General features: G+C 41.0%; 2 protein-coding genes across 4 annotated transcripts; one reads left to right on the forward strand and one right to left on the reverse strand.

The window, feature by feature from the left end:
- Positions 1-12,482: 12,482 nt before the first annotated feature.
- LOC124260256 (cholesterol 25-hydroxylase-like) lies at positions 12,483-25,042 on the forward strand. The gene is made up of 2 exons (XM_046694551.1): positions 12,483-12,816; positions 22,636-25,042. Exon 2 carries the CDS (start codon positions 22,644-22,646, stop codon positions 23,595-23,597), a length of 954 nt encoding a protein of 317 aa, XP_046550507.1. The 5' UTR covers positions 12,483-12,816; positions 22,636-22,643; the 3' UTR covers positions 23,598-25,042.
- Positions 25,043-38,934: 13,892 nt separating this feature from the next.
- LOC124260342 lies at positions 38,935-96,160 on the reverse strand. Of its 3 annotated transcripts, none has more exons than XM_046694666.1 (2): positions 94,484-96,160; positions 38,935-43,641 (listed from the first exon to the last, which is right to left on the reverse strand). In XM_046694666.1, the coding sequence occupies exons 1-2, from the start codon at positions 94,805-94,807 to the stop codon at positions 41,839-41,841; spliced, it is 2,127 nt and encodes a 708-aa protein (XP_046550622.1). In that variant the 5' UTR covers positions 94,808-96,160; the 3' UTR covers positions 38,935-41,838. The 3 variants fall into 3 exon arrangements, with proteins under 3 accessions (XP_046550622.1, XP_046550769.1, XP_046550695.1); XM_046694813.1 differs by lacking the exon at positions 94,484-96,160 and adding an exon at positions 60,515-60,620; XM_046694739.1 differs by lacking the exon at positions 94,484-96,160 and adding an exon at positions 47,628-47,745.
- Between the last annotated feature and the right edge of the window lie 48,019 nt (positions 96,161-144,179).

Raw genomic sequence — 144,179 nt, forward strand, 5'->3', positions numbered from 1 at the left:
ACTGAATGGTCAAAGTCAAAACAATGACTTCATGTCTGTGTCAATACGGGGATTGCCGTAATGGACAACTGAATTGTCCTGCATAAAGGTTTCCACCATTTCGGTCAGTTAGCAGGCGAGCGTGCTAAGTGTAACCGTACGGTCGGCCGGCAATGTTACGACACCGTATCGACCCTGTCTGCCCCTTGCATCTACAAGGTACGGAGGGGACCATAACCATGAACGCTGCATACACGATTGGGGGTGAAAAATGTACACTGACTAATTAACTCATCATTCACGTCTCATCTAGAGGTCGTAAGGCTACAACAGGAAAGTATAATTTTCATTCTTGAAAAACACATCACTGACAAAGTGTGTGAAATAGACGGTGCTTATGGTGCTTAGTGTGACGTAGTTAAGTGTGAGTTGTCAGATCCTGGGAGAGCACCTCACTGATAAAGTGTGACATAAACGGTGCTTATGGTGCTTAGTGTGACATAGTTAAGTGTGAGGTGTTAGATGAACACCTCACTGACACAGTGTGACATAAACGGTGCTTATGGTGCTTAGTGTGACATAGTTAAGTGTTAGTTGTTAGATCCTAAGAGAACACCTCACTGACACAGTGTGACATAAACGGTGCTTATGGTGCTTAGTGTGAGGTGTTAGATCCCATAGTCACTACAGTGTGAACGGTGTGGTGCTTAGTAGACCTCCATAACCGGTGCTTATGGTGCTTAGTGTGACATAGTTAAGTGTGAGGTGTTAGATCCTAAGAGAACACCTCACTGACACAGTGTGAGACGGTGCTTATGGTGCACTGACACAGTTGCTTAGTGTGACATAGAGTGTTAGTTTTAGATCCTAAGAGAACACCTCACTCACAGTGTGACATAAACGGTGCTTATGGTGCTTAGAGTGACATAAACGGTGCTTATGGTGCTTAGTGACATAGTTAAGTGTGAGTTGTTGTCACCTCATCCTGTGACAGAACTGTGCCCTTACTGACACAGTTGTGTGAACACACTGACACAGTGTGACATAAACGGTGCTTATGGTGCTTAGTGTGACATAGTTAAGTGTGAGGTGTTAGATCCTCTGAGAACACCTCGCTGACACAGTTTCACATAAACGGTGCTTATGGTGCTTAGTGTGACATAGTTAAGTGTGAGTTGTCACATCCTGGCAGAACACCTTACTGACAAAGTGTGCGTGACAGATCCTGGGAGAACACCTTACTGACACAGTGTGACATAAACGGTGCTTATGGTGCTGAGTGTGACATAGTTAAGTATGACTTGTTAGGTCCTGAAAGAAAACCACACTGATACAGTCAGATAAATAGGAAGCATGACTGTGTCCTTGATTTACTTGCGCTGCAGTGTTGGCCCATTCCAACTGAAACCCGGCGATATGAGAACATGTCTGTCGAGCTTCACAATGCCTGTTATGTAAGTTTCCTGTTTTTTTATGACTTGCGTTGCAATCTTTCACAATGTGTCATTTTAATAGTTCGTTTTATAAACCAATTTTCAAAGCAATAGCAGCTATGTGTTTAAATGTCCATTGAAATATAAGGTATAAAATTGTCTAAGCAAAACCCGGTTTATTGTTCCACAACGACGGACAACCATGTTTTATCGATGATGTTATAACAGTGCATCTATTACCTTTCTCTCTAATCTATTATAATTCCACGAGGAAGGCTTGTGTTGTAACTGAAATTAACATCTAACTGATTACCTAACTGCAAGCACTACTCACAATCACTCTTGGGTGCAGTGGTTGCAAACGAATCTAGCCTTGGGATCGCGAACAATGTCAAAACCTGTTTTGCAGTAATTCATGATATGATATATGTTCAGAGTATGAGTAAGTATCGTATTACCACCACCACCATCATCATCATCATCATCATCATCATCACCATCATCATTATCATCCGTCTCCCAGTATTTACTATACGTCTTGTAGCAAAGGACAGGAGCTTAACAAGGTTATTTTTAGAAGTATCGTCCCCGAATTTCGAATGTGACTGATCATGTTTCACTAATCGTTCGGGCTTTGTTATTGTTGTTGTTGATTAATGGTTGTTGTAACAATATTTCATACCAGACCAACTGTTTCAGAACTCAATGCGTTAATCGATAGTAATGAAGCAAGCCACTGTTCCAGACTTGATTATTTACAGACTGTGGTAAACACAGATCCAGTATTGCGACATTAAACCAAAGTTTCGTCAGTCCCAGACGCATGTACAGAAACAAATGTTTAATAATACTTTGACATTACAGTTTATTCGGAGATCACCATACTTATAATCTTATCATTCAGCAGTAACATCGCCTCGCTTCGTCTCACTGCCCTCGGGCGTTATGTGTACTACCGTGTCCGGTTCGCTGTCTGTAGTAATGTATTAAGTAATAAGTTACAACGTAATCCCACTTGTGGCCCTGAAGTATGCCTGATTTTAACGTACACAAAAGTTCTATTTTTGAAACTGGTAATTCGATATTATCAGCACATTAAGTTGCTCACCCATACTGAGGGATAATGCCACGGTGACCAAGATCGTAAAGATATGGGTTTAGAGTTACGTAACCTGTTTGTCTCAGGAGACGAGTAACCACTGTCATGTGGCTGGAATATTGCGTGCGACCCTATCAGACACACGGATATATGGAGTTACGTTACCTGTTTGTCTCAGGAGATGAGTAACCACTGTCATGTGGCTGGAATATTGTGTGCGACCCTATCAGACACACGGATATATTTCCTGCTAAGCCATGAACTCTGTGATGGAAATAAGTATATTATTATAATGTCGTTTTCACAATATGTTTAACAGTCTCGGGGAAGATTTTGGTGGGTTGGTTGATTTGTTTTTTGGCGGTCTGTAAATAATCCAGTCTGGACCAAACAATCCAGTAATCAAAAGCATGCGCATCGATCTACGCAACTGACACGCGATCAGGATGACACGCGTCAACCAAGTCAGCGTGATCTTCACGGGTTTATCGGACCACCTGATCCCGTTAGTCGTTGTTATTGATTATATGTGGGGAAAACTATATAGCAACAAGCACGGGTTGCTGAAGATCAATTCTTACCCGGATCTTCACGGGTTTATCATAGTTTAATTTTGTTATGCATTTATGACGTTGCATTGCCAATGCTCACACAATTAATGACGTACACATATATGTGTGATATCCGGTTACACTGCAACAGGTGTCAAACGGTGTTGATCACGCTGCGAAACTGTTGCCACGTGTCTTTTCGCTCCCTCGACGGGCTTTAAGTGCTGATTGTGGCGTAAAACAGCATGAAATCATCGACAGTATTGTTTCCGTCTGGAGTTATATCCCAACATGCGATCTAAACTTTCTGATCACATTTTCAAACATGGCGGCATCAGTAGCCATATTGGAAATGTCTTTTGTCTCTGTTACAAAGTTATCACTTCATGCAAACTTTGCAGTGTTGGGCATATCTAGTTTCCCGTCATATGAGGTGTAAAACAAGGGTGCCTGTTGTCGCCAATCTTATTCAGCCTATTCATTTAGAGGAAACAGAATCGGATCTCCAAATACTGCTTGACTTCCTTGGTAGCTGATGAAGGAGCAGGAATTAGCTCTGAAACGTTGTATAAAGAAAATATATAAAGTTGCTATCCATAAAACGTGTGATGAACTCCTTGGTAGGTGATGTGTAGGTAATTGCGCTACCTGCCCCGACTGCCGGCGTCACGTCGTACAGTCGAGCACCGTTGTCTCGATATTCATGGGACCAAGAAAAAATATCGAGTTATCCGAACTTCGAGACATCCGACCATTGCCGTTGTTTGGAGTTACTGCCGCGATTATTGATGGTAATATATAGTATGTGTGCTGCTCAAATATATCTGATATTATGTGCGTTATGTATACTATGTTGCAATTGCATGTATCTACAGCACGGACTATCTGTCAGTGAAATCTCGAGATTTGACGGGGACCAGTTTATGTGCCAACGAGTTCTGGTGTCCCAAGAGCAGTGATATTGCTGGAATAGTGCTAAAAGCGGCGTAAAACCAAACTGTCCCCTGCCTCACTTTCAGCGGCGTAAACCAAACTCACTCACTCACTTTCACAAAGTTATGGAAGAACGACGTGTAATCTTATTGTGTAAGCACGGAATGGAGGTCACTGACGTTTACTAACAAATAAAACCAAAGTGCACGGGAAATGGTGAGGGAAAAATTTGGGATTCGAACCTACGATCTGTGGATCCTGCCGCGACTATTGATGGTATTATATAGCTGTGTGTGAACTGAAATCCTCTACCAATGTGGTCACACACTTTGTTGAACTCCATATACAAACAGACCATTTCCTTGAAGCAGGCATTTCTGGTGTCCCCCGCAGTGATATTGTTGGAATATTGCTAAAAGCGGTGTAAAACCAAACTCACTCACTCACTTGAAGAAGGGGTTTGGATGGCCATATTTCATCACGTGACTTTATGTTACTATACTGGAGCCCTAGAGGAGGCATAAATGAAACATACAACTTCATGGATGACAACTTCTTATTTAATGCATAGAGCGGCGTTTAGATGTAGCTCCTTACATCGTTATCAAGCTAGTAGTCCATTGCATTATGTTCACTTTTAATTTTTCGTTCAATAAAATTGGAGATTTGTTTCTCTGTGTTATTTTACACTCTTTAGGGTTTACTTTCTACAAAAAACAATGTTTCCAAATTTTTTTCTCTTAAAGTGAATAAAACTTCATTATAGTTGGCACCATGAAGTTCCTTCCCAGTTGTGGAAGCATAATCAGTTGTAGGAGATTACTGCCGTATGAGTTGTCTCCCTTTGTGACCCTGTCCTATGAAGTCAACATGGCAGTGATGACTTGCGAAACAGGAAGAACTTGTAGACAATTTTTGTGTCTAAAGGATGGTACACAGTGGATATCAAGCATGACTTGAAGGTCAGTATAACAATATTTTCAAGTGTTGACATATCTCTCTATATATTTATGTCAAAATGCTACCAGTGACAAAATAATGTCATCCATAAAGTTGTATGTTTCATTTTTGAGTCACCAACTTCTAGAATGCCGATCAAACAATTAGAGGAGGCATGGTCCTATGACACAAAACGTCTGTTCTAACACGTTGTTTTTTATCTTTAAAATGCCGCGATGATACATTCGCTCCCTTCTGTAATTTCAAATAATGGACGATTGACTTGTGTTATCAATAGTTTGCATATTTATCGTCTGGCTTTCTAAGAGCGATAACGCGACAGTTTCCCTTAGGAAAACAATATTTTACCAACACTGGGTGATTGATTTTCAAGCATGATACTTTAATGCTTTCATTTGACAGATGGCTGATTTGCAAGCAATGCAGGTATCGTTCGATGGCTTTCTACTGCTTGCATAACAACACCGTTCAATAATGAATACACTTCTTTGTCTTTTTTCTAACACCGGTTATGCTGAAACAACGATCACTACAACATGACGACAGCTTGTTCAGTACGTGCCGCATCAGTGTGACGTCAATCAATCGATTACTCTCATGAAATATTGATTGATAGGTTATATACACCAGTGACGGAGACCGCCTCCGTGGTGTAGTGGTTAGAGCGTCCGCCCGGAGAGCGGAAGGTCGTGGGTTCGATCCCCGACCGCGTCATACCAAAAGACGTTAACATATGGTACTTGTTGGTCCCTGTCTGGCGCTTGGCATTAATGGGTACAAACAAGGACTGGTCGGCTCGGAGTCAGTATAACGTGTCTGAGTGGGGTATTCATGCTTCACTGGGCTAGCACTATAAAACCAGCAGTCTGGGCTAGTACAAGCAGCCGCACATACACATACACACGCATGCACGTCGTCATATGAGCGAAACATTCTCAAGCACGACGTAAAACCCAATTTCACCTCACCTCACCTCACCTCACCTCACCTCACCAGTGACGGGGAATCTCGTACCGTCAGACCTGGTGGCAGGCGAGGAGTCTCATGTATGACTGTAATGTTGTACGTATGTTTTAAATATTACTTAAACTTTGAATTTATATTTTTAACAAATACTAGATTATATGTCCAGTAAAAGCGGCGTATATTTTTAACAAATAATAGATTATATGTACAGTAAAAGCAGCGTGTATTATTAACAAATAATAGAACATATGTACTGTAATAGCGGCGTAACGTAATATCATTTAAGCTTTGAAATTATTTTTTTATCATTAACAATTAATACATCATATGTACAGTAATAGCGGCGTAACGTATTATTATTTAAACTTTGATTTTTTTTTAATATTAACAAATAATAGATCATATGTACAGAAATAGCGGCGTAATGTAACTGTGAATCACGCATGACTTTAACAACACGTGACAGATGTACTTGTCAGTTGCATCAGGTGATATATCTACCTGTCGTCACAGACAACGGAGTGTCGAAATGTCCTGTAATCCTGGCACACGCAATTATATCATCTGTGAATTCAGCTGAGGTGATTTTGAAACTGAATGTGACTAAGCTTACAAATAAATGACTGATTAAATATGCAAACATTTTAAGCAGCTCTGTGTTGATACAGGCGTATCTCTCAGATCGCCCCCGACGTGCTTCCGTTTGTTAAAATGAGTGCGGAAGAATGATGACAGCAGGAACAGTTGAACTAGCAGTTGGATGTTTCCTGACAAGGCCGAGTCAGGAAGTAGTAGAAGACGTTGTGCAGTGTGTGTGTGTGTGTGTGTGTGTGTGTGTGTGTGTGTGTGTGTGTGTGTGTGTGTGTGTGTGTGTGTGTGTGTGTGTGTTTCTCTCTAACAATGTGTCTATGTTTGTATCTGAGTCTGTCTGTGTACACATGTGTTGGTTCTCTCTCTCTCTCTTTCTCTCTCTCTCTCCTCTGCAATATGTGCCCCATATATATATATATATATATATATATATATATATATATACTACTGTACGCTCGGTATTATATCACTTTCTTTATATATATATATATATATATATATATATATATATATATATGTCTGTGTACAGCTTGCGTTGGTTTCTCTCTGCAATATATATATATATATATATGTGTGTGTGTGTGTCTGTAGATATGTGTACCCGTTTGTGTCTATGAGTGTCTGTCCGTGTGTGCGTGTTTACGTTTATGTGTGTATGTGTATGTGCCTACATATATATGTGTGTGCCTGTTCGTGTATTTATTGTTTGTGTTTTATGCGTGTATTGCTTAATGCGAGTTACATCATGTGTAGCAAGGACATCCTCTCGTCTCAACCATGACAAGGCGATACACTGTAAGCGACAACGCCCATCCACCGGCAATCTGGATCGGCCATAGCAATATGAATATCTACCTATCTCCCACGGTTTAGATATTGAAGCGTGACTGATTAAAGGAGTATTTAACGATGACTCAGCATGTATGCGTCTTTCACATCTTTTGGTACAGCCTTCCTAAGCGCGCAATTAGCTGTGCAGGCTGCGTCAAGAAACCAGTCTTGCCACAAACCTGTCGCTTCTGATCCCGGGTCCTAGTCACTGGTTACTATGTCATGTATCGTGTGATAATTATGTCAGTAGCCCATTTCGTGCGTTTCAAAATTGCGGTAAATGTCTTACATTTTCTTTGAAACGCCCCCCGAGGACCAGTAACAGTTGTCGTTAAGCCAATACACTTTACACGCGTGTATAGATATATTTATAGTCACCTTACTACTTGTAAAGGTTGTAGGTATATTCCTTTCATCGACGTCTTTCACTTGAGGATGGGTTCAGTTTACCTTCAGCTGTTGAGTATTGCTGACTCATGGTTCCGTGGACTAGGTGTCCTCGATCTAGGACAGCTTGAGGCTGTATCATCATGATGTTAGAGAATTATACTCAGATGCAATGTATAATATATCAATTTATAACTGAATAATTATGACAATATGGACTTTGTATCTACCCACTGGTATCATTCCAATACAGTGCCATCCTTTTTTCCCCTTTTAAACTGTTGCACGTCTTTATAGGTGATTAAAATAACCAGGATGTCCGGAACTTGATCAATATTTGAATTAGAAAATAAGAAAAGTGTTATAAATTCAAACTTCAAGTATTTGAATTTGCTAAAAGAGCATATTGGTGTCGGTGTGTAACCCATGAAAACAATCAAATACTTTCAAAGAAATGAGTGAGTGAAAATTGAAGCTGTCATCGGCAGTATTTCAGCTGTATCGTGACTGCTTTAAAAAAGGAAAGATAATTAAGAAAATGTAACTTATTATTACATATATATATCACATTGATGCGTATGAAGTACATACTGTTGATCACTGGATTGTCTGGTCCAGACTCGATTATTTACAGACCGCCGCCATATAGCTGGAATATTGCTGAGTGCGGCGTAAAACTAAACTCACTCACTCACTCACTACAGCTTAGTCATTGTTAAGCTACTTGATATCGGTTTTACTCGACAGAGCGGGTTTGTGTACGTGCGGTGTGTCACAGATATCACGGTCTCATGCAATATTAATTCAGAATATAATGGCATTAGAATGACTTTTATAAATTACCCATTAACGATTCTTTTTCTTGCGTGCACTGGCGCGACCATTCCTGTATGTAGCCAATGGCAATGTTCTATCAATAGCTGACTCAGAATGAGTTGGCACAAATTCAGCACAATGGGAAGGCTCCATTAAAGAACCTAAACAACGATGGTGGTGAACGGAGCAGAACATTGAATGCCTGGAGTGTTTATCTGTTGGATTATAACAGCGATCATTCTCCTCAATCCCACTTTGGCATATAAAAGAAAGCATTTTATTCGATACTACGTCGATCTTGGACCTTCAGTGCACATTGGTACAGGTGCACATTGGTACGTTAGAAATCAAGGTAATGTAACGTAATCTAATGGCATTGTTTGATTCGTTACAAACAATAAATATAAGTATTGTTATTGATTCCAAAGTGCCTTGTTTTTGTCATGTTCTGAATGCTCTGTTCAACTATGGGCCATGTTCTGAATGCTCTGTTTACATTCCGATAACATATACATGTAGTTGATTGTTTCTCTTTCACAAAATGGACGTATTGGTGAAAGCGTATATCCAATTTTATAAAGTAATTGACTTGTTGGTAGGATATCGTGAATATTTTATGTTGCAACATTTCAAGCCTACGCTTCGCGGACATTTATTTGCAAAACTGTTTTAAAATTCCAGTCATTTTCAATAAAATCACTCTGTAAAACTCTTTACCATTTTGGAAAGCTTGGCAAGCGAACAAATTTTGAGTTTATGTTTAGTGTTCGACCATATGTTCTTATGGCTCTTTCCACCTATTCATACCTTTAAAACTTTAGTTTTTATTGAAAACGTTTTGGAAAATGTAACGATGTAAAAATGTTCTGAATGTTCTGCGATGGGCCATGTTTTGAATGTTCTGCGATGGGCCATGTTTTGAATGTTCTGCGATGGGCCATGTTTTGAATGTTCTGCGATGGGCCATGTTTTGAATGTTCTGCGATGGGCCATGTTTTGAATGTTCTGCGATGGGCCATGTTTTAAATGTTCTGCGATGGGCCATGTTTTAAATGTTCTGCGATGGGCCATGTTTTGAATGTTCTGCGATGGGCCATGTTCTGCGAATGTTCTGCGATGGGCCATGTTCTGCGAATGTTTTAAATGTTCTGATGGGCCATGTTTTGAATGTTCTGCGATGGGCCATGTTTTGAATGTTCTGCGATGGGCCATGTTTTAAATGTTCTGCGATGGGCCATGTTTTGAATGTTCTGCGATGGGCCATGTTTTGAATGTTCTGCGATGGGCCATGTTTTAAATGTTCTGCGATGGGCCATGTTTTGTTTTAAATGTTCTGCGATGGGCCATGTTCTGCGATGGGCCATGTTTTGAATGTTCTGCGATGGGCCATGTTTTGAATGTTCTGCGATGGGCCATGTTCTGCGATGGGCCATGTTTTAAATGTTTGGGTCATGTTTTTAAATGTTCTGCGATGGGCCATGTTTTTAAATGTTCTGCGATGGGCCATGTTTTGAATGTTCTGCGATGGGCCATGTTTAGAAATGTTCTGCGATGGGCCATGTTTTGAATGTTCTGCGATGGGCCATGTTTTGAATGTTCTGCGATGGGCCAATGTTCTGCGATGGCCATGAATGTTCTGCGATGGGCCATGTTTTGAAATGTTCTGCGATGGGCCATGTTTTGAATGTTCTGCGATGGGCCATGGCCATGAATGTTCTGATATGGGTCATGTTCTGAATGTTCTGCGATGGGCCAATGTCATGCTCTGAAATGTTCTCTGCGATGAGTCATGTTCTGAATGCCCTGTGATAGGTCATGTTCTGAACGCTCTGCTCAACAATTTATCATGTTCTGAATGCTCTGTTCTGCGATGGGTCATGTTCTGAATACTCTGATCTGCGATGGGTCATGAACTGCCTGACTCTGTAATACTCTGCCATGCTTCAGGCACTGATTAGTTATGCTCTGTTGTGCGATGAATCATGTTCTGCAATGGTTCGGACACTGCCCAGCAGCTATGCTCGGCTCTGCGATGGGTCAAGCCCTGCCCGATTCTGTTCTGTTCTCCTGGATGTCATACACTGTCCGTCTCTGTTTTGTTCTGCAATGGCTGTCGCACTGTCCGTCTCTGCTCTGCTATGTGCAAAGCACTATACTGCCCATCAGCTCAATCACCACCTGCTGCGGAGGATACACTCCGGTGTTGGACGATGTCAGGTTCATCCATGAACGGAGGGGTAGCCAAGATGTTTAAGTGTTGGCTCGTCACGCCGAAGACCCTGGTTCGATTCCCCACAGTGGTACAATGTGTGAAACCTATTCTGGTGTCCCCGCCGTGACACTGTTGCACTATAGCTAGTCTGCCATACAGACCCTGAAACAAACACATCCACGAAAGCCCACGCAAGTCTAGATTATGTGGCAAGATTTCCACAGTTAGAAAGTCTCAGGGCTCTTTTTCATTATATTTTTATTTTTGTATTATGAACTGTTTTTGTCTGTAAAATATGTTCATTTCAGAGGTTAGTTGTTAGTTAAACTATCGCGTAATACTAAAACCCCACTCATTCACTCACTCACTAATCCATGAACGAACTGCAAGATCTTAATCGTAATCGTGACAACAACAAACAAAAAGGTGAATGAGTGAATATGGTTTTACGCCGCTTTTAGCAATATACCAGCAATATCACGGCGGGGGGCCAGAAATGGGCTTCACACATTGTTCCCATGGGGGAATCGAACCCGGGTCTGCAGCGTGACGAGACAACGCTTTAACCACTAGGCTACCCCACCGCCCCACAACAAAAAAGAAAATAGACAAGGTACAGATGAGTGATGAAAGGGTCCGTTTATCACGCAGAAACCTGTGTTTGGCGGCCAACAGGGTATGGGTGTTCGAAGCCAGGTACATCGATGACCCAAGCTAGACGACGTCGACCCTGTTTCCCGCCCTTTGTCTACATATTAGCATATTCCAAATTCCCATTTTGTCGCTATGAACACAAATTTCACGCGATACGTTTTTTTGGTGAAGATGAATTGTAATTAAACAAATATGACATGTAAAATGTTTAGATTTGCACTGTCAATAACTGATTCCCGATAGGTTACGATGGCATAACGGGTTAACAAGTCATATATTGATAAACAAACTTGTTATATAATGCGGGTTTCGACGACTAAACTAAACGTGTATTGTGGTCCGGTAATGGTACGATTCCAATTCCACCCCGCCCCCCAACCCCCTATCCCATCCTACGTTCAGTCCCTTCGGAACAATTCATTCAAAGTTGTTTAAACTTCACCATTTCGTCATTATCAAACATGCCACACGAAAGACGTGACTTCAGATCCACCCGCACTATATTTAGGCGAGAACCAGGAACATATACAGATATCACATTTCAGATCCTGGTTTAAGCAAACATACATTGCATGATATAGGTATATCAAATTCGAGTCTATCAGGCCAGCCCCCACCTGTAAATAATTCAGAAACTATATTTTTGTTGGGGTGAATTTGTTTCCGTCCATGTTAATATATTTTTGGAGGTTGTCTATGCAGGTACAGCAACGTCCGGGTAGCCTATGGTTTTTTTCCGAAATGTATCAAAACCTTGCTTGCTGTGTACTAAGTTAAATCACTGGCTGGCTCAAATTGTCAAATCGATACTGTCTTTGCTGATACAGCCATGCAAGCGATATCGATTATATGTAACAATGTTATGTGGGAGTATGGCGAATGAGTGATACAGGTGTATCTGTATTATATTTTTATCTTCAAGCTAAATTAACGTTTCCCCTGATAAACCTTTACCTACAAAAACATATGCTACGTAAAGCAAAACCATCACTACACCTACTCTCCGCATGGACTGGCAATCGCAGTAGTCACCATGGTAACGCGCTACACAAACTGGTGGCCAGGAGAAGGCGTTGCTCATTCAGCTGTGACTCGCCGGGCAGACGACACTCCATCTGCCGAACTGTTTGACGAAGTGGAGGGCGGCAATATCTATCGGTGACCCGGGAGCGGTCGGATATACTACTGATCCACGAAGTATGAATTAAAACGAGACATGCGCACGGAGCTTGGAGCTTCTTACATGTGTGAATTGTGAAACATTGTACACAGCTGGGTCAACTGCTTCACCGCCGCTCGTTGTTCACAGAGAGGGTTGACAAACACCGGAGCTCTGTCACACCAGGAGAAAGCGTGGCCATCGCCGGTCCTAGTTTTGTCTGCGGGCGTGCCTACACCAGTAAAGTAAGTTAACTTGTGGACTTTACTTTTGACGTGCCTGTTGCAATGCGGAAGTCATGGGTAATCAGTGGTTTACATGACATCTATTATCAGGGATATCATATCTATACTTCCGTGTTAACGGGCTTGATCAGGATTTCTACATCGATGTCTCCCCTGGCTCTGCGTTGTTTAACTGCTATATAAATTTAATGAGGTTTGACTCAATGCTTCAATGAATGACTAAGCATCTTCAGTCAGCTTCTGGACCGACCACCTGATGCTTCCTCACCTGACTGTTAAATCGACATGGCTTATTAGATTAGCGAGTCTGTTATAAATGCACGATTTGGCAGACCTGAATCTATATATATGACCTACTTTAGACATTTTGTAGACGCTGTATGTTAGTGACTTACCTACTGGTAATATTGACAGCTTGGTTAGGACAGTTACTCCGAGAGGTGGGTGTTCGCTTGTCATGCCTCGGAAACCGGTTCGATGCCCACATGGGTAAAAATTGTGAAGCCAATTTTCACTGTCCCCCGTTATGATAAAAACGGCAAAAAGCCATACTCACTCACTCACACACTCACTAACTCACGCACGCATTCACTCATTCACTCGTGTACAAATGTCATACCTGGATACAAATGCTGTGACATGCATGAAAAAAGTCATTGCATATGTATGTTTACTAATATCATTGACGGCTGGATTGAGAACCTTGGCTAAACTTGTAGTTGTAGCAAACAAAGTGGTGTTTCAAAGACTTGAATGCACCTTTCTAGGGCTGCCAGTTTATACGAGCCCTGTTCTCCAGGGTCCTAGACCCGTTTGGAGCGTAAGCGAGATATATGTTTTCTACCTGTATTGACTAGCATTAGATACACCCCATAAAGGTCACTCACCCTCACGCTGGAGAGATCACAGACGCAAATACTGGAAACACCGATACTATCTTTTCTCTTTCTATGTAAAGTAGGCCTACTCCGAATAGATTATGAAGTATTGCCAAATAGGCCTGAACCTTTATAGATTCTACTCCCTTGGATCGCATGTTAGATGTACCTATTTCAGGAATGCTTTTAACATTCTGGTGGTTTTTTTATGTCAATGCATAGTATATTAATGACACAGTGTCTGATAACTGTTATCGTTACTCAGATGGGGCGGTGGGGTAGCTTAGTGGTTAGAGCGTTCGCTCGTCACGCCGAAGACCCGGGTTCGATTCCCCACATGGGTACAATGCGTGAAGCCCATTTCTGGTGTCCCCCCGCCGTGATATTGCTGGAATATTGCTAAAAGCGGTGTAAACCTAGACTCACTCACTGACTCGTTACTCACAAAACTGTTTTACTGTAAATGCGGAAGTATTGACTTTATTAACTGTACACCAGATATTCATTTTCCTAATGTGGAAGTAATTATGACGTGGTTAAGGCGTTGGCCATTTACCTGGCTACCACGTGTGAAGTCGATTACTGATGTCCTGACCTGAAATACTACTACAATGGGAGTCACAGCTTAATGATACGCTTATAAATATAACCGGTCCCAGTATCTCTGTCCAGTGATAATATTGCTGATCCGAGTATATATATCCCATGAAAAATATAGCCAGTCCCAGTATTTATATCCCATGAAAAATATAGCCGGTCCCAGTATTTATACCCCATGAAAAATATAGCCGGTCTCAGTATTTATATCCCAGTATTTAAATCCCATGAAAAATTTAGCCGGTCCCAGTATTTATATCCCAGTATTTAAATCCCATGAAAAATATAGCCGGTCCAAGTATTTATATCCCATGAATAACAGGCCCGGTCCAAATAAAAATTATATAGCCAATGATAAACATATCCGGTACCACCATATATCTCCGAAGATAATATATCCGGTTTCAATTTATGTGTCCTTTGATAAATATATTCGAACATATAGCCGGTTCGAATACGCATGTCTTATAATCCAAATATCCGATCCAAATAGCTGTGTCCAACGATAAATATATCCGGTCCCTTTGTCTATGCACTATCAGCAAAATTACGGGCCACTATATCCACCCTGGCAGCGGGGTGCCAAGGCTTGATATTAGTAGGTCTATACTATATGGATATTTTCCGTAAAGAAAGAAAACGAACCTGGTATTCCAGTATACGAGAGACATGTAGATATTCCTTGGCTGTGCACGACTTGATAATGAAACAATAAATGTGGATACAAAACACATCAGTAAAAACGTATGTGAATTCTGCAGTGCAACTGAGACGTTAATAACCAAGTAAAATATAATAAAGAAAGATAGCGATGCGTCAGCAAACAACGACATCGTGTTTACACGATATTCTGATGACCCGGAGCCCATAACAGTTAAGGGGTCGTCTCAAACGTAACAAACTCGATATTTCAACATACAATTGTACTCGCTGCTCAAGTACCATAGGCGGATCCAGAGGAGGGGTACGCACCCCATTTTTGTCCTGATAGTTTATTAAATGACCATTGATACACTTGTGAAAACGGCTGGAAATGATCTGTGCACACACCCACCCATTTCTAAAAAAGCTGTATCCGCCCCTGAGTACACTAGTCCGCGTCAGCTGAGGAAATAACAACGTTGGTTTTACAGTCAGTTACAAAGCAGTGTGATAAATGATTTAGCCTGATAAAGCATGTGCTGAACGGATTAAATATGTGAGGCCTCTCGATTATCTGAAGGCCGCCGTTGCTGAAACCATGGGTCTCATGCTGCTATTCAAGCTGCTCACGCCAAATCCCACCTCACTCTCATATCGGGTGTTATTCAGTCAACACCTGCCTGCCTGGTAGATGTCGCTCAGGTGGAGTTACCATAATTATAATATCAATAGAGTATAAGAACACTTGCTATGCAACCCACGACTCTATTCCGTGTGTTTCGTTGGCTATAGAGTTGGGTCCCCGTATCGGTTTCATCAGATCAACACACACCGTTGCAACATATGTTACATTTGGTATTACACTTTTCAGTACTTGGGGGGGTGAGTCTCATCCGGGATCGAAGAGTGGGGCACCTGTTCACCAGGACACAGGGTGAACTGTCCAACCCACTCAGCCATCGCGGAAAGAGTAATCACAAATCTGTTACATTTCACCATCATCTTTAAAGCCCTGTCCCTTACACATAGTTTTGTTTGGTTTGAAGTTGATTAAATGCTTCTCTCTTGGGGCGGTGGGGTAGATAGGTCTCGCGCGAGCATAATGTGTGAAGCCCATTTCTGGGGTCCCCCGCCGTGATATTGAAGGCATATTGCTACCAGCGGCGTAAAACTAAATTCACTCTCTCACTCACTCACTCACTCACTCACTAAATGTTTTTAGTAGTTACAGATTACGGTGTTTGTTCTCCTTGCGTTTATTCTTTGTTTATCGCGGGGCTCTGCAATATTCCAGCACTATGACGACGTGTATGTAAAAATGATCGAGTCTGGACCAGGCAATCCAGTGATTGACATAAAAAAGTATATATCGATCAAGGCAATTTTAAAGGGTGACATGTAAAATAGCTAGCCTGAGCACCCGATCTCTGTAGCCACCCTTCACGACAACATAGATTGGTGACAACAAATTCTAACCCGATATTTAACGGACACATACCCCAACCACCCAGAACAACCAGTTTTTTGCAACCGCTTCTAAACTAATTACCAACTGGTACATAACTCATTTTGAATGGGTATTTTTTGTAACGCCTCACCGAACACAACTTCATGAATAGATCCGCAAATGCTGAGTAATGATATTATGTAAACGCTGTGAGCCCTTCTAAAGCATTCATCGATGTTTTCATGACATGTCGCAGTGATATATTTGTAAAGCGGATATGCCCTTGCGAAAGTCATTATGCATGTTTTTCACGGCAGATGATGTTACTTCATGTTCTGTGCACAAAGCTTGTTGTCTGAACGGCAATTTGTGCAAGCCCTTTGAGCAACAGAGCCCTGCAGGTGCGCCACTGTCGTGTTGGACAAGCTTTGTGTAGACATAGCCCCGTTCCACAAAGCGTTATGGGAGTTACGATCACCTTAGCGTTAAGACGACCGTAAGTCAGTATTACGTTAAGGGAGTTACGATCACCTTAGACCGTAAGTCAGTGTTACAGACGACCGTAAGTCAGTACAATCAATTACGTTAAGTCAGTGTGACGTTGTGGGAGTTACGATCACCTTAGTGCCGATAGGACCGTAAATCAGTGTTACGTTATGGAAGTTACGATCATCTTGGCGCTGAGGCGACCGTAAGTCAGTGTTACGTTGTGGGAGTTACGGTCACCTTAGCGCTGAGAGGACCGTAAGTCAGCGTTACATTTTGGGAGTAATTCAGTGTTACGTTTTGGGAGTTACGATCAACTTAGCATTAAGACGACCGTAAGTCAGTGTTACGTTATGGGTGTTACGATCACCTTAGCACGAAGATCGCTTTTGGAACGGGGATCCTGTCTACCTAAAGCTCGGTACCCGGGGGAAATGGGCTGTCAGCATCCTAGTAGTAATAATGCTGGTTGTAAGGCGCAACCACATGGATCGATGCACGATTGCTAGTATGCACGTCATTGAACCACGACGGTGACGGCCGTCGCTCATGTTAACTCTTACTGGATCTTCTGGTCTTGACAATCAAGGAAAAATCAAAACAAGAACCCTTGTGTCCAATTGTTGTTGGAGTAGTAGTAGTAGTAGTAGTAGTAGTAGTAGTAGTAGTAAAAAATCAACAACTACCCTTGCTTGTAGTAGTTGTGATAGTAGTAGTCGTATGTGGCCACCTGGTAGTAGTACTAAAACCCAACAACGCTTGATAGGTCCGGTTAGTAGTGCTACCTCAACTCGGCGAAGGTTTTAGAAAGAACGCTGAATGTCGATCCACCCGGTCACACACAGCCCAGTGACAGATGATACCAGTAGATGTGTACACGCGTGACTTGAACTGATTTTAGTAAGTCATATGAACTGTACGTCAGCTATTCAAATGCGCATCTCCAGAAACTTTTCTGCTCCATTAAATCAGTGCATCCCAGGAGCTTGAATGTTATCCTGAATACACAGCTGAATCAATTTGAATGGTTGATTCAAAGAAGCGCCATACGTTATTTGTAGGGTTTGGATTGTGTACCTGGATGGGCATACGTTGAGTTGGGATTCCAGGGTTGTATGCATATTTATCAATCATTATTATTGATTGTCACAAGAGCCGAGAAGGGAAAGCACAGGTTAGTTCCATCAGTCGTGACGGCCAACCTTTGCTCTGACTTCAATGAAGCCTCTTCGTGACACCTGTCTTCAAGGCTTTACCCAGTTTGTAACCATGTGTAAAACGTCACTGATCGCTTTCATAGCGAGGAAAATTCGAATTCATAAAAGAATATTACTGTAAGTAGTATTCCTTCACGTTAGAATTCAAACACATGCATCTACGTTCAGTAATAATCACAATATTCTGTTTCACATAGCAACGACTATGGGATGTTTTCAGGATTTTGTAAAGTTCTGATATGACCTTGATCTGTATCATTGAACAAAACCATGAAGAAATGTCTAATGGCCCTAACTGAATGTCATAGTAAATGCATCGAGACGCTACTCAAATCACAATGACGTAAAATAGTTACAAGATCTCACAGGGTCGTATAAACTTACAGCTCCACGTCTTTGGGAGAAGTTTGAGTATGTGTCAGAAAATGGAAGCAAAAAATGCCTCATGGAACGAAGCCCAGGCTCGGATCTTTATTTACAACGCCAGTTGCATGTCCTTATGTTAAAATGGACCTAGGAGAATCGTGACAGATCACTTGCACATGGCGAAGATAGCCTTATACCTGTGGTAACTCGTCACTTTAACATTGACAAGGATATAATAGTCACAGCCCTAACCTGAACAAAGCGATGTTTTATAGTGCATTTCATACATATATCGGGGCGGTGGGGTAGCCCAGTGGTTAAAGCGTTCGCTCGTCACGCCAAAGACCCGGGCTCGATTCCCAACATGGGTACAGTGTGTGAAGCCCATTTCTGGTGTCCCTCGCCGTGATATTGCTGAAATATTGCTAAAAGCGTAAAACTAAACTGACTCACTCACTCATAAATATGTCACATGGACTTGTTTATCTTTGCTATGTTGGAGCTGTCACGAATATGCGGGTACATGTACGTAGAGCCGTCTATAAACAAAGTACACAAAGCCCGCCTTAGCATGTGAGTGTTGGCAGTAGCAACCATTTCCATAACCATATAGAATCTCTGCGAAAAGCATTGTCGTATATGTGGACATGTACGCTTTGAAATGAGAAGACAGGTACGAACGCTGTTGGTTTTACGACTTACAATTGAAAATACTATTGTAGTCAATCCATTTGATGGCCGTAAATTACATTCTGCCTTTGATTCATTCTTCCAGTTGTGAAAATACGGGATTGTATCAATGGGAAATACGACGTCGACGGTAACGTTATTGATTGGTTTGATCGTTGGGTCGATATTCACCTCCACGAACGAGTACTGATAATCTGTCAGGATGAGGTGAACGATGATGTCGTGCTTTTCACACCTACCTGAGATGACCTCCGTTTCTTGTGGTCTTCACTACCAACAAACACGTTGTGAAACCTGCTCAACCATAACGCGTTTATCGCATTGATCTGCCCTAGTGGCACACATGTGTAGTAGGTGACTTGCAGTTTTTCCAAAGCTCTACCAGATTTGCACAGTCATGCGATGTTACAGCTGTGATGGCCTACTTCTTACATTATTAAACAAGTGTGAACTGTAAACCTTTTGTACCAGGGTCTCCTGCCACGTTTCTTTTCTGTTCGTTACTTTTTCCATTTGCAATTATCAAGCTTCATTATAACCATATCCATGATCGATACCTGCCTGGGGCTTCAGCACAGATGCATAACAAATTCCAAGTCGAATCACAATACCAAAGGCAAAGGAAACACATTCTGAGTGGAGTAATAAATTATGCATAAGTCATAAAATGCTATATTTATCTGACCCCTTGTGGATTCCCAGCGAGAAGAGGTCCACCAGCCACCGGTGTTGGTCGTAAAAGCGACCAAATGTATCGGGTGTGAGTCTCGGTGACTCCCTAAGAGGGCAACGGGGTGGAGGCATGTTCGCGTACAGACTGGATTGTTTACAAACCGCCGTCAAGTAGCTGGAAAAGTGCTGACTAAAACGTTAAACAACAAACAATGTATGTAAACTGTAATCTCTCTGATAGATAGCTCACAAGTACCAACAACCTTCCGACACAGAGTGTACTGGTGTATGTTTCAGAATACGTATCGAGGACAGTTCAAAAGGACAAACAAATCCTGTGTATAGCGTTTAACAATTCGGAAAACCTTTTTCCACATCCATAAGAGTGAGTGAGTATGGTTTTTCGCCGCTTTGAGCAATATTCCAGCAATATCACGGAGAGTTACACCAGAAATGGGCTTCACATACTGTACCCATGTGGGGAATCGAACCCTGATTTTCGGCATGACGATCGAACGCTTTAGGCTACCCCACCGCCCCACATGCCTAAGAAATCTCTGCTTTCAGCAGAGACGATTACTGATCTACTTTTATTGCAATACACACATGTACGGTGCACCCATAAAATAATTTAGTAGTCCTGGCTAATTGTCAGTTTGCGAGACGTTGCCCATTTTTATGTCACTACCATCAAACTACACTATTATTACGAAACCACCAAGCCCCAAACAACGACGACCGCGTTTGGAGCTGTCCCAAAGCTACGAGTGAGTGAATCAGTATGCTTTTTCGCCCCTTTTAGCAATATTCCAGTAATAACACGGACGGGGACACCAGAAATTGCACCCATGTGTGGAATCGAACCCGGATCTTCAGCATGACGAGCGGACGCTTTAGGCTACCCAATCGACCCATGCTATGACCCGTGCGTTTATTTCGCAACTGTATATGTTCATACAATTTAGATATTACTTATTTCGATACTTATGTTTTCTCACCTGTGTTGTTTGATTTCTATTCCAACGCACTTCTTCCAAGCACACCTAGCTATTTTTAAACATAGGCTATTTGTTTGTGACATTTAGACATCTAAATCACATAGTGTGCAACATGTTTTTGTCTTTTTCTGTGCCCGTGGATACAATGACAGAATAAGATGAGGCTTTGCTACTTGCTTAAACTTACAAAATAGATTTTAAAAATGCGTTTGCATTGTGTAAGTGACGGATGAGCGCAAACCGCGACGCAAATAGTTTTGTCGTCGATGTGTTCACATTCAATTCATGACATCCGACGATATGACTTGTTTGGTTGCTTGTGCATGTCACTATAAATATTTATTGACCGGTATCTGTTCAGTGGCATAACGTGACAGATGTGTTATTTCGTATATACTTTAATAACCTGGGATTATGGCCAGATATCAGGTGGCCCCATGACTGATGTGTATCGCACCTGTCTCACAACGCATCTTTTAGACGCTGATTGCAGCCATGGCACTGAAAGGACCTTGTTAGCGCCTGTCCCCATGTCCGAGATATATCATGTACACCACGGTTCACATATCGAGGGACAGGAATTGGTTATTGTGTAGTTGTAGTTCTAGCGCAGCTTACTACCTCGTACGATAGATTTTATCGGGTGTTTCTTGAAACCTTACACCTGAAAGGGGTCGTCTCAAGAACTGAATAGCTATTTGTCTCATATGTGTATGTGTTACATCGATATTTTATGCTGCATCACGGTACATACCAACTACAAGTCGTGACATTTATATTATATTACGGTTATGAATTTGCACTAATAGTGAATCCGATTGGCTCGAACAGAAGAACAAAATATACGACCGTTATATTTACACACGTGTGTCTTCTTATTAATTTATTTTTACTCACGTATGCCTTCATATTAATTTACATAGCCTGTGGAGGGTGTATTGGTTGTCTCCGAATCACAGTGAGAACGTTTATATGGGTATTAGTAGTCCATCACACAGTCTCAGAACTGACTATTTCCCTTCTGCCCAGCCTTTACTGTAATACAAAAGCCCCAAATGAAGAAAATATAGATTTTCCACATCTTCTATTTCACCGGTTCTCTTTTCCATCGTGAATGCAGTTAGCTGTTTCTATCAAAATTATATATCTATTGCCATAGATAAACATTAGTATGGCGTATAAACTACACATAAAGTAGGTGCGATGCGTGACTATCTGCTCAGCTGTAGTGAAAGTTAAACGATCCAAAGAAACGATACGGTTTCGAAACAGAAATACAGTCCATCTCGCCGTTGTGTCGAAGTTGAAGCGACCTACGTAAATACTTCGAGTCATCCGAGATTCGACACAAGTGCAAAATGATGACTTAAAAATGGGATATATGGAGGGACCAATCTTTTACTTCGAGACAACCGGTTCCCAATTGCGCAGATCGATGCTCATGCTGTCGACCACTGGATTGTCTGGTCCAGACTCGATTATTTACAGACCGCCGCCATATAGCTGGAATATTGCTGAGTGCGGCGTAAAAGTAAACTCACTCACTCACTTCGAGAGAGCCGTAATTCAAAACACCCAAGGTCAACACATCGGTGTTTGTTATAAAAGTATATACGACTGCTGTACGTTTGTGTTTGGATCCAACACAAATATGGACAATAACGTTAAATGCAACATGTAAGAAATTAACTTTCGTGATCGGCTCGTCATATTGATCTTTTTATGTCAGAATGGTTATGTCTGGATAGGTTTGTTTCTCTGTGTGAAATGGGATGATATGTGAATTTGTTGGTGCACTGATGATATTCTCTTCTGTCTGATTCCAGCCACCGCAATGAAAGCACAGAGGGTACAACAGCAGCATGACAAAGAAGACGTCCTGACTGAAAGTACGGAACAGTCAGGACATGTTTTCACAGTGGCAATCATCAGAGGAGTTATCGCCCTTACCGCTGCAGCGTGCGTGTACTACTACGACCCAATCCAGAGATGGACCAACTCTGCGTGGTACTGGCTGTTACAAAGTAGTCTTTTCAATTCGGTTTACTTCGAGAGCTGGTTAGCCACGTTTTGTTATGCAGTTCTTATACCTATATACCCCTACGCTCTCCATTACATGAAGTCTCTGAACAAATACAAAGTCCGCCCTTCAGTGACGTACGAACATCAGTCTATAGCAGGGATGCTACTTGACGCTGTTATCTACACGGCTCCTCTCATGCTCTTGGATACTTTCATTGTCAAGAAATACCACGGCGTTGACCCCGAGATTTGGGTCGAGAAGCGGAAGTCGTGGATCCAGACGACAAGAGCACTTCCGCTTGATCCGCCATCTTTCTCAGGGCTTGTGTTTGATCTTATCGCAAGTGTGTTGTTGTATGATGCGATGTTTTTCTTCCTGCATTTCGCTCTCCACAAGAACTTCTGGTTATATAAAACCTTCCACGCCCTACATCACGACCACGATGTGATGCACGCTCACGTCACTAACCAACTGACGGTAGGGGAGAGACTCGCGCTCATACTGTCGGCCAACTTTGCACTCAAGGTTTTCAACAGCCATCCTGTCACCAGGGCGTTGTTCGTTCCTGTGTTTATATATTTACTTATTGATAACCATACTGGGTATGATCTCCCGTGGGGCCTCCACAAAATAGTGCCGTTTGGAATCATGGGAGGCCCCAGAAAACATTACGCCCACCATTTGGAAGGCAAGAGACATTACCAGCCTTTCTTAACGTATCTAGACAATTTATTGGAAATGAAGCAGAAAAACAAACTTTTGTAACGATATGAGTTTGAACGTGTTATAATATCGTTACACTGCTACCGTGTGTCATATGTAATGTCTCTTCAGGATCCGCCTATCGTGGGTTTGAATCCCAATGATTGGCCTTGGTTTGCCACTATACCCGTGCGTGTATGGTATCATCACCATGTTAAACGTCTACGACCTGCGACGTTTTGGGCTTTCATCTCACAATCAGCTGACAACGTGATACGACTGTGATATTGCTCAAAGCGGCGTCAAAGCCAACTCACTCACACTTCACACTCACAACGTTTAACAGATTTATCATATGTGTGTGTGTCAAGAAAGAAGTCATCGATTCTTGCTGACAAAATTATATATTTTCGTTTTATAGAAATCATTGTATATAGTATCTTGAATGAACAGTGACATATGCCTCAGGAATAGATGGTTTTTTTAAAACATTTAGTCCCGAGAGTCTGAAGAATGATATTATAACTAAACAGTGCATTAATACCGACACGCCACCTAATTAGCCAGGATGGTAGTAATGCAAGAGTGAGTACGTTTTCTACCAATCCAGAATAAAAGAATACTCTTTACTCAGCTCTGCTGCCTCTGAACTGCTTTTCCTACTTGATTAATTATATTTTTGACGAGGATTGACGATCCAGAGAAATATTTATTTGTGGTTTAACCACCTTTCATGTATAGTGTATAGGAAGATTTCGTGCCATAGTTTAGGGACGGTTGAGAGGTCCAGTGGGTAAAGCACTCGCTCGTCACGTCTGTTTCTATTCCTCACACGTTCAAAATATGAAGCCCATTTCTGGTGGCCCCCGCTGTGATGGTACTGGAATATTGATGAAATCTACGTAAATACTCACTGACACATAATTACAACTGAAATAAGGCAGTTTTAAGCGATGATCACTACACAATATTCCGCATCTACCAAGACTGCCTGTAAATAATCCGAGACCAGCAGAAGGTAATTTGAACCACATTCTACACTGATGGGGCACCATGAAACACAATCTGACAAGTGATCGAGCCTGACCACCGAACCAGATTACTCGGCTCTTACGACAAGCAATAGGGTGCTGCGACCTATTTAACATAGCCAGACAGAAAATAGAACAGGAATGGTTTTTTTGTAAGCTTGTGTATACAGTTATTTATATATTTTCAAATTTTTCATTTATAGCTTTTCTCCAGAGAGTATATATTACCTTCGCGTATATGCTTTTGAACAGTCAACTCTCATCGACTATATACCTATCGATACGTATACTTGCAGAGACGATCATTTAGCCTTATGTAAAATTATATGTTTGACTGCATCAGTTACACAATGATATCTATGTTTGGACGTTACTTCATGTCATAAACGTTTGGTATGTATTCGACACGTCATGTCATTAAATGTCCAACTGGGATGTTGGCCTATATTCACCGAAATAAAGATGATTGTCTTGCCATTGCATGTATTTGTGACCGATACCATCCGTCGGGCAAGGAACGCTCGACTTTAAGCAAACACTTTGTATCTTTACTATCTGACAGTGGGACAGAAACACATGCTTATGATATATACCGAATCGTGTTTTTAACACCCACCGACGATATCAACCAGATGAATTGCATAAAGACCTGCTATTTTGTACTGTCAAAAGTTGGAACGGTCATCTTTAGCACTTATGAAAAGACGTAATTGGTTTTAGGTTTAGAAAAGGCACCACAATGATGAACCAGGAGTGAGTGAGTATGGTTTTACGCCGCTTTTAGCAATATTCCAGCAATATCACGGCGGGGACACCAGAAATGGGCTTCACACATTGTACCCATGTGCGGAATCGAACCCGGGTCTTCGGCGTGACGAGTGAACGCTTTAACCACTAGGCTACCCCGCCGCCCCTTATGAACCAGGAAGTTGTAATACCCAAAGGATAAGTTTCTTGACACAGGTTTATTTTATAGGAAATACTGTTTCTGGGATATACAAGGAAGGTGCAGGCCGCCAGCAAACACATTGTTTTTAACCGATCGAAGTCCTGTTTTATTCATTTTCAAAATAATAATGAAAGCTTTAAAAACCGAATTGCGGTGTAGCGTCTATAATATGAAAACAAGCCAGTGTTTGTGAAATGACTTGAGGAATTGGTACTTCGCCTAGCATAACAAAATGTATCAAGCCACGGTTTGATACTACGAATGTACACTGTAAACTGGCTGTTTTAAAGAACGTACACACCCAGTGTGAAACAAATAAGGTGGTTATTCGGCTGTCATGTATGCGAGTATCACAGGTGTGTTTTGTACCTTACAATGTAGGTCTCGGAGACTGTTTCAGCCAGTCAAGTTTTCATAACCTTTGTCATTTTAATTAAATCCATTTTTCAAGTGACTGTTTTCTTTTGTCCGGCAGGTTATGGTCCGGCTACTCAAGTTGATAAATGTTTTATGAACATATGTTTGATTCTGAATAGTTCCTATATAGTATTTTGAGATAACGAAGGGCTGACTGATTAGTGGATTGCAGTTTCAATAGAAGCTAGACTATATTGTATTAAATGTATAACATCAGTGTGGTGCCCTGTGGCGACTACAGCTGGTCCAGAGAATACAGAGCTGCTCTGTTATTCACAATATGTATTGCTGTACGCTGTATGTGTTGAACTAATCACAACATAATGTCCCTTTCTGATAACAACCACCATACCAATATGTTGCTGCTATTTTTTCGAATAACTGCAAACTGTATTATTATGCATGTATACTTGCCAGTGAAAGGATATCTTTTGGACTGTTGATGTATGAGTGTTGATGTTGATAGATTTTTAAAATAAAACACTTATTAGAAAGCTATCATTGTTCGTTATATCAACCATTAACCCTCTCTCCTCACATGGAACAAGGACTGGGCCTAGAGGATGGAGCGCCTGTCTGGACAACAGAAACAATCGTTCGATCTTCTACCACGTCACCCCAATGGACGTCAACAGATGGTTAAATACCTACATGCCTTTCTCCATACAAGTTTAAAGAGCTTTAAGGGGACGTTAATCCCGACCTTACCTCATAAATAATGGCAATAGCGGCTGACCACTACTGATTGTCTTTCATTTCCCGATGAACGTCCGTATGTCGCGTGATTACGTTGTCAGTCGAGCGGAGAGATACAGAACTACTTTTGGGGAATTCTCTATGTCTACAAATAATGTCTACTTGGGACGGTATCAAGATCCAGCAACATTTTTACATTTTGTGCATTTCATCAAAACTAAGTTTTCACCAGAATACATAATAATAGTTTAGATCTGTATATAATAATCATTGTTCTCCTGGCTTCTCAATAACATCTGCAGCTGTTTGGTATTATCGAACGTCTCGCGTGTGTCGAGCGAACCCTGAAGTCGTAGTTATCAAAACCACGGAGAACGCTGGTTCTATTTCAGTTAGTTTGCAACCATCTGTACAAAAGAGTCCAGAATGAACTCTGTACAGTAAGTTGATCAGCCATGATCCGTGAGCATGAATACCGGAAGTGATCGGGGCAAAGTTGAAGCAGCAATGACTGACAAAAGAATGCACTAGACTCGTGAGTCTGTGAGTCAAAAATATTCCAAGTGTCAAAACTGTACACACTCCACTGATAGCGACATCGATTCAGGCCCTAAACGATGCAGGTTGTGAAACCAGACGTATCATGTTTATGTCGGTTCACCGAAATGAAGCGATCATACGAAGCTACAACTGAGAGTGCTCTACTTACCAAATAAGCGCTAAACTCCACGCTGTCATGAATTGCATCGGAATACCCAACCGCGCCGAGTGAACCGATGATCCCTCACATCAGCAGGTCATCTACAATAGCTTAAACACACACCAAAAGTCCACAGAAGGTTCATATTTCCCAATTTTCACCATCAGCCGGTTCTGGAATTCGTTCCAACTGGAACCATACTGGGTGTAATACATGTTTCAATTAAATGACATTATCATTGCTGCCATTTTATGACGCTTATAAAACAAAGGGACATAACTCCCAATGGACTTTTTACGGCGGATAACGTCACGATCCTCCGCTTTGAGGTAGTTCCTCATAATGCTTTACTGTTTGCTGTTTAATTGATTGTTTTGTATGTTTATGTATTTGTCAATATAAGGATTGAAGTTGTATTTGTTGAGGTTCATCAGTTAATGAAGACATTGCCTCATATGAGCAAATTTACCATTAAACGCTTCGCGCATCACAGAATTTGCTCTCATGTCTCTCATGAGGTTTGTCTTCATCAGATGATGGGGCGATGGAGTAGTCTAATGGTTAAAGTGTTCGCTCGTCACGCCAAAGACCCGGGTTCGATCCCCCCACATGGGTACAATGTGTGAAGCCCATTTCTGATGTCCCCCCGCCATGATATTGCATGAATATTGCTAAAAGCGGCGTAAAATTAAACTCACTCACTCATCAGATGATAATTGTGAAGTCTTTAATGGAACACTGGCGGCCCAGTTTCCGAAGCTGATGATTAAGTTTTCAAAGTACATGTTGCTCCCATGTGTTTCTACGTTTGTAGTTAAGGCTTCCATCATCAAGTTGGCACACCATGATATAGCTGAAATACTGTTAATTACATTTCCTGATAAGAGGTCCCAACCAGGCTTGCTGACCTGGTTTATGCAGGTCATCGTGACCCAGTTGCGTAGATCGATGCTCATGATGTTAATCGCTGGATTCGATTCGATTATTTACAGAGGTATCCTCCCATTACCCCTACAGCTTATAACAACAAAGTTCACGGTCCAATGCACTGCTAATCCCCTTCCTGTTACCTGGACAATGGACAAGATTTAATGTTTTAATTTATGGATTTAATTACACAATTAAATGAATATAATACACAGATATCTTCCTGGTCGTGACATGAATATGAGAAGCAGGTCATGTTAACTTTTTAATGCTAATTTTTGTCTTTTAAACAAGTCTCTATCCCAATTTGAGGAGATGGCCCACATCGTCAAGGAACTGCATTGGTGTTTTCAGCCCAAGATTGAGCTGCTCCTTGAGGCGACACAAACGATGCTCCATCTCTCTGTATACTCTCTTTCTGCTTCTCTGTGCTGCTCCAAAGTCTATCGCTCTCTCAGCGTGTTCAACTTTCCTGATCATCTCCACAAATCACAAATCGGTAGATGTTGGGGTGTCGATGTGGGAGTCCCCGGTTCAGGCGGTTGTGGAATCCCTCTAGGTTGTTGTTTGACCTTTGACCTGTTGTTGAGTGATGGTTCCATAGTGGCAGACGGAATCTTGCGTCGTAGTAGACCCAGGTAGTCACCAATTAATCTTTGAAGGTGGCCGCTCTTGGTACATCGGGAGCGTCGTCCATGGCGTCAACCCACGTTGCCTGGATACTGTTCTGGGGTAAAAGGGGTAGTCCAGCCGCTCATCTTACCCATCTGGATATTTCCAGGTCCTCTCTGTAAGCAACAGCAAGTCCCAGATCCTGGACCTTCCTCCAAATGGCCTGACAGTAGTGGAAGAAGCAACCCTTCACTTCAGCAGTCGGAAACTCTCTCTCTATAGCATGAATTGCCGCCAGCTCAAAGTCTGTCTGGACACAGGATGGGGCAAGCGGCCGGTTAAGTCTCTGCTGAACTTCATTCTTGATGAGTCTGAAGAGTCTGGAGTAGGTCTCAGTCTGACCGGTGGGGAGTAAGGTGAAGATGAGGGGATAGGTTGTGGTTCCACGTCTTGCATGTAGGATGTACTCTTGATTCCACAGACCAGGGCAGGCAGTAAAGGTTCCATCCATATATATGATTTCAGAAGACTGCAAGGCCTGAAGACTATCCATGGTACCAAATGCCAGGATCTTATCGTCATCATCATCTGAAAACAGGAGGAAGGGTCGACCATCTGCTGTCTGCGTCCAGGAATCTTGAAGGTTCACTTCCGATCTCGTCTGCGGCAAAACAGGAATTGCCTTCTGTCGATGGCGGTACATAGCACTGCTCATGGTCGGGAAGGATGGCATCAATGGTATCTTATCATCGTCCAAGTTCTTAATCTCGTTGTTGTAGAGGGTGTGCATCGATGTTGACTCCTCCCTCGATCTCTTCCTCAGGTTGCTGACAAACCGGACCTTCTGGCTATCCTGTGGTGGATGATTATGCTCCGTCGCATTCCTCAAAACATTTCCGACTGTTGTGACTCTGCCTCTGCAAGGTGACTGGACACACTTCCAGTGTACACAAGACTGTCTGTCGACATTCTTAGTGTGTAGATAACCCTCAAATAGGACTTGGGTGCTACCTCTCCGTGACATAACAATCTCAACATTGCGAAGACCAGCCATGTTGATGTCATGTTAGTTTGTTTCCAACATTATATACTATGCTAAGTCATCTCAAATTACTTGTCTCATCTCAGTGTCAATTTCAACATTTACTTCATTTCATCTTAACAAACTTTCTCTAACCAAGAACACCTTAATCCTTTCTAAGTTGTATACACAACACTTTAATCGCTCCCATGGGTAAGTTCATTATGCCAGACAGGTAAATGCCAGGTATTGTTTTAACTAATTGTAGGGGTGCTGGGATGTAGGGGTAATGGGATACAACCTTTACAGACTGCCGTCATATAGCTGGAACACTGCTGTGTGACGTATTAAAAAAACAAACGAATAAGCTAACTAATCTCTCCCCAGCAACCCACTGTATTTCATTTTCGTTACGTCATACAAGCCAAAATCACTTAGTCACTGATTATTTAATAACGTCGGGTTCCCAGTACTTGATAGCAACAAGACTGACTGACTGCGTTTGGTTTTACGCCGCTTTTAGCAATATTCCAGCAACATCACGGCGGGGGACACCAGAAATGAGCTTCACACATTGTACCCATGTGGGGATTCGAACTCGTGTCTTCGGCGTGACGAGCCAACGCTTTAACCACTAGGCTACCCCACCGCCCCGATAGCAACAAGAGAATGAGGTCGGACATAAAACTGGAACAGTGTGATACTCGTAAAGGCGAGATATGACAAAAGAGTCAGTAGGGGTTTATGGTATGAAATTGCTCCGAGGACTACTGAAAGAATATCACGACGGGGGCCACTAAAAGATGGCTTCGAAACGCGTTAACCATAAGGCAACCCGATCACCCCACAGCAGAAATGATGGAAATCTGATTGAAAAATAGGCAAGTTATCGACCAAATATATAATAATTATGCAAGTTCCCAACTCCTATTGAGATGTACATCCGAATTAACACGAACTAAACCCTGTGTACACCACCACCATCAGGTTTCTCTGATACACAAATCGATGCTCATACTGTTGATCACTGGATTGTCTGGTCCAGACTCGATTTTTTTACAGACCGCCGCCATATAGCGGAATATTGCTGAGTGCGGCGTAAAACTAAACATAATCACTCACTTTCTCTGATACAAGTTAGAAGCAGCTGTCTTTGACTATGACCGGTTCTCCCCGGCAATTTGACCGTCATACGTCACATTTTACGGTGCTTCATTCGCATGGTAAGTCGGCTACGCGTTGATGGTAGTGGTTGTCGGAGGCCAGTTCTCCCTGAGGAGCTGATCATGACATGTAAATGCACCCATTCGTAATAATCAATGAGAACTATCCCGACTGACTGATGTGGAACAATGAGAACTTTAATTAACAGATATCACGCAGCTTCAAGATGACGTTTCCATGGTAACGGAAGTTTTTTTCTTTTTTAATGAGAGCCTGACGTCACAGCAAATTAATTAACGATATCCTGGTATTGATCACAACAAATGCAAGCACATCACATCATGTTTATTTTTATAACAAATTAGCTCTGTTATTCATCGAGACTGTCTGTGTGGGTAGTTAACACAATGGGCTGCAGAACGCCAAGGAGATTCATGTTTGTTCATCGTAACACTAGTACTTGTATATATTCGGTATCAGTGTGCGAAATAGCTACTGGTCCGCTAACCCGTGGCTAGTAAAAATCCAGTCGGGCGAGTAAATTTCCAGAGTCACTGGTACGACTTGCTTGTGAATTTTCATGGGTTAATTTTGTAAATATATCACTCTCTCCGACTTGTTCAGTTAAAATACACTTTTAAATCATGCATGATTATGGCCTGATAAAAATGTTCATCATGTTAACAGCTTAATGATGAAACCTGTGTCATGCCGACATTATCTTATTCTCATCTGTTTTTGTAATATGTTGCGTAGTTTCTGCAATCGGGCTAGTGAATTATTTTGTGGGCTAGTAACTTTCAGTAACTAGTAAGTAAGCTACCCCGATTGGCTAGCAACATTTGGAAACTATTTCGCACACTTTTCGGTACAGGCGATATTTTGCAGGAATATTTATTATTTCATTAAAATTTGAACATTATTTATCATAAGTCCCAGAGGCTTGTGGAAAAGTGTATGATTTGAAGTTTTAAAAGGGAGTAGAGTATATGAAACATATTTTTACGTGCACCTTAACTGATGTTTTAAGGATAAAACTGAACCAAATACGATGTACCTCATACTCCACTACTGGCGGGCAACTCATCTCTACGTAAAGTATAGTTCCCTAGTGAAAATTCAGGTTAGAATGGGTCTCCTGCAAACCTATACTCATGTAAGGCAGTTCGGAGCGATGGGGGTAGCCTAGAGGTTAAAGCGTTCGCTCGTCACGGTGAAGACCCGGGTTCGATTACCTGTATGGGTACAATGTGTGAAGCCTATTTCTGGTGTCCCCGGCCGAGATATTGCTGGAATATTGCTAAAAGCGGAGTAAAACCAAACTCACTCACTCACTCAGACCCAGGTTGTTAAAATACATCTTGCGTGAGGAAATATAGCATTATGACTGACTGACTGAGTTTGGTTTTACACCGCTTTTAGCAATATTCCAGCAATATCACGACGGGGGCATTATGATAGAGAATGTCGTATTAACAATTCTTGATATGCATCTTTAGCGATAACTGCTTGATCAGGTTCAGTTTCAGTTGTGAGGATAAGAGGAAAATTGTGTCTTAAATTGGCAGAAATATAGCACCATTTCAATGAATCATATATATCACGAATATGGAAAAAGGCATTCATTTTCATCATATATGTACAATTCACATTCTGAACCCCCTAATCCCCAATGTGGTCTTAAGTCATTTTTTGTGTGGGGTGTGGGGGTGGGGTGTGTGTGTGGGTGGGGGTTTGTTGTCGAACCCTCTGGATCCACCAATGCATGCTTGTCGTGAGAGGCGACTAACGGGATCGGGTGGTCAGGCTCGCTGGCTTGGTTGACACATGTCATCGGTTCCCAACTACGCAGATCGATGCTCATGCTGTTGATCACTGGATTGTCTGGTCCAGACTCGATTATTGACAGACCGCCGCCATATAGCTGGAATATTGCTGAGTGCGGCATAAAACTCAACTCACTTACTCACTTCTGCTAGAGCTGTCTAACATGGGGATCAGTTGGTTAACATCTGTGACTTTTGTGGGACCATTTGACACGACAGCTACTGGCTCTGTTCATGCTAGCATCCATTGGTTTGAATGACTGTGACTCGATAGCAGGCGTGATACAGCGTGGATGTGTCAGTCTACGAAGAAAATATACAAACTGACTTCCACAGTGACTCCACGCGGTAGTCCATACACAGTTATCTCCCTTACACCTTACACCATACGTCAATTCGGGGACAGCGCTGAACACCTTGGGCGTGTAATGTTAAATATACATAGATCATTGGAAATAATGCCACAATGTCTGTGAATTTATATTGGTCTTGACTGTAACTAAAATGCACCATTACTATTCAAATATCGATTACCTGACTAAACGTGCTGCCAGTCAAGAACACCACCACAGCTTTAACTGAAACTTCTCACAGTAACATAAACGGGGCATTATAACAAAAAAGTTCATTTACAGAAAAGATGCAGAGTAAAACAGACAAGATACCCAATAACAGAAACGGTACGCAATAACAGAAAAGGAGAACTCTAATAGATACGATACACAATAACAGAAAAGAATTATTAATGGTACAAGATGAAGGTGTGCGTGCGTGCGTGCGTGCGTGCGTGCGTGCGTGCGTGTGTGTACCCTCACTGACACAAGACACCACATTCACTACTGGAGAGGTCAGGAAACAATCCTGATTAAATCGTATATCGGTTGGTCACAATGTCTGGTTGGTGGTTTCATGCACTTTCGTATTCTGACGACAAGGTCCAATGCTGTGTAAAACATTTCCATGATTTCTTTCGTCCAGGTTCGATCACAGACCGTAGTATTCTGATGAGATATCAACTCACATACTACACATACTACTCATTCACTCTTTTAATCCTCTTTTTTTAAATCACCGAATCCAAATTTACCCCCACAGTTCTAGCAAAACAGGTTATACTTTAATTCAACATATATAAACATGACGAAACGGGATTCGATCTTACGATCATAGAATCCTGGTAAGTGTAAGGAGTGCAACCCTGTACAAAGCTTGAAACGACGGGGCCACTCATGTCCCACCTCTTATATTAAGCAGACCACACTGACTACGCCATTGATTACAGTGTGTAAATCACTATGCTAACACCTGACATGTGTCTAGAGCTTATTGTGAGGATGTCGTCCACCTGTGCTGTTGAGGTTGTATTTACGACGTGCCTTCCCCGGCGTTGGACTCACTGACTCACTTGTCTGTTTGCTGATATAGGTTTTGTTAATGACCTTCTCCCAGCCTGTATGTCTGTTGGGTAACTGGAGGGATAGATCCCGAGTAATAAATCACTTGTTTTTGTAGAATTACGTGACTTTGAACGACGATCTGGGATTACGTGTTATATGTTTTTGTAGGTGCTGCGACAGAGTATGCTGACATTAGAACTCCAGTTTCAAAACGCTCTCCACAGAGAAAGCTACGATACAAGTCGACTTGAAGAGGAGCCCATTACATTTACGTTACATGATACACAGTCAACAATTTAGAAATCTACGTTTCAAACCGGCCATCTAACCCTATATTTCAGTGTTGTTTAAGGCAGAAAAAATGTTTACTGGTTGTTTTTTTTATCTTTCAGACATTTCTTGTTGTTTTACATCATGACAAGCGTAAGAACGAGAGACAAGAGAACGCACCATGAACCCCACTATGGTTGTGTAACCTAACACCAAGTATATAATCTGAACCACACTACGGCTGTATGACCTCACATCAAGTATATTGTCTGAACCACACTACGGTTGTATAACCTCACGGTTGAGTCCCATTTCGCCTACATCCCATTTCGCCTACAGTAAACATGTAGGCGAATAGGGAATAGAAAATGCACCCCTATTGAGAGAATGGACTTGACTTAGTGGAATTAAGGAAGGTCAGTTTCACAATGTATGAGTAAAAAGATAAGTATATCACTGTCTTTAAATGGAGTCAACTTATAATCTGTGTTTATGTAAGCAATTGGCTTAAGGATTACGGATATGAAGATCAAAAGTAGCAGTGACATACTTACAACAGTTTGTGATTATAAATAAATATTAATCATTTTGATCCTACACACTGGAAGTGTGTGATCTAGGGATGTAAAGGAAGATGCAGCACCATCATGGTCTGAAAAAACTTGTGGGAAAGCACCATCCGAACATTTATGAATTCATAACAGCTATCAAGAACATTGAATCCACCAACAACATCACTCGCCTTCAGATTGACCATGGTGCAACAACTCGGCTATGCTCACGAGCTTACAGAGATCTTGACCAGCGTCTCAACCGACTGAGACAACAACTTGAAAGTGGAAGAAGATCACCTATTCAGCTCCAGGACGCAGCAAGTCACTTATTGAAGCTTCAATAAACTCAGACATCCATGAACTCAAGTACAGTGTACTAGTTAACAGCCAGTGTTATTTTGATTATTGTATTATATTGTACTATGATTTGCTGTGAATGAAGAACAATTTTTTTATTTTAATGCAAAAAGCCATGTTGTCTACATGTGCTATTAATCAAATAAAGGAAAACTAGGGGAGATTCCATTTATATCTGAAGGGGGTAAACTTATTACTCATGCATGAAATAACAGTCACTAGACCATGAATTGTTGATTTAAGACTGTAGGCGAAATGGGATGTAGGCGAAATGGGAACATGCCTAACCTCACATCAAGCATATTGTCTGAACCACACTACGGCCGTATGACCTCACACAAAGTATATTGTCTAAACCACTATACGGCTGTATGACATCACATCAAGTACTAGTATATTGTCTGAACCACACTGCGGCTGTATGACCTTATATCAAGTATATTGTCTGAACCACACTACGGCTGTATGACCACACATCATGTATATTGTCTGAACCACACTACGGCTGTATGACCTCGCATCACGTATATTGTCTGAACCACACTGCGGCTGTATGACATCACATCAAGTGTATTGTCTGAACCACACTGCGGCTGTATGACCTTATATCAAGTATATTGTCTGAACCACACTACGACTGTATGAGCTCACATCAAGTATATTGTCTGAACCACACTACGGCTGTATGACATCACATCAAGCACTAGTATATTATCTGAACCACACTACGGCTGTATGACCTCACATCAAGTATATTGTCTGAACCACACTACTGTTGTATGACCTCACATCAAGTATATTGTCTGAACCACACTACGGGTTGTTTAACCTCACATCAAGTATATTGTCTGAACCACACTACGGCTGTATGACCTCACATCAAGTATATTGTCTGATCCACACTACGGGTTGTATAACCTAATATAAAGTATATTGTCTGAACCACACTACGATTGTGTGACCTCACATCATGTATATGGTCTGAAGCACACTACGGTTGTATGACCTCACATCAAGTATATTGTCTGAACCACACTACGGTTGTATGACATCACATCAGGTATAATATCTGTATCACATTGTGTTTGTTCGACCTAGCAAGGGGCGGTGGGGTAGCCTAATCGTTAAAGCGTTCGCTCGTCACGATGAAGATCCGGGTTCGATTCCCCACATGGGTACAATGTGCGAAGCCCATTTCTGGTGTAAACGCCGTGATAATGCTGGAGTAATGCTAAAAGCGGCGTAAAATCATACTCACTCACTCACTCACTTTAACGCCGCACTCAGCAGTATTCTGTATGGAGCGGTCTGTAAATACTCGAGTCTGGACCAGGCAATCCAGTGATCAACATCATGAGCATCGATCTTCACAATTATGACACGCACCAACCAAGTCAGCGAGCCTGATCACTCGATCCCGTTAGTCGGCTCTTACAAGAATGGCTTGCTGAAGATCAATTCTAACTCGGTCACATGTATGGTGAGGGTTGCTGAAAGGTAATGCTGCCCAAATTGTTCCTATCAAGTTCGCACCTGTCTGTCTGCAGATTTGTTTTAGGTGTATATCTTATCATTTTTCTGAACAAAGTGAAAGTTCGCACCTGTCTGTCTACAGGTTTATTTTAGGTGTAATGTGACACCTTTTGTTTGGAGCCATTTTGCCCAAACCGCAGTTCTACTCAACACGTTAAACCTACACAGGGTGCCTACTAGTTGGCACCGTCTTTCAATTTATGTGAATGGGTGAGTATAGTTTTACGCCGCCTTTAGCAATATTCCAGCAATATCACAGTAAAGGTACACCAGAAATGGGCTTCACACATTCTACCCATGTGGGGTAATCAAACCCAGGTCTTCGACGTGCAAACGCTTCAACCACTAGGTTACCCTACCGCCCCTCAAGTTATGTGAATTGATTAGGCAAAATGGAAGAATGTCTACTATTTCCAAGTATGTACATATACAATGACAAGTTGCAGGTGCGACCCCACATTTACACTAACGCCCACAAGCTATATTGCGGAATAAGAAGCGTCCCACGAGAGACAATGTCATCACATCTACGTTGTAAATGCTTGTAGCAACATCCCGCGTAGTTTGGTACATAACAAGAAATAATTTCAATATTCTCATTAGTTGAGCATTAGCGTGTTGTAAAACCACACTCTGGCGCGGTGATACCTTGGCACCACACCGGTGTCACAAGTTAATTTGTATATCATGTGACCGGATTTTTCTCTTGTTCGTAAGCAAACCCACTGATACTGAAAGCTGAGCAACCCGGTCTGTTTCAACACAGAATAAACTTTGTTTGTATATTCCAAAATATATCTCAGCAGAGACGGGTAGGACAGTATGCACGTGACTGTATTGCCAACTACAAACGAGGTTCGAATCCTCCAATTAGAACCGTGCAATAAGTAACAAACCAAAAAAATGCATAAATAAATAGAAACGAAAGGTCCGGCAAAATTTTAAAATATTTCGTGACTTGTTTTATCTAAATGTGTGGACTATACACGAAACAACAAAGATGATAATTATATATTGTTGAAAGTGTACTACATGTACTTGGTTGACTGCGGAACTGACTGGGTAGGAGAGCGTCGTAATACATTCAGCTATTGGTCGTCACAATGGCGGACACGATCGACTAAACGGGGAAGATGTCCCAGGTTGTCAATGTATTGGCATTAGGTGTCAGTCATCCTTGTTAACCTTGCCTATCACTGAATGGTTCTTAACAGGATGTGTCTAATAGATGCTGAAGTAGACTCACAGAATGATGAAGAATGTTCTTAACCGTCACTGTCCGTCTATACACGGAGTCGACAGTGTTTGATGTACATTCTGTGTTGTTCCCCAGGATGGGCCATGATAGTTAGATCACAGTAAAACTAACATTGAAAAAACAAACCGTTTTCAAGATTATGCGCGTGAAAGGAGTGAGTGAGTTTTGTTTTACGCCGCTGGGGACACCAAAAATGGGCTTCACATATTGTACCTATGTGGGGATTCGAACCCGGGTCTTCGGCGTGACGAGCCAACGCTTTAACCATTAGGCTACCCCATCGCCCCCCTCTTACAATTAGAGGTTCTGATCAATTCTCAACGGTTCACCAGGAACGTTGAGGGAGTTGTGTTTCTGTCTTTTCTAGAATACTATCACATGAACAGCTATAAACGTCACAATGTAGTGTTTATACGCGTATGAAAGTCAGCTTCACCAACCTTCGTTTAATGGAAAAGCCATTAACTTCACATTAAACAAATCATATAATGATATGACTGATATGACCCGCAATGGAATGTCCTCAGATATTTGTGTAGATGCAGCGAGCACTAAGATCTTTTTTGAATACAACTGGCATTAAAAATAAATGCATCATATCAAAGGACTCACGTACATTGTAAATACAATATTAAGTGTATAAATACATTAACACAAACCCTAGACAACTATAACAGGACGAACCAGATTTATAAATATAGGTTTTATTCACCAATAACGTGACACAGTGATCCTAGCCGCAAGCATATATTTTCAAACAGTCTTATCACAGGCAAACACATATCACGTTGCGCACAGATCGTCATGTGACCAAGTGCACCTGTATCCCCTGGGGAGATGAAAGCATTAACGTACAGCACCATAGAAGCCCTAAAAGAAGACACGCCATTACCGCTATAGGCGCCATGCAACAGTACACGCCTAAGGTGTTAAGGTGTCCTTAAATTTACCTTCGTCAAGCTAAGGCCATATGTACAAGTGGGCAGGGTCAGTCTAAATTAATTTTCATAACAAAAAATCGAGTCAAAGTCTAACAATTATGTTTTAACACAATTTGATTTGGTTAAACAGAGACTGGGTTCTGTCTGTACATACGTTTGCCTGTGCAGTCATTTCCGGTCATAACATTACGTTTGGAGATAAAACAATCGGTTTAAACCTTCGTACCCCATAGGAATGTGAAATATGGTTTCTGTTCATGCATATGTTGACTAAACGAACTGATTTTGGGGCTCCCTTCCTTGTACACGATGATGACGCAACGTCTTTTGACGAAAGATTAAAAGTTAAAAATAAATCAATTCGTCGTACTAGAACCGTTGGTATAGTTGATTGCAGGCTAGATCTATTTTCTACCACATTGATGAGTGTACAACTTTAAAACCCACTACATCCTATTCATTGTGGTAAATTTATGCATGGGTTTCATCGAGTGCAATTCTTGAAACAGGGCAATACAACGGACTCCAACTCTGATTTCAGACTCTTTGCTTCCATTTACCATTTACGTGTCCAACAGTACTAACTATGGGATATCAGCCCTGTCTGGCCTGTACTATGCTATAACAGTTATTTCACATATATTCGTTACCTACAAAAAGCACATACAACTCATCCAACTGAAATCTAAGCGCTATACTGACTAATGAAAGAAACGCAACATAGAAGAAACTTTAAGACGGAAATATGCATAATGTTCATTGCTTGAAATCCTACAGAACCATCGATTAATACACACGTAAAGATTATTTAATGTCCGCAGATTTACGGTGACATGCACAATATCGATTTCCGTCACCTTACAATTGATTGTTTATGGGGTTGATTCTTTCCGAGTATTTATATATTATCTCTTTAACTTGTAAACACAGATCAAAATTATGTATTATAGGTACAACTAGCATATCTGTTGAATCCGTGTTGCGTTTCTTTCAGTTGTCAGTATATAACAATATTGCAATGAATCAAAAACGTATTTGCAACAGGATGACAAATATCTTTAAACATCTTTAAGACAAGCTCAGTATCGGTTTCAGCATAACCCCTTCAAGCATTTTGCACCAGACATGAATGCATTGACTTAATCCACGCCGGGATATACCGACGAATATACCTTCATGAGTTAATTCCACAGCGACATACAAGACCACTGACACATGAGTATCAGTTGTCGTTTTAAAAAGTTTACATGCACCAATCAATCATATTTCATCGCTTGAGCATGACCTAACATTACTTCACCTCTTCAATGAATCATTGGAATGTATACGCTTATTATGAAAGCATGTTGAAACGAACAGGATTTTCGCTATTTATCACCACACACACATAATGTGCACCCTATGCTTAGCAAATACAGAAGCTGGTCTACTGGCTATCACAAACAGAGTGTTGATTACCCTTGACATGACATACCATAAAGTAGATCCTGGTTCATTCTGACGAAGCTGTCAAGGTTAAATTGTCCTCGGGTAATTTATAATAATACTGTAATTCTTCGGAACAGGCAATCTACGATGTGTGGATTAAAAGATACAACGCTACTGTCAATAAATTTGTGTTTGTAAATTGGAGTCAATTTTAAATGCATGTGCACGTTTACAACATCATATCTGGTATACCAATCTCTGTTTCGTACTGGCATCTGCAAATACTTCAGTTCCATTGAAACTTGTACGAATAATTAAGATATAGATGATGTGATTTCTTCAAGTGATATGTTTGTCAAATGAAAACTATCCTATTCTATACTGCATCTGTCATATCTAACAGTACTACGTATAATATACACCATGTAATCGCAGAAAGGACAACTTTAGCACTATATAAAAAGCAATTCTAACTTGCTGAATTGTTATAAACGGTACCGTTGCCCACACACACATAAGTAAAAGTTTGATTGTCTTATTCGTTTACTCGATGTAACAGTTAGTGATCAATAATGTTATTTTGATTTAAAGTGTCCTATGAGGTATATGAATATGTTTAACATGTATGATTTAACGATGTGCATTGTGGGTATAAACCTACTTCCTTGCCGTGATGTTTTTTATTCTCAATTACCCGTGCGACGTATGTTTTACAAACAAAACGTTTTCCACTGCTGAACTAATTATAGGTGACACTGAAGTTACATGAGAACAAAGATTATTAAATGACCGTTTTGCGCATATGATACTCAAATTCATGGACACAAAGATGAAAAACAATTTGCAAAGATTCCCTGTTACCGAGAAACTGTCATGGCAGTTGTAATCAAACATTCATATAAAACTGAAATGCGTTTCGAAACTCAAAACCTTCTTATATTCTGCGAAAGGTTCAAGCGAAAAAAACCTTGATATTCTCACCATGTCACACATCTCAAGTACTCAAGGTCAGGAACTGTGGAACTGTATATGAAATGCGACACATGAACATATGAAGAATTCAAAACTGGTCCAATAAGAGTGTTCCATGGACCAGTCTTCAATAAATACAATTTTTGAATCCCTTGTCATTTGTCAGACCTCAACTGATTCAGTTGTCATTGTGTCACAGACATCGAAACGAAAGCTGAACAAATACACATTTGTTATCCGTGAGACAAGAGTCACACTTCTGTTTGGCGGAAAGGCAAAGATGCACAACTATCAGTTTTGTACAAATCTTGTTTTAGCCCCTCCTCACTTCGATGTGCCTCACATTCCCGCTCCTGAACCCTGTCAATCTCGGAAGTACTTCCATAGTCAGATGATCGGCGGGAATGTTTAGCCTTGGAATATTCGTGAGAGATGTCATTTCTCTTAAGAAATACAGCCATCACTTTCCCTGGACCGTGAACAGGGCTTGGTTCGCAACTTGACGAAGTGTCGTCGAAGTCGGTGGAGATCCAGCTGCTGTCGGAGACAATACTATGGGCGTGGCGTCCGCACGGTGTGCTTGGAGGAGACGTGACGTACCCCTCATCAGAAGCTATGCTGAACTTTTTCTCATGGTAAGGGATCTGGATTGATGGTGTTTGGTTCTGTTCATGTTCAGTGTCTGAACATGAATGATCGTCCTTGTTTGGTTCTTGCTCCTTCCCTCGATCTTTATCACAGTCTTTATTTTCAACTGATTCTCTTGGACGAACCGTTGATTTTGTTTCAGCTGCTTTATTGTCCTTGTTTATAGTTTTGCCGTTGGGTGAGGAACGGGATGACGATACTCTGTCACCAACAAACACATTGCCTTCGGATTTCTTTCTATCACCGTTGATGCCATTTTGTTGCCTTTGATTGTTTGTGTAAGTTCGGGGTTCAACCCGTCTAACATTCTGGAAGGAGTTATGTCTTGGGTCTAGTGTCAGATTGCCATCAGAATATGTCCTTGGGCCGTATGACCTCTCGGACATTCCAGAGTGGTGCTTTTCATTCTTCATATTCTGAAACAGGATGGAACTGCTTGGAGAACGTTTTGCAAAGTAGTTGTTCACTTTAGGTGTATCCCGACTGAGAACATGGATATTGCTTGGTACACTACTTCCCTTTGACAGTCTAGAAACGTTTATGTCAGCTTCACTTAATGTTCTGGAGTGACCATTATAAAAACGTTCGTTTCCTCTAGGAGACAGGCTGGTTTCAACATTGAAAGAATTCCGCCTTTGAATAACATTTGAAGAACTGGATATCTTCACACTTTGCGATCCAAAGGTGGAACTGTTTTTCTGTACACATTTTTGGACTGGCTGCTCAGCCATATTCGCAGCTTTAGTCTGGGACTGTGGAGCTTTGAAACCATGCAAAACTGCATGGAGAGGACTCGGCATGTCTTGTGACACGTTTGCCAAGTCAACATCTTTGAATATACCTTGGTTCTTCTTACTCCCGCCTCCTGTCAAAACAGCTTCACACTGAATGCTAGCTCGGCGTAACTTAGGTTCAATGTTTTCATTATTCACAATCTGATCCTCGCCGACTGGATCGTGTCTAGCAAAATGCTGGTTATAACTTGTTGAAGGAATGGCAGAGAAAGAAGAACTCCTCTGGTTCTTCCTTGTATTCGGGGTGTTTGTAAACTGATTTGCTGTCATGTCATTGTTTCTCTCATTCAAACTTTCTGAACTCACAGATCTGAAGGCAGAACCAGACAGTAAAGAACTCCATGACTGCGACTTTTGGAGTCTGTCAGACTCGGTGGTAAGTTGGTGTTCAAACACATCAGTGTCCGTTGTGTTCAGAGGACGCCTATTCCGACAGGCTTCCAGACTGAAACTTGAATGCCTTCGATGTCCAACTGTAGAACCCCCCAGGTTTGTGCAGTCTTGTAGTTTCCCATTGGTGAAAACTCCACCACCGTCGTCACCTTCTTCGTTGATGCTGGCCAGACACGTTGAAGACAGGCGTAATGAGGCAGACATTCGTCTCTGGTTGAGCTAAAATAAAGAAAATATTTGTTAAGATGACATACAGAACGAAACAGTTCCTTTATTATCAGACCTGCAACAGTATAAATATACTCATGACCGGTTTGTTGATCCTTTATATCCTTCCCTTACGAGCTGAAGTTTCTGATTATGTTCACTGTTTTACAAACAATCAAATCCTTTAAAAGGGATTGTTAGAAAAGCCCTTAACGAAAATGAAACAATTTCTTTCTAAAAGAGAACATTTGGTTTGTGAATGACTAGATTTTAGATTTGGACATGAATACATGGTTTTCTTGAAAGTTGTTTACTTGAAGGATGGTGCAAGGTTAAGTGACTCGGTGCCTAACTTTAATTTCTGAGCAGTTAATCAAGGTTCAGGAAGAAACAAAGGAATGGAATCTAGGACTTCACACGTTTGATGCCATAACTAGAACACAGATTATCATTTGGCAAAGGGCTGAAGGAAGTTCACTTTCAATTCAAACATCCGCATGTTAACTGATTATGTTGTGATTCCGGAACTGATTGCCTGGGATATATGTTAAGCACCTCAAAGGGCATCTGTTTCACAATTCGGCAAACCCTGGGATTAGAAGGGCGATAGGAACAATGCAATACAAATTTCACAATTTGGTGACACAGGTAGGGGCCTAGCTACCATTATTAAAAAGCCCAGGCTTACACATGATTCTTGCTAAAAAGGTTGGGCAAGCCCTCAATACTATCTAAGTATAAAGCGTTGCAACCTATTGGGCTTATACGAAAAAAAGGCTTGCTACGCTCCTGACAGGCTTTGTGGTTAGAGTGTAGTTTTCACACCTTTCGATAGTTTTGTGACATTTTTATCCGACAATGACTTCAGTCAATATGTGTGACCGTGTTATTTTAAGGAACTTCACAACACCGGAAATAGCGCATTGTATCTCCCTTGGGACACGGGCGTCTAAAGCACCTGTCCATAATACCCTGTACAGAGTTGCAACCCTTGGGCACATAGGCGCCCTGAGATCGTATGTTCGAATCACGATTAACCCCGATTATGTTTCTAGGCACTAACAGGGAAACGACTGGGACCTTCACCTCTTTGGCACCAAAATTAAGTTGATAAGCTGTGGCATTAGTGGAATAACTGTTCAAAACGGTGTTAAACCCAACTCACTCACTCACTCACTCCTTCAAATGGGCGGGGGTAACCTAGTGGTAACAAAGCGTACGCCCGCCCCGGCAAAGACCCGGGTTCGATTCCCAAGATGGTTACAATATATGAAAATCATTTCCGGTGTCCCCCGACGTGATATTGCTGGAATGTTGCTAAAAGCGGCGTAAAACTGTATTCACTCACTCACTCCTTCCCTAAAGTGGACTGAAGTTAACTGTGAACTGTTTAATCTACGGTTCTAGCAAAACCAATTTGCATTGTGTTTTACTCTCCGTTTTACTCTATATACCAGTATATATGTGGTGAACCATTTACATTTAAGAAACTTCTAGAACCAGACCCACCTTTTGGGGTTATATATTCCTGTTATTAAGCGTAGAATTGCATGGTTGCTAGAGTATGTAGATATTTACTGTAAACACATACGTCAAACATGTTATTTTCTATCAACGTTCGGCTGCTATCAGTAAAAACCCACTTTTTGATAACACGTTTCAACTCTTGCATAAGAATCAATTTCTTGGTCTCGACCCAACCAAACAAAGGAAGCGAGCTGATAATGTCAGCTTGACCGTGATTAATGTTAGAACCTGTTTTGCCAGTTGGGAACCTCTAATCAGTTTTTTTTCAGGGCCCTGGGCGTGTGTTGGGGTAACTGCGACACCACAAGGCGACAGAAGAGCGTAGCTTCTATTCATTTCAAGGTGCGCCATATCAGCACTCAGTCGAGGCCATGAGATAAGGGCACAGTGTTGTCTCGTGTGTGAATTAGAAATGAATAGAAACGTGTTTTAAAGGAATATCCTGTCACAGGCATCGCTTTGTTTGTATCAACTGTAAGATACAGTGTTATGGTTGTAAAGAAAATTATCTTATCGGGTATATTTTTTAAAATAGAGTGGTTTGGTGCAGATCAGGTTATGGGGTACTCTGTGGGGGACATGTGATTGAAGGTGATAAAAGTGAAGTTGTGATCGCCAATAACAACACGAAAGAGTGGAAGTAGAGATTTTGCACTGCACTAAGTGGTAGTGTAAAATACTGGTAGTGTAATCCCGAAAAGAAGGCATACACGCACATGCATATATATACATTCCCACGCACGCACACGCACATGCATATATATACATTCCCACGCACGCACACGCACATGCATATATATACATTCCCACGCACGCACACGCATACGCACGCACACAAAATAAACTTACACAAACACATAAACGACATACTGACTATTATATATCCCATGCAAACAGCATGGTGCATAAATGCGACAAAATCACTTCCACGTTCATAAGTGAATGAGTGAGTGAGTATGGTTTTACCCCGCTTTTAGCAATATTCCAGCAATATCACGGTGGAGGACACCAGAAATTGTTCATAAGAGGGGCGGTGGGGTGGCCTAGTGGTTAAAGCGTGCGCTCGTCACGCCGAGGATCGGAGTTCCATTCCCCACATGGGTACAATGTGTGAAGCCTATTTCTAGTGTCCCCCGCCGTGATATTGCTGGAATATTGCTAAAAGCAGCGTAAAACTAAACTCACTCACCCACATTCATAAGATATCTCTGCTTTTAGAGCCGATTGTACAATTGTGACTATATCATGAGTATATATGTGTGTCAACAGTATTACAGTAAACAAATCGAGTCTGGACCAGAACTCTGCCCTGGTATTCTAATGGTTAGGGTGAAAGATTCGGTTATTGAAATGAATATTGATAGACGCTAGTCACTTGATAATCCTCTCTGACATTGATTCATATATTTGAATTCAGAAAAAATGTTACAAAATTGCTTTTCTAGACCAGAAGGTTTTATGAGGTTTGTAAGAGGTTTGCTGGAAATGCGAACATCAACAGATGCATTCGTGAATATAGGAATCAGCTACATCTATTCTATTTGTGTAAGGTAAGTGTTACAATCTGCCCTTTCCCTTCGGGATAAAAGGCATACGCAGTTTATCTTATTTGACATTAGATGTCAATCTACATAGTTATTCAGGTGGATAATCTTCTTCAACCACAATCCGCAGAGGAAAAAGTGAAAGAAATCAGTTGATAGTTTGCACAGGTGTACTGACATTTGACAAGTTCCATAAGGAAAGCCAGGTCTTAACCAGGATTAAATCATTTGTATATGAAGAGCGCCATACCCGTTTGACCTTTAGTTCTACCGGCTAAATATGTCTCCACAAAAACCTGATTTTAGGATAAAGATTAGCCGAAGAAACGGTAACACTGGTACGCTAATAGCCCCTGGCACCAATACACACACTTTCAAACTGTTGACCCTGGAAAATCAGCTTTAAGGGACCACTCGACATGGCTTTCGCTTGAAAGGTCTATACAAAGGCTTACCGTTAATCATCCTTGGCCGTGCGGAAACTATAAGCAGTACCAAATATGTGAAGAATAATAAGAAATTATATATTTGTCCATATTAAATTATATCAATACTCTGTTACACCTGTATAATCAGTAATATTTCATATTGATCAGGGGCGTTGGGTAGCTTAGAGGTTAAAGCTTTCGCTCGTCACACTGAAGACCCGGGTTCGATTCCCCACATAGGTACATGTGTGTAGTCCATTTCTGGTGTCCCCTGTCGTGATATTTCTGGAATATTGCTAAACCAAACTCACTCACTCACCCACTGATATTGATCAGTACCATCGTATATATTGTTGTACTGCCATATAGCTGGAACATTGCCGAGTGCGGCGTTAAACTACAACGCAAATATATTGTAGTATTCAAAAACAGCTATTACAAAAACATATTACTAAAAAGAGCAAGCGAGCTAAAATATCTAATGTCTTTTTAAGCATACCCGTATTTCCGCTTCATATCTGAACATAACCTACACCACCAGAATTTAACCTCGATAATCCAACCTAACAGTTTCCATTGGGCGAAATACTTTTAGGCTAAATAGCGACGAAAAGGGTTAACTGTTACAAAACATGTCGTACCCAACTGGTAGCACCTGTCGATCATGAAATATGTGTTTGTTGCCGGACACCACACAATAACATTTATGTCACATGACAAACACCCGTGAAGATCCGGGTTAGAATGTTGATCTTCAGTAACTCATGCTTGTCGTAAGAAGTGACTAACGGGATCGGGTGGTCAGGCTCGCTGACTTTGACACATGCAATCGTATCACAATTGCGTAGATCGATGCTCATGCTGTTCATCACTAGATTGTCTGATCCAGACTCGATTATTTACAGACCGCCGCCATATAGCTGGACTATTGCTGAGTGCGGCGTAAAACTAAACACGCTCACTGACAAACATGTACAATTACACAGCTTTAGTGCATGTTCTTAAACACAGAACATCATATCATGTTTTATAAACAGAGGAAAGATCAATGATTAAAATCTTTATAACTATAACCCATTAAAGTAAACAAATACCGTTTTGAATACAGTAAAAGAATTCAGACCTCACAGTGCTTGTCATAATTCAATCAACAGTATTTCATTACCGTTACAATGACTTCGGAATGGTATGTGTGAATCACACAGCCTTCGTAAAAGCAATATCGGTTTTCTAATCGATAACCATTGTAGATAGCTCTCCCCGAAGCCACCCACCAAACTACCGCGTAAACAATGTCCCATTGTGGCCCGAGACTGACTGAGCCATTCATGAAGCTACGTGCCCAGAATATGTATGACAGTTTTCATGAATTTATTTCCATTTTCCACGTTGCCATTACATTTGCCACATCTTGGAAATGTATTTCATCTCATATATGTAAGTAATGAACCCTTGTGTTCAACCAATGCTGTCTCTAAAAGGAACAACCTCAGTGGTGTAGTGGATAGGGCGTTGAGCGGAAGGTAGTGGTTCGATCCCCTTGTCGCGTCATACAGTAGAACGTTCAAAGATTACCCTGTCTGGCGCTCGGCACAGAGGAGATAAAACAAAGACCGGTCGGCTTGAAGATGGTTAAATTTGTTTGTGGGGGATATCCTTTTAAACTGCGGCATTGTACCTATATCCTATAAAACCAACAACAATACCGGACTGGTACAAGGAAATAGTCTGAGGCCCAGCGATTTTCCGCGCAGAGTTGCGAGCCCACAGCACCACAAACCCATGGTTCGAATCCCGATTCTCCCCGATTTTGTGTCTATCTCTGTCACGTATCATACATGTGCTCGTGGATTTCACGGTGGTAGACACCTGAGATATGGGCCCCGATCCCCAAAGCGTTCGTAACGTTACGACCTGTCGTAGCTCTATAGTTTAGGATAAGCTTACGAATGTCGTAGCGCTAGGAATCGTGGATCGTGACCCTGCATCACATAAGGCTCGCCTCAAACCTTAGGCTGGTATATTTTGATATCATTGGAATACTGTCTAAAGTGGCGTTGAAAGTGAATTCATTCACTCCCCACAATCCCGCGACCTACAAGAACGACGCGAAGTGTACACAAAATAACCTTGAGGGTTACACCCCATTTCACTGCACCAGTAACTAAATGGACATTAGGCCCCATCACACACCACACCACAGAAATGAACGTACCCAAACTGATATCCTTGTCTGGTGAAACCTATACCTTCATAAATGTGAAAAGAGATCTAATATCTTCTTCTATTATAACAATGAAACCGACTCGATTGAGTACACCGTTTAGTAAAGGTGTAGTCAAACGTTGTAATCGTGAAGCAATGAAATGCAGCAATAAACTCCATGTCTTCAAACGCTTCAGTATGTCGTTACATGTTATACATGTATTCTTTGTGAGAACAACATAGGGATAAAATAATATCCTTGTCAAATACCTATAATGGATTTGACCAGTGGCTAACATCAAACATGGTCATAACATGCTTGAATTCTTGCTTCTATCGATTCATGCCTAAAAGGCATCACTAAAATGATTTCATGTTCAACTAACTCCACTATGGAAGGTATATCTCGCGACCTGGTTGTCTACATACGTGATAGCACCTCAATTCACAGCGGGTTTGTACAGAAAATCCTCTTTCATATCTCCGAACTATCCGGCCAGAGATTGCCAAAGGATTATGAATTCCGAACAAAGAACATAACAAAGGATCTTTAGGGCTGACTTAAGTTTATCCAAGCCCCGACCACCGTGGCCACATAAACAGAATAGACGCTACGGTATTGAAGAAAGTTATTTGGGATGTTCGCTAAGCTTTGGAAATCCACCATACGGGGATTCGCGAAAAGCTGTTGACGGGCCATGGAGCATTGTTACCGTGGCGCCTACTACTGATATCAGACCTTATAACGCCCAATATTGACCAGCATGTTTACAATCTTCAACACATAAACACATCTCAACCGTAAATATGAAAGTATCTTGGAATATTTGACTACAAAAATTGGAACCATTGCATACGACACGTGACTTTTATCGGATTGTAATATGGTACTGGGATAAATTTACAATTCATTCTTCGAGGTATTTTTTTCAGCTGAAAATTTGAAGAAATGTGCAGTTTCTGTATCGGGAAAAAATATTCTCGACCGAAGCGTTTTCCCACGCTGAAGTTGAAATTTCCTCGTTGAACTTTCAGATCATCTTTTGACGTTTTTATTGAAGCATATGTATTTCTACAACGTCGAATAATACATCCTTGATGTTTATATGACGTCAACACAGCGTTCACACTTTTGTCGTCTTCACAAAAATCAGGTATTTTTCAAAGAAAAACAAAATGACAGTAGCTCTTGTGAACAAATATGAACAGATATGCGCCAAACAATAACTGTTTCATCGCCGTGTGTTTTCTACAGCAGATTTGGCAATTATTCATAATTCTATTTTCCTAGCAAATGAAGTTCCAAAACAGATAGATCAGCGCATCAAAAGATAACAACATTTTGTATGAGATCGGATTAGCAATATCCGTAATGTCAAAACAATATTTATATTGAATTTATACTATGAATCACGCAGCAATACGGGAGAAAAAATATACATAATTTGATTACATGCTCTCGAAAAAAATGTCAAAACCGTTTCCGCAATCATAAGAAATCTGAGGTGAAAGCAGAGCCGTTTGTACAATTCCGACAACACGATGACCACATGAATCCCAATCACATTGCAATGACACCAGTGTTCTCGAAAAGTGAGAATACCTTGCCCCACCGGTGGCACCCACATATATATATAAAACAAGGCTAACTAAATATCCATCTACAAAAACAATGGGAACATATGGAAGTGAAAATAGGGAAGTGACTAATACGTCAGTTATTAAAAAAAATATAATGTTCCTCGCATGTCTCCATTAGACTTACACCATGCCGGGGTTTGACATGGATACCCGCTGTAGAACCCGAGCCGACCAGTCCTCTTGTTTCATCCTCTTAACGTCAAGCACCAGGCAGGGGAACAACAATTACCATCTATTAACGTACATAATATATTTTGATATGACGCGGCTAAGAATCGAACAACCGACCTTGTGCTGTGCCCTGTCCTAATGGAGGAACAACATGGTAAATAGCTACTAACTTCTTTTATGAATTCATACCAGAAAGTGAGTGAGTGAATGAGTATAGTTTTACGCCGCTTTTAGCAATATTCCAGCAATATCACGGAGGGTGACACCAGAAAAATAGGCTTCACACATTGTACCCATGTCGGGAATCGAACCCGGGGCTTTGGCGTCACGAGCGAACGCTTTAACCACTAGGCTACCCCACCGCTCCCATATTAGAAAGAAAAGACTGACATGTCATTCATCTGAAGGTTCAACATGACATATTTGCCAACAACACTGTTTGATATATTTTCATATACTAACAATGTTCATCGTTTAATACCCATTTAAAACGATTAAATGTTTTAAGAACTTCCTTCGTTTTGTTTTGCCCAATTTATTTTGCCAGGAGCACTTCTTGTTCAAGTAATGATCTGATTTAACGCAGGGTTCAAACATTCAACAAGGGTGGAAAACAGGTTAATACGCATTTAAAATACAATATATATACAATATATAATATACATTCGTGACATTGATAATATTGAACACCAGAAATACGAAGACATTGTATAATGGGAGGCGGTGGGGAAGTGGTTGGCTCGTCACGCCGAAGACCGGGTTCGAATCCCCATTTGGGTACAATGAGTGAAGCCCACTGGTGTCCCCCGCCGTGATATTGCTGGAATATAAAAGCGGCGTAAAATGGAACTCACTAAAAGTCAGACATGGAATCCTAAAAGGGACATTGTCGCGTTGTCGCATTGCCGGATTGTCGCACTTTAGTTAAGCATAGTACGAGTATAGTTTTACGCCGTTATGTGCAATCATGGCTTGGGACAACAGACATGTAGAGAAATGGGAATCGAACCCCCATTTTATTCATTTTGCTGCTAGACTGCTCCATCTCCCCATTAAGTGTTATATATCATCAATGTTAACAAGCAGATTAAACATGTAAACTTACACACCCTTATAACGGGACTCTTACTGAAGCCTTTGAACAAAACGTGAAATGTACAACTCGTGCAGTATAGGTAGATCTCTATTGAAATCAACACAGGTGCCTGAGGACCCCGAATTAACACATATCTATTCTTATCGTCTCTTTGAACATTTTCTTTTGACAATCTTCATCAGAGGTATGGTTTAGCCATCTGAATAAGTTTGGGAGAGGTCGCTTCAATATTTAACTTCAGACTTCTCGGAAGATTCGCGCATAAAGGTGACCTGTGATATGTTTTTATTCGATCCTTGAATGACTCGCCACCTGTGAACATATTTCGTCCAAAATTGTACATGTCTCCCAGCTGGAGATATTTATTGGATTATTCCACGTGTTTAAAAGCCTTCAAGCCCACAAACATGTCCGCCTCTCCTACCGTTCGCGGTTGTATTTCTACCTGTGTTTATTCTTGTGTCGTGCTTTGTATGGATAACCTGCGGGGCGACAACTCGTGTTCACGGACAACTGCAAGACATGACTTTCTCAACGATAGCCTCAGAAAACTAAACAGTTAAAAGAAATTATATAATATGGGCTACACCTGATGCTACTGTAGGCTTAAGGTTCCTACGCGGGTTGGTTTCTTCATGCTTTAACAACTATATTTCTGGGAAATGTATTTAGAAGCAATAAAAATACATATTATGGAAAATCATATTCCTGAACATATATGAGTGATTTAGTATGGTTGAAAGCATGTTTTAGTGAAAATTTAAATTTCGCCATCATTTCAATCATAACAGACGAGGAACGCCACTAAACAATATTTAAGATGCATCTCGCAGTGCAGGTGACTGTAAGAGAAACAAGTAAGTACTAGTAGTTATCAATTAATAAACAAGTTCAATGGATTCTATTAACTTAATTAGTAACAGCGCCCAGGTTAGCAGCGATGTCCTTTCATGTAGATTGCACGTTGTGGAGTTAAAGGGGTGATATGTCAGTCATGGCACCAAGAGCCCACCACATTGCTCACTTCCGCCTTTGTCACGCTCGACATTTTGGGACAACAAAGAGATGACTATGAGTCAGAGACCTATTTGCCTTGTAACGTTGGTAATGTTATTTGCCCATACCTAAGAAATTTCGGAACTGTATAGCATGTACTGAATGAAGAAAGAAGGTTTGTAAAATCTGCTAGTGCAAATTGCATTTGTGTATCTTCTTAACCTGCCAACCTTTTGTATGTAAATTCATTTACGATGCCTCTAAAAATCATAATCTTTTATATTTTACCTGAGGTCCCAGAATGACCAAGAAACTATTCTTTATTTAAGTGTAAACTTATTACAAGTTTAGTCATTATAACATTGCAGCATTATTCATAAATGCCGTATGAGAAGAAGTTAATAACTAGTTATTTAACTAGTTACGAGTATGGTACATACACCAGAAGATACTTGAAGGATGGATAGGAATCTCAACAAAACGGTTAGTAAATTGTCTTAATCCATCATTGGCCAATTAACAAATATCTACAACTGATGAGTAAATTCTAGTTATTTAACTAGTTACGAGTATGATACATAAACCAGAAGATACTTGAAGGATGGATAGGAATCTCCACAAAACGGTTAGTAAATTGTCTTAATCCATCATTGCCAATTAACAAATATCTACAACTGATTAGTAAATTCTAGTTATTTAACTAGTTACGAGTATGATACATAAACCAGAAGATACTTGAAGGATGGATAGGAATCTCCACAAAACGGTTAGTAAATTGTCTTAATCCATCATTGCCAATTAACAAATATCTACAACTGATGAGTAAATTCTAGTTATTTAACTAGTTACGAGTATGATACATAAACCAGAAGATACTTGAAGGATGGATAGGAATCTCCACGGTCCATCAGTAACAAAATCTACAACTGATTAGTAATCCATCATTAGTTACGAGTATGATACCCAATTGTAAAGGAATCTCCACAAAACGGTTGAATATCTACAACTGATTAGTAAATTCTACCAACATGATAGTGTCAGTTGGACAGTGAAGTTCAAATTTCAAACTATCTATGTCAGTGTTTGCACAAACAACACACGCAACTTAAGATGGCCCTGATGTTTTGGTTTATTTGTTTATAATGTAGATCAGCGATTAATAGACATACGCCCCAAACAGTTCTGAAGGACCCAATAACATTCCAAGAGCATATAGCGGTAAATAAATCGCTCTCAAGGGACATATAATGTTTGCTCGGATCTGAGTCACACAATCTGGAATTTCACACGTACAACTGCAAGAAAAGCACTTATGCAACAACCTGTCCCTGCTGGCCTTCCATACTCTCAGGCCTGCACATAATGGTGGTGCACTCGACATTCCAATGCAATCCAGGGGGCATGCTTAGCCAAATGCTGCATTCTCTTTCAAATGGGCGGACTACGTGAACTTAAATTGAGAGGGAAAGCAAACAAATACCGCTCATCTTTTCTTCGTTCGAATCTTGCTACGTTGACAAGAGTAGGGCAACTTAGAGGACGACCTGTCTATTCAGGGGTTCACGCTCTGGATTAACAAAGACACACGCTCTGCGTACTGGCAGTTTGTGTGAAATGTAAATGTTGTAAGAATGTAAATGTCTTTTCAATGTATTGACATGTGTGAGCATATACGAACTAACTAGTTTCAGGTGCAGATTTTATATGATTGGATATTTTATCTTTTAGGATTGCACGAGGATTGTTCTGAATGAAGTCGTTGCTTGAATAACGTTCATCCGATCTGAACAACGCCAACGCAAAATGATCTAGATACAAGTGAATGTATATCTCAGAAGAATATATTACAGTATCTATTATTGTCCATTTAATAATTGTTTCACACTTCGTTAATGAAATGCATAATTTTATCAAAATAATGTCGATTTCAACATTCAGTTTGAATTGTCGTAGCCTTGTGGTTAAAGCGTTCACTTGCAACGCCGAACCTGTGTTCGATCCCCAATAGGTACAACATCCATGTATAGGGTCCATCTCTGGTGTCCCCGCCGTCATATTGCTGGAATATTTCTAAAAAGTGATGTAAACGTCATTTTGATTTGGTGAGTTGGGCGCATGACCTGAATTCCCCTCCTTTGAACATATCAGATAAATGTATTACGTCTACCGTGATGGGTTCAGATATCATAACCAACATGAATATAATTGGTTTCATTATTACCCGACATAGCAAGCACGACAAAATACCTCTCTCAAATAACATCCTCCTCTGACAGGTGACACTGATAATAGAGATACGTGTTTCCATGGATATGTGGTACCACCCAGAATGTACTCATTAGGTAGTTCTTTCACAACAGCATCGCCCAGTTTAACAGTTGTCCTCCCTATCTGCCAAGGATAGACGAGCGAATATTCAATTTTCCTTTCACAACTGAGCAGAACTCTGAAAGCCGACTTTGTTAAACCATACGTATATTTCTCGCATCAGAGATTCTACACTTAAGCGTTTTGTTATAATGATGCTTGAAAAGGACGTAACGTTTTTCCCTAAGTCATTTTGGTTTGTATTAATAAGCGACTGAAATCATATATAACAATGTTTGTAGGGGTTTTCGGTACATATGTCTCGTGTCTGGGACACTTTGATATGGGTGAATGCATCTGAGAGAATCGTATCTGTCGAATATATGCACTGTATACAAAATTAATATATCATCGAGGGCAGGATTTGTTGTAAAGCTTCGGTCCTGCCTTACACTGAAGTACATATAGCACGTGTGATGTCACCTTAGGCAAATGAAATGTCTCAGTTTACCAAGCAGTGAATGGGTACCCGGGAGGATGATATGGAAATTTCCATACTGAGATATTATTGTACCATCAAGTTAAAAACACTTTCCAAACAAATGCCATATGACATGTCTCAGTTCACCCAGCAGTGAAGGGGTACCCGGAGGATGATTTGGAAAATTGTACTAAGATATATTTTTGTCAAATAGCAAACACTTTTCAAACAAAGGGGGGCGAGCGATTTTTAAGAACACTCTGTTAAAGCTCCATTGTATCATTCGTAAACAGGTGTTTATGAATCACTGCCAAATAGTGATGATACAGGTGTATTCAAGGTGAACGTACCTGACGCACCAGTGACATCCGTCATAAACACACAGGTGAAGGGTTATAATGCATTCGTCAACACCCTCTGAATATGCCGGTTCAAGCATGACCTTAGTACATTCTAAAACATTCTCTACTGTATAGAGTGAGTGAGTATGGTTTTATTCCAGCAATATCACAGCTGGGGATACCAGAAATGGGCTTCACACATGGCACGAGCGAACGCTTTAACCACTAGGCTACTCCGCAGCCCCTCTACAGCATAAGGGCGGTGGGGTAGCCTAGTGGTTTAAGCGTTCGCTAGTCACACCGAAGACCCGGGTTCGATTCCCCACATGGGTACAATGTGTGGAGCCCATTTCTGGTGTCCCCCGCCGTGATATAGCTGGAATAGTGTTAAAAGCGGTGTAAAACTGAACTTACTCTACAGCATAAAAGTCAGTTTGCATGCTTCAAGGTCTCCCCAGGTACACATGTCATTGTGTGTGATTGTGCAACTGTATGTAATGACACATGTTCGATATACTTCAAAATGGATAAAACAGTTAACGTGTCACGTTTCATTTGTGCCAGGACCACGTGCCATGAGATAGCACGTCTTCTCAGCTGGCTGCCCCAAGAAGATATAAGTAAGGTTCTGCTGAGCACAATGTAGACTGTGTCTGAAGGATTCGAGTGTAACCTTTGCTGAGGTAGTCATAAGTTAACCGTGGGTCTTCTAATGATACATTCCAGCTATCATTGCCATCTGTGATCCACAGGACCTACTATTTGAACACCACTTATTACAGGATAGATATGTCATGCTTGGATGATATAGTGGGATATATTTGCACAGTCATATATTGTTGTTTTGCCCTTGTAGGTCAGACTGACGCACTACCGACTCACGTGTTATCAGGGTTTATTCATTTGTTGAATAATGCACTGTCATTGTTTGTTGACAACAGATATACCGGTGCAGGCTATCAACATTAAGCACTTTGTTTACATAAAACTAAATTAATCAATTTATATGACCGTCAGAGAAAATGCAGTAGTTTAACTTGTAAGAGTGGGTGAGTTTGGTCTTACATCGTTTTAGCAATATTCCAGCAATATCACGGCGGGGGACACCAGAAATGGGCTTCACACATTGTACAAATGTGGGGAATCGAACCCAGGTCTTCGGCTAACAACTAGGCTACCCCACCACCCTTAACTTGTAAGAATATATGAAACTGATAAAACATAAGGAAACTGATGAAATGATAGTGAAGGAGTAATGACGATGAAAAACTATTATAGGCGCGTAAATCATTATCTACAGTGGCCGCCGTGCTTGGGCGATATATTCAAGACACATTGATGGCATACTGTTTATAAACTGTTCGTACTGTTGCATTTTGTATTGAGTGCCGTTCCACAGTAAGAGCTACAGGAACCTGAGCCACGTTTGTCGCTTTCTGGCGTACACTATAGAAATAGATGCTCTTCTGGGAAGATTTCAGGGGGTTTGCGGGCCAGTCCAATGTCCGTATGTCCTCTCGTCGGGGATCATCGGTGACGACTTATTTGGCGATGTAGTCTGGCAATATCATGTTTAAGTTCAAAGTGTTTGGTGATAACTCTTGCGAATGGAACAACGAGAGGACGGGACATTTCACATAGCGGTGACCATGTCCATTCACAATTAGAAAAACCGGTTTGCCAGTCGTGTGCGATACAACCCCACATCTTGACACTACCGACACCATGTACCCATCATTGTGAAGAATGGTACTCCTGGCACAAGGATCGCCGCTACGTCTCCCAACAACGTTTTCTGCCTTCTGTGAATCAGGGTCTACACCTTGATGAGTCAGTAAACATGATGTAACCCATTGGCGCACAGTTCGTCTATGGTGTTTCCGTGCAAAACCCAGTCTTTGTCGTTTGTGGTAAGCTGCTGGGGTCACATCATTCACAAGAAGCCTTGCTTTGGGGTGGGCTTCATAGAACCATTTTTAACGGTAATGTTAAAATAATGCCTTCCTGTTATTGTACGGAATTCTCTTTTGAAAACGAGGCGGTGGGGTAGCCTAATGGTTAATGCGTCCGCTGGTCATGGGTACAATGGGTGAAGCCCATTTCTGGTATCCCCCCGCTAGATATTGCTCGAATAAAAGCTAAAAGCAACGTAAAACCACACTCACTCACTCACTCTTTTGAAAACAGCAGCAGTTTTGAATCTGGTCGGTAATGTAACTAAATCCTCGACCTTGTATACTCTTTAATAAATAATGAGGAAGATGCACCTACTATTTATGATACTGTAACAGTACACTACGGTTATAACGAACTCAAAGAGACCACAAATTTTATGTCTTTATAACCGTAGTGCGTTATACGCAGTTTGACCAAAATATGCAGCAAGTGCATTAAAAACAAAAACCTGTTCGTTATATCCATTAGTTCGGTATAAGCGTTTTTAAAATATACCGAATGTTCTATCTCTGAATCACAGTTCTCCCTGAGGACATGTAAGTCTCCATGTCAGTCCGTACGAAACCTGTCGGATGATTTCACCAAAGTGGTAAACACCGTCTAAGCCCTGCATCACTTAGGGCTTCCTGGCAGATCAACCTGACATACCGCGATGTAACTCAAAATACTGTTCAAAGCTAACTAATTCACTCATTAATTTAAAACTTTCCCATTTCACAGGATGAAACCGAGAGGTGCAATCTGAACATACATCTGTATTTTTATGCGTTAAGCTGGCCTAATGTCTATTTGAGAAATGTATGGACATTGCGGGTCGTTCTGTTCTCATAAGTGCACCGGCAGTCTTCGAACTATGGCTATCGCTGTGACAACAGTTTAATGTACACAAGGATCAATGTATAAAACACTGTCCATATCTGCGTTTCGGGGATCTCAACGTACTGGATGTTAAAAATATTTCACATTTCCACGGCAGCTCAAACACTGAAAGAGAGACGCTCAACGTGGCTCGTCCTTCGGGTGACCTTGCAAATTGCTTAATGGCCGAGTTTGTTTTTCTAGGATTAGATAATTCCATTCGAACATTGGAAACCCGTTGTAGATTGCAGTTAAACCCCTAGTCGCATGACAGTGGTTGCAATGAACCACCCAGTAAATATTTGTATAAATTTGCTATCGAATTTTCCACAATTGTTTCTTGATTGAATAGTGGATTAAGGGTCCGCGACATCTCCACATGGCACAGCCAAAATATTTTCAAACACTACACCGAGACGTTTCTTTGACTGCGTTCGAATTGGAATTCTCACAACTGTAAAAACAAAGACGTTTTTCACTCTAGCAGTTCATAAAATGATTGCTTTATACCGTTTTTCTCATACAACCGACCTCACATCTCGTGGAGTTTTTCAAACGTTATATATTTTGGGTAAACGTTTTCTGTGTTTCTTTACAACTCCGTACATTTTGGCGTTTGTCCCTGGAAAAAGACGTATTGGCCATGTACTAGCAGCTAATTGTGTTACCAGTTCTGAAATTTTGACGGCCACGCATTTACCTTCTACTGCTGGGATGGGAAATGTTTTACATGAGATCTGGGGGTAAATAAAGTCGATCCGCCAGAGGGTTTTGTATTTATCACACTAACGTGTGGGTAAATGGTGAGGTCAGGAGGGTCAACTGCGCGATGAATGGAATCCAGGAACGGATGGCTCCCTCGGAAACAGGAATAAAAATACAACTGGATTATTTATAGGAAATCTGAATTTTCAGACCCGAAATAATCAGTAAAGTGTCCTTTCTAATCCTGAAATAACGTTTATGTGCAAATATCACCCAATCAGCTGATCACATGAAACAATCAGTAAAGTGTCCTTTTTAGTCCTAACATAACTTTTATTTGCAAATGTCACCCAATCAGCTGATCACATGAAATTATCTACCTCACATTAACTTACAACTGAAAGGGGTCAACATAGTGGCACTTTGAACCATACGCATGTAAATCATACCTTGGAATATCTTAACAACGATTGCTTCAGACGTACTACTAACCCTACTGCTACGAAGTCTCTGGCAGCTTGAGAACACCAACTTACGATAACGTGACTCAAATCAAAAGTTAAATAGATCGTGTTCTCAAAATTTTACATGAAGGAAGAAAAGATTATTTACTCAAATCAAACTCTTACCCGTATCTAATTGTAACTGTCACTGGTAGTGTGTGTTTTCAAAGAGCAGTGTATACCACATATACATCAAGATCTATAATGTCAATGTGGGGCATGTAATAAATCATGCTGTAATGTCTTGCGTTGTCTGATAACAAGGACCAAGGGCACACGGCGACCTTGTTTACCAGTGCTGGAAAACTTGAACCTCTGACATTGCCTTTATCTATACCATTGTATTATTTGCCGCGTAAGATATAAACATATGCTCCAAACTTGTTTACACATTTTCAAAGCAGCACCATGCAATGCACATCCTATGCTTATACATAATTATCTAAATGATACCCTCTGTCACTTGATTACTGTTTTCTTGGACACTATTGATTACTGAAACTATTTCATGCACGTGTTTTTCAGACACTATCATTTAAACCCACGTGCAATGTCAACCACAGTCCATGTATACTTGATGGAACTATTGTCATCCCACGGCACTCATGCACATGTTTTTTCAGACACTGTTTACGTCACACCATTTAAACACACGTGCAATTTATGAATTTATCAAACACTTTAGTGAACACAATGACCACAAGCCAGTGATATGATACTGCCGTGGACATTTTAACAAAGACCAAAGTCCATACCTACCGTCGTGTAAGTGTTCACGTTTCATTTACTCAACTACATCTACTACACACTACTATCATGGTCATTGTCCACGTGTCATTCATATACCATAAATAGGTTTAAGAATCACTATCAAATCGTGTTGGCGGTGTTCGCAAAAGGTGAGTGTAGCCTGCCCCGACGGTTTCGCCAATCACAAACACACGCAAAGGCAAGTCAATGTATACCTTATAAAATAGGGGAATATATGTTACATGTCAAAATACGGAATTGCATTAACCAATTATGGTGAGCATTATGCACGACTTTTGCATGTGAACAGCTGCGTTTTAGTGTTGAGTTGTGTTAAGAATTCGCCAATATTCACTGAGGTTCACCATTTATTTTCAGCGTTACGAATTTGTGTTACAATACATCAGTTCATGTGTAAACACTACCTTTAAAAAGTATGGAATATTTTGCAAAATCTAGTTTAGAACAGTTGACTGAAGTATGTGGCTACATTTACACTAGTGAGTCTAAATTTTGATGAGTAGTATATATACCAGCTTATATTTCATTTCACAATAAACCCGCTTTTCTTTTATTTCACTAATAACAAACTTATATCACATTTTGCCATATACCAATTCGTATATTTTATTTACTATAAACCAACTTATATATTGTTTTACTATAAACCCACGTATTTTCTGTTTACAATAAACCAGTGTTGTGAACACTGTCAAAGTGTCATTGAAACTATAAACTATTGCCTGGAACACTGTCCACATATGATCAACGGTTCTTAAAGCGATAATGGTATTAACACTGTCCACGAAAAGCTAATTGTGAAGTCGGTAACGCCTGTGTCAGCAGAACGAGGTGACCGCACTAGGGTCACGGCCTGTCTAATGAAGGTCGTTTCAGTTTACTGTGAAAGGGAGTGCAGGTATGTAGGAACTAGTCCCGACATTGGACCTTCGGTTGATGAAGCTGGCGGACGCATGTGAGAGCAGTGTGGTGTAAATAGTGTCACAATCCACAGGCAGCGCGACATACCAATAAGTGTGTTAATAGTGTTGGACATCGCAGCCAACACTTTCTAATTGATAGTCACTTGTTTAAGGTCATGTGTCCGGCCAGTCTGTCAAGTATCAGTGATCAATCTGAAATAGCTCGTACCGGTACATATTCAGCTTAGACATAACGGGGGCGGTGGGGTAGCCTAGTGGTTAAAGCGTTGGCTTGTTACGCCGAAGACTCGGTTTCGATTCCCCACATGGGTACATTGTGTGAAGCCCATTTCTGGTGTCCCCCGCTGTGATAATGCCGGAATATTGCTAAAAAAGTCGTAAAATAAGCTCGCTCACTCCACATAACGTCCTTTTGCGGACATCGGGTACACTCAACTAGCATCATGTGGATGTGATGATGATCATGATGATGAAGTAAGGTGTGACACAGGGCAGGGTTCAGCACCACAGAAACCATGGAGTTCACATGTTCCTTTGTGTGCGAGTACTAAACGTTCTGCCACCCAGCTTACTGTAGGTCAATATTGATCTTTGAGGTGTTAATGACTTCTCTTAATCGCTATGATTATATGTGAGTGGGTGAAAAGCGTTTCGTCGGGCGACACAAAGCATCCGCTTTACATATCAAACCTATGTACAGAATCGAAACCGCTTAGTCGTGACGAGCCAACACCTTAACCACTTGGCTACCCTGTGGCACTTCCTGGTGTCATCATTGATTTTCAGTGAGTCACACACATAAACTTTTACACCAAGCATCCGCTTTATGTATTAAACATAGGTAGAGAACCGAAAGCCCTTAGTCGTGACGAGGCAACACATTAACCACTTGGCTACCCCGTGGCAACCTTCTGGTGCCATCATTGATTTTCAGTGAGTCACACACAAAATTCTTTTCGCTGTTTTGCTTTAATATTATGCTTATTGTGTTTCGTTGGAAACTCTGCGTTCTCAGACAGGAACCTTATATATTAGCATTCATTGTTCTGCATAGACGAGAATGTACTTTAATAAGGTTGTTACTAAGATTAGCAAAGATGTCTTGTTATACGTGTATAGAAAATTTCCATGGGGCACATTTGATTTTCTAAGTGAATCTTAATACTTTATGATATACTCACATTGACAAATATACCTGTCAGCTGGGCATTAAGCGGCTTAAAACAATAGTCAGTCAATATCACAGCGGGGAACACAAGAAATGAATTTGACATTTGAACCAAAGCTGGGAATCGAACCCTTGCGTCCGGCATCGTGAGTGGAAGATAAACCACTTGGCTAACTAAACCACCCAGAAACGTACTCAAAAGAAGTATTTTAGGAACGTTCACTAGACCGTTCAATCATGTATTGTCCACTATTACAAAACTACTGGGAATAATTTTGTCAGACCCATTAAGTCCATGTTGTCACAGAAGACCATGACCTGATGCCTCAGGCTGTGGTACATTCCCCGTCCTTTCTCCTCGGCAACGTGACCAGATCCAACAATCGAGGACGTTCTGGTGGAAGGGGGAGATTGAATCGTCCTACCTGCTTGATCGGTCAGATAACCGCATAGTTATAGTTGAACCACAGGTGGCGCCAATTACATACCTGTGATTAGTTTCTGGGCCAGTTGTTTGGATTAAGTGAGATAATAACGCTTGTCACATGAGCGGAAAATGGACTTATACTTCTGTCACGGTGACGCACTGAGGTATTTGTAATAGAATACTAGATGTGATACTAACTTGGGCTGAAGGGTGCTTGGGCAACACAAAGTAGGGGTCTATCAAATGAAAGCTGGGATTTGATATGATCACAAGCCTCTACTGAAGGCATTCCAGTAGTCACTTCCCTATTTTACGTTGACCAATAGTCAAACAGTTCCGGCCATCATTTCACATTTCTACATTTAACAACTTTTCGATCGAGCGTGCCCTTGCTACGAAGATTCCAAGCGGAGTCCATATGACTCTTGTCGAAAAGTTGTTTGATCTATGTTACAACATCCAAGGCAATATTCAAAGCTTTCAAAAGGATTTCTGTTGACAATATTGACTTCGTGCAGCAGTTGTCGACTTTGGAGGGCATTTCCAAATGTGACCCATCAGTGGCAAAAATGATATCCCATGCAATTCCCTATTGTAACTTTACCATAACTTAGTTATAAGGTTCCCATGGTTTTTCAGGTGAACAACTGACCAGCTTTGGATGTATTGTGATCATTACTCTTTAATAGTGCTTCATAAGCATGCTAATATTAATAATTAAAGCCGCTTATAATTGTACAAGAAGAAAAGTACCATTTGCCATGGAAACAATAACAGTATTGTTTTGCCTGACGCCGCACAGTAATACTCCTGCCATGCGACCGCGGACTGTAAACAACCCAGACAATCAAATACTGTTCAAAACTGTCCAGAAAAATAATGCCTCACAATAAGTTGGCGTATAAACATATTTTGTTTATCTCAGACACGTTTTACTGGTTTTAGTATTCTTCAAGGTGGCCACACTGTACAATCCAGTTCACAGGAATACAACACTGTTATAACAAATATTATAAGACTTCTCTTCAAATCTATCAGCGTGTGAACACATGCGTATAAATCACCTTTGTCTAGCAGCGCATAACGTCCAGAATCACGTCTAATGTCCTTCACTCGTGTAAGAAAGACCCACAAGCAAACACAGAATCATGTATTGGGCTCATTATTACAGAGTTTTCCTTTAGACCTAATTTTCTTTAACCCAAAAGACTGAGCGTAAAAACCGTTAAGAAATAAGGCAAACATTGTTTACAGAGAGCATGTTCACGTTTAGGCTTAATTTACAGCAGAACGTCACATTCCTTAAATAAAGCTGGTAGTATACATCGTCCTTGCCTGAGCACTCTGTGTGTTTTGTATTTTCTCTTGACGCAGGTGGTATACTCACATCTTTACTACATACTATTCCGTAAGGCAGTATGTGTGACTTCAGGGTCACGAATAGGTATAATGAATAGGTATTTAACTCTATCTATTGTAATAGGATGTAGGATCAAATAGCATGTCCCTTTGTCCCAGGAACGTTAAGTACAAGGATGGCTGGCTGAAGTCTCATTAACGGGTTTGTGGCGTGGAAAGACTGGTGTAAGAGTACTTAACAAGGGGATGTTTCCTTACAATGGCCTTAGCATCAAACACAGTTGGAAAAGTTTTCTATTTGTGGAATGTTTGTTACAAAAGAAACACAATTTGAATGTTCTTATAAAATTCTGGTTGAGTAATTTACGAATTAAAAATTAAATAAACACGAGTGAGTGAGTGGGTGAATTGGTGAATGAGTGACACTCGTGTTTAATTAATTTTTAATTCGTAAATTTCTGAACCAGAATTTTCTAAAAACATTCAAATTGTGTTTCTTACGCCGCTTTTGACAATAGTCCAACAATATCACAAAGAATTACGAGGAGGGACACCAGTACTTTAATACAAGTGGCCAAACTGTACAAGCATGTACTACTTAAATTCCATTGAAAATTCAGTTTTATTCCACTTTGATTCTTTTGCATCGTTTACTTTTTCTCATGTTAAATGATAAATGCATGATAAATGGTAGAAGGATTCTTCAAACTCAGACAAGGCCCTCGGAGCATAACAAGGTGCGGTTGGCCCAGTAGGGTGCGGAGCCGCAGTTAACCGTGCAAAGTTGCGTTCTTCAGGCCTGGGTTTGAACCTCGGCACGCCTCGATTATTTAATACGTCTGTCCACACCATACTCATGCTCGTGGGTTACTTCTAAGTGATAAAGGTCGAGCTTCCCTCCCACACCAAGCTGACACACAGTGTATTACTGAAATAATGTTTAAAACACCGCCATAAAACCCACTCTTTGAGATTACTGTTTGAATCGCATTTAACTAAGGGACATTAATACTTCCCATGACGCGTCAATCAGGAAACTGTTAACCCGGTTCGTTTCTCTGGTGACGGTACAATTTGGATTAACAAAGCGTTTTGATACATTAGAGAGAAGCAGAAAACGTACAAAACCTATTTCATTGTGATCCGCTGCCTCCTAGTTTCAACATTAAATTTTAAATTTACTCAATTTAAGGTCGGTGGGGTAGCCCAGTAGTTAAAGCGTTCGCTAGTCACGCCGAAGACCCGGGTTCGATTCCCAACATGGGTACAATGTCTGAAGCCCAATTCTGGTGTCCACCGCCGTGATATTGCTGGAATATTGCTAAAAAAGTCGTAAAACTAAGCTCACTCACTCCACATAACGTCCTTTTGCGGACATCGGGTACACTCAACTAGCATCATGTCGAATAGATGATAATCGTGATGATGAAATAGCGACTTTAAAAACTAAAGTCACTCACTCCATTTGGAAGAGTTATACGCTATGATGGATACATGTGCAGAAAATCCGCTGTAGTCGGTTAAAGAATAATAATGGCGTGTACTTAAAACACGGGAGCATTCCATGTAGCTGATTGAACATTTAATACCCGTCATGAAACATTCATCGGTAGACTTCAAGTACACGTATCATGTTCCCATATACATTCACATCCACGAGGCACGATAAAAAATACGCTTTCCTCTAATGTATTCTTTTCGTGGAAAAAACAATAGTTGCGGAGCAAAACAACATTCACCATAAAGGTTTTACATTTTTGAAACTCCTCATAGTGGGCATTATCTTTTACCAATATTTGTCAGACATTTCAATTCAAATGTCCTGAAGAGATTTAAGAAAACTACTTGTCTAAGGTAAACAGCGACACGCAAAGACTGCACAAAGTCCTTAATCCAGTGTCAGAAAAGATTAACATCGTTTAAGTTGTATACCCGAGTAACCCAATCAGGATTCTGTTCAAGGACACAGGAAATCCTTGCCATTATGATTCATTTATGAAGAACACCTACGCCTTTTCAGACACATATACTGCCTTTTTCTTTAATGCATTGAGGTAAGCCCGTCACCCCTAAAGGCTTCAGTGAACGTTAACAATGCATGAACAGTCTCCTAGCATCCTTTAAAGTACACTTAGCTATAATACAAAATACATTGCAGTATACAACCTATAAGGCTTTATGGACGTGCAATAAAAAGTATTTCAAAATTACATTAAAGTATAAATAATTTTGTACCTTTCATTTAATACGATATCAGTTCGAAATGTCAACCAATCTGCTAAAAAGAAATTAGAAATATTATATCTTTTTATGATCAAATTCATAAACGTGATCCGTCGGCGAAAGTGTGTCGTGGTATTAAACAGTCATAATTTTAATTTCTAGGTTGTGGATCTAGTGTAGCCAGGCCCACCTACCGCTTATAGCCAATATGGGCAGAAAGGTCACACGAGCTCCTTCTGTTCACAAGTAGTCCCTTTATATCTAATAAGAATGGCTATTGCTCGCGTGAATTGGATAGTCCTAAAAAGACGGTTCAGTGTACTTACCATCTGAAACGACGTGGTTCTTTGTGCCAGAAATACTCTAGTAAATCATATATTCTTTTCAGAAGTGAAAGGACAAGCCTCAGCGTGCATTATTAGAAATCCACCCAAAACCGGTATGTGATAAAGGTCAAGCAATAAGCCCGAGGGGTATAATACTGATTATCTTCAAACAGTTTTGACAGAATAGTTAAAAGGGTAAAGTCCGTTTAACTCATATCTCTTTTAACGTGACATATTAAAGATGGATGTGTTATCCTGCTCTTTATAGAATAAGAACCGAACAAGAACGGCACCTTGCCGTTTCCAAGTACATAAAGTAAAAGTCCATAAATAATGGCTATCTATGCAGAACACCCCGGGCAATCACGGGGCGGCTGTACTTTAGCCTGGGTTTCTCATTCTTGGATCGTACTTCTATGAGGTAGTTAAATATCAGACCTCATTCAGTTGACATTTAAATAATTGCCATTCAACATTCAGCCGTATGATTAACATGAAGACATACACGTATTCATAATCCGAAATGACTTTCCACAAAAATATATAATTTAACTGCTGACCAAAATATTCATAAAAGGTCTTAATTTTCTGTAAGACGCAGCTGACGAGACACACTTTCCTAAAGTAGATGTGCCTTTATACAGTCATGCTTTTTATATGTTGTTTATGATTTTCCACGTTTGCTAGTTGTATATTACTATATGTATTAATATTGATATACTGTGAATAAACAACCTAACCTAGACGAATAGTTCAATTGTGGTGAAGGCTGATACAGATTATTAATCAGAATCTTGTCATCTCGGATAAACAATTTGGCAATTGAGCGTCCATCTGTCAAGACGCTGATATTATCAATATATTGTTTCAACACTTCAGATCGGTATTGTGGTTTGTTAATATGTCATGTTGTGTTGTACCATGTCATCATGTCGTTGTTTAATGTTGACAGATATTTTCTATTTCATTATCTTGATCATAAAAAAACGCCAATCTTCAACACATTCCTATTGGACGTCTTCACGGGGCTCCGCCCTGGACCCCACAGTAAGACATTATCAAGATTGATTGGTATGGTGGCCGCCCAGCTCCTGCTACAAACGGCCCTAAACTCAAGCGTCTCCTTGGGCGACAACACTGTGTGTTTGGTACCCAGATACGTGTGTACGGGAAGATGTGCCCAGATAGACAATGCTGTGAGTTGGGTATCTAGATAGGTAGGGGAAGATGTGCCCAGATAGACAATGCTGTGTTTTGGGTATCTAGATAGGTAGGGGAAGATGTGCCCAGATAGACAGTACTGTGAGTTGGGTATCTAGATAGGTAGGTAGGAGATGATGTGCCCAGATAGACTGTGTGTTTTGGGTATCTAGATAGGTAGGGGAAGATGTGCCCAGATAGACAGTGCTGTGAGTTGGGTATCTAGATAGGTAGGGGAAGATGTGCCCAGATAGACAATGCTGTGAGTTGGGTATCTAGATAGGTAGGGGAAGATGTGCCCAGATAGACAATGCTGTGTTTTGGGTATCTAGATAGGTAGGGAAGATGTGCCCAGATAGACAGTGCTGTGTTTTGGGTATCTAGATAGGTAGGGGAAGATGTGCCCAGATAGACAATGCTGTGTTTTGGGTATCTAGATAGGTAGGGAAGATGTGCCCAGATAGACAGTACTGTGAGTTGGGTATCTAGATAGGTAGGGGAAGATGTGCCCAGATAGACACTACTGTGTTTCGGGTATCTAGACAGGTAGGTAGGGGAAGATGTGCCCAGATAGACAATGCTGTGTTTTGGGTATCTAGATAGGTAGGGGAAGATGTGCCCATATAGACAATGCTGTGAGGTGGGTATCTAGATAGGTAGGGGAAGATGTGCCTATAGATAGTGCCGATCTAAAGTAACGATAGGTTGTTTTTTCTCTCTCAACGAAGAGCACGCTGTCCTGTCATCACTGCAATGTCAGCAGTATTGGTGTGTTTTGAGGCGACTAAACTGATATCGTTTTCTTGATAATATTTTGTCTCTTTAATAAATATTCCTTCGGGTAGTCCCTCACCATGGTGTTTGATCCGACTGTAGGTTTGAATACCAAAGCACACGTTTCGCACCAAGAACACCAGACTATTTCCCTTCACAGTGGAGCGCAGGATGTAGATAATACATGAGAAACTTCACTTGTCTGTATTTAGTCACGTCTCTACCATTCTTATATATGAGCCAGGGCGGTGGGGTAGCCTAGTGGTTTAAGCGTTCGCTCGTCACGCCAAAGACCAGGGTTCGATTCCCCACATGGGTACAATGTGTGAAGCCCATTTCTGGTGTCCCCCGCCGTGATATTGCTGGAATATTGCTAAAAGCGACTTAAAACCACAGTCACTAACTCTTAAATGATCAAGCAGATGTATATGTATACACTATCAATACAACTCTCAAGTCAGGCACAAATCATCATGCATTTGAACTTTATAATGTACCTTTTGACCAAAGTTCAAGAGCTAAATATGTCAACGATGATGTAACTCCCGCTGCGCTGTAACACGACGTTACTGGCGCCGTGTGATGAGATATAGACATTGTCCATTCAGTTAATTGATATGTGGTGAGCAACTACCTCATGATACTGGCATGTGTGACAACCCGGACAGGGTCAAATACCGATACGTTTCAGCTATGATAACACCATAGCCTGGCTTGTCTGATGTAGAGGCAGCCTACATTGTATACCACTCATTATAACACCATTTAACGTAGCAGGTAAATCCTATGTGGGACTTTGGTTCTGCTTTCAGCACATGTCCCAGTGAAGAATTGACCTGCCTTTGCAAGCATTTTTGACGAGTGGCACCGGTAGGGCAAGAGCCGCTTACCTTTTCGTGCATGCTTGGTATCATCACCATTTGATAGTGATTGTTAATAAGCAATTGCTCACAATAAGATGGAAATCATAAGTCGATGTGGATGTGGAAAGGGTGTTGTCGCTGGTATTATGTGAGTGAGTGAGTTTACTTTTACACCGCTCTCGGCAATATTCGAGTTATATGGCGGCGGTCTGTAAATAATCGAGTCTGGACAAGACAATCCAGTGATCAACAGCATGAGCATCGATCTACGCAATTGGGATACGATGACATGACATAATCAGTGAACCTGACCACCCGATTCCGTTGGTCGCCTCTTACGACAAGCATGGGTTGCTGAAGACCAATTCTAACGCGGATGGTATTATATGAACAACGAAGTATGAAGAGTACAGTCATATGCACGTAACAAACGAATACAATCTCAAAACACTAGCCTATAAACATAACATTAGATGTAATCAGGCGTTCGATGCTTGTTTAGGTTAATGTTTCTTATCATGCGTTTTTGTTTAAAAATACATGTAATGAAGTATAGCGTCGCAATGTTCTTGTCTGTGTGTTTGAGTTACCAAACCTGAATCTTTATCTCCTTCATAAAGGTGACAGCGCTTTATATACTTACCTTAATAATCTATTATATCAATATACATGTATAACGTCAAAAAATAGATTAAAACACGTACTCGAGAACTTTCATCTTCTCAAACCTAGTTACCACCCTGAACCACAAAAGAATCTAACATTTAGCCATTCCTAGGTATGTACAACCGGTCAGATTGGACGTACCACCTATCACCAATTGACACAAAGGATGTAAATCCAACACAGGCAAACAAGCACCTTGTTGAAACTGAAGTCTCAATTTGCTGGTCTAAAATTCCATTAGTGGTGACACAAATGTTTCATTCCCAAGCCATTGTTAACTGCCCGGAGCTGTTTGTTGTCCTTTCACGGCTATGCATTGGGCACAACAAAAAGACGCGAATTGTCTACGGTAATTCACAGATACACAAGTACAGATATATCCCTAATTACGCTCTTTATCAAATAACTACACGTGTTTAATATGTGTCCAGTGGTAAGAGGACATGACCTTAATGCAATGGAAATCGTAATTGAAGTTAGCCAGTAAAGTAGGTAGGAATTTCAGTTGGTTCTGAGACATGACAAGGAATGCAGACGGAACGTCAATATGTTGTCCTGAAGACAGAAGGTTATGTACAGAAGTGGGTGGTCGAACACTGACAATTGCCCCAAAACTGTCCAAAATGTCTCAGGGAATGGAAAATATTCCACTCATGGCATCAATAGACATCTTGGTTTACACAAGGTAAACGATTCGTTAACTATATTAAGACGGTGACAGCAACTAGATTTTTGAAACTGTGAATGGAATTAAAAAATTAATTTGCACCTGCATCTCAAAGTTCAAACAGTACACAACACAAGCTGGCAAGCTGAAACAGACAACAAAGCTAATTTGGAAATTTATGTTATTTTGCTATGTTATTTAGTTATTTTGGTGCTGCATTCGGGTTTGATATATTGTTTTGAGTTGATTTTGAAAGATTATGTCAAGCACTATCAACGCTGATGTTACGTTTTAGTTGTATTGAAAGAAGAATTCCAATTACAGATTTGTCATCATCCATTTTTAAATAAATAGCCCGTAAAAAGAAGCACGGATACAGAACAAAAAGACAAGCAAGCCTTAAAAATGCCAAGTTTGACATATCAAAGGTATGCCTCAGTTTTTCAAAGGAACCTCAGCATAACTCATGAGATATTGAACAACACGGTAATATCCCATGGCATTGTTGCCATCACCATCCCATCATCGACTACGAATGATATAGTTAAAATAGACTGTTAGCCACAGTGATCAATTGGCCAGTTTGAAAATATACCCATCCGTTACGATGAAAGTGCATACTACATAATATCTATATGTAAGCCTCATTATTCAATTGACCCGTGGAGATCCGGGGTAGAATAGGTCTTCAGCAACCCATGTGCTTGCCATAAAAGGCGACTATGCCTGTCGTAAGAGGCGACTAACGGGATCGGGTGGTCAGTTTCGCTGACTTGGTTGACACATGTCATCGGTTCCCAATTGCGCAGATCGATGCTCATGCTGTTGATCACTGGATTGTCTGGTCCAGACTCGATTATTTACAGACCGCCGCCATATAGCTGGGATATTGCTGAGTGCGGCGTAAAGCTAAACTCACTCACTCACTCACTCCTTATTCAATTAATCAGTGCCACAAGTATCCAAGGAACATGCCAGATCCTTGCATCTCTCATCACAAACCAACCCAAATTCGCAGATACGATTCATAAAACTACCCTATGTAACTACTTGTCTTTCTGTTTCAGTCTACCCAGTACTATCCATCAAAACAGATTCGACTTGAGGACTTCAAACAAGGTATATCTGAAGATTGTACAGCTTGGTGAACATCATAAAACCGATGTGGCGCATTCTCTAGTACAAAACATAAAACAGAACATTTAGACGTGAAATCAAGATCAAGATGACATTAAGTGCCAGGGTTCCCACTAATCAATTTCTGTCAACGCGCCATAAAAGCTTATGTGTCTATGGACCACATGTGCATAAGGAAGGATTTCAGGCATAGCGAGGGGATCATGGTTTGACAGATGTGTTATCACTAAACCTAAACCGCAGCCATCAATCACATGTTATTACTTATTAATAGCAGAAATGTGACTTCGGAATTCTTGACAAACTGCTGACTATTGTGTTCTGAGTCGGTGTCCCATTTTCTGAATATTGAATCATGAGGATTTGTTGCTTTGACAGCTGTTGTGGGTACACTCTGGTTTTATTGACAATGTGTGTGATTAAGTCACAAATGGCACTATTACCTTACAAACAAATAGTGTTGGCTTCGTGTTTACAAAAATGCCTCAAACCCTTGAGTCCATATTTCAACAATTACCGCTGACATATGCTAATAAGTTATGCGATTAAATAAGTGGGAAAATTGGCGAAGGGGAGCTATAAACTTATACTTTTAATATATCAGCTTTATATGTTTTCCCTTACGATAATATATAGAGTACGAGTTTCTCCTCGCCGTTCGTATTCGTAGCTGTAGCTTGTCCCTCTATATATGTAACGTCAACACAAAGGAAGACTCCGTCTTGACCATCCTCAGAAACAAGTTCCGTTTGGTGTGAAGGAAAAAATAGCTGTGAAAATGATATGAACATATCACTGAAAATCTAAAATGAAAACCTAAGCTTTAATGATAATGGATATTTTGTAAATAATAACTTTCTAGTTTCTGTCAATGTACAAAGTTGAACGCCGTTTAATGCGATTAAATCCAGATACGGTGGTTCTCTACATGCAGTACCATTTGGTACCTATAAGCATCTGCCAGACCAGATTACTCTCAAGAACGATTACTCTAAATCACCAGGGTGACGCTTACACATTCCCTCCGCACTTGAGGGTACCTCGCTCCATCAGTCAGATTACCCTCAAGAACGATGACCGTAAATCATCAGGGTGACGCTTACATATTCCCACCGCACTTGAGGGTACCTCGCTGCATCTGCCAGATTACCCTCAAGAACGTTGACTCTAAACCAGCAGGGTTCTTCTCTACTCTCACCACCCTTGATGTTTTATTACTATTCCCTCATCAGCGATTCACCGTAAACGTCATTATCAACGCTTCCTTTGCACGGATTTGATCACACGGTACATCTAAATGGTAGATCAACCAGTTGTGTTAACACTGCCGGAACTGAATCTAATGACCGTGAAGAACGCCATGTACAGCGATCTTCACCAAATTGTTTGATACGGCCAGTTCACGCCGTTGTTGTTTAGGTAGGTCGTAAAGCTGCTGTTGCCATCATTGCAGACAGCGGGAGTGGCTGACGGGGTAATTAAATTAAATTCTGTTTCACGTGTAATTGCACATGCCACAAAGACGCATAAATGAATTGAAAAAGAAAACGTCAAAGATAAAAATAAAATCTAAAAGTCTTATAATAATCATGTGTACTAGGGGATGGTCGAGTTCGGGTAGATACAATGCACAAATCCTGACATGCTTTGGGCCATATGATAGGATACCAGTGCATGTCAGAGGCACAGAAGATTATAAAGGCCGATTGGGTATTTTACATCTGGTTGTTACAATGTTTGATCCATCCGAACGCTCCCGAATCCGGACGGATGTCAATACTGATTTATCTAACACTCGATTATTCACACACCATCGTGATATACTGTAATATTGATCGCCGTGGCGTAAAAGATCCAGTCTCTATTCAGAACAAGGGAGACGGGGCTATAATATCAAAATACAGTGAATTACACAAGGCCAAAAGAGTACCAATTTCGTGGAAAATGACATGTCCCGGTGTGCAAGGAGCAGAATGTGTTTTGACACAGAACGACAGAAGGTAACCATTAGCTATTGGCAACAAGTTATCAGATGCACGGGGTCGTCTATGTGAGTGTCTATCGTATTCTTATGACGAGCTAATGACATGTGTCATACACGCTATCCATGCACTCTTTGTGCTTTTTTATTTTGAAGTAGGTATAGGCTCATCATTCTGGTGCCAATTGTCGACCGATGTCTCGACCAGACAATTAACAGCACGTGGGAAATAGAAATATTGTCATTAGACTATTCATTACTTTGATATACAGTGAAACCTGCCAACACCGGCACCTGTCTAATCCGGCACACTGACAAAAACGGCATAAAATTTTGGTCCCGCCATTTTACAACGATATTATGATCATTACAACATTGTCTAATCCGGAACCTGTATATTCCGTATTCCGGCACGACTTTCCGGTCCCAACAAGCAATTTTAACAATTTTTCATTAGAGATGATTGAGTGACTCGATTCCAATATTCTCGGACTGCCATTTATCCCGTGTCTGGTCCCCTTTAAATGTCTCTTTAAACCAGTTGTTTTACGGGTTTGTTACAAAACGAAGCGATGCTTGTGGGTTTTGCTTCAAATGTGCTCGGACTGTCATTTATCCCGAGATAAGAACCCCCTTTTTACCGTTGATTGTTAAAAGTGTGTGTCCATTTCTCACACCCCAGATACAACAGCCGGGTGTACTCATTGTGTGATTCATATGAGCTCCTGTACAAGTGGTTTTACATGTTGTAAGTATCACTGTCCGTCAACTGCTTACAATGTATGTATGTATGTATGTATGTATGTATGTATGTATGTATGTATGTGTGTGTGTGTGTGTGTGTGTGTGTGTGTGTGTGTGTGTATGTATGTATGTATGTATGTATGTATGTATGTATGTATGTATGTATGTATGTATGTATGTATGTATGTATGTATGTATGTATGTATGTATGTATGTATGTATGTATGTATGTATGTATGTATGTATGTATGTATGTATGTATGTATGTATGTATGTATGTATGTATGTATGTATGTATGTATGTATGTATGTATGTATGTATGTATGTATGTATGTACGTACGTACGTACGTATGTATGTATGACTATGTATGTATGTGTATGTATGTATGCGTACCATCTATCAAATAGATGATAGTCAAATAGTAGATGAAGTATACGTGTCTATATTGTATAACAGATGGTTTAACTTATATCCCGACAGAACAAATAAATAACAGGAACACATTTTGATTATGTTTCTTTCATTCCGCTTTCTTCTGACTGGGTTAGTTCCTTTGTTATGAGGCGGTAGCCACATATCTTGACGTAATGGCATATATTTGTATATTTTATCATTTTAGACAAAGGTGATATTCGCTTGATGTTGAGTACCGGAAGCTACTGTTCTAAGTCCCAAATGAAAGTTTCAAGCATAAATACTTGAAACACACTGTAACACCCGTAAATCGTAATGCATATCCCTAATTGCAGGCTCGGAAACAGACAACATGATGCAAGATGCATATATGAGTCATACGACTGGCTTGTTCTTATAGTTCCGCTTTTCAACACAATGCTTGGTATCATATCGTATGTACACTCTATTGTCCCAACGAGAACACTGTATTTAACAGGAACGAAAGAATATATATATATATCCTTGTCACTTGATCTACCCACAGAAAAAACAGTTACATTTTTGACACGATTCCTTTGTGTTGCACTTGGATGCTCATCTATAACAGCATTAACAACACGTACACAATGTCAAGGATGCATTTACTTCGTGCAGCTATACGATACAATAATATAACACTGTTGGTACAAGTGGTGTTTATAAGTATAGACGCGGGGAGGTGTTCATAAGAGGACTTAAGTACACTGTATTTTTTGATAAAAAAACATGAATTGAATTTCGAAAGATGTGATGTATGATGTTGGGTGATAGCATAGCTTCGGTAGCACATTTATCTTATTTCCCGGGACCTTGTCAGATTTAAATATTAAGGACTCTTATGTCTTGTCAAAGGTCTCAACGACTTACATTTTACAGTTACTGGTGACATCCGATTATATGCGATTATTAACTGATCATATGATTATGATTTTACGAAACATTACTTGTATGAATCTTAAAAGTATAAATATGAACGGTCAACCAATAATTATTCTGTTATCAACCGAAACAAACTATACAAGGCAAAACAGCAATGACAATGTTATAAATTGATCAATGAAAATCACGTGGTCGTGAAAAGGGTAAACACGTCATACTTTCATAAAATATGTAACAGGTACTTTAATGGCATGGTTCTTATCTACACATAACTGTGAAACCAAATGAAAAATTCCTGTCATGCTGAAAATAACTTCTCAAGTCATTTGCTCAGATCTACTCAGCCAGGACATACTTTCAGCGTTACTACTTTTGAATTTACGATTATGGTCTGTGAAAAGTATCCATTGCTGTCGTGTAAGCTGAAACAAACGACCACTATCGTAAAAGCGTAAAATGTTAACATAAATCTCCAGGAAGGTAATCTACTGGCATGGATGTTAGTTAGCCACCATTAATTGTGTCTTTATTTATTCATTGCTAAACAGCAGCTACCCGACCATTGCTTAGAGACTGGAGATTATAACGATAAATAATTTACAGACCAAAATGGCCAACCGTCCAGTCCAAGATGCATTTTACAGACTTAGTATGTGGAACAATAATTGTTGATGATGTATATGCGTGACAGTTGTGTACTTACTGCTTGAAACTGTAGCGTATTTACATGTGATAGTTGTATTTGTGCGTGAATGACACACACACACACACACGCACGCACACACACACGTACACGCACATGCATACACATGCGCATAACCACACATACACAAGCATACATAAATATATAGACAAATATATAAACAAAACACATACACAAATATACATAGACGCACATATATCCCAAAACTCATATATTCACGGGGTGGTGGGGTAGCCTAGTGGTTAATGTATTCGCCCGTTACTCCGAAAACTTAGTTCGATTCCCCACATGCGTACAATGTGTGAAGCCCATTTCTGGTGTCCCTTGTCGTGATATTGCTGGAATATTGCTAAAAGCAGTGTAAAACTAAACTCACTCACTCATATATTCGCACACATACCCGTAGACAATCTTGACACACTATTCCCCACATTTATCACGTTCGTCCAGGAACTTCGCGACAACCGTAACCAGATTAATGACATGCGCAGGTGCCAGAGCAAAGTACAAAGGTACCAAACCACATTCCCTAACCAGCGTGTCTACTGATAAAATCAAGATATATCCAGAATACCAGGCTCGAATATCATATTTCAAAAGCTATCTATGTCTGTGTTCTATAACGTACTGAAATTAACAAAACACGTGTTCATGAATGGCCTTCATAAAACAGCTTTAAGGTTGTAATTTAATCTCTTGCACAAAGTCAACAAACCATTTTAAACGAAAACCAAATGTGTGCGTGATGTAAACAGTATGTATGGGTGTGTCGCTGTATTTCAGTTCTCTCATTCAAGATTGGCCTTTGAAAAAGTGAAACAGTATTCCTTAGCCAAGGATTACGATCGGTCTGGGACGTGTGATTATGTTGATTATAATCTTAGATTAGAAAGAAGCATATATATTAACACCATATCATTGGGAAATATATTCTGTATTAAAACCTGTCCAATTTGTAATGCTACAAAATTAAAAACAGCAATGTAACTTCAGAAAATGTCTTATCGCGCAAGAAATTCCAGATGTTAGTTGATATTATGTATTCTCAATTTTGAATAGGTAATTTATGCCTTTCCATTACAGCGTACCATCACAACGTATCACTATGTGTGAGCAATGTTGTATTTATAAACAGCATTTTAATATACTGACAAGCTGTAAAGCTCTAGAGAAATACGAAATGAAATTGAACCGACTACATGTATTTTTGTCAAGGAAAAGAAATACAATCCATGTTTAAACTATTATTTTTTATAGACAAAAGCGACAAAAACTTTTTCCATATCCACAAGTAATTTCGACTGTATTATCAGCATGTGTTTGTGTGTTTCTTTTTGAAAGCTTCACTCAAGATCACATCTGTATGACGACGGTCCTAAACAATCTGGCGTCTGGATTGTGGACCAGACAATCCAGTGCTTGACATAATCACATACGATGACTGTGCATGTGTTCATGTTTATCACTATCAGATAGTGGTAAACGCAGGGGTATAAAAATGCAACACCTGTTCTATATTTTCAAAATCACATTCACAAAGCCTGTGTACAATCTATGGATTGTGAATGTACCAAACACATGAATATTGAATATAAGGATCTTGCATTTACATAGTTCAAATTCCTTTCTGCGAGGACAAGGAAGGATATACGACAATGTATTCATTGTTAGTTTGGTTCTTGCGTTGAGTATCATTGCATCATATTCACAAGGAGGAACACTGTATCAGTGGCCGTGAGAGATATCTCAGGATTTAATGTCACAGATGCTAGAATACCCATAGCAATAAGGAAGATACCTTAACCTTTACAGAACTTAACAACCACTTAACCGCGCCATCATAAACATGAGAATAACATCATATAAAGACATAGTCTCTCCACTCTGATCGGGTTACGTAAGTTATTATGCACGATACAAATCCAGGGACTGATAAACCATTTTATCCTGGGCACGAAGGACAGATAACATCGGATCTGCAATGCTAAAGAAGCTTTATGATAGGTAAACCGTACATCGGAGTGGCCCCCGTTAGGATCGTAAATCTTATTAAACTACCTTTTGTATGAATAATGGGCCCGGGAATAGGGTCATCTGATAGTCTATTCATCCCGTGATGGGAGATTCACTTGACTAATTTCACTAAGAAATCATACCGGTGTGAAGAGGGGTCTTTGTGTAGAAAGGTTTACACTGCGCCATGATGGACACTACCTACGTGTGGAACAAGCTGAGATATTAAACACAAGTAGAATCACATATCACCAGGGAGAGGTCCTCGGGGTTGTTTTCAGATGGATGGTCCTTGTGTTGGGCCAAGGTCAGAAATAGATTCTGTGCGTTGTGAGAACTAGTCCTAGGCCAAATGTAAGAAACGTGTCTGTCTTTTAGGATCTCTCAGTGAAAGTGTTATCCAGTATATAGTATGAAACCTCCCACCCTTTGGAAATTCTTGTTGATATATGCAACTAAGCCACAGAATGCATTAAGTTAATAAAACAAACCATGTTTTCCATACTGCTTGACCCACCCAGGCTACATGTCCATGTCCTTCTAATGAAGGGTGACAAGCACTGATGTTCTACATTGTCAAGACATGCAGTGTGGGTGATAAGACCCGGTGTATCATAAAACCTGATTTTTATAGATACTATATCTAAATTTGGCCTACGAGAAAAATGTCGCTTACAACAGTGTTCTTCGTGGTACTATTTAATGCTTTCTTGACAGACACAGACATAAATATGCATGGACTAAACTGTTGATCCATACACTAGATGGAATCTGTACCTGAGGATAGTAACTGGATATTCTTCAGCTCTGACGTTATATATTTAGAAATAGATATATGATTAATAGACACAGGCATTGATACGTTGGTTCAAATAAAGCTTTCCTTGGTTCATTCATTTACAGCCATCTGACCGCCTCCGTGGTGTAGTGATTAGAGCGTCCGCCCAGAGAGCGGAAGGTCGCGGGTTCGATCCCCGACCGCGTCATACCAAAAGACGTTAAAATATGGTACTTGATGGTTCCTGCCTGGCGCTCGGCATTAATGGGTACAACAAGGACTGGTCGGCTCAGTCAGTATAATGTGTCTGAGTGGGGTATTCATGCTTCACTGCGGCATGGTATCTCAGTGGGCTAGCGCTATAAAACCAGCTTAAGTATGGGCTAGTACAAGGAGCCGCACATACACACGCATCCACGTCGTCATATGGGCGAAATATTCTCAAGCATGACGTTAAACCCAATTTCACCTCACCTCACCTCACCTCACCTACAGCCATCTAACATGGATAAACAAAGGTTGCCACAAGGCAAAAACCCATTCACCATGGATAACGAAACATCATGATGCACACATGCACATTTGTGGGGTTCAAACCGTCTGTGTAAAGTGCGTTGGGTTGTATTACATTGATCCCTGTCCTGTCACGACCCTGGCTACTGTAATGCCCTAACATATTTCTCAAGTTATGCTATTTTGCATTTTTTAATTGCATTGTATTTCAATGCATATGGACATGTGGCTTACAAACAAAATTACACTTACACCTACGTAGAGGCTCTGAAGACACACAATATAACATGCATTAAGGCAGTTAGCAGAGTGTGTCTGACTCCTATGCAATAATAGGCATTGTTAGGGTTGCGGGTATACATATGTACTCAACCAAACCAGATCAACTCCTCTCGACTGTAAGTACGTGAAGTAAGCCCAACATATCATCAACACGTCATAAACATTCCAGTGCGGCCTTAATAGATGTGTATACGTATACATGTATATTAAAAATCCATTTACATATATACAGGTCAATGGAGACAATAGGTTTGGAACATGGCCATATGGCATGAACACCGTCTACAGATCTATGGTCGAGTCTTTGCAGCATTGTGTGTACACTATGGACAATATTGACCGATTTCCCCACTAAATGATTCTATATAATCACAAATGTTTGTCACTCACAAGGAACTGGACAGTGTATGGAGAGTTCAGTCACTTTTTCTGGTCTGTTTGTCGAGTTAAACACAACATAAATTGACTCGGTGACCTCATAAATATTTGTTTATATCGGTGTATCCCTCGTAGTGTTTATCTTCAGAACTTTAGGGCTACCGTCACATTGACGGGGCACACTATCCCTCTTAAGCGCACGGATACTGACTACAGCATGTACATTTCCACGATTAGCTGGCTTCGATATCAATGAGAGGGGACAAATTATAAGTGATCCTATGGTTGATTTCAGCATACAGGTAATAGTGGGCAGATGTAGGTCAAGAAATAAGGACAAAACATGAATAGGTTTAACATTTGATTAAACACTTGTAATCAGTGTGCATGTTTGCGCATATTGAGAGAACCTTTTACACACTTCTTCTACAAACACTAGTTCGTGTCCCGGCTCGTTTGTCCGGGGTTTGGTTGTCGCGTTAGAACCTGGTAATATTACCACAAAGCGGCCGTGAAACACTAATGCATTGAACTTCATTGACTTGACGTGTCGTTCAGGATGAGTTTTTGTCCTATTCTCTAACATTATTTTCGTTATACCTCATTTGAGTCCACATAAAACGAAATCGGGTGAGTCGATATATCGGATAAACCGATGCGCTTTGTTGATCCGCCGCACCAATATATAAAGAAAGGGGCGTTGAGCCACACACCCCTTCTACACGGTATGGTGGCCTAGTGGTTAAAGCGTTCGCTCGTCGTGCCAAAAGCCAGGGTTCAATTCCCCACAATGGTACAATTAGTGAAGTCCACGGAACAGATGCACATAATATGAGTGAGTGAGTGAGATGGGTTTTACGCCAGGAATGTGCTTCACACTTTCGATCTATGTACTCAAACATGGATGGTAACTTTACACTATATATTAATATGTAGAATATAAAACTCTGCCGATTTTACTTTGTCACAAGTATATGCTTGTTTCACTTATTCAGTCTCCAAAACGCGATTTACATGTTTAGTGGACCAATGGCAAAAAAACTATAATGTTTACATTAAATATTTACCTAAACACTTTCAGGAGACAGAAGACTGGACGAGAGATATATTGTGAGAGAACCGCCTATGTTACTAAGCTCATCCTCTCCAGAAAAAGAATGGGATGAAAATGATACCCCTGCAGTACCCCTATTGACGCGGGGTATACTTAGAGCAATATGAAATATGTATATATGTCATATACCCGTTCTACGTATAAGTTTTGTATTTACAGTTTATCTAAATATATATCAGTCGTAATTTCCACATCGGTAAACACGCTGAATTATTCACTTCTCGAACGTCGCTTTTCCGTAATAGCAGTAAAAATATCTACAGCGTTTCTCATGACCGAACCATGACTATGTTGTACCTGGCGAACCTTTATGGCAACGGACCAGCCTGTCCGGTTTTAGGATTTAAACAATTTGGCTCCTAATTTTTATGGCAATTGTCACAGGAGCGCGTATTTGATATCTAAATATCTGATGCATCTGCAGCAACAGTACGACGCCACAGAAACAAATCTGATAGTTTTGAAATCCAACCACGACGGGTATGAAGCACTCAGTGACATCTTGATAGGCCTTGCTGGGTTGTACGTTACATGTAGCTGAAGCTGTAGGTAGGTTTTATCGTAGATAAAGGGATAGTAGTGATTGTAATATTCCTTTTGATCAGGTTGAAGCGTAGTGACAGCAGAAGTAATAGAGTATTAGGTTGAACTCAACAAAAGTTCAGCTATATATAAATAATCGAGTTTGGACCAGATAATCCAGTGATTGGCATCGTGAGCATCGATCTACGGTAATGGAAAGCGATGACATGTGTCAATCACGTCAGCAAGCCTGACAACCCGATCCTTTTAGTCGCCTCTTACAAGTATATTTTAGTGTACGCTGAGTAGTGTAGTGTAGTGTAGTGTAGTGTAGTGTAGTGTAGTGTAGTGTAGTGTAGTGTAGTGTAGTGTAGTGTAGTGTAGTGTAGTGTAGCGTCCTGTAGTGTAGTGTAGTGTAGTGTAGTGTAGTGTAGTGCATGTGTAGTGTGTATTTTAGTGTAGTGTAGTGTAGTGTAAGTGTCTTGTAGTGTAGTGTACCCTGTGCAGTTCGTGCAGTGCAGTGTACATGTCATGCAGTGTAATGTGTAGTGTACGTCTTGTAGTGTAGTGTAGTGTCTTGTAATGTAGTGTATGTAAGTGTGTAGTGTAGTGTAGCGTAGTGTACACTCTGAAGTGTCATGTACCCTGTTTCGCGTACGTCATGTAATGTAGTCTACGGTATGTAGTGTAGAGTGCAGTGAGGTGAACTTTACCCTGAGTAGTGTGGTGTGTTGTAGTGCAATATTGAATAATACCGCATGATGCGGTACCGCACGGTACAGTATCATCCTATGATACTCCACGGCACGGTGAGTGTTTGTACTTCTATACAATGGCACTTCTATGTCATTTATATTCATTTCATATAGTTGTAAAGCTGTCGGTTCACATGTCAATTACCGTAATCGTTAAAATACATCATAAACGTCTATGAAGTGGTTCTTGTTCTGGTAGATGTATATCCCCTTCAAACGGTGACCTTAACTTATTGATGTTTGATGTTGGGATCAATCACCTCTTAATACTTAATACCAAGCTCATGAAGTTGACAACTTCCACATAGATCTACCCATATCCATGTCTGAGAATACTATGAGGAGGGGGCGTGTCCCCATCCATCTTTCTGAAGTTACAGACTAGTATCACTCCCTTGCGTCGCCCAACACGTGGCGGGGACCAAACAATGCAGTCATTATACCGCCTCATCCATTATAAGAAATACTTTGTTCAAACACACATCTACATTCATGTTCCTGTAGTTCTCTGGACGCTGTCATCCGGGCCTCCTGAACACACACGTCTCTGTTTGCTGTGGGTAGCCTACTGTCGGTTAGAACTGTCTGCTAGTGGAGGGGCAAACACACTCAAGGATCACTCCAATCCGGTCTTATGAAAAGGGTCATTTGTGGCCGTATGGGTTTGAGGATCTTCGAGCGATAGGGAATTTATAGCCTCCAAGGAGCGCAATTATTGATGACATATCGGCAAATAGGCTTTGTAAATTCCACGAACATGGCAATCTCAAAGGAATTTCGTACCCTCAATGGCAGTTTGTTATGAGATTTTGAATTCGGTGGGCAATGACATGACAGTTTCAATAGGCGTTATACATAAGTCAATATTAGATGCCCTCAGCATAGGACTAGTATATTTAAAACGGGTTTAAATAACAAGCTGTCTTTTTAATATGAGAGTGAATCTGTCGGTGAAGGCAAAAAGGCTTTGAAGACGTCGATGTGTTTATCCGTGGCCTACATTACATAAATGCTAACATAAATATGACATCCACTCTCACGTTCAGAGTGTACGGAGTAAGAACGCATTAAGTAGATCAAGGGTAGTGGAATGAAGTTTAATGTTAGTTATGGTAGAGTATGCATTACCAAAGATATACTTGAATCATTCAGCGACATAGCCTATTTGAGCTATAAAGCACTGGCCCCGATTTCTCGATAATTTCAAACTGAGTTTGACAATTTGAAACAGCTGAATAATAAATAAAAAAGCCCAAAATACTTAAGTAACTCAAATTGTCTACTATGTTTGACTTTAATATCGATTTCAGTTCATTCTGGGAAATGCATTTTCTCAAATTGGAGTAAAAACTTTAACTTAAGTCAAAACAGGTTAAGTTTGTTTCGAGAAATCGGGGCCTGGTCTCCGAATGGTAATATTACGAGGGAGGGTACCTGACGGTCGCGATTACATCCTTACATCAGCGTTCACATATACTTGACTGATGGGACATACACTTACAAACTTACTAACAACTTTACATTAGCAAGAATCGTAATATGTACCTGCTTACTCTGAGTGAACTAGGTCAGCTATCATTTAGTTATATATTACAGGAGTGAAAGGTCACTGTTCAATGGTGCATTGTTAGTGTTACATGGCAGAAAATGGAAGAAGGAGCTATAATTTGGGATTACCATGGCGGCAGGCTGCACGAGATAACATGGTTCAGATAAAGTGTTACACATAAACATTTCGAATTTAAACTTTCGTTTGTGGCATTATCGCTACAAAAACCGCCTCGCGAAAATAATGACATGAATTACAGATTTGTCCGATAAAACGGTTTAAAGATATCGGTGTTGTTTGGGTTCATTATGGCCGTTACAGCCTTTCACTGACGTGTACGTTTGTATCAGATGAATAACATGGCTGTTCTTAAACAGATGAGATCATAAGCATGGGAATGTAGTTACAGATCAACATTTATGAAATAAATCTATTTCGTGGATGCAAATAAACTTGGCTCACACTGGGGAAAAGACGTGATAGTTCAAGTAACCAGTCTAATGTTACTAAAATCCACGGCATGTATCGCAATAAAGCACTCCAATTACGAAAATGCAAATATGTTCACTCAAGGATGATTTTACAGCAAACATGTAATAACAGGTGCTTAACAATTGGTAACTGAATCTGTGCGTTAAACACAAGAGACGCCATTTGTCTGTCCTATGTTACAAAGTGGTTCAATATGTTTGAATCAATGGCAACGAAAACTCAACAATACACGAAGTTCTTTGGGAACACGTACACAAAGACGGGAGCGGATGACAAATGGTCATACCACAACCAAATCACGACATGTTCCTAACGTTTTGTTGTTGTAAAACACAAAAGTAGACAATGGGCATAAATTCAGAAGGAGCTAGCATACCTCCCTGCATACCACCTGTCATTCTCCCGTCACCGACTGACCTCGTAAGCCACAAGCAAAACAGAAGATGATATTGACATACTGATATAACGGCCCTAAGAAGGGACAGACACAAGGTGGCGGATATGTGTTAAGACAGGCCAGGTTTATCTCTTCGGTTAGATCAGTGGTCGCTCTTTACTGAAATAGTCTAAACGGTATCCATGGACAGATATCAGAAAGATCACTGTCTGGTTGTGCTTTTAACATACCTGTGCTATAAATTAGTCAAACAAAGACGACTATGAAAGATAAGAGTTTCGTTTTATTAAATAAATACATACACATTGGTTTCTATTTCCGTATACATGATATACATGTAATATGATATGGAGCAGTGTTGATAGGACCTAACACATTAACATTGTTTCATCAGCACTCGAAAATATTAACAAGCTTTTTGTACCTTTTACCTTGGTATTTGGGTATCTTGAATGTGTTTTCTCAAAGGTCATAAACGTATAGATATATATCTGTGGCTGTACATTACATACCATACATCATCATAATTCACCCATCAAACGTTACCCTCAGGATGAAATACCTCGCTGTAGGTATAAAATGCACAACCATGCGTCGCGTCACCACCCATGTAGAAGTACGAGGCAGCAACATTAAAGATATATATAACTCCGGTGTCGTCGAACCATATACACTTATACTTTCGCCAAGTATCTCTCTAGACATAGTTAACACAATGATGTATGTACATTCGTATTACAAGCAGCAGAAAAAGTCAAACTGACGTCAAAAGAGATAGAAGGCTTCCCTGAAAGCCCAGGGGACGTTCTCTCTTAATATCTGGAGACATGATCATTTTGATAAATCATGAAAACCGTTGATATAGGGATACATGCAGCGTTCCTGAACCTGAGTCTTCGATGTCCATAGTGAAATCTAGACGTAACGAACTTAGGGGATCTTAGACTTCATTTCGTTACATTCGAAAGATCTATTAACTGCCATTGTTCGGTGATTAAAACATTATTGGAAGATCATTAGAACTTGATTAGTTATAGCAAATATTCAATGCCCCACATCGGCCTGGACGATTTTGGTAATTGGTGAACAGAGACTTTTTTAATGGCAGCTGCATTAGTGGAAAGCAACCAGCCCTGGTAAAATAGAGCAGTTGCCGTGACACGGTGAACCTCGTGGAGACAATTGGACACACATCTAACCGTCAATCTAACACGCTGACTTAGTTCTGTTAAGCAATATCAAAGTAGATTTCGCTCCATAGGCGCAAGTAAACTGAGGATGTGTTGAGAACGTGTTTACCCAACCATTGCCAAACAAACGCAATTAAACCGCTGCGTTCCACATACAAAGAGGCATTGTTAAGCCACAGTACAATTAGGAACTAGCTTTACGCAACACGATAGAGACCATCGCACGATTTTGTACCTTCCTGCCGCTAAAATTGATTTTATTTGCCGAACTGATGAGTACCGACATGCCAGTGAGAGTCATTAAGAACAATCAACCATGAAGGGTTACCTTGAAAACAGGTAATTGTGTCCTAGATGGCCCTTCGTGACGCAATAAGGAGCTGACATCTACCTTGGTCTTACGTGAGAGTGAGTTAAGAACGGCACACCAGCGTGAAATTGACTATTAGGAAAATAAAAATGAGATGTAATCAGCTTGGTTTGCTTACAAGTTACTACCGCTGACGTTTCACCTCTGCGACAGTTATCGCGCGTAAATTATTTATACCTTTGTACTTTCAATTGAGGGGGGATTAAGTTCAAGCACTTTCAGTTGAAGGGGGACTAAGTTCAGATGTCCGAGCAAACTTAACTACGCTGTTCAAACACAATAATACGTGAACAGACAGTGATTAAATATGCAGATAGACAATAACTTGATATGTAAATAGACAAAGCCTTGATTTGTGAATAGACCTGGTCTTATATGAATAAGCAGCGAGTTTCAGAAAGTGGGCACATTTAACATATGTAACATTTGGTATTACACATTCCAAGCAAAATAAAAATAATTGTTGATGGAGCAAACTGACACGGCTGAGTGAGTGAGTGAGTAAAGCTATACGCCGCTCTTAGCAATATTCCAGCAATATCACGGCGGGGGACACCAGAAATGGGCTTCATACATTGTACCCATGTGGGGAATCGAACCTGGGTCTTCAGTGTGACGAGCGAACGCTTTAACCACTAGGCTACCCAACCACCTCCGGTTCGCACTGCCCTTAACAGCTGAACATAATAATATCACGCTCTGCTAAATTAAATCATATATTACTAGCAATGTTTTCGTAATATATAAATAACAGTTAATAATGCTTAAATGTTGCTAGCAACCATACCACACGGCATATTAATGACAATAAACATTGCACGCACCGGTTTCTTGCTAAAAAATGCTATCAACCACACCTCACAACATATTATTGAAAATAAATATGACATGACCGGTCTCTTGTTTTTATTAAAGAACAGGTGCAAATATCAGACGGTAGACATGTGACAGACGTAAGCATGATACAACGTTTCGAATGACACTAACTGCTCAGCTAAGAACAGTTGGTTATGTTGGCTATTATTCATGGCTCATTACTCTGTACACGTTAAGCCACTACAAACATGCCTTTCACATTTGTGTGTCTCTCCCACAGTTTATGAACACATGGATAGGATTATTTGAAAAGCTATAACTCCATGACGAAACGTAATGACGTTCTTAAGTTCTACAGCTAAGTGTCAGGCGCGTCCTTGAAGCGAGTTCTAAAAGCTTTTAAAACATTATATCAGCGCTACCACTCTTCTCGTTAAGTGACATGGATGGCAGCAATTATCATGCAATCTTTCGTGGCAGAATTTCTGCTGTGTTAGCATAAACTGAAGCGTAAATGATTTCATCGACTTGTTTTGCTGGTAGTTCACTTTACGTAAGCTAAGCCCATTTGCCTTAATGGGAGCATTCTCGGATAAAAATACAAAATTGTTACCAAACTATTTGAGATAGTTAAATAATTAAGAAAATAGTACAGGACTTGAAAATAATTATTTACAATTTCCATTGTTCTAGTTATACAAAACGTCTAATATTACTACAGAGTGAGGCAAATATTACTTCCATGATATAGTGGTTAGTTTGCAGATAGATCCATGTACATGTATCTCATTCTGTGAAGTTTTCGCTAAAGTGGTAAAAGACCTGCCTTATTTAGGATTTTCCTCCCACATAAAGCTGACGAGAGCCAGGCAAGGTAACAACAAGTACCATATTTTAACTAACACCACAGTGGTAAATGTCTATGACCTGCCTTACTTCGGGATTTCTTCCCACATTAAGCTGACACGACGTGAGAAAACTGAAATATTTCACACACTCACATACTCACTCACCAATAAAATCAGAGACTGTGACCAACTACACATTATATTGACGTGAACATTCACGATCCTGGTTTATACAAACTCTGTGTGCCCGAAAGTCAATATTGCATTGACCACATCTTATTAACACTCGTGTACATGCAATATTAGCCGATCCATAATTCTATGGATATTCACATGTAGAGGAATTCCTACCCAACCATGTCTGGCACTATCAAACAGGTTCCAGATCTATTTCATCCTCTTATTAACGCCCTATCTACCTGTCCAGCGAAGGCCTAATACCGATTAATCAATACGAGATGAAACTCGTTGACCGCTGAGTGACCGCTATGGTAATCTCACTAATCCCCTTACAAGTGTCCATTCATCATGATATAATCACTATCTAACACTACCTTAAGTCTGATCTCTCAGAATACAATGATCAAGCATTACTTCTCATTAAAAGGTCTTCTCTTAAATTAAATCACATTGACGTATACCCATAGAACACAATCAACTGCAGTTCATATACAAAATACATGTCACTACATAGCAGTATGCGCGCTTAATATATTCATATTTAACGAAAAACCTAAGGGGGAGACACCATAACCTTGTCTTACACCAATTTTGTATGAAATATAACATGACGTTTACGCAGAACATTATTGTCATAATGTAAACTGATATCAATCAATCTGAAAGAGTGCGTAACAGAATAATTCTATGGTCTGAGGCGAAATACATAAAATAGAAAGTGAACAGTGATAAAACACAAGTCTTGAAGCTAAAATAGATGGATGCCTCGGCTACCCACGTAACGAGTATTTGTCAGTACCCACACCTGAGCCCAGTATTTGCGATCCCCAATTATTCAGGGAGGTAACTGGACAGAACAGGTGCCCGACATGTGTGAGATAACGTATTGTAGTGACGTTTACCGTGACATTTGTGCCGTTGAATGTCCGAAGACCAATTATTTTGACACTTTGTCATCGGTCGCAAGTAGACCTTGTTATTCTCAGATTAAGGCCTTTAACAGAAAGTAGCAGTCTTGGTCTTGCATCGTTTGAATTCGCAAAACATAATTGGCGCGATTTGGTGAGAAATGCAGAGCCTAAATAAAGAATGTTAAGTTGTGTGAATGGGTGATACTGGTGGTGAAGTGTTTCATGATGAATCTTCTGAAAACCTCAGAGTGTCTAGTTCACTCCAGTTGTTTTTATTGTTTAAAACAGGTCCATGACGAGAATATTGTCGCAAATCATTGACAACTATTGTGACGTCGTTCTAACAATATCATACACAGTACTCCCCTCGACTTTCTGGTTTTTTCCAAGAAACCTTTTATGGGAAATATGAATAATAACTGAAACTAGTAAGTATAGATTAACTACCCAACGTTACAAAACTAACTCTCACCGGGCAAATAATGATCAAATTTTCATAGCCCTCCGATAATGATTGTTTCATAACACATTAATGCATGTAGAAATAACGGCATAGCCTCTTAATCCAAAAATACGGATATATTAACAGTCTTAACGATCAGGCATACATACCAGGAAGTACCTATGGCCAAACTTATTTCACGATTTCTTGCCATTTGACATCGTGAAACAGAGAAAATACATCAGAAAAGGCTATGAAAACTCTCTCTAACCCTCGAAACCTCTGCAAGCCCTTAGATTTCAGTCTGTTGAATGACACCTTAAAGCCTAAACTATCTGTTTTCCCTTTCATGACCCATGTTGCCAAACAAGCATAACCCTACACATACTTCCAACACCTTCACGGGTCACTCTTGACCAACACTGACCACAACACAATCGTTTCCTTAAGACTTAACACTGGCCTCTAATCACCTTGACCACCTTCTAGCGCTTCACAGCTTTTAGTCAAAGAAAAGTGACCAGATCGTAGGATGGCTTCTCTAGGTCTTCGTTCCAACCCAAACATTTCCTACAAAGCGTTATGACTACTCTTCGGTGGAATTTGGCTTATTGGCTTGACTATCTGGCTTGGTAACAAGGTGGTGTTAAAGAGTTTTGGCAAAGGCCGGGCTACGTTAATCCAAGCCTAAAAGTGACTGGGTTTTGCATCAAGACACCAACATGTCTGGCATATTTCTCTAATCTGTAAAGCTACCGTTCCTTGCAGTCTGCTATGTTTCTACATGATCTTTTCAAGCTGGTTGGTGTGTCTCCGCCCGATGACTTACAAACCTGAGTAAACTCTCTTTTTTTCACCGGAAGAAGGCGAATTTTATTCTGTTTAAGCACGTGTCCTTACTGTAAAAAATGAACATTTGGAGATTCGTGATTTATGCTTGGAAACGAGCGGTAGTTTCGTCTTCCCGTGACGACGCTGTAGTTGTGGACAGCAAACAATGACGTCGCTCTACACATGTTCAAAGGAACGTCGGCACCTATCAGCTACTGAATGGAATATTTCAGGGGCTATTTAGGGTCACTGCTGATCGTATATTAACTGACGGAATACACCGGAAGACCGAGATGGAGGACCAAGTAGGCGGCTTTGTACACAACTATTTTTCAACCTCACGGGTACGATCGCGGTAACGAACGAAAATCTTAAATGTAAAACGCGAGTTATACTACAAGCATCAGATTTGTCAATTCCACATTCACTATGTTAAAAGCGCGAAACCATTACCCAACTTCAAATCATTGACACACAATTGCTGTTTAATCTTACTACTTAAGATATTCCTCTTCAAAAGACAAAACTGGTTATTGCCGCTGCATGGCATGTTCATAACAAAGAGAAAATAAATCTCCTCGAAAATATAAGTTACGCTTACACGTATGACGAAACGCACTGAGAAAGTACAATGTGTGTACCTATTAACCGTACATCAAACATATATCATATCAGCTGTAACACGCTAACATAAGTGTGGTGTGAGCCAAGGATATTGGCTATGCCCGCGGACATTGGATACTCGTTAATTTAACCCCAACCTGAATGAAAACGTTAATAAGTCTAAAATTAAGTGCAAATCCTCTGTTGCAAATTAGGTCTTTTGTCCACAGAACAAAGCCATGTTTGCACAATGCACATTCACAAATTAGAGTTCACATGTGTTGTAACAAAACAATGGATTTTTAGCCTTTTAATTACAGTACTATAATCCCTTTAAACCTTTTATATCGCTTTACAATACGCGGATATACAGACTACTTCAGCAAATTCAGGGTTACAGTGGCATGTAAACGCTTGACAGAGTCTGGACTAGTTTTTCTCGGGCACACGCTGGGATCTGATGGGTAGTTTCAGTAAGCCCTGTCATTCAATTAAGCTCTCCCCTTTTTGATCGGCTCGTGTTGGAAACAGTTGTTCGGGTGAGGGGGTGTAGTCAAGGGGTACGGACTGAGCATCTGATATATGCATATATCCGTTTTGGCCAGGTTACGTTTTCACGCCCTCTGGGACTACTCGTAGAACACATGCGTCTGTATTTTCTTAACGCCGCTCACGTGTAACATATATTATCGTGTGCCTTGTGTTGGTTTAGGGGCAATATGTACTCTCTTTGTATTTGTTGTAACAGCCAAGCTATGTCCATGTCAAGTTCGTATGTAGCAATCGACAGGCCACGAACATAAACAATAAAAGTATAAACTGCAACTGGCGTTATTTATGTATGGAAATCTAGTCAACTGACAGGCTTTGACCTGTTGATAGACTATACACGTATACCTAGTTACTACTGACAAATACTGTACATGCAAGAAGATATGTGGGTGTATGGAATGCAGTTGTCTAGTATGTACGTATATGAGCCATGAATGTATAGCTCTAATCAATGTAAAAAATGACAAGCATTATGCATGCACTAGTATAGAGGTACCTATGCAGCATACTTATCAAATATATACCTATATATAAACACATGGCAGTGTATATATGCACATATGCTTTCACTAATGTACAATACCTATACATGGTACTTATCTGGAAAAATACTTGACCTATGCAAATATACTCCCAGTACATGTAGAAATTGACAAGCATTACACACCAACTAATATGCATTTACCTATCCAGTGTACGTGTCTACGATAAACTAGTATATAACTTTAGCATGCGTATTACGATATACGAGGCAATTAACCTGTCTCAATACCTGACGATTTCAGTCATGGTGTCCCATGCAGACTAGGATGCAGCAGTTGCCGTGGTATGCGATCCCGTTAGTGACAGTACTGCATACCTGACATACCTGGCTGGACGTTGCCAGTGCATTGCTTCAGTCTGTCAGGCCATTCATCATATAACCACACCGGATTTGAACTCAAATACAAGTCTTGTCCAAGGAAATACAGACAACCGAATTGCATTCCTGAACAGTCTATTGAAGAATCGGTCTTCACATACGGCACATACTTATATTCATGGGCATGGAATAGATCAGAAGTAAGCTGTTGTTCTTCTGTACTCCACGTTGTCGTACTAAACATACGCCCACGATACTTTATCATGTCTATTTGAATAGAACTGCATAGCAGGGGTACGTCACTATTATGGTGATCACTAGTTGTCGAATATGTTTATTCTCTTGAACATTCACTTGATGCCTTGAATGAAAGAACATTTCACTAAGCAACACCCTGGTACAGGCTGTCAGTGACGAAGGTTTATTTCAAACAAAATGTGATGCCTACCTGTGGCTGACTCTGAGAGAAACGTCCATTCTGAGACGACGTTGACGACGACGAGGGTTTCCTCTGTAACGCCGTCGTCCGGACCTCCTCCATCTGTTTCTGCTGCTGCTCTCGCAACAGCTTCAACTCCTCCAGCCCTTGGGCACTAGCTTCCAACCTCGCCCTCATCCTCTCGTTGTCCGTCCGCCTGATAATGGGTACCCTGACACTGCCAGGGAGCTCACTGAGGGACCGGCTTCTCCTCATGACGGGCACCTGTCCGGGTGGGGCACCAGCCCGGGGGTTAAGATCCTTGGTTTGGTCTTTGGTCATACTTGTTGTCATGACGCCCTTACTGGGTTCTGGTTCACATATGTGTGACTGATCATACAGTCACTTCATGTGACCAATTATTTCAAAATGGTTATTGCAAGTTCCAAATGAAACGTCATCTACTGTAGGGTGAAACGTTCAAATATATCTACAGAACTCTTCGCCTCTTTACCACAAACTCCTATAATCATGTGCATTATCCAGACGTGACGGGGTGACGAACGATCAAATCATTGTGAACATCCGTTGTTACAGGAACACAAAACATGTCAATTTTTAAAAACCTGGTCTCCTTGGCAGGTGGAAGGCAGCGTCGTGTTCGGGTCCGGTTCATCAATACACAACCCCGGACTCAGATTATCACCTGACTCCTGGGACCATCTTCCTGTGCGGCTGCCAACTCTTTCCTCTTATACAACATCTGTTACATCCTCTATCGAGGTCTGTTCAGTCTCCGAGGGTTAACAAGTATCTCACAAACCACTGATAAGAATCACCGACAAATATGTACACTATGCCAGTAATTCAATCACGTCAAGATAAGCTATGATATAATCGAACAGTCATAGACTGTTCTTTGTGAATATAGATCCAGATTAAATAATACACATACGTAGTGTTTGCCACAGACTGTCAAGACAGAGACAGGTTTATACCACTACCGTGACTTACATATGTTTATGTGCCCCCTACAATGGGTAGACACCATCACAGGCAATCACAGGCGGATACGGGGTTGGATATTCCACGACATAAAGTTCAACCCAGCTCGTGTTTACCGCTGGGTCAGGTGAGAGAGACTGCATACATGAATCATTCCTTTTTTACCTACACACAAGCGCATGAAATTCCTTCAACACAAAAGGCGTTCCGTTGAACCACTCCAAATGATCTCGGGTACATGAATAAGTCGCTTTGACGTCATAGCTGGATTTCAGTCAGTGAAAAAATCCTTTCTTCGCATGTATGTAGTCCATTTCAGTACAGAGTATACTCACACTCCCAGCGCAATGCCTATTATTACTGTCCTTTCGAGTAAGTCAACCACAGACGTAGCTGATCAGCTGTTCTCCGCTCCTCTACCCACGTGTCGGAGGAGGGAGGCCCACTGCACAATTGCAAGCGCTACTGTTGCTAAACCCACACGCCCGTTTACTGAACGCCGTCTACAGCTTCATATCGAGACGAGTTCTGACTGCATTGGAGGACGGTATTGACACAGCGATTGGCAAACTGCAGCCCGCGACCGTCCTACACAACTGATGCTTAGCCGGGCACTGGAGTATGACTGGGCCTAATGTAGGTACCTCCAGCACACAACCCTGTCTCACTCCACCTTCGTTCTCGTCTTCGGCAGGACTCGCTTGGCGCTGTCTAGGCTACCTGTCAATTATTAACAACGAACCTCAATCCGGCCTATCACGTGAACTTGTTTAACAGCCACCCACTCAATATTAAATATTCGGGACATGTATTGGTAATTTAATATACTATCGATACCATAGACAGATTTTATTCACTATGGACGTTTCCAAAATAATTTTAATGACATATTAAGTAGATACTGTAAGTAGTCGTATATCTATCTTCTCCGACCTAGGTCTGTCACAGTACAAGTTCAGACACACTATGGTGGTAGTCACATGTAGATACCACTACAGAGATTAGATATCACAGAGTTTAGTCAAGTTTGTAATAAACAAACATCCTTAGGACCCTAGTTACCGGACCGGGCGCCATTATTACGTTCCCCTAAATACTCATTATTCAAGAAGTATCAATTTAGATATATTGATATCAATAAGTGTCTGTAAACCTACACTGTTGTGGTGTTACCTTAGTGTGTCTGTGTCTGTTGGTAATTGAACTCAAGGCATAGATACCGTCTGGGTGTTAGGTTTCCGGCGTCAGGAAGCGGTATTGTACTATAAACAGATGATCCGTTGTGGGTCGTGTGTCCTGTATACCTGTACACGAGGTCTTGGTTGGAGTAAACAGGTAGATACTGCTTTGAACCTGGCTATCTCGCACGACGAAATGTATATGAGCAATAATAATACAATAAACACACCCTCTATTGAGATGTCAAAACAACCCCCGCCTCCTCTCTCTTACCGTTGACCCCCCACCCTTTCTCTCTCTGTCTCACTCTCCCTTCCTCTCTGCCTCTGCCTCCTCCTCTCTCCTTTCTCTCTCCCTCTATCTCCGGGGTCGGTGGGTAGCCTAATGGTTAAAGCGTTGGCTCGTCACGCCGAAGACCCGGGTTCGAATCACCCACATGGGCACATTGTGTGAAGCCCATTTCTGGTGTCCCCCGCCAAGATGTTGCTGGAGTATTGCTAAAAGCGGCGTAAAACCAAACTCAGTCAGTCCTCTATCTCCCCTTTCTCTCTCTGCCTCTATCTCCCCTTTCTCTCTCTCACTGTATGTCTCTCTCCTTTTCATTCTCATTGCTCTCCCCTTTTTCTCTCTCTGCCTATCGCCCCTTTTTCTCCCCTTCCTCTCTCTCTAGCGTCTTTCATTGTTCCCCAAGCTTGTGCTTCAGGAATCCGCAGCTATCCACACTGGGTTAAGTTGGAACTATGTCCTTTCATATCCTGCAACCACCCCCACTGGGTTAATTTGGAAGTATATCCTTTAATATGATCAGCGATGACGCCACACGTATATACGTACAAACCAGATACCTGTCCGGCCGAGACTGTCCGCTCCAGCAACTGGGATGAATGTAGAGAGCTGTATCTACATTCCTACAGCTCGTCCTATTGAAAACAGACACAACCGAGGAAACGCCGAAATACCACGGCTAGGACCCTTGCACTCACTTACAACCACCTATTGAATAACCTTTATATTGGCGCACAACACGGGAACAATGAGCAGTTTGTTAACTTGTATTTCTTGGTGTGTACCTATCGTCCTTGTTTAATGGTAGCTTGGAATTAATACCTCATTAATCACTTGTCGTGTGTGCGTGTTTCATACACAGCCTTGTACCTGTTGATTGTTCAGCACACAAACCTATCGCTGATTGTCAGGTAGACGGCGTTTGCATGTTACGAGCAGTGACACTTACCGCCGTTATCTATTCTCACGTATATCCAGTTGGCTTGGGAGTAGAGCGGTATACCCGAGTTACCTCCCTTACACTGTGATTGATGGAGCTATCGACTCGCGGATCATAATTTCATTTGCGGACATATATTTTTTATCTCTTAAAACGGTTTGGGTCACGAGTATAAATTTATAGCGTTGCTTTTCTGCCCGTGGGATTCAGAATTCCTGTGGCATGAAGTCACCTAGGAATTTGATTGCACTGCAAACAGACATAGGAAAAACTGAAAGAGTAAACGAAATTATTTTTAAACCAGCTAAATTAAGTAGCTTTAGAGCGCCCAAAACCATACTTGCATAGTTAAACCTATACACATAATTAAACACGTACGAATTCAGTTTTTAGTGATCAAATAATATTGACAAAGAACGACCACGTTCCATAATCCTTGTTTACTGTTTCATTAAGCTGAAGGAAATTCTTTTAACGATGCAACTTTTTGTGTATGGTTAAGAATGTCAAAGAAAATATCATCTTGTCTACAGGGTTACATAGTGAGTTGAAGGTTAAAACCATTCCATCTGCTCAGGTGTTGCATATGGAACATATCCATATATATATATATGAGAGGTACCAGTGAGAGGTCAAGAGCTGATTGATGCGCGAGGAAAAATATACACAATTGACTTATTACAATGACTCTAGTCAGAACCGATATTAAGATGAATTTATTCATGACTATAACATCTACAATCATCATAAGCTGCACTGGGGCGGTGGGCTAACCAAGTGGTTAAAGTGTTCGCTCGTCACGCCGAAGACCCGGGTTCGATTCCCCACATGGGCATAATGTGTGAAGTCCATACCTGGTGTCCCCGCCGTGATATTGATGGAATATTGTTAAAGGCGGCGTAAAACTAAACCCACCCAGTCCCTCTAAGCTGCATAGGGGCGGTGGGGTAGCCTAGTGGTTAAAGCGTCCGCTCGTCACGCTGAAGACCCGGGTTCGAATCCCCACATGGGTACAATGTGTGAAGCCCATTTCAGGTGTCCAACGCCGTGATGTTACTGGAATATTGCCAGAAGCGGCGTAAAACTAAACTCAGTCAGTCTAAGCTGCATTGAATAGTATTTCAGTTAGTAACGATCTTAACAGTGTTTACCACCCCAGGGACAACCACTGCTCAGGGCATGGTGTTCATAATCAGCAAGAGTCTTGGCTCACCCAAAGATCACAAGATCACGGCACGCCCAAGGGACGCAACTCTGCACAACGATTTCAATACCTTAGATGATAATGATAATTTTAACATCTATAACTGCACCATCTAGTTATTATCATTACCATTGTTTTTGCACCCACTCATGCACGGGACGGAATTATGAGTCACACCATCATCATCATCGTCGTCGTCGTCATCATCATCATTGTCGTCGTCGTTGTTATCGTCGCCATTGTCGTTTTCGTTGTTGTAGGCACTGCTTAAGGACTGCTGAGCAAGATGGCAGTTTGGGTGTTGTCACAGCACAAAACAACGTGTTTTGATAAGCTGTTAGTGTAGATTCTATAGGCGTGCCATTGTGTTATATCATACGACTTGCACCATAGACAACGCGAGCATACCTTTGTGCTCAATCAGTTGGGCGTGTGTTGGTTTCCATTTATGACGTCACCGGATCAAACGCGGTTAATCGAATAAACAACTGCCTCAAATGTTCACGTATTACCACGTCCCTATATCCTGTCTTGTAGAACTTATTAAATTCACCTTTCGCGTATTATTGCTTTTGGTTGTAGTGGGTTATGCTTACAAAAGTTCGCAATGAATGCCATGCATGTCAGATTAATCGCGATCACTCTTAATGCAAGAGTATAAAACCAACATTTTCAAATCATTTAAAGGGCTAGGCTTGCGAAATTGAGAGTTTCATGATTTATTTAAGTCCTCTTAACCCCACTTTGTTTGCCTGCTCACTCAAACCACACAGGTGCATAGAATGATTACGTTATCTACAAGATAATTTTTTGTTTCACACAGTTAGACAACCACACTAGTTAAAACCGTGTTGTCAGACAGTGGAGTGGAGGATTAATTAGGACGATATGTACAGCTGTGGTCTGACATACCTAATTATAGGGGTATTATCAGGGAGGAGTAACCAACTAAGTGCACTTGTAATTGATAGTGTCTAACAGCTTCTAAATGTTTATTTCACTTTCCTTTTATCAATACAAGCAATGTACATTATAGTAAGCATTAACAGTATGATCTACCCTGAAGGTGGCTCCCGAACCATAGTGAGTATGATTTTACTCCGCATGTAGCAATACTCCATCAATATCAATATCGAACAGACCAAAGACCAAGCTTCAACTATTGAACCCATTTTGGAAAACGATCTGGCGAATGATCAAGCATTGCACCCATTTGACGAATCAATTAGACCAAACACCAGGTTCCACTTATTGTCCCCATGTGTGGAATCGAATAGACCAAGGATCAAACTTAGGGGAGACCGGGGTCAATTGTAACACTTTTTACTTAACTTCTTGTTGTTCGATCCTAGACGACCGCTCACAAAGCTAATCGGTACTAACTAGTACATTGGCTTCTTGGCTTTAAAGCTCAGTGTCGTTTCAAGTTCACTATCATGTCTTTACAAAGTTATTACGTATCAAATGCAATGACTACAAGTGTTACAATTGATCCCTAGCACGGGGTAACAGGTGGATGGGGCAATTGTAACAAAGAAGGTTCAAATGTAACAATTTGTTTATTTTCCAAATAAAATGAAAATAAAATGTGGAAAGATGTTATCTTGATCAGTTGAGGTGGAAATGGATTAACATTAAACTTTTATCACCATCGACATTTATAATGTTTTTCGTTTAAAATTCTTGTATTCGTATGCCTAAAAAATAATACAAAGACTAACACCAAAAACTTTCACTCGAGGCTAATACTATCAACATAACACTGAAAATGTTCTACTATGATAAACCTAGTAAAGAACTAACATAAAACCTTCATCATAATTGGCTTTATTATCATAACACAAGGGAAAATTACATGGGGCAATTGTAACACAGTGTTACAATTGCCCCTGTTGGCAGTAGCCATGTTTCATGCCACGTCACACGTTAACAACCTTGGGCTTCTCAAATATTTCTACTTCCAAATATGTCGTAATATCTAAATTTTACACTTGAAAAGTTAATTTCATACCAAACAACATTTACTGCATTAAGAACGCTTTAATACGTTTTGTGAAAAATTTACTTACCTATGTGAAAAAACGATTTTTCCTCAACTGTATCTCGCCATATGAAAAACGCCTGGATGAGTACCGAAGGAAAGTAAAGGGAAATAACTCTACTCACCTACACTATGCTTGAGCGAAAACTTTAGAGTAATCGCCCTTGTTACAATTGACCCGTGTTACAATTGACCCCGGTCTCCCCAACTATTGCGCCATTGTGGGAAATCGAACAGACCAAGGATCAAACTTACTACTGCGTCCATGTGGGAAATCGAACAGACCAAGGATCAAACTTACTTTTGCGCATACCTGTAGCGCCCTTTATGTTTATGGGGGTTGGTTGTCTGCCATACAGACCCAGAAACAAATATCCCAATACAGCCCCTGCAAGTAAGGAAGAAGTGGCAAGTCTAGCTTACAGTCTCCTGCTCCCTCTTAATACATTTATGAGTGACTGAGTTACGTTTGACGCCGCTTTTAGCAAAATTCCAGCAATATCACGACGGGTGACACCAGAAAGGGGCTTCGCACATTGTGCCCATGTGGGGAATCGAACCCGGGTCTTAGACGTGACGGGCTAACGCTGTAACCACTAGGCTACCCCGAGGCTCTTATATATTTTATGAAGAAAACTTAGGAACTGTTTTTTTCTGTAAATATGTTCATTCCGTTTCTAGATGTTAGTGTAGAGGGTTCGAAGTTCGTGTTGCTAGAACGTAAGTATTTCTATCGATATGCTATCATTTATTTATTTATATTTCCAGGTGAGACTTCAAACATATTTCAAACGTATGATCCCAAGCATCATTATTGTCACCTCTTGCCAGAGTCGATCGGGGCTCATATTGAATTTCTTAACGGGCAAAACATATCTTCAAAAACATGAAATTAAGAAAACATTCAAACAGTACCCGTATCATGAGATATTCAGTGTTTCCTGGGTCTCTAATCTAAGAGAGGATCTAAACAATAACTTAATCTTTATACTCACTGGTGCACACGTTGTTTCCGCGTACCGTCCGCTCCGGTTGGTTACTTGTTAATCTCAATGGGTATTTTACGGTCGAGGCGGTAAGACGTTTGGTGTGAAAAACTAGCCTACGGGTGTTTATACAGGTAATTATTTGATAAACCACATCAAGAGTGTTAGGCCTTGCAGTGATGCCTGATCACATCTACATCAGCGAGTGTTGCCATGTGTAATTTCCCTGTTTGATCACCACAACCCCGGGGGTGACGCATGTGGGTCCCTAAGGGACATCGTGGGCCCTGCCAACACCCCCGCTGTTGGAAAACAGGTAGATTTGTGCTTCATTACATAGTTAACCATACCCTTGAGTTTATTTACATTAACATATTGTACATTGACACGCTGTTGAAATAGGGGAAACACAAGTAATGTGTCTTTAGTCAAGTCTATGTGTGTGTTTTCAAGTGTATTGTGTTGTAAAGGTGGCGACTAGGCAACAGTCCTTTTCACTACTTACAACGTCTAGACTAGACTGAAAATAGATTGCATAATAAAATAAGAATAAAAATATTATCTTGTAGTGTCACACATTGTAAATCGGTATAGTAACTGTACAACTATCTTCCAGTCGCAACATGGCTGAAATATTGCCGAAGTGGAGTTAACTGTATTACATAGATTATAGCTTAAATCTGAGTAGAATGAGTTTAGCTTTACGCCGCACTCAGCAATATTCCAGCTATATGGCGGCGGTCTGTCAATAATCGAGTCTGTACCAGACAACCAGTGATCAACAGCATGAGCATCGATTTATACAATTGGGAACCGATGACTTGTTTCAACCAAGTCAGCGAGCCTGACCACCTGATCCCGTTAGTCGCTTCTTATGACAAGCATGGGTTACTGAAGATCAATTCTAACCCGGATCTTCACGGGTCTCTGAGCAGAGAGAACATTCAACACAACACATGTAGCTCATTCTCAACATCAAATACGTTCATTAGGCGGAGTTTTCGTACGGCTAAATCTGCCTAATTCTATTTCTGATTGCAGAGTCCCACAGTGAAACTTACCTGAACATCTGTTCATCAATGACCTGACACGATAAACCGGGAACACGGACATGTTGAATGCTAAAACGGTCCACCGTACGTGCTCGCTAGAACTCCAATTCAAGGCTATGAGACAATACATTCATTAATAAACCATTTGATTAGAATGTATATAAAATATATGTTGTACACTTAAGTACCCATAGTATTACCCAGTACCATACGATTCTGCACAATGAGTAGCTTACACAATATCCACTTGCAGACACGGCAGACAACCCAATAATAACGGAGGTAATACGGACAGACAGACAGACAAAATAGTTTATTTATGTGTCACGTGAATATACATGTCAAAAATGGCAGTGGTAAAAGAACATAGGCTATTTTCAGGGCATTTGGTTCAGATTCTTCCAAAAGCACCAAATTTGGCACAGAGGTAGCTTAAGTCATACTAATTCGATTCCAGACGGGCGCCAAGATGGCGGCCCCCTGTGGCGGCCATATTGGACAAAAAACAAAATGGCCGCCACCCCGATTTAAGAATATTTTTTTCCTACGGTTGTATATGGTCATGTCACATATCAAATGAAAGATAATGAAAAGAGCTTTGCAATGATGTATACATTGATGTATTGTAACCAGTGTGACAAAAGTTATTACCAATATAAAATTTAAAGAGCTGACCGAAAACTTCAAAATATGATACAAAACCCATCAAAATTCATACAATACTTGGAATTTGAAGATATTTTCACTTTGGAAATTGTCAATTCAGTGTTCGGTTTTAAGAGGTATCATATTGTAAGTGACTTAAAATGGAATTATGTAGAAATAATATTTATGTTTTACCTATAAAAAATATCCAGTCAGTAGTGAATCAGAGTACACCAGAAATAACAATAGTATACACAGAATGTATATATTGTACTTTCACATGACTGTCAGTGATAGATATAGTAACTATTTTACCTAGTTACTGTCAGTATTTGTGCATCCTCCTTCGCATTGGCAGAGGACCGTACATCGTACACCAGCACTGTTGCATTTACACCTTCCCACACAGCCCTTTTTGCAACCGCAGTGTAGGAGGATAGAACATGCTGCTGAAGCATCACTGAGGGTGGTCCATAGAGGTTGCCAGTTATGGCTGTCGTCTTTCTGCTAACCCCAATCACTGAAGTCAGGGATTTCCTGGTAAGCAATGGTTGCCTACTCCCAAAAGAAACTCGTCTGCAGAATAGATCGTGTCACATGTTGAAACAACGCAGCTTGAGTAGGCAGGAATTTTGCCAATGACCTGCTTCCAGTAGTGAAAAGGCGATGCCTTGCTTCATTCACGCGCCCTACTCCACAACTTCTGCTGCACATCAGTACAACAAATCTTTCAATCTGTTGAATGTGTCTCGACTCAGTCACGAAGTGTTCAGGATCCTGTGTGAGAGCCACTAGTGTGTCTGTCAGGTCAGGTAGACTTGTCCAGGTTGTCCATGCAGTCTTCTTTCCACATCCAAGAATATGTGAAGTGGTGTCACAGACAGTAAGACTGTGGAAGAGGGGTAATGCCAAGGACTTTGATGTACCAAGATGAGAGTACATATCATGGATTGGGATGTATTTGCACTTTTTACCAGTTCCAAATCCGATCCAGAGCTCTGTTAGGCCTAAGGTCTCAAAGACCCTTATTGCCAAAATCACAACATTGCTGTCAACAGTGCGAACATAGGCTGATGTGTGGCCATGCTCTGCAGCATGTCGGAGATGTAGGATGATTCTTGTGTCAGCCTCGGTATGGTTGCATGGCTGTAGTGTACCCAGGTCACACTGTCGGTTTGAAAGCACATTTTCACAGTGGGTACTCAGGAGGAGCTTTCCATCCATATCCGTTTTGGAGATCTGACTGCTGATGAATGAAAGGAATTCCCTTTTGTTCTCCTCATTCTTGAGGAAACCACTGTTCCATTCATGTTTTGGTATCAGGGTGCCGCCATCACCAACTCTTGTTCTTGAACCAATCCCAGGCCTTTAAAATCGTTACTCTCTGGGTAGTTATTCCATACCGCATCAATCCGTTGGGCTCCATTCTTCATCTGGGCCTCAAGATATGGAATGACTTGAAGGGACACATAGTCAGAGAATGGTTTTGCTACTGTTGAGCGCAGAATGTGTATGCTGCCATATCCAAAACCTCGACTGTTGCTAGTTTTGGAGCAGTTGTACGGCCAGTTGGTGCATTGATACAGTCCAGTATGTCTGACTTTGTTCCAAATCTCAGTGACCCTCTGTCAACTAGGCTTGGTGGTTCCTTTTGATTTTCATACATGAAAAAGTCGGCCAAGTCCGCGTCTGGGCGGGACTGCAAAGAAAGGAAGAGCTGTGTCACCAATATCATGTTTTGTTTCTGAATACCAACATCCTTAGGTTCTTTTCTCCTTGGGTCAGGTCGATTTGCAAAGGTCAGCATGTTATTTCTTTTGATTGGATCTGTTACAGGCACAGATAGCTTCACCAGTCTCTCTTGGACATAATCTGCATGCAGGGCTTTCCCAGCTTCAGAGATTTGTAACAGACTGTTCACGACGGACGGCTCCATGACAGTTTGGGTATCCAGAGCAACAAGTGTACATGTCTTTTTGAAATTTGACTTGTAAATGATGTCCTTCCTCATGATGAGCTGTTGCCTGGGGTGAAAGGTCATGTGTTGATTCAAACTCCTTTACCATCTGCACACAGTCTGATCCTGCAAGCATATAAAGGGTAAGTGCTTCAGGATTCTCATAAAGACTTGGTCTTGGTCCTTGGCCGTAAGACTGAACTTCTTGGATGATTTCTGAACGACATTGCCCTTCATAAATTCATCATGTATCTCAGGGTGATTCTTGCTAAGTTCAACCATGTCACGTACATATACTGGAAGCCAACGAGCATAGTTTGTGTGGTCCAATGCATGAAACCAACCACAAAGTTCGTCACATGATTGTACATAAAGTAGGAAGTCTCCTTCCCTCAAGGACCTCACAAAACGAGCCATGAGCAGTTCTAGTTCAGTGATAGTAACCAGTATTTGAACTGTGGGAAACTTTGAGAACGTTGATCCCACATGTTGAAGGATTCCGGTGGACCCATGACACCCTTGGATTATTCAGAGTATGCATTCTGCTTGAGGATATTCAGCGATATGAGGGAAACCTGGTGGGCATATCTTGTGCGCTTGATGTGATGCTCATGGAGGGTTGACTTAGCTCGAACAGATGTGAGGATCTCTGCTTGAGTTAGTACTGTTGCCCACCCTGAGACACGTAGCAGCTTCCCTATCATTAGATGCATCTTGTCTTCGATATGCAATGCACCCATCATAGAAACAAGCTTGCCTTCTCCGTAAGCATCTGTGAACTGCCATTGGAGGAGTTTTATAATGGCATATAGTGGCTGATCTGCTCCAAGTACTGTGGTCTGGCCCGGGTTTAAGAACCCGCACAGACAAATCCATAGCATGTTTCATAGAAGATGCAGATGCTGCTTTATCCGAGAAGAAAGAATATATACCAATCTCAGCTGGAGGTTTCACAGATCTGTCACTTGCAAGAGACGAGTTGTACCTTACCCAGGTGATGATGTCACCCTCTTCTACTGGACCCTTGTTCAATACCACTGCCATGCCTGATCCTTATCCATTGAATCTTCTACAAGGTGACTTGGTCGGACTTGGTTTGTAGTAGACTTTGGAGCATAGACATCTGTCTCAGAGAGTTCTACTGGTTGTTGAATCGTATAAAAGTCCGGCAACTTTGGAGGGGTTGTGTCTATTGGATCCTGTTTTATCGGAGCATGCTTTACTCCCATATTCTCATTTGATAGATGATTGGTCACACTGAGTGCATAGCCATGAAATTCTTCTTGTGAGAAGTTTCCTTGTGCTTTGCTGTCAAGAATATCCACATTCTGTGTAGTGAACCATATTATATTTTTTTTCTAAAATGGCATTTTCTACATAAATCGATAAGAAACTATAAAAAAAACATGTTCTTAGAAAAAGAAAGAGGATATATTTTGTATTTCTTCGTTTGTTTATTGACATTTTGATGTTTTTGGTCCACCCTCTAGATCTTAATTTTCATCTAACTTCTTTAATATCATTCACACAAAGTTTATTTATATATCCCTGTAAAGCTCTTTTTATTGTCTTTCATTTGATATACAACATGATTATGTACAATTTATGACAATTTATGACTAAATTTTTTCTTAAATCGGGGTGGCGGCCATTTTGTTTTTTGTCCAATATGGCCGCCACAGGGGGCCGCCATCTTGGCGCCCGTCAGAAATAAGCTTAGTATGTCTTAAGCTACCTCTGTGCCAAATTTGGTGCTTTTGGAAGAATCTGAACCAAAATATCCCTATGCCCCCTGACTATAGGTTTATGAGAATTGAAAGTAATTGCAGCGGCAGGAGAGAAATATTGATTCCGACATTGGAATCAAGCTTGAATTACTCGATTTGTATACTGTCACACGGCTTATTGGAATCGCTTTTTGACAACACAACCTGTATATCATATATATATATATATTCGCAAGAGAACCAATGTTATTAGTCAATACCACCAATCTACCTTCACTGAAGCAGCGTTCGAAATTAACGTTGGTACTTAGACCCGAAGCCAACGGAAAACCAATCGGACCCCTAGCTTTTGTTTTCTGCAGGTCCTCATGGCCTTGTTTGCTTGGAATTACTTATATTGTTACTAAAATGTAGGGCCTACACATTTTGATCAGACCCACAACGTTTCATGGTTCTGGGTCCTTAGGGCCTGCAGCTTCCAGGGTTAAGGGCAAACACTGCGCTTAAGTTCCCAGTGTCCTTGGGGTCTTCAATAGTCATGAAACTTGACACTCAAAACAGTGATTGAAACTACATGACTGTCTAAAGAAGTAACAGAGGTTAACAGTGAACATGTCTGAATCCCCATATTTTCCAATCTTTTCAGATGATCGAAGTTACCTAGTAATTGCAAATCATTTTTAGATTAATTTGTAAAAGTAACTCATCAAAACAAGGGTAACACAATACTTTTTAAATTGTGTCACCTTCAGACATGTCTTTTCCTAAACGTGACGCTATTCAACGCTATACTGAGGATGCCAAATTCCCTCTTAATGAATATCAACATAGTACGCTGTACAAAATACATAAACATTGATAATATAATGGATTAACCTTAATCTTGTCGGTGCCGTATTATGAACAGAAGGAATTATTAAACGTTCACCCAAATCTTTATGGATTGACTTAAGGCCTTCACACGACAGTCGTAAACAGATACTGTAATCCCTCTGTAACGATTCTGTAACGGTTTCGGTACATCATGAGAAATATTTGTTCCTGAAGGCAATTAAAGGATTACAACTGGATGTGCGTTATCCCCGACTTTGCTAGGCGGTGTCAAGTGTAGGGCGAGATTGGACGCCCGTCGTCATCTAAGCACCGGATCTTTGGGCAGGTATTTTCTCCTACAGGGTTCTGTGGGACACACTATACAGGACGGACTAGGTTGAATATAGGCCACATATAATTCCACGTAGATTGTTATGAGATATGGACTTATAGGGATATTGTTTTACGTTTAAGGACATTTTACGGATACCTTTCATCTGAATTATTCAAGTTTCCACGAGATTGAAAATACTTTACAGATACTGACATCAAAGAGACGTTTAATCTTGATTAATTTTATCGAATCGTATACGAATAGTAACATTTTTCTGTCAACGAAGATTTGTAACCAACTTGCTCTATCCGAGTAATTCATATTGACCCCATATCGCAGAAATATATTGTCGATAATACGTCAATCTTTAACTTACTCATATTCAACATTATGTGGTGCACAGATGGACACTTCAAGTAGTGCAGCTGTTGTGTTTGTATATTAGATTCAGCTATATGAAATCCAGTGGTTGACGATCCAGGAGCAGACAATCCAGTGGTTGACGATCCAGTAGCAGACAATCAAGTGGTTGACGATCCAGTAGCAGACAATCCAGTGGTTGACGATCCAGTTGCAGACAATCCAGTGGTTGACGATCCAGTAGCAGACAATCCAGTGGTTGACGATCCAGTAGCAGACAATCCAGTGGTTGACGATCCAGTAGCAGACAATCCAGTGGTTGACGATCCAGTAGCAGACAATCCAGTGGTTGACGATCCAATTGCAGACAATCCAGTGGTTGACGATCCAGTAGCAGACAATCCAGTGGTTGACGATCCAGTAGCAGACAATCCAGTGGTTGACGATCCAGTAGCAGACAATCCAGTGGTTGACGATCCAGTTGCAGACAATCCAGTGGTTGACGATCCAGTAGCAGACAATCCAGTGGTTGACGATCCAGTAGCAGACAATCCAGTGGTTGACGATCCAGTAGCAGACAATCCAGTGGTTGACGATCCAGTTGCAGACAATCCAGTGGTTGACGATCCAGTAGCAGACAATCCAGTGCTTGACGATCCAGTTGCAGACAATCCAGTGCTTGACGATCCAGTTGCAGACAATCCAGTGCTTGACGATCCAGTAGCAGACAATCCAGTGGTTGACGATCCAGTAGCAGACAATCCAGTGGTTGACGATCCAGTTGCAGACAATCCAGTGGTTGACGATCCAGTAGCAGACAATCCAGTGGTTGACGATCCAGTAGCAGACAATCCAGTGGTTGACGATCCAGTTGCAGACAATCCAGTGGATGACATCATGAGTATCGATCTACGGAACAAGTTGGTTGGTTTGTTGTTTAACACTGCACATGTCGGCCTTCTGTGAAAATCTTACGACAAGCATGGGTTACTGAAGACCAGTTCTAACCCACATGCCCTCGTGTCTTTGCGAGGATTAGAGATTTAAAAAACATTATTTTTGAGATAACACCCGACTAAAAATACTTCATAGTACCTTGCCATTATGTATTGTACTGTGAAGCTTTTCGAGTCGGGGGTCACCTCAAATTTTTATGTATTTTTAAAAAATATTGAACCCTCGCAAAGACACGAGGGCCTGTGTTCTAACCCAGTACTTCACGGGTCTCGACGGAAAAGGGGTACGATGACATGAATGAACTGAACCGTTTCATCCTACGACACTAAAGTATGTGTGGAAGATGGATAGGTAACAATAACTGATGAATACATTAGTAACATTTTACATTTGAGGATATATTGCACAGAGGCATCCTCATCTGGGAAAGGTGAACATTAACACCTCTAAGTATTACCATAGTACCTTTAACTGATTTCCATGGTATCATATAGATTTGGATGTACTTGTAAAACGATAATCGAGCTATCATATTTCCTTTGAATGAATAAATTGAAGCGGACATTTCTTGACTATCTGACTCAAATGAATCGGATGCATCCATTGTTTCCTTAAACCTACTGCTGGCTTAAGTACACATTTGGCGGACCATACATCTGAACGTGGAACATGATCTGTTGTCTCTGGTGAAAAGATAAACTGCGGTTGCAAAGGCGAGCTTTGAAAGTGTGCATGACAAAGATGAAACACCCGTAAAATATCTGACTCGTTTCCTTCTTTCTGAGACTTATCTAAGTGTCTTAAAGAACCACTAAACTTTGTTTTTTGTTACTCTTTTAACCATTACATATGAAAGATTTGTGGTTAGTCTTATGCGGAACACCAAATTTATTCTTTAAAAACTTGTGGTTAATTAATACCGAGCGATTAAAAGTGGCCAAAAAGTCGCCTGCTTCCCTCTCGCCCGCCAACGAAACCACAGACAGGTTACGTAACTCTGTCGCCAGAGCACTGCAGTGACGTCATATGAGGAACGATTTTCAGTTAGTTGTATAGAAAGTGTGTAGCACGCTCATCATTTTGATGATTTCTCGACATCAACGACGACATGCCGAATCGTTGCTTTGTCGTCAATTGCTCCTAGGGGTCGGGTGATGGTGTCACCATGCACAGATTTCCACAGGACCCCGCAGTTCGTGGTAAATGGGTTATGTTTGTGAGTGCGAAGCGAGCGTTGTGGAAGCCTGAAACGATATCTTACTTGTGTTCAGATCGCTTCACGGAAGTTAAAGAATCAAAACTACTTACTAGTTATAGTAAAATATGTATATGATTGATGACCATAAAGATTTTCCATAACACAACTTGTAACATAACGATTTCTTCCTCGGAAGTGAGGTTGTGGTCGAAGTAACAATAATATTGTAAGTAGTATTATATTGACACCCACCTCGCTGCCAGGAGAGAAATTGTTATGTTATACGCTATGTCATGCAAAATCCTATTGGCCATCAATAAAATACATATTTTACTACCAGTAGAAAGTAGTTTTGATTTTGTAACTCGGTGAAAACAAACCTAAATAGCATTTATCCACAGACTGGCGGATGTTCCCGATAGGGCGCCGCCATTTTTGAAAATCGTAAAGTCTGTTAGAATTAATGAGATTATAGTTTGTTTTCATCAAGTTAGAAAATCAAAACTACTTTCTACTCGTAGTTAAATATGTATTGGAATCATAACCAAAAGGATTTTGCATGACACAACTTATAACATAACGATTTCTTCCACGGAAGCGAGGTGGGGGTCGAAGTCACAATACTGCGCGATAAATTTCTTGCTACATTCACATGGTTAATGTCCACTCACCAGTATGTAGATACTAGTCAATGTGCGTCTTTATATTTGGTCTTATAATCCTAATTAGTTTATTATCATACTTTTATGCATTTTGAAACTAAATAAAAAGCTGACGATCTGCTGATACTTATAGTGAATTTATAACAGAACTGTAATATCTAGACATTTTATAGTTTGCCAATGTGAATCATAATTCGCACACACACCCTAGTGTATGTTGTCTGTCTCATTACACTTCACGGCGAAAACAATGATTCTGTTGAATGCTACGACAAATGAATAAAAACAAAATGCAAATATTAAAATTAAAACAGATTAAAGTTATAGGAACAATATCAGGCCATTACCTTGTTTGAGGAATGTATCCATCAATATCCACAAAACTGTTCCAAATGATGTGTCTTTTAACAGTTTAATATACGAAAAAGTGATAAATCTTTTCAGGTATTGGTGTATAGTCTCATTGGTCACCCAAGATAGCACACCTGGCAACTAATTGCATAATGTCCGCCTTTCATTAAAACAGTAATTTAGTTAGCCAATAATGGGCAATCAATCAATGTATTGCCGGTTAATCCTTTGAAGAAGGACGTTGTTTTACGCAGACACCGACACGGCAGAGTGTATTCAGTATAGATTAGTAAATCTACATACATAAACACTACCTTTTGACAATTCCGCTGTGTAAGATAAAAGTAATTAATCAATCAGCGTGTTATCGGTTAATCCTTTGATCGATGTTTATAATGTTGAATATTTACTCAGACACAAGAAATGCCAAATGGGAACCTTTGTCGGGTAATCTAAGTGTGTTACCACTAATTATACCTGTTATAAATTCATTAACTGACCATCAAGTGAATGATGACAAATAACATGTGTAGGTTTATACCACCTAACACGGGTTACAACAAGGGAGTATTAATTGCTGTATTGCATGTGAAAACTTATGGGCCGACACTGTTTTGAGAATACAAACAGATTTTTACATGACATGATTAAATATCGAGGTAAAAAAACACAGAAATGGGATCAATTTGGATCAGTCATTATACAAATAGGGCCTAACGACACCAATCAATTGTGACAGAAGCGTCTATGAAAACAAGTTGTAACTCGGAAACTAGGCAAAGCAGGAGACAAAATTAAATGACAGTAGATTGTGAGAACATATAGCTTTCATTTTCCACAACAATTGTCACGATTTCAGGTTTATACAAGCCTGTAAACAAGATAATTTACCCCCTAAAATGTAGATGAATTCTGCATCGGCCCTCAAAGCTATTCCTCATATGACGTCACAGAGTCGCGCCGCTCTGATTGGTTGAAATTTCGTTCGCGGGTGAGAATTGTGCACTGTTGTCAAAAAGGTCGATTTAAGTCAATTAAAGGTCGAAATGAGTAGTTTTAATGACGGGGTTTCATTTATAACGATGCCAGTTAGTGATTTATGTATTTTTACCCCCTAGGGTTTATGTGACCTTTAAGTTATAGCACGACGTTTTATTTTGGATTCGAAACCCAACATTCTCTAGCACGCCTGAGCGAACCAACGCATCAGATAAATGGGTGAAACAATGGCTTTGAAAGTACACGAATATCTGTGTTTCCCGTGAAAAGACGCATTTCCAAATCTTGTACCTGAATCTCTTTTCCTCATTTTCAGCTCATGGAGTGTGCTAGTGCAGCCGATTGATTACATTTTGCATTACTCTCATGGTAAGACGGCGTTTGATTTGAAAAGTCCATCCTTTCCCATGTGAAGAGATTGCAAAATTCGTCGAGTCCGAAATCCACCCACCGTTAGCCCCCACAACCCTGAACTAATCATTCCATTAATAGATAAACCTTATATACTGACTTCAGTGTATTAAATTCATATAACATCGATATATAGCAAATATACAACAGAGAAGAAAATAGTGTTTGTGACAATATAGGCACGATTGATAGATTTCACACGAAATACCTGCGTTCCGACAGCCCCGCAGAACTACTGTAAAAGCAAGGGGGGAGTATTTCACCCCGCCTCACGCCTCCTAATACGACATAACACTGGCCCCATCACTGCATCTCCGTCGGGGTATATAGACCAGGCCACATGATTCTACCTCCAGCCAAATGTCTTCTTTCATTACGCACAGTCAAAGTGAGATATATCCTTATGTTCGTCATGGCGGACGGCCGACATCGTTTAGTTTTCTTTCAAGTAGAATTCGCTGCCAGTTCTTCATGGGATATTTATTTGTTAGGGCTCGTAATGAGATGGTGTCTGTCGATGCGAGGCCGTGGTATTACAAATCACAGCTGATGATCACTACTCCCGTATATTCGCAATGTATGTGATTGTACGACAAACGACCAACATGTCAGTTTCTTCCAGCAGGAGTATGGTAGCCTGACAGGGCCAAATTACCTTACCTATTAAGATGTCACGGCGCCAAATTACTTCCTATTAAGATGTTAGACTATCAGCTTAGCCAGTGTTAGTAGAATGCTTGTACTTCTGTCCTCGGCTGAAATGCGATATTCTTTTGATTATTCAAGTCTCATTTTCCGTGACGAAATATGGAGTATTCAAGAATATGAGGACGATGTAAGATTACACTAAAAGAAAATATAACGTACAAATACCACAGATACCGAGGGACTTATAATATAATTTAACGGATTGTATCATGAGCACCACATTCCCAGCCCAAGCCAGGTTAGAATTCATGTTCAGTAACCCATGCTTGTCGTAAGAGGCGACTAACGGGATCGGGTGGTCAGGCTCGCTGACTTGGTTGACACAGGTCATCGTATCCCAATGGCGTAGATCGATGCTCATGTTGTCGATCAGTGGTTTGTTCGGACCACACTCGATTATTTACAGAAGGCCGTCATATAGCTGGAATATTGCTGAGTGAGGCGTTAAACAACAAACCAACAAACCAACAGCCCCAGCCCCAGCCCCAGCCCCAGCCCCAGCCCCAGCCCCAGCCCCAGCCCTATACATAATCACGCTTCCTTAAATAACCTGTTGGTTAAAGCGTTCGCTCGTCACGCCGAAGACCCGGGTTCGATTCCCCACATGGATATAATGTGTGAAGCCCATTTCTGGTGTCCCCCGCCGTGCTATTGCTGGAATATTGCTAAAAGCGGCGTAAAACTAAACTCACTCACTCCTCAAACAACATACACAAGCCAACATAATCACACACATACGCGACCAAACACGAACACTGGCACATACTTGTACACATGAAACATAGTCACGTGCACGGATCCGCACACACGCACACAAAATTAACGCACACATCACCATCAAGACCCACCGACAACTCTACTCAACGAACTTGGGCTGTCCCAGGAAGAATGGGATGGAACGAACCATGTTAACATTGGACATATGATTTGAAGTATGCCTCGTCGAATCCGGGATTGTCTTGAGAATTGAGGCGGATTCATATAATATAGTCTGACTTGGCAAATGACGTGACAATCAACAAAATCTATGGTTATCTGATGTTCAACAATTAATGCAAATCTCAGCCAGATGTCCTTGTTACACTTTTAAAGAATGTATCTCATTAAATGTGTATAATATCAATAGTTGTGACACCTTTTCATTGACTACCCACTACTGTTAAACAGTATACAACCGCCTCAGTACTAGAATTGTTAGAATTGGTCTTCAGTAACTCATGCTTGTCGTAAGGGGTGACAGACGGGATCGGGTGGTCAGGCTCGCTGACTTGGTTGACACTTGTCAACGTATCCAAATGGCGTAGATCGATGGTCATGTTGTCGATCAGTGGTTTGTTCGGACCAGTCTCAATTATTCACAGAAGACCGTCAAACAGCTGGATTATTGGTGAGTGCGACGTCAGACAACCAACCAGACAGGACTACCTGTTGGAAGCTGCTGTAAAATATAGCCACCTGGGGCGTCCCATAACACCATCGATACCGTCAGCACGTTGACAAACGTTGAGTCTCTGAATATATGTAATTTTGATAAAAACAAACAATTCCCTTTAAATTGAAAAGGAGCCCCAGTGAGATGGGAGATTCAGAACCTGAACCTGATGAAATCTAGACTTGCTTCATTCATTGCAGAAAGAACTAGACAGAAGGTGACATAATGCGGTCTAGGGACAGAGACACGATGCACCCTCCGTTACCAACACTACAATACTGATGTTCAGCACCATATTCTAAACATCACTTTACCACGATTTGCTTACTGTTGTTCAACGCAGTACCCGCTCTTTGTTCATTGTTAATTTACAGCACCTTACTGTAAATACACCGGAATATGTATTTCAACACAATATGCTCACATGTGTACGGCGCAATGTACTTACGGTTACGTACCATTCGTCACCACTCGCCCATTTCCGTAACCCGTTATTCGGCTTGTCCCGGAATAACACGAGTTGGTCACGAATGGGTTACGTACATGTTGTTACTTAACAATATGGATACTGTAACCTCACCGCCGCATGTTGTTTCTTCACCGCAATATGTTGTTACCCAACAACAATAGCAGTGTGCTACTGTTGTTCCCGGTAAAGTTTTGCTGTTGTTAGCCGAGAGATGTTCACATTTGGATTCCTCGCCGTCATATCTGGACAACGGGAGGCGTGGGTAACCTGTTGCTACAAGGCTGTATAAATGCTCCGTTATTTATATTAGAAATTATCATTTAAACTATATATTATTACCTTAGAGACGTGTGCAAGTCTAGGTAACCTGGTGCTTAAAGCCTTACTCCGTCATCCCGAAGGCACGGTTCGATTTCTCAGATGGATACGCGTATGTGTATCTTTAACTTATTTCTTGCGTTACCTTTGAGATACTGCTGTATTGTTGCTAAAATCAGCGTTTTAACAATTCTTACCTACTCACTTGCTCTGTGAGCAAGGCGAAGTCGTCCAGTGCGGGTAGCCTAGTTAAAGCGTTCGCTCGTCACGTCGAAGACCCGGGTTCGATTCCCAAAATGGGTAAAATGGGTAAAGTCCATGGTAAATGGTTCTATTGTCCCCCGCATTAGTGCTGGAATATTGCTAAAAGCGGCGTAAAACACAATTCACTCACTCTCTCACTCTAACGGGGTCGGGTGGTTGAGACATACCATTGCATCCCAATTGTGCAGATCGATGCTCATGATGTTGATCACTTGATTGTCTTGCCCAGCCTCGATTATATCATTTACAGACTGGAAAAGTGCGGCATTAAACAACAAACAAACAAAATAAAAACTATTTAAAAGCCACTCTTTTATTTGTTCTGAGAGTCATTCTTTCGTGACACTGTCACGCCTGAAGCGTGACCGACTTATCAAAGTGTAGATTTGTAGTCAGCAAGAATCCTATCTGTAAATCGTAATTCACTTTGCCGTGTGGTCCTGTCTTTTTCTAATCAATCACATCTCACATACCCGAAAGGTGCTGAGTCGTCAAAATAAGACGGTAGCTCGGGTTGTCTCGCGAGCACCCCAGTGTGCGGCGTCCGAGATAACCCAGGACACTGGATGACATTCGGAATGTGATTTACAAGTGCTGAGTGTCCCCGGGAGTTCACGGGGAGGTGGGGACGAGCAGCGGTCCCGATTTATGTGCGCGGCCCGAGGGGGGTGGTGGGTGTCAGTTTATGATACAGACAGCATCTAATGTCATATATCCTTGTCACAATATCATTCAAACAGCAGGATGCGGATTGGTTTGCTTCAGAATCATGAGAATGAATAAATTGAGTTTTAGGTATCAGGATGTAACCTGACCTTGCAGACGTGTTGCAAGTCAGGATTCAAAGGTCACCGTGGGTCAAAACGGACTTTAGCAATAAAGAGGTTTAATCACAAGATAAAACTGGGAGGTTTCCACGCGTATAATATCAGGGTCAGAGATTTGTCTGACGTGTACACGATTTGACGAGAGTGGGTTGGTTTTAACAGCGTTTTCAACAGCATTCCGGTTACATCACAGCGGGTCTGCATAGTGTGGGAGAAAAGCCCGAAGTGATTCAGATCTGAGATTTTAATCACTTGATGAACCTCATTGGCGAGAGTATTGGGCTGCCAAACCTAGAAACAATCTGGTCGAACCGGAAGTCCAACCCACCATCTTAGATTACGCGTGTCTAATAGCGGAAAGGTCAGTTTAGAGCAAAAGAGACACAGAGTTGTGTCCCTTTGATACGCCAGAAACCTATGATAGAAGGTCCAAATTCCGGTTCTAGATTTTAATGTAACCACACCGCGTTCAAGTGTTTCACCGACGTGGTAAACGCCTGAGATCCTCATCATCAAGCTGCTGGGTCTTGAGATAACTGGAATACTGTTCAAAGCGATGTCCATGGACATTCACGCGAATATACATGCTTCATATTACATACCTTACTTTCAGTAGTATTTTACGTTTTAGGTCAAATATTGTACTCGTAAGGAGACATAAATAATGTATAGGAAATCATATAATGAGGATTGATAGATTTGTTAGTAGCGCCAATTTAGCATGATCTCCATGACGACGGGGGACACCTAAGATCAGCTTCATGTTCCCCATGTGGAAACTCGGACGTTAGATAGAGTGGACTTCCCCATGCCGTTTTTATTTAGTTCTCGTTAATCGTCAACAGGAACTGCCAATTAAACTTCTGCACCTTACATACATTAATGACTTGAAATGTCGTAATAAACGTACCAAATACTGTTCACGTGAATTCATTACAAGGGATGGATAAATCACCATAATGACAGAGCGTTACCATAACACCTAGTGACATAATAACAACGAGGTATAAAGTAAGTCAAGAAGTATGGCTGTAAATGCGAGGGAGACATTTCTCACACAAGAAAAATGTTTTAGATAGGTGTAAGTACTTGCATGAAGTTTCTCCTCCTCCAGCTATCACACATGCCCCCCAATTCATCCATATATTAAAACGTGACGTGAATACGATGTATTTCTTAATGAAATTATTTCGTGTGGTGTCATAAATAGAACAGGAAGAGTGAAATCTGTTTTCAAATGACTAATGGACTGTTTCCCACCAACACTCCCGTGGTTAATTCAACCGAACCCGTCAAGATCCGGGTTAGAATTGATCTTCAGTAACCCATGCTTGTAAGGGGCGACTAACAGGATCTGGAGGTCAGGCTCGCTGACTTGGTTGTCACATGTCATCGTATCCCGTATTACGTAGATCGATGCTCATGATGTTAATCACTTGATTGTCTGGTCCAGACACGATTATTTACAGACCGCCGCTATATAGCTAGAATATAGTCCGGCGTAAAACTAAACTCACCCACTCACTTACTTCAACCGAGTTTAGTTACCTCTACAATAGGCTGGGGCGCTCGTCACGCCGAGGGCCCGGGTTCGATTCTCAACATACGTATGTGTGAAGCCCATTTCTGGTGTCCCCGTGATATTGCTGGGATATTGCTAAAAGCGGCGTAAAACCCAACTCATTCACTCACTCACTCTACAAGGCACTATTCTCCAACCCGGCGATTGGTTTACCAAACATTTCAGACGAAACCCAACAGCAATGGCTCTAACAAAAGGGCATAAAAACAATAACCGTTTACACTATGGTGCTCTAATATTTAAAACATATGGAGTTGGGAAATGGAGTGTAGTGATCATTAGTGACACTGGTGGCAAAACCCGCACGCTGTATACTGTTTTCGGTCTTAAAAATAACCCAATGTCGCGAAACCGCCCCGACACTTTCTAAACCGCGGAAATCCCCCATGTACGTGTTTCCAGGACCGCCAACGACAAAGGCTTGTTCATTACACTGTATCATGTGCTGTCCAGCCGTCGCTGACCGTACCCCAGTCACGTTCTACCACTCCGTCACGACACACTGTTCACAGGTGCCCGCACATTGTCGCTACTCCTGGAATCTTCTTTTAATTGGCTGCATCTTGTTCTCGCCCCGTCCCCCGGGACAGTGTTTGCCGGATCGTGTTTTCACACACTCACTCGTGGTGAGAGGCTCGTTGGGTATGTTGACGCCAAGCTGGTCTTTATCAAGACGAAGGGAGGTATTTAATGAAGAATAACCCCCACATTTACTGACCCATCGCGCCTCCCTCCTTCCTGGTGTTTAATAGTCACGTGGGACAGGCTTTGGGAAATAGAGTCATCTGCCCTTTGATTTCGAACAGGAAGTGCGAAAATAGGAAACGTTTCGAAAGGTCGTTTCGATGATGTGTGTGTATGATGTGAGCCTACAGACGTTCCAACTTGATGGACTGGGCTCGGTATCAAGCTTTAAATGATACATTGGCATGTCATTGCATCTCCATTAACTAAAGCACCCGAAAAATCACGGACAAAAACGTAACAGAGCTTTGGGATTACATTAACGTGTCACTAGACCAAAATATTGACAGTAGTGGGTGACCTCGCCCAGATGAGCATTACCAAGTTAATTGTGGTTCATTTCCCGACGTTCGTCAGTATGTCCCGTGATTACGTTATCAACAGAGCGGAGATATACAGAACTGCATTTGAGGGAATTCTTCAACGTCCTTTGAAGCCGCCATTTTATGATGTTTGTAAAACGAAGGGACGTAACTCCGAATAATTTTGGGGGGAACGTATGATGTCGTGATAAAAGAATTTATTCGCATTGATTTACAGATTTTGTTGATATCTAAACATTTAGCGTTCAAATTGATTGTTGTGTTATGATTTTCTTATCTTCGTGTTTAATGGTAAATGTGCTCACGTAAGACACTGTTTTCATCAGCTGATGAACGTCAACAAATACAACTTCAATCTTTAAATGAACATCAGAAGAGACGCATGTAGCCTTTATGACTTACCAAGCTTCCTTTCGAGAGAAATACTTCTGCTGCCACTTGAGAGATGACCGGAAGAGGAAACTTCTTGTTTGTTAAACTGGGATTGCAGGAAATATAGATGACACGTTTGTGGAAATATTATAGTTAAAAAGTTATTGGTAGCTTAGTACAGACCATTATTTGAAAACACATAAAGAATTCCCATTTCTTGTATAACCAGCTTTAGTGGTGGATTGTTTTCGATCACTCACATATTAGGTCAGGGAATAATCAGGGAATATTGCAAAATACTTCAATATACTCCCACAAACAATCCCCCGTGTCCCCTTTCATTACCTACTTAATAAATACTTAGTAAAACAAATTAACTAAAGGATGGTGTATTCACTTACACCTACTTCTCTATTGGTGGGCTCCGCGAAGGGATATATACCCAACAACCCTAGTCTGTCTCACAGGCCCTGAACCACATTATTTCCCCTACTGCCAAGCCCTCTCTGCAGTACTAAAGCCCTAAATAAAGCAAGTCTAGATTTCCTCAGGTTCTCAATCTCTGGTCTCCCTGGGGCTCCATTCCAATTTAAAAGGAACCCGAATCTCTGGTCCTTCTAAGGCTCCTTTTCAATTTAAATGGGCTTGTTTGTTACTATCAAAATGACATATATTCAGAGACTAAGCATTAGTCTACCAACAACCCCTAAGGCAACATATGTCAACCTAAGGCAGCCAATGTCGTATGAGGTGGCAACATGCATGGAGCGGTCATTCTTGCAGTCTTGGTTGATTCCTGGTTTGACGGTTCCAGGCGGGATCATTTACATCCATCATGCAAATGGAATAATTCTAGACGCGACATAAAAACCAAATCAGCCACCCCTCATCGTTGTCTTTCCGCCGAGAATGGGATGTGTTTGGTAAAGCTCCTAACACGATAATTACATGAAGTTCTAGACCATTTGTGTGAATCGATGTCGTCCACAGGTTAACAGTTGGTCCCCACCACCGAGGAGAGAGAGAGAGAGAGAGAGAGAGGGAGAGAGAGAGAGAGAAGAGAGAGAGAGAAGAGAGAGATGGAGAGAGAGAGGGAGAGAGAGAGAGATGGAGAGAGAGAGAGAGAGAAGAGAGAGATGGAGAGAGAGAGAGAAGAGAGAGATGGAGAGAGAGGGAGAGAGGGAGAGAGAGAGAGAGAGAGAGAGAGAGAGAGAGATCTTTATTTCCTCCAGATGTTATTCTGAAGATATATATTATCATTCAATTACAAACGAGCATGGACAATATAGAAAACAATATACATATGTACAAGTAAAACGAGTTATAATTGAAACATATCAATCATAGCAAAGCAACAAAGGTTGTCTGATGGAATACACAAAATGCAAATGTGATTATAATGTGAGTCCAGGTTTGAATCTCCATACATTCAATCGGGTAAGTATCACTTTAAAACAGGAACGACAACATGTCGTGTTCGTCCAGCATTTCAAATATGACATAGGTTTCAACATCTAGGTGATCTATTAAATAAGAAAACAATCTGTTTCTGCTTTGCAGAAGTTTCTCACAGTGCAATAGCACATGATAAAGTGAGCTACTGAACTTGTACAAGCCCTGAAAACTCGTTTGTTCTGAGTGCGTGAGTAACTATGGGTTTACGCAATATTCCAACGATATCACGTCGGGGGACACCAGAAATGGGCTTCACACATAGTACCCATGTGGGGAATCGAACCCGGGTCTTCGGCGTAACGAGCAAACGCTTTAAGCACTAGGCTACATCACCGCTCCTCTTTCGTCCTGACTCTGCTAAGACAGTGTATTGGATGTAATGAAGTGTTCTCCAACACTAAACAGTTTCAAGAGGAGCAGAAAAACACACCTGTGTCCAACAATCTACTTATGAACTCATAATTCTTATGTCAAGTGCTCTGAGTATTTGGCGCTTAATTATTATTATCATTATCATTATTATCCGGACCGAAATCGGAGTGTGAGGTCCGTTTAACGCCGGTTTGAACAGCATTCCATTTAATTAACATCCTGTCAGCTTAAGTTTGGATGCAAGTCTCATAGCAGGGCTCTGGGCTGACGAGCTAGAAATATAATCAGGCTTGTATGGGATTTGAACCGGAACATAGGTTTCTAAGCCACGCACACCAATTGCAGCTGCATAGGTGATTGGTCCCACACAGACTAATAAGTAACCTTATTATACATAGTTTAATTAAACGTCTCTTTGCTGCGCATTGTGAGATTATGCTATAATTTATCTAACGCATTAAACCTCCACTCGTTAATCTTGGACCGTATATATTAGTGTTATATTCCTTCTCGGCACCTACATATCCAGGATATACTACAAATTCCCGACCTGCGTCTCTAGACTGGAAGCAATTTCCTGTAGGAGAGACTTGCTTGACACACTCAGTGTCTGCATCGAAATAAAGACATCACACATTGTAAAGTTGACGAATGGACCTGCTAACGACTTGGTCATGTAAATTGTCTATTTGCATGACATAACTAGCTGTTAATCACAAACTCATCCCATTTGCGTTTCCCTAGCTAGACCAATATCAGTGAAACAGACGCCAGGGTCATCGAACATTTCATGAATCAGGTTTGAGTTACAAACCCCAAATCCGCTTGAAAACCGACGCGCGAAGAGGATAATCCTCTCATTGTCGTTTTGAATCCATTCTCGCCAGCAAGTCGTAAAACGAGCCTAAACAAATTCAGAATTCTGTTTGTCTTCTCTCCACACCAGCTCTGGATGATCTGTGAACAGATCCAATGCCTCATTACGTCTTCAAACGGCGTCGGATTTTCACCTGGTTGGTGATATTACTTCAAAGCTGCCCCCTCCCGGAACATGGCAATGAATCACCTGTGGTTCCTTCACAAGGATTAATGTAATTATCCACAGAAAGGTGTTTGGATTTACAGCGGTGAAGTCTTACTTTGGAAGTCTAAAGCCTCGTTTAATGGCCTCCCAACTCGAGAGTCATTTGGTTGATTAAGACATGGGGAAAGGGGCGTCTGTTGGTTGACCGGTGCTGTGGGATCACTTACCACGTTGGTGCTAAACCATGTGAAAGTCGACTTCAGCATGAACACCGAGAGGGCCTTTGGTCCTAATGAGCCATGTTTAACCTAATTGGCACTTTCGTGAGATAAAGGGACGACGTTGTCGAGAACGTACATCCTCAGCGAACGTTTCAAGAAGAAGCCATGTCAGCGCAGGAACCTGTAAATGTGAATGTTCTTTAACACCTAAACATCAGTGTATCACCTCCTCTGGTGCGGATGCTCTCACACACACGCGCAAGCACGTACGCACGAACGACAAAACAATGAACAAAGTCACACATTGTCACCACTCAAACCACAGAGGCGTGTCACGTTTAGAAACAGCGTTAGAAAGACATATAGGTATATAGACCCTACCCTACTGTCACGCTTAGAAACAGCGTTAGAAAGACATATAGGTATATAGACCCTACCCTGTTAGAAAGACATATAGGTATATAGACCCTACCCTAGTAGGGTAGGGTCTATATACCTATATGTCTTTCTAACGCTGTTTCTAAGCGTGACACGCCCCTGTGACTCAAACCCCAGGCCAGTTACGTCAACTCTCGCATCAAAGCATGACGTACTGGGGAAGCATGACGTACTGGGGACGTTTCTTGACTAACGCTGCATCCAACAAAAGTTCCAGCGGTCTGTGAATATTCCAATCGGGGTCACACAATCCAGTGACTGACATCATGAGCATCCATCTACGCAATACGATGACATGCGTCAACCATGTCAGTTTTTCTGACCAACCGATTTCGTTACTCACTTCTTACGACAAGCATCACTAATTTCTACCCGAAACGTCACGGAGTAATCCGACGTTACCCTCTGTAAAGAGGAATGATAACTTGGAGCGGAGTCTGTGAGTAAGGCATATTCATCATGTCAGTTTTCAAGCTATCTGAGAGGAAACCAATATTGTAATCGGGTGTTCAGAAAGCCTCAGGAACGTGAGTGATTAAGATGGGTTTTACGCCGCTTTTAGCAATATTCCAGCGATATCACGGGGGACATGAGAAATAAGGTTCACAAAATGACCCCAAATGGGGAATTGAACCCGGGTCTTGAACGTGACGAGTTAACGCCTTAACCACTGGGCTACCCCACCGCCCCCTCACGATCATGACCACTCGTGTCATTCAGGGACATGCTGAATGTCTTCTTTCAGCATGTTGAAACTGAAAGGGTGGATAAGTTGACGATCGGAACATCGATATAATATATCATTAAGACAGATAGGGGTCGGATGAAAATAGTAGCTTTCACACATAGTGGAAGTGGGCTGGCCTGGTTAAAGTGTTCGCTGAGACTGGATTTGATTACAATGTGAAGCCCATTTCTGGTGTCCAACGCCGTGATATTGTTGGAATATGCTAAAAGCTGCGTAAAAACAAACTCACTCACACAGATCGCATTATGCGTGGAATTGAAGAAGGGATTTTGACGTAATGGGTGCAGTCTTCAACCACTAAACTACCACGCTGGTTAGGGTAGCCTATGGCCATGATACTGTACCAGTAGCACATAGTGCTTAGAATGTAAGTCTTTATTTTAGGCTAGGAACCACCGTGAAATACACATAGAAATACATTTTTATTTGGCGTTTCTTCATTACAGTTCCAATATTTGCATACTCTCACGCATTTGGCTTGAGACGTCAGGACTCGGCCGGGAAGGGCATCTCAAGTTTTTTTTTCTCTCTCTCTTGGAATTGGAAGATCTGTTTTCGCCAGGGGCGTAGCTACCATTATGAAAGAAAAGCCCGGGCTTACACATGATTGTTGCTATAAAGGTTGGACAAGCCCTCAATACTTTCTAAATATAAAGCTTTTGCAACCTATCGGGCTTACACGAAAAAGATGGCCAGCTACGCGCCTGTTCGCAGTAAATGTGGCAGCCTGTTATGTATGACATCAGTTCGCCTCAAGAATGGTTCGCCATTATTCTTGCGCACCAACTGCGCCCGCTCTCAAGTTTTCAAATCATCTTTCCGTCCAACATCTAGAATAACACGAGCAACGATTTATCCCAATTTATTCCCCACACCTTTCACTACGATATATTGGGACAGAATTGCTCCTCTTACTGGGCGTCGACGACAGCTATTAAGTCGTTCGTTGCAGCCTGTCTTACTCAGCACCTTGCGTGAGGTGAAGGTCATGTAACTTCCCGTCGTCATGCAGAAATGAATGGGAAGACACGATCCCAGTCACAATAAATCTTTAAACTATAATTAACACGTCTTAAACGCTTTCTCTGGGTCACAATGACAGTGTAGGATGCATGTAATTTACTCTCAAAGAATATGTCTACAATGTGAGCGGAAAGTTTGTGAATAAGCTAGCTCAATGTTATTGCAAATGACAACAGGGGAAGGCCTACGCATAAACGTACAAAGGGTACTCTAGGCTGTGGGGATATGAAATGCAACACGTCTAAAGGTATTAATATTCAAATGAGATATACGTGCATCCCCATCTCAAGCAGTGCATCATCATATGAATTCAAGCGCCACAGGTGCATGTGCAAGTTACAATAGAACGTAGGCTTGTGATTGTTCGAGTCTTCACAATGATCGATGGATGTCAACTCCAGGTAGACGAAATCAGTAGTAGAGCAGCGATGAATTTGAGCCTCCTTCGCGATGTATCGTTAACATCACGGCGAGAGGTCCGAGCATGTGGTTATTGCAATACTTTCTGCATTCATAAGCAGGTAATGCTTTAATTGTTCAGAAACATTCTCAGACCAACGCTTAGTCTCTGAAAAAGTATCAAGCATAAATTTAAACAAACATTTGAAATAAAAATAAGTATCGGGGATATTCAGAACTTGTGAAAAATCTAGACTTGCTTCATTTAAGGTAGTCTGTCTCAGAGTCCCTGAACCACATTATTTCCCTACTGCCAAGCCCTATCTGCAATGCTAAAGCCCTAAATAAAGCAGTCTAGATTTCCTCAGGTTCAGAATCTCTGGTCTCCCTGGGGCTCCTTTTCAATTTAAATGGGCTTGTTTGCTACTATCAAAATTATATATATTCAGAGACTAAGCGTTAGTCTACATTTAAGGCTGCAGCAGTTCAGTGACTGTAATAATACAGTTGTTAGTATGTTTCATCCGAAGATGGGGAAATCGTTTCGTTATGTTTCACAGAAAAATCTGTCAATGCTGTATCGAACATCAAGTGTAAGTTTTATTTACAAAGCTTACACTTACTACTTTTAAAATAAGTAAATTTACCCTTGAACGATATTCCAGTGAATTATAGTACGGCATGCCAGCTTAATGTGGGAGGAAAAGCCGATGTGTGTGTGTGTGTGTGTGTGTGTGCGTGCGTCCTCGCAAAATCCCCTGCGGCAAAGATCGCAACACGAATTATTTTTTGAAGGCATACACCACGCACTCATTCCAACACAGTGTTTGCCCTTAAGCCTGAAAAGCTGCAGGCCCTGAGGACCCAGAACCATACAAAAATATCCTGATCAGAATGTGTAGGGCCTATATTTTAACTACAAAATAAGTAATTCCCAAGAAAAATGTGACAACTAATTTATAAATTTAAACAAGAAATTATTGAATGATATTTTCTGAAACATAATACTCTCAGTTATTGGGGATGAAAAAGCTGTCGGCCATAAGGACCTGGAGAAAACAAAAGCTGTGGTTTTCAGTCGACTTCGGCCCGAAGGAGTCGTGCCGACGTTAATTTCGAACGCTGTTCCAACATTCTTACATTTATCGGCTTGCTTTTTAATAGTAACATCTCGAATTCTATGGTAATGAGCTGTACGTAAAACGTTTCTCCATGACTATCAGTTAAGCCTGATTGAAGGATCAATTAATATCTTGTCTTGCTTAATCTATATATATCAGTATACCTAATTCATGTTACGTGTTAATGGCTCCAACTTTGGCCAATAAACCTTCAGTGTTCACGTGTTCGAGCATGCCTTGCAAAACTTGAGCTATTTAGCATTACAAATCTTTGATATTGTATATGTTTGTGTCTTTTCAGTGTTGAGAATATAATGTAAAGTATCTGAAAACCAACATGACATTTGAGTCCAATTCCATAAATAACTCGTCATGGACAGTTGACCTGCGGGCATGGCATGGGATATCTACGCGTATCTATACGAGACGTTGGTATTTATGTTTTGTTTATTCATCCTAAATCTGTCGCGTATGACAACGTCAGACTGCGCTATGTGAAGTACATCTACATGCTCTTGTCGATTGTCAGGTCACAACTTTATCACGCGGCGGACTCCTTTGGTTATATTGGTCTAGCCTAGACAAGTCGTGATAATGTTAGGCGTAAAACTCTATTCACTCGCTCACCACAGGAACGATGCTTTAGTAACGAACTGGTCCTGCTTATTTACCAAAATGGAAGGAAAGTACAGTACCCTGGACAAACGAAGATGGTATTGATACTTGATATCAACTCTTCCGTTGTGGCACAGGAGCTGTGTCATTCGTAACTACTCGTGTCATTCCGGCAAGCCGCATGGCTTGTTGGTCACGGAAAGAGGCAGGTAGTTACGAATGCTGTAAGTGTAATACGAGGCATTCGTCACCACTCGCCCATTTCCGTAACCTTCGGTTTGTCCCGGAATAACACGAGGTCACGAATGACACCCGAAGCTGCAGAGTCTGTGGGGTGCAGGAAAGGTCACCACCCCTACACTCCGCGTGAGGTCCCGTGTCTGAATCACGGTCATCACTGACAATGACATGACAATACTTTATTACTTAGGGAATTCTTTTTACATTTGAAAGTGAGCACATAATTAAATATTCAAAAATGACAACAAGGTTAAAAACCCACAAAACAACAAACACAGTTAACAGTCATTCAAAAGGCGAATACTTGCTGGAATAAAAGAATTTGGAACTCTTTTTGTTTTGAAACTGGGCATTTGGTACCGGCGGGTAAAAGATTATCTTCAAAAATAAAACGTGTCTGGAATCAGAAAAATCCTCTCAGCAAGGTTAAAAACACGGGAATTTAAAAGAGAAGGTAAATCCGAAACAGAAACCCAAGAGATTTTACTTGCAATTAAAATGATTTTGTTAAGATAGGATTTGCTTTTGATATTAAGAGAGCCATATACTTTCAACAAAACAACGATACAACAACAACATCACCTTTTTGCTTATGTTAAAACATGCCTATCGTAAGAGGCGACTGCGCCTAATGCGACTAATGAAAAGCGACTAATGGAGTCGGGTGGTCTTGATGACTTGTTTGATACACATCGTTGTAACCAAATTTCTAGACCTATACTGATAATACCAATCACTGGATTGTCTGGGCCAGAATCGATTACAAACCCCCACCACACACACACACCCACCCACCCCAACCCCGTCAAATAGATGGAATATTGTGCGTGACAATCATCAATAAACAAAGGAAACAAAACAGAGTGAATGAGTGAGTTTGGTGTTGATCACTGGATTGCCTGGTCCAGACTCGAGTATTTACACACCGCCCCCATACAGAATACTGCTGAGTGCGGCGTTAAAGTGAGTGAGTGAGTATGATTTTACGCCGCTTGTAGCAATGTTCCAGCAATTTCACGGCGGGGGACACCGGAAATGGGCTTCACACATTGTACCCATGTGGGGAATCGAACCCAGGTCTTCGGCGTGTCGAGCGAACACTTTAACCTCCAGGCTACCCCACCGCCCCGAAACAAAACAGAAATTGTTCGTACTAATCATGGTGACGTATGCAAAAAGGCTTTGTTCGAAATGTACCTCTGTTCACCCAGCACTGTATGGGTACCTGGTAGTAATGTGATTGTAAACCTCCTACGACAGTTATGGTTATATACTCCCGTGGGAAGTGAGAATGAATATTAAGTATACACTGCTGTACAGACCGGGGAATAATAATAAAGACTCTGAGCACTTTCTTGATGAATGGAACCTGGTGCGTTATGAACGGACTGCTATGTATTGCCTCGTTGGTCTCAGTCATGTGTGGCAACATATAGAAAATGTAAATGTATTTCGTTAAGTACAAATTAATAAAACGAAAATCTCGTTTGATATTTTGTCTACTGTGAAACCTTCCATGAAAGACGACGCAGAATCCCTCTGATCATATGTATGTTATAAATGGAGTTTGTGAAATAATAATGTTTAAAAAGATCTCGTTCTATGACATGTTCAGTGAAACTCGAATCTGAATTCCCCAACCAAACATATATCAACTCTGAATGGAACTTGTGAAATAAACTGATCAAAAATATTTCGTATAACATTTCACTCCTTAGAAACGTTCAGTGAAACTCGAATCTGAATTCCCCCAAACATATGTAAGCTCTACATGGAACTTGTGAAATAAAAATGTTCAAAGGGATCTCCTTCAACATTTTGCGACTTCTGCGTGATCTGTGAAACCCGACGCCGGATCCCTCTGAGCATATGTGTGGAGCGCGCGCTCTTTAAATGTTTAAACATAAAATCCCTAACATTACTTTATACGAGACACCGTCTTTAACCGTATCCGATTCTGATTCCTCGCTATCGCAATCTAAATGTGCTGACACAGCACAAACACCCACAGTGGCGTGTAACGCTGGACGGTAAAACAATACGTCTGTGGTTACCTGCAGGTGTTCTGACACCCATTGAAGCCATTTTACTCCGGTTTACCTGCATGAGGGTATTAATTAGTCACCTTTGAACCTTAGAAGCTACGCGAGACCCACAGGGCATTAGCTTTCATATCATAGTAAATGAACCAAAACGCACTTCACGACTATTTCCCGGGGCTGTGGTTTCTCTACAGGAGGAGTATGGGGTGCTTGTTTTAAGGTTGTACAAGGTGTGTTGGTATTGATGAATGGTCCCTTGATTTGACCAAGTGAAGGGAATCGTTATAAACCTGAACGAAGATTTGTTCGTACAAGAGTAAACGGGTGCTTTCTATTCAGAGGGCCACGGTTTGACCTTTCAGGCGAGTCTGCAGTTATGAATGGTTTTGTAAAGACGGAAGCACTCACTCAGAAATGACTGCTTGCTAGGCGTTAAGGTAATATGTTTTCCTTCATTGTCTGTCTAGGTGCTTCCAAATACTTCTTTGTTAGATGAAGGTCATGGTTCGTGTCACTTAGATATCAGATCATGAAATGTTGTCATCCATCCAATACAAATTGACCTTATTTCTTGAGGATACCTTTGACGAATGCCTTCGCAACAATGTCATGTTATGTTGCTGTTTTCCTTCCTCTTCATCCGACATTCCTATGATCAATAAAATCGAAAAAGAAATGCAATAAAAATATTTTCAATTTTCAGAACAAACTGATATGTATTTATAAAACAGTTAAAAGAGGATAAACTGTCCAGTAAAATTAATGATGACGCCAGCTGGTAGGTAAGTAAGGAAGATAGGCAGGAAGCACCTCACCAACGATGCTTACACATTAAATCAGTCAAACCGACAAATAATAAACGTGTGTGTGCTTTATAATGACCTCTCTCCTTATTCTGACAAAACTTGCACCTGTAAAATAAATTCAATGTAAACTGCCTGAAAAGAAAGTATATATACCCATTTTGTACAGTGGCCAAAACAAAGCAACAAAATATTGTTTCAGCATCCGCTTTCCGCCTGGTAACGTTTGTAATTGTTTTGTGGAATCCAGTTTTTCAAGTGAATAGTGTCTTTCACCCGGCACTTTATTCTTTCTTCAACTTGACGGTTTGTTGACACCAAGAGCGACACGTCCAAGGATCAAATACATTTTTCTTATCTTTATGTTTTAAACGTAAACAGCCTGCAGAGACGGAAGGACTATTTCGAACCTGGGTGGCGGGAACACATAACGCATCGCTGAACCTCCTAATATTTTCACATACAAGAAAAATATCCCATGCCTTTACCCAAATAGTAACTGCCATGCTTGGCTGATTGTAAACTTACTGACGCCATGTCAAATGTGCGAGAGTCATTGACCGGGGTGTGTGGACAAGGAATATGGCGTGAAAACAAGAATTCTTCGTTGTTTATTGGTGTTTTTTTGTTTTATGTTGCAGAAAATGTACCCACGTGAAACAAGACAGTTTCAGTGTCTTTTGTCGCGATATTATGTTTTCAAAGGATTATTCTTATTATGTACTGATTGTTGTAGTGTCCAGAACCAAACGGATCTCACGTTCTGCTATAAACTTTCATGTCGAGCGTCTTCTGTGTACATGTTTTTTGTCATCCTTCCTGGTGCTGTTAGGGAAGTCTAAAGGTTGCTACCCAGACACGTCGATTTTCATTAGATAGTTCGGACTGACGATATATTTATAAAACAGATTTCTTGTTCATAACTACCTTGGTTGGAATATGAGACTTCCAGAGTAGGAAGGTTCCAGTGTTTAGAGGAACCTTTCTATTCCGTTCCCTGTCCGCCTGGCCGTCATCACTGAAGGTAAAGCTTCTAGTTGGTCATCGGTATATTGGGTACCCGACAGACTGAATGGCAATGGGTCTCTTAGTAATCAAGCACCTGTGGGTAGATTGGGTTCAGTAAACCGATGGAGCTCAGAATGGAAACCACGTGCATACAGTTCCATTGACTAGGGTAATACTGCAGCGCTATGAGCATTGAACTGAATGTAACGCATTAACAGACTCGACCAAATAGGGTTCGGGAGGTCAGATTATTTGCATTTACGTAGAACCGGCGTGAACCATTTATCAAATAAGGAAAATGTTAAAGACTGACACATCGTGGTCGGTGTATTCCATCGATACCGCAGAAAATCAGTGTTAGAACTGGTATTTAAAAGGTGAATGCATTGCATAATAAAGATTTCATGGCTCATGTGTAAGTCAAAATGCATGTAAGTGATATGGGTTTAACCCCTCGTTGAGCAATAAGTCAGTTATACCATGGGGTAACATTGGGGATATACTCTGTTTACACACTGGCAATACTAGCCTAGAAACCGTTACGATTGAGCTTCTTTCAGTCAACCCGTCAGCCAGAAAACCGGGGCAGTGGTGCACAGTTAACACTAAGTCTATAATCTTTAGTAACAGCACACACGGGAATCATCAAGTCAATCGCCTTAGTCGAGTTGTACGAACAAATCAAATCCAGTCAGGCCGATATCACATAATCCAAAATCACTTGTGTTTCAAGGAGCGGTGGGGTAGCCCAGTGGTTAAAGCGTTCACTCGTCACGCCGAAAACCCAGGTTCTATTCGCCACATAGGTACAATGTGTGAAGCCCATTTCTGGTGTCTCCCGCCGTGATATTGCTGGAATATTGCTAAATATTGCGTAAAACCAAACTCACTCACTTGCAGTGTGTTCTTCTACCATCTCAAGGGGTGGTGGGGTAGCCTGGTGGTTGAAGTCCTCGGGTTCGATCCCCAACATGGGTACAACGTGTGAAGCCCATGTCTTGTGTCACCCGCCGTGATAATGCTGGAACATTGCTAAAAGTGGAGTATTACACTCATAGTCCCTTACATCTGAAACAATTAGGGTGATCGTGAAAACACATTTACCATGATAAACAGGACCCAATAGTAACCGTGAGATAAACTAAGAGTTGGGGATGTTGCTGAAAAAACTCTGTTCTTGAAAAATGAAATTACTTAGTTTTGCAAGAAATACAAACAAAAACAACAGCACATACACGCACACGCACGCACGCATATACACATAAACGCACGCACATACACGTACTCCCATCTCATCCCTACGAAGGGTCGGTCCTTCACAAGAAATATGATGAGAATAGCGCCCTTGTTGTCTAAGCGACTACACGTTAGGTACATACGTACATTCGATACCCCTTACCTTCATAAATTTCAGCTATCATTAACCAGTACATGAATCGTTTATCCTACATCAAGGACTCGCGAATAAATCACACATATTTATCCACGTTTCAAATAAAAAAATGTATCAGGGGTCTGTTCTACTTTGCAAACATATCTAAGTTTGTTTATTGATAGCTTGGATTAAAGGCTCAACTGGTATGTTTGAGTTTAAAGTGTTCACAGAATGAATGTTTTGTCCCTGTGGAAATAAACTCTGTCAAAAAGAAACGCAACCCCTGTCCTCAGATATGAAAAAATTCGTTTGAATGAAGTTATTGCTTCCAAACTAAATTTTATTCGAATGTATTGAAATGATACACGTAATTAATGAAGATTACCATCCAAACAACTGCATTTGTACGCATAAGTGTATTTTATTGCTTATTCCGTCACAACGCATGAAATGACCCTCATGGTGACTTCGCACAAAAACACATGCAAATCATGAAAATGGCAGTTAATGTAGGTGTATAAAAGCCCATGTGGTTCCGTAATATATTCATTCATTTGTCGCCGAAAAGCTGTGTTAAAATGCCACGATTGAGTGCTGCCGACCGAAATATCGCCATTGGTCGTGTTCAAGCCGGAGAAAGTTTGGAACTGTTGCACGGCACCTAAATGTTCACAAAACAACGATATCCCGACTTTGGAGCCGCTACAACAACTTCAATTTGACCAACGATCGCCCGAGAAGTGGAAGGCCAAGAATCACGACCCCTTCAAGATCGGTACATCCGGGTCCATCACCTGCGTAATCGGCATGCCCTACCAACCGTGACTGCCACACAAATACCAGGTTTGAGGAGAGGTCAGCTCAAACGATTAGGAACCGTCTGAAAGAAGCGGGTTTACGTGCCTGTAGACCAGTTGTTGGACCTGTACTACGCCCCTACATCGACGCCGACGACTCAGGTGGTGCAACAACGTAAGGATACGGACTTTACAAAACTGGAGGCGAATCTGGTTTTCTGATGAATCACGTTTTCTTTTGCAACGTCACGACGGAAGACAGCGTCTGTATAGGAGACGTCATAAACGTTTTGCGCCCATCTGCGTCCGACAGGTGGACAGATTTGGCGGAGAAAGCGTCATGGTTTGGGGAACCATCTCATACAACCAGAAATCAGACTTGGTGATCGTTCCAGGGAACCTGACAGCCCAACGTTACATCAACCACGTGTTAGAGCTTCACCTTCTCCCGATTATTGACCAACAGACACAGATTTTTCAACGGGACAACGCCCGGCCTCATACTGCACGTGCAACAATGAACTTTCTGCAGAATTCCAACGTCAATGTCTTGCCATGACCCTCTAAATCACCAGACCTCAACCCTATTGAACACCTGTGGGATACTCTGGATCGACGCGTACGTCAACGTCAGCCGCCGCCACAGACGCTGCAACAGCTCGCCGTTGCACTGCAGGAGGAGTGGAGAGCCATTCCCCAGGAAAGAATCCGGCGTCTTATCCGTTCTTGTCCAAGGAGATGCCGTGCAGTGATTGCAGCGCGTGGTGCTCATACGAGATACTGAGAAAGACGCCCCCCTGGTGACAAACTGGTGTCTGTGAGATGACTTTTGAAATGACAATTTTAAACATGCCCATCTGGGTTATTATTCTGCCAAATTTCCGACTTCTGTCTTCAATAATAAAAATGCCGTGTCGTCCTAAAACTTCAGATCAAAATCTCTAAAATACAGGGGTTGCGTTTCTTTTGACAGAGTTTATTATATCTGTATTGTAACCATGTATAGATGCGGCTTCTTATGACTGTATCCACATTGTAGGAGCGTGTGGCGAGGGAACGCCAAAAAAGTGGGCAGAGATCGGATCAACGTGACTTTCAATACTACACTTTGATCTTAGCCAAAGGGCCGGGAAGCGATTCCAACAATTGAAACCTTCGTGCGTTTAATTATCTGTAGCAACTTGTTGGACATTACTCATTTGCTTGATAAAGGTGTTAGTAGCTACACCGAAACGTCGCTCATATTATATTAAAGAAGTTGTATATCCATAGAACTCTCCTCGTTGTTTATCTGTAGCAACATAAATTATCTAAAGACATTAAGTACAATCCTCTCCGCTGTATTAAAGCTAAGACGTAAACCCACCATTACAATTAATTGACCTTTTATTTCAATCGTTATCCTACATCTAGCATGTATGTGTTATTTACACTTGCATTTTGTTTGTATTATGGGCCAATGGTCTACATTACTGAAATAAAATGTCTGTCTGTCTGTCATGTTTCAATAGAAATATATGTCTTCTTGTCCTCGTCAGTGGAAGAGACTATGGGGTAGCCTTGCGGTTAAAGCGTTCGCTCGTCACGCCGAGGACCCCGGTTCGATTCCCGGCATGGGTAGAATGTGTGAAGTCCATTTTGGTGCCCGCCGGGATATTGCTGGAATATTGCTAAAAGTGGCGTAAAACCGTACTCACTCACTCAGTCAGTGGTATTAGAACTCGACGTGCAGCAGAACATTTAGGAGACACAGCGACAAATAATAGACACAGGGCCACCCGTGCCTCCCATAAGAAAAAGACCCTTGTAGTCACATAGGCGGAGAATTAAGGCTAGGCACAGCGAATCAGTTTACAGTATTCCACCTGTATGTAAAAGGTAAATACCAAAAGCGATTCGCGTTAGATAAGCTTGTTTAAGACTAGCCCAAGTCGTTTGATATGATTTGGTTTATATTTTTAACGCCATAATGACCTATTTATTGCTTCAAGGCAGGTGAACGTAACGCAGCCTGTTTCAAACGTCAGCCATTACGCCAAATTTATTCTTTAGAAGATGGCGATGATACACGAGAACAGCCAGTTAAAAGACCGTGATATTTTTCACGCTTAAACATTAACTTGACAGTACATATTCTGAACTTCAAACACATTCATGACTCTTATCTTCCCAGGCAACTCTCAACGGTACCCGTCTCCCTACAGACAACCCTTGTGTGATATTACGGGGACAAAAGTCAGTGTTACACAGGGACCAGCGCAACTACTCGAGCAGAAGCCCGCATTTTGCTTTTAATCAGCCTCTGAAAGGTGGGGTCATGGCGCTAGCCCTTCTGATTCATATTCAAAATCGCCCGTGTGAGCACCCCCGTAATGATACCCCTTTGGTTTAGGGAGAACAAGGAGTAGGGACTTAAGACGGGGGCTGTGATCGTATCTGGATAGCTGGGGTCAGGGGTCAAGACGACAAGAGCCATAGCGACAAAACACCTTGTGGTGATAGATAACGTGTTTTATTTACCTGATGCAAGGGGAGGTAACTTGTGCGACAATTTGGCCAAAACGTCAGCTTCAGATGTATGGATGGCCTGATATCCTTCCATAAGGGTCGAGGGCGGTGGGGTAGCCTAGTGGTTAAAGCGTTCGCTCGTCACGCCGAAGATTCCTTACATGGGTACAATATGTGAAGCCCATTTCTAGTGTTCCCCGCTGTGATATTGTTGGAATATTGCTATGAGTGGCGTAAAACTAAGCTCACTTACTCCATAAGGGTCGAATAGCCTATTCCCTTCCACTACTTTACCCACCTGGACTTGAGATGAAGGAGAACAGTGAAATAGTCTGTCTGTTTAATATTTAGATGTATGCATCAAGATTCAGAATGACAAAATGTCTTCACAAAACCGTATGACGAGATGGCTGACTTCAAATTTCCAATAGTCAACTTGCCCGTCATGTTGAGCAATATTCCAACAGCTCCAGCCTCTGGCAGTGGCGGATCCAGAGGTGGGGTTCAGGGGGTTCGAACCCACCCCACCCCGACCCCTTTTTGAAAATGACTTAAGATCACATTGAAGAATTTTTTCTGCGTTGGTGGAGCGAATGGGGGGTTCGAGGGGTTCGAACCCCCTGAACCCCTCCTTTGAAAATTCCTGGATCCGCCCATGTCTGGTGTCTACTTTTCACAATCCTTATGGCAGAAGCGAGCATGCTGACAAACAGCATCATACGACTCCTCCCCAACAATCATTTGATCACATTTACAATATTCAAGACCCAAGTAAAACAGAGACTTCGTATCAATGTGAGAAGCTTTGTCCCGTCTATTGAGCTGAAGCAAGGGGAGATAATGTCTGTTACTTATCCAACGTAAGGGGAGATAACGCGTATTACCAGATGCAAGGAGTAATAACACGTGAGATGTATACTTGATGCAAAAATATCTTAATCTGAAGAAATGGGATTTGAACCAACAACAAGTAGATTTTCTGCTCGACTTTTTGGCTCATTGTGACTTATCACGTGGAACCTTTGATTGTGCTGTCTACCACACAGCATCTTTATTAACTTTGGTCTTGTAAATCACCTACGGGCTGTGTGGTAGCCTAGTGGTTAAAGCGTTCGCTCGTCACGCCGAAAACCCGCGTTCGATTCCCCACATGGGTACAATGTGTGAAGCCCATTTCTGCTGTTCCCCGTCGTGATATTGCTGGAATATTGCTAAAGGCGGCGCAAAACTAAACTCACTCACCCACTCGTTGTTTGTTGTTGTTTTTGGCTGTCACCAAAGTGTATTGGCAGTATAACCAGGTCGAAAAACTTTCGAACAAAAGAAATCGTGTTAAATGGTGCCTAAGATATATACGAACAAAGAAATGGTCTGGAATATTGCTAAAAGCGGTGTAAAACCATACTCACTCACTAAATCACCTACAAGTATTCTGTGATCTTGTCGGTAATCAAAATGAGAGAAGTTTACACTGGTACAAACTTGACCTTGCATAGTTACTGTAACAACAAAACGGGTCACATTGTAACCACATCGTGCCCACGAATTTCATCCCAATCTCATCGGCAACGTGTTGTAGTGAAACGCCTCACATTTCGAAGGTTGAGTCGCTGAACGCTTCACTTCCCTGAAGGAATCACTGACAGGTGTGAGTACGCTACTCGGCCAAACGATCATCAAAGGGAAGTTACTCTCCAACTTTATCGGTTGCGTTAATTTCTCACTGACGCGGCCAGATGTTTGGTGCCATTAAGACGAAAGTATCTCGGCATCTTTGATTTCAGGCGTGGTATTAATAACTACGGCCGCTATAGGAACTGACATCATCGACCACAACATCCTGACCGCAATTACTGCCGAGGTCTGTCGGACGCCTGTGCCAAATCTCAATGACGTTCTTCGTCGGTGTTGCAATCCTACCCATCCTGTGTTCGAATTTCTGTAACTTCATCACTCCATTATGTTTCTTCTACCTTTTATCGACATCGATCGAAGATATTCACCATTTACGCCATGAGTGAGTGAGTGTTACGCCGATTTTAGCAATATTCCAGCAATATCACGGGACACCAGAAATGGGTTGCACCCATTGCACCCATGTGGAGAATCGAACCCGGACCTTCGGCGTGACGACCGAACGCTTTAACCACTAGGCTACCCCACCGCCCGATTACGCTATGACTCACTATGGTCCGTTACACAAAATACATATTCAGTCCAGAGAAAAATATGCAAAACTATATTCCACATATAAAATCAGCCTTTGAAACAATACATTAAAGGATAGAAAGTTACAGTGTGATGGAAGATTTCATAGAGGGTATGCTAGTCTGGAGCGGTACACGCGCCACATGGTGTTGACAGATACAAGGTCGTCATCAATAGACGGATGTATTCCATTCAGAACATACGATTGTAACACTAATCATATATTTGACTTGGTTGTCGTGTACATTTCATCGACTTGAGACGAGGCATTGCGTTTACCCACTGAATCTGCATAAACATAAGAAAAATAGTAAGCAAAATATTTAGAAACCTTTATGTTTTAGCAGAAGTTATCAGATGACATCAACACGTATGTGTAGTGGAATACTAACAGCATCAAATGTATGGGTGAAGCTTAACCTTTTAAAAAGGACGATTTTTAGAGGTTTTCAGGAAGCTCTAAAATTTGATTATGATAAAGTCTTTGGCTTAGTCTGATTTTAAGAGGAGATAAAGGCAGTATAAACATATGGTGCAAATTAAATTTGGGCTCATGGACTAATTCAACGTAAGAGTTTATCTTGAACTACGGAAGTTTCTTTTTTTTTTTTCCTATTTCAGTCCAACATTCGTTCACACGAATCCGAAGTCCAGTAATGAAACTATATTAACATTTTACCATCAAACGACCCTATGAATAACACTTTATCATTTACATCTGAACATTCGGGTTCCTGCGGTTATTACACCCATTTACCAGCCTGAATCCCGATCCACAAAGCGTTCGTAACTATACGACCTGTCGTAGCTCTATAGTTTATCATAAGCTTACGAATGTCGTAGCCCTACGAACGCTTTGTGGATCGGCACTCAGGGTAACGATCCACAAAGCGTTCGTAACTATACGACCTGTCGTAACTCTGTAGTTTATCATAGGCTTACGATTGTCGTAGCCCTACGAATGATTTGTGGATCGGGGCCCTGGTAATACAGAACGTTATACTAAGCCCTACACAGTCGTTAAGCTGTGTGTCTCCCAGACCCGGGAAACTGTACTGAAAGGGTGTCCAGCTTAAGTCTAGACTGATTGGGAAAGTTTAGATTGCTTATGGGCTGAAACTGGGATTTGTTCTTGGCTCTTCATTCATTTTATCTATATTTTTTCTTTAAAAAGATATTTTCGAATAAGATAACTGTATTCCTGACACTAACTGTTATTCAAACGTTATTCAAACATCCGAGTCAATGAACAGAGTCTGTTAGTTCTATGGTAGACTAACGATTAGCCTCTGAATATATATAATTTTGTTAGAAATAGTTTTTTCTATTTAAATTAAAAAAGGAACCCCAGCAAGATGAAAAATTCAGCAGATGCGAAAGCTAGACTTGCTTCATTCTGGGCTTTCGCATTGCAGAGTTGGCTGGGTGGAAGGGAAAATAATGTGGTTCACGGCGAGACAGACTAGTTCGTTGGTTCCAGCCGTTGGTTTCCCTATATCCCAAAATATTTTGGTTTTATTCTTGACACTATTCTATACTACCTTATATTCAAGATTACCAAAGCAAGCCAGATCGGCTTCCTTATACGGCTATACACATATGGCCCTACCTTAGTGCTGGAATGTCCATCTGGCAGGGATATAGAACCATCTGTATCCGCAGTCACCATGAAGTGTGCAACCAGCGTGTACTGAACCCCATAGTGTTACCTGGCCAATTAGCGCTCCAATAGATCCTTCAGACAAACTGGGTATTTTCTAGATGAAAATCCCACCTTGTTCTGGACATAAATAAGTTAAACAAGAAATAGATCACTAGCATATCACCATCCCTGTCTCTGGCATAAACACACTAAACTGTACTCCATCCCGATAATGGTCTCTCTCTCTCTCTCTCTCTCTCTCTCTCTCTCTCTCTCTCTCTCTCTCTCTCTCTCTCTCTCTCTCTCTGATGTTCCCCAAGCTTCTTTCTTTCAAGCTAGGCAGTCTTGGCATGCGGGAATTTTCATTCAGATCCAAAGTCGATATTTTATAGCTTCATATCACAAGAGATTACGCCAAGAATTCTTTTTCTCCAGGGTGGGGTGTCAGTTTAGTTTAACGCCGCTTTCAACAATATTTCAATTATATCATGGCGCGTCCACCTGAGTGTAGACGGAAGGCCTGAAGCTACAGCAGGTCTTTGAAGTTTACCACTTTAGTGAAACCAACGAACAAGGGAATGAAGATGAACATGGAAACACAATCTGGGCGAACCGGGTTACAAAAACTTTCCAGGTTCTCTCATACCTATATAATTAAATTATTTTAACGGTTCTTGGCCTTAAACAAACATGAACTATTTTAAAGGGTCTTTAGCCCCATACTTTTATAAAGTAACATTTTACAACACTGACCCATCGATATAACACGTTTCATATCGGTAAAGCGGGACATGCTTACCCTCTTCACGAACACATGGTGTCATCACGGATTTCCAGTGACCAATTCATACATATGTATACAGTTATTGTGCCCCCCGGTAACAAATGGAATCTGTTTCTAGGAATGGTCAGAGCTGGATGTCCTTTTGCGCTATAACGTTTTGTGTGTTTGAGGATTCATTTGACTGTGCTACTTTCATATATATCAGTAATCCCCAATGTTACCTTGCATTGTCAGAGCTGTTACTTGTAATACGAACATGTTTGTAAGGAGTTTGGTACTGTGGCTGTATTTCCATTAAATGGTCGAACTATTCCTTGTTTTCGGTATTACATGTTTCAACGCAGCTTTTCATGAGTGGCCCGTCAATACAGCAGATTTCAACAAGATCTTTGATACATGTTTGAAGGTTCAGCGTTCATTGAACCATCTTTCCATTGTTGTCTTGCAATGTCAGAGATGTTGTGGTTAACACGAACGCATTTGTGAGGATTCTAGAACTACCAAAGGCCTGATTTCCCTTGAATAGCCCAGTTTATCCCTCAAGCTACCAGCATAGCTAGGATTCGAAAGACTGTTGAAGAGCTGTGTCCAAATCCTTTCAACGTCATTCGCGGACATCGCTCGATAGGACCAGAGACGTCACGAACGCTGGCAAAAGATCAGAAACATATCAAATTTCCTCAAACGCGAATGTTACTTCACCTATCGTTTGTTCTGGCATGATCTGCGATGTTCTGCATTTCACATGAATGTCCGAACAAAGTGGACCCGTGAACAGGCATGAGCGGAGCTGACAGAAGGATTAGCTTGGGAAAAGTCTGGCTCGCGCTTGTTGCACGAGCCACGTGCTGGCTAAAATGTGTCGTCTGCTTCAATCTCCGTACAAATATTTGCAAGAGGGACCTGCCCAAACCTGGATTTTCGCCATACTTCGTGGTCCTTGCACCGAGCGCGGGTTCATTTCTTATCCCAAATGAAAAGCGGGATTTATAATTAGTTTGTAGGTAAATAGTTGCGGTAAACCACGTTTCTCGGTCGAGCCAATTTCTCAATGAACGTTACGGGTCCTTGATCAATAGGAACAGAAAACAAGCCTTATAAAGTTAACTGCCTGGACGCGGAGACACTTCTCAGGTTCGTTCTCTTTCCATGTGGCTGGCTTTTCATATTACTGCATAGATCGCGGCTCATAAAAAGATATATTTGCCAGATCAATGAGTATCTGGCGACGACATTGAACTTCACTATGGGGAACGTACCAGATGGAGCTCCTGGGTGTAAATCAAATATATATAGCTCAGGTTGAGTCATTAGCCTTCGTGAGGTGTTTGAAGTAAGGTATGTCGAAACGGATGGCCGTTAGTATTGAGACCCTTTGGTGGTAATCTTTGATTCTACATAGACCAAGCATAACCAATTACAGATCCTGCCCCAAAGGACAAATGTTATGTCAGTTGTTTCTCGTGTATTGTAAAGGATATTTGTCGATGGGATTAGAGGTGGATTTGACATTAGGCAGAAGCATGAAAAGCAAATCGCTGCTAGAATGTATTTACTTGTATTGTTTGAAATAACCTCAATGGCGATTGGTTGAAGCGCTGAACGAATTGGTCCTTGTTTGATTTCAAATCATTAGTGTCCTCCGCCATGATACTGTAAGGCAATTCAAAAATCATTTTTAAATCATTTCGACATCTATATTAAATAGTAGCAATCTATTATGGTGAAGGCAGGATGAGAGTGAACTAACAGATGGTTGATATGCATGTTGAATCGCAAGTATAATCCGATTCTGATTCTGGTTGTTGTTTTACGCCGCACTCAGCAATATGCCAGCTGTATGACGGCGGTCTGTAAATAATCGAGTCTGGACCAGACAATCTAGTGATCTACATCAGGAGCATCGATCTACGCAATTGGGACATGATGACGTGGAAACCAGGTCAGCGAGCCTGACCACCCGATCCCGTTATACGCCTCTTACAACAAGCATGGATTGCTGAAGACCAGTTCTAACCGGATCTATCACAAAGAAGGATATTCGAGCTGCTTGTACGATGCTTGAAGCTGAATTTTGCAACTTCATCGCGATGTTCTGCCAGTTGTTTCCATAAATATGAAATGTCAACGCCAGAGAAAATCAGTCTCGATTATCTGACGAAACAGATTCAGTTGGGTAAAAACATGGGTGAACATTATTTTTCTGGATGACTGGAAATCGGTGAGTGAGTATGGCTTTAAGCCGCTTTTAGCTGGAACTATAAACGCCAAGTTAAATTATAATTGGAAGCATAAATAGAAGCACTTCAGAAATATGTTCGTTTTGCAACACAGCAGAAGGATGACCTTGAAAACAAAACAAGACTTTCCGAATCCTACCACATTCCGGTAGCCATATGAATTATATTTTAAACAACGGTGTGAGATTTCAGAGGTTATTGTAATGTCAAGGTCAGCTATAAACTCTAATGTGGGCAATCCTTTTTAAGATATGTATGTACATGCCTCACCACTACCTCCACTATAAACACTCGGGCAAAATAAATGTATAAACACTTGTTTGAAAAGGGCTAAAAGTGAAACAAGCACAGTCGGTGGTGCTATATTTGATACGATGTCACATAAATAATACCCATGTGTATCGCACAACAGGTCACATGACGTCTTAAGGAACGTAGGGTTCGCAACTTTACAGAGTAATGAGCAGAGTACAGCAAATAATGTCATGATCATGTTGAAAATATTTCTGTCCCCCTTC

Source organism: Haliotis rubra, unplaced genomic scaffold, assembly GCF_003918875.1.
Source record: "Haliotis rubra isolate DU_JTF1 unplaced genomic scaffold, ASM391887v1 Scf10, whole genome shotgun sequence".
NCBI classification, from domain to species: domain Eukaryota; kingdom Metazoa; phylum Mollusca; class Gastropoda; order Lepetellida; family Haliotidae; genus Haliotis; species Haliotis rubra.

Excerpts from the sequence above, each read along its gene's own strand:
- LOC124260256 (XM_046694551.1), top strand. The coding sequence starts at position 22,644 with ATGAAAGCACAGAGGGTACAACAGCAGCATGACAAAGAAGACGTCCTG.
- LOC124260342 (XM_046694666.1), bottom strand. The coding sequence starts at position 94,807 with ATGACAACAAGTATGACCAAAGACCAAACCAAGGATCTTAACCCCCGG. Across the intron at positions 43,642-94,483 it reads TCTCTCAGAGTCAGCCACAG|CTCAACCAGAGACGAATGTC; the intron begins GTAGGCATCACA and ends TCTTTATTTTAG.